The sequence below is a fragment of the Colius striatus genome, chromosome 1 (assembly GCF_028858725.1).
Source record: "Colius striatus isolate bColStr4 chromosome 1, bColStr4.1.hap1, whole genome shotgun sequence".
Lineage (NCBI taxonomy): Eukaryota > Metazoa > Chordata > Aves > Coliiformes > Coliidae > Colius > Colius striatus.
The window spans coordinates 20,776,417-20,920,595 of record NC_084759.1 but is presented as its reverse complement, the minus strand read 5'-3'; the positions used below and the strand labels follow the sequence as shown (position 1 = coordinate 20,920,595).

The window sequence follows — 144,179 nt, the reverse complement described above, 5'->3', positions numbered from 1 at the left end:
GATGCCCGAGCCTAGAAATGTACCTGTGTGCAGAAACAAACGGAGAAATTCAAAACGAATGCTAGTAAAAACTCGGTCCCACAACGATTTAATAAGGATTTCCAAGTGTCCTTGCCCTGAAAGCGTTAATGGGGTTTGGATTTTTTTTCTGTTTTGTTTTGATTTTAAGGAACTGGTAATTTTAAACATTTTCCGCTGGCGCCCGGTAAGGGACAAGTCTCCTCGCTGAGAAGTGGCCAGCACTGAGGGGGAGCCTCAGCCCGAGAGATTCCCGCTGCCCAGGGGCTGAACCCCAGGGCTCCGAGCCGCAGGGAGGCAAAGGGTTAACAGCTCCTGAATGCACACCAAGCCCAAAGCTACTGGGAAAGAATATCCAAAAAAATAACCAGTTTTTTTTTCCAGCCGCTGGACCTTATTGAATGTCATTGAAGAAAGTTTTGAATGCCAGATAAAGAGAGGCGAATTAAAGTGTGTGACAGCAGAGGATAAGCAAACACAAAGAGAACTCTGTCACACTTTGGGCAAAATCCGTGGGCTTTTTACCAAGCCTCTTCGCTATGATTGAATTAAGTAATAGGAAAACATTTTCTTTCAGTTTAGAGCCATTAGACAAAAACTTCAAAGCGAATAACACTTTTTAATGTGCAGCTCAACAATGGAATCTGTTTTGTGCTGAAATGTTTAAATGGTTTGTTGTGCAACTGTGGGCTGAAATAACCCAGACTGAAGCAAAATAGCATCCTTCAGGCCGTTTTATGAGGGCTTGAAACTAGCACAGACCTTTAATCCCAGCGCTTTAAACTAGCCCCCCCCCCCCCCCCCCCCGGCTTTTTCGAGACACTCTCCCCTCCTTTTTCTTTCTTTCTTTCTTTCTTTTTTTGTTTTTAATAGAGGAAATTCGCCTCCCATGTTTGCTATCTCGAAGCCACCGCCGCTAAACGAAAACGGCACCGGGAAGAGGGGAAAGCCGTCCGCCTCCGGGGCAGGCACTGCGGGCGGCTCGGGGGGTGCGGGGGGCACCCCTGTCCCCAGGGCTGGGGGTGGCCATGCCGAGACCTGTCTCTGCCGCCTCACGGAAGGCTCCGGCCCCGCGGGGGGTCGTGCCGGGACGGGGTCACCGGTGCCACCGGGAAGTGCCCGGGGTTTGGGCTGCGGAGAGAGAGAAACGGCGGGTGGTAAACGCTACCCCCGCGCCTCACATTGTCTGTATGTGCCATTCATTCGCCCCCCTCCCCGCCCGGCAGAGAAAAGGATAGGGGAGAGAGGCATGAGGATGAGCATCGGCGGGGGGGACTCTCAGTGAAGGAAACGTCAGGTAGCGCGGTGGGAATGACTGAGAGACAGGTCAAAAGCCTTCGCACTGACGAAGACCTCGGGGGCCGGTGGGGCTATGCCAGTGCTGGCTGCGAGGGAAGAAGGGGTCACATCGCCACTACCTGAGAGTAGCGGCTGGAAATGATGAGGGACCAGCCATTGTCTTTTGTGACGAGACCCTCACTCTCCGGTGTAGTTGCCATTAAGATATGGGGGTGGGAGGAGACACACATCTTCAGTCCTTAAGGAGAGCGTGGAAAGGTGCGTTAGTTTGGGAATGGGGGGAGGTGAGGATGGGGTGGGACGAGACTGCTATTTCCAAGGAAACCATGTCTGTGGTAGCTGAGAAGAGCTAATGATTTGCAGGTGACTATAATATTCCCCAGCCTAGCCCAATAAATGATTTTCTAATGACAAAAACCCAAAACATACATCAAAGCCGATACTGACCCACAAGCCCCACACCATGTGGTGGGTTATCTGGAGAATGTGCCTTTTTACATTGGGCATACACCCAGGAGTGGGCCTGTAAGGTACCTGTGTATCCCTTTAATCAACTTGTCCACTAAAAAGAATCTACTTGAGTGGTCAAAATTACATTTTTTAAAATATCACTGCTTTATCAGCAAAACTGACTTTTATGGCAACTGTATTTTCCTCATTGGTCTCATAATTCACTAAACAGGACTAACTGCATAAGCAGATACCCAAATAATATTATTTTAGGCTCCTGACTCACACTGTACTCTGTACAGAATGCATGTTTCCCCATGGGCTTATCTTGCACACTAACACAACAGTGCCTGCATGACCAGCTGGTTTCACAGTGTTTTATTTCCACAGCATCTCAGAGGAGAGGTAGGGCAAGCTCTATTCTGCTGATGGACTGCTAGGGAGAAATGGTGAGTAGTCCATACCTGGGATCAGCACAAGCTAATGCTTGTGCAGTGCTCACTCTGCATCTGCATTAAGCTTGATGTCTAAAAACTACAGGAGTATATTTTATTCACTGTCTTTGGTCAAATGGTAGAAGTGTTTGTCACCCTCAAAGCCAGGATTCTGGGGTGGGAAGCAGTGACTGAGTCAGTGAGAACTGCAGAATCTGCAGGAAAAAACAACAAAACAACATTTTTATCATGTTCTCAGTGATCTACTTTGCACTGCCTGTGAACACCATCAGAAGCAGAAATACAACCCAGTCTAAACACAGGCCATGTTACATCAGACCAGAAGCCCATCTACAGCCTTAACATCCCCTCAGCAGTAGTTGTAGTGGAAATCTAAGGCAGTCTCTGGAAACAGGACAAGTGTAGAGTGATCCTTCTGTGGCTTACTCCTATCCTCTGGTGATCCATAATGCAAAATCTTCCAGAAACACAGGTCATATGTTTGTGTTTAATTCCAGTTCTTCCAAAACAAAAGCAAAATCACAGCTTGTTTTGTCATGAAATTGCTCTATGTTTTCCTTCAGCTCTACCAGTTCCTCCCAAATTTATCATTGGGTAGTCTACCAGCGATGGACTTCGCTATGCAGCCCTGCTACCTTTCCATCAGTTCATCCACCTTCATCTAGTTCCCAACACGTGCTACCAGTGCAATAATTAATCTATGCCAACCAAACTTGTGCCACATGAGGACCAAATCAAAGCTACTTGTTCCCAGTATCTGTATTTTCTTCCTTTGGTGACTTCAACAGCAGATATCTAGGCCAGAGATTTGTCATTTAACTTTTCTTCAGGCCTGTTGCTTGCTAAGGGAATGGGTCTATAAGGAAATCCTGTAGTCATCTTCAAAGGCAGTTTGTTGCTCTCTTTCTCCACTTCAATTTGACCTTCCACTCCGGAGGAGGTGTCCACGAAGTAGTTGGACAGAAATATTGAAAAAATAATGGGAAAAGTGGGAATATGTAAAATACACAATTTAAAAGAGATTTTTGCTTTTAGAGAGAGACCACATTTCAAATTGCTGTCGACCTTGTAAGACAAAAGGACACATAGGGTGGAGAAGTCCTTGAGAGTAATGAAGACAAGGAATTGCAAAAAGAAGCTGGATATGATTTCTGCAAATGTGGTTAAATTATTAAATCATTAGGGATATGGTCCTTTCTCCTCAGAATCCACTGTTTTAGCCAGACAGTTTTGTTTGTCTTCTTTCTTTCCCAAATTTCTCACTTTTATGTATGCCAAGTCATTTAACAAATTGAAAGTTTCTGAGGTTGTCAGTCAAGATCCAAGGGAAAACTCTGTCTTACAAAAAGACATTATGTTGTATCTGGTTTTTATATGAAACATTTGAACAGTCTTCTACAGCCTGATGAACTTCTTTGCAGGTTTTAATCAAATCCCTGTGACAGGTACTCAGCAAACCATATTGATCTGTACCATTTGTACTTGACATTATGGATACATTGGTTTGAGCTCCAGCTTCTCGTTCCCTGCTTGGCAGATTTGGAAGATTCTGCAGTGATTGGGGTCATAGCTGAATGAGACATCCGGTTAGGGAATTCTGTGATAGAAGAGAGACAAGGAAAGATCTACCAGAGTCACTGTTAAAGATCTTTCTTCAACTTCTCCTAAGCTAAACTGTACAGGAAGCTAATAGAAAAAAGCAGAATTACCCCATCATTCAATACCAAAGAGCTGAAGATGTTGGAGTCAATAAAGACACTCAAGATCAAACTCTGCTTGGAAGACTATAAAAACTTAAACTTCCCAGCCAGAGCTCCTCAACACCCAAAATACATCCCCTAGATGGCTTTGCAGCACTGCTATACAGCCCCATGCAAAAAACACACTATGAGGGCTGCCAAAGGAGGTGCATGGCAAATGGGGCAGGGCTTTTTGCTTTGGGGCTGGTAGGTTGGGTCCAGTGAGTGGCAAGCATTGTGAGAAAAGAGGGAGCCTTGCTTGCCTGCAGCAGAGTTTCCTGGCCACTGCTGGTTGACGCAGTGACAGAGCCTGGAAGTTGCAGATGAGAATTCTGTAGCTCGGTTCCTTCTTTGATGTTGGCAAATGTATGTTCCTCAAGTGTTTGTCACACAAGAATGTGAAATGACTATCTTAGGTGTTTATTCAGCTTTAAGCAAGTAGTCCTCACCAAGGCATGTTAATTCCTTCAGCTTGCCACTCCTGGCAGTAGTGCAAGAAGAGAAACAGTCTGAATAGAAAAAAATATTGTTTTCTTTTCATTACATTATGAAGACTTGAAAAATACTTTTGAATACAGTGGAGCATCCAGAACATATTGAGTTACTTATGTTTGTGTCTGCATACCTGAATATGAACTCATATAATACATGATTAAATATATCAATTGATATTTCAAGTGTATAGGATGGGAATGTACAGACACACACACAATCGTATTGTAACAATTTAATAGAAATAATTTCCTGGAAGCTGAGCACAGCCATTTGTTGGCCTCCTTTTAATTGCATGGAAATCTTCCAGTACACAGCAGAACATTTTTTAGAGACACAAAATAAGCACGAGTTAAAAACACCAACATGGATATCCATGTCAGTAGAGGAGAAATGTATGTGATGGTACTGCATTTTTTGGTGTATTTCAAATGCAACCTCATTCTTTCACTTCCTTGTTTTTGTAAATATCATGACTCAACATAAACGAAGTGTGGATTTCTAGTTTTTATCATCTGTCCCATACTGGGAACAGACCTGGGAAGTCTCCTACTCAAAACAGAAACTTCACAAATCTGACTTTACGTCTTTTGCTATTAGATCTTCATCTTCCACATTCGGAGAGCTGTGTCAAAGACTCTCTTGCCCTGCGGTCCTATGTACTTGGTGCACAGAATCACAGGTAAGCTACTGCTGGGGATGTGCACGAGCAAGGGGGCTTAAAACTTCTCTTGAAGGAGCTTGCTTCTTGGCTTTAGTCTAACACCCCCATCTCTCCCAACATGGGCTAAGGTGATTCCCTTCATCATGCTTCAGCAATACTATCCATGAAATGACCCCAAGCACAGTTGCTGTGTATTTTGGGAGAATAGACCAAAGCTGTGTGCTCTCATAGCTCTATGAAAAATATTATCCCAGGATATGGGCCTTATGCCAGTGAAGCTCAATGGGAAGACAGTATGCTCCAAAATACAAGTGAAATACCATGGCAGATACTCTGGAATCCCACAGAGCTTGTAAGACTATGGAACTTCAACTCTTGCAGGTTGTCTGAAAGGATAAATTTGTGTCAGTATAAATGCATATTGGCAGCTACTCAAAATATTCTTTATCCCCTGTAAGGAGTGAAATAATATTGATCAAACTTTATTTTCCATTTAATGCCATTATGGGTACATAAACTCTTCTCAGTGTGTTACTTTCCACTCTACTACAGTCGTATAGGAAATGCACTGTTTTAGGAGGGAGTCTACACAGTAGCTGGTCACCCTTGGCTCCCTTGGAGAGATTCATTTGAGTTATTTCAGAAATCCTTAAAATGAAAAAAGCCCATCAGAAAAGGATATCTAACACTGCAAAGGATCCTGAAATGCGTATCCCAGATGCAAGTGTCCAAGTGAAGACTACTTGTGCTGTCTCTCTGTATTGCTCCATCTCAGATGTTGCCTTTTCTCATGGATGGAGATCACAACTCTTTGGAGCAGGAACTCTCCAGAAGCCATGGGACTGCACAGCATAGAAGCCAAGAGCAGGCTGTATGCAGTCCCTTTGCTCCATGGCTTCTCACACTTTTGGATAGTTTCAGAGGTCAGAGTCCTTTAACTCCACTTCAAACCCAGTGTATGGAAATTAATTAGAACCCTACGTGTTAAAAAAACGTGTTCTAGGAGACTGAGGTGATCTTAGTCAGCTATTCCTCTTTACCCTATATTTTCTAACTTTTCCCTCAGTTTTCCAGCTTCTCTCCTTTGGATGCCCTCCTTACTTTTCCTCCTCTTCTCCAGAGTGTCTATAATTTTCTCCACCACCATCTTCACTCGCTGTCCTTGTTTTCCTCTCTTCAAACAGATCACTATCTCAGTCGTGCAATTACTGTAATAGCTTTTCATCCAGAAGTGTGAGAGAAGACATCCGGGTCTGGATGCATGAAGTCTTCCAGTTATCTCTGCCAAAAGACCAAACTGGGAGGGAGAACAAGCAGGATTGGTAGTATCTTTTTTTTTTTTTGCATTGCCCAGACAGAGGGCTGGGGGAAAGAAAAAAAGAAAAAGAATGTGCCATAACAGGACAGCATTTTGTCTGCCACAGGTTAGGAGGCTCCACTATCCTGGTCACAGACACATAAAATGAAATGATGAATTAATCTTGCCATAAAGAACAGGTTGGAGGAAAGTCAATACTGCAAAAAGTAAGATGAATAGAGAAATTTCAGAAATTTCTACAGATGTCAGGGGATTAATTACCCAGAAATGAATAAACACTTAGACTCACTCTTCAGCACTGATTGAAAAAAACTCGGCAATTGCACAAATGATCCCTTTTTATTCTTGAGAAATTTTAACCAAACTTCCAGTTATCCTTTGTTTTGTGACCAAGTTTATACCAAATACTGAAATAATTTCCTTCACTGTTAAAACTAGCTGGACAGCAACTGGAAATGAGGAGGATGTCAGAGCCCTTCAGACCCAGGCACTAAACCTGCTTTAGTGGTACTAAATCTCCCACTTGCATTTTCAGTTTTACCCCCCATTAGAAACTGGGTTTCCTTCTCCCATAGACACCCTTTGTCCTTTGTTTCACCAAGTACCTTCCTTACCAAAGTCACATCAGAAAAGATCCTCCACCATTCAAAAGGGATGGGAAGTCTTTTACCAGTGATGGCCTCAGAAGTACATCTTCCCTCATGGAGCTGAGACAGTGAAAGAAGTCTCCTGAGCCCAGTTTGGTTTGCTGGTCCAGGCAGGATCTTGCAGCATCCCTCAGTACAGGAAGCACCTTGCTCTTAAGCAAAGTCAGCAGCACTTTGGAGGAGAGTGTGACTGGCCTTGGATATTGATGGACGATATTGATGGGTGATATTGATGGGCTTCTCTCTCCAGTACTGCAATTGTTTGTAGCTCACAGATCCTGGCTTTACTATAATTGTCTGCATGAAACTTCAGCCCACTCTCTTTCCCTTTGCATCTGTTTTTGGGTACCAACGTTTTCATCAGCTGGTCCATCCAGACTTTGGTCAGAATGTTGGTTTTGGCCTAGGGAAGCTCGGCTTCTCTCATCAGAAATAACAACCGAGTCATTTGCAGCATTGAGTGCTTCCACAGGGAGAAAACAATCCTACAACTCTCTTCTCTTAGAGATTTGGGGGCAGTTATTTTTAGGCTTGATTATTAATAATTTGTCTTGAATTTTTTGGCTTTATTGTGGTACTTAAAGTGAAAAGTTACTTTAATATAGAGGATTAGCAGAGCTTCCATGAGGCATAGCTGTTCAGCATCCCATTAGGGACACTTCACAGCATTTATCATTTTTTATACAGAAAACACACGTCTACATAGGCAGACAGTGTGCACAAATACGTCTTCCAGGGTAGCAAAGCTGTAGGAATAATTTCTCAGATTTCAGGACTTAGGCTCTGCTCCCCAGGTTTGTAAGGACTGGAGAGGACCTGTAGGTGCTGCAGGTTGTTACTGTCCTGGTCTAGGGACATGACTGCCTGGGGCTCTGGACTCCTTCTCTGCCCCAAGGCCATCACATCCACTCCTGCACAGCCTGGGGTGGCTGAGTTAACCATCTTTTTGTACCATTGGAGTTGGATTTTAAAAGTAAGAGCAAGTATCTGACAGGTTTATCTTGTGTTATTTAAACAATAGATTCAGCAGAGCACAGATGTGCTTCTTAGAGGAAATGATAAAGTATTAGGCACTAAGAGAACAACATTATCATTAAGGAGGTACAAGTGCAGGATTTCTGTTGAATGGTGCCATGTTGTTGCATGGGGGATGTGTAGCCATAGTGTTCACTTCCCTGGTGTGGTGGCTGACCCAGCAGAAACAGATTTTCCTGATAGCTCTGACTGTCCCATTTTTGAGAACATGAGTTTCCTTTAAGGGGTTCTGGCTGTGGTCCATGGGGAGAGCTGTGCATAGCACAACAGGCCCATCCCAGAGCTGATGGTGATCGGCAGACAGCAGAGAGGCCTCATCCCAGCCTGAGGTCCCCAGAGCAGAGCAGACCCATGGCCAAGCCCTCTCCCATCAGCCACCCTCCTGCACAGCCAGCCAGAACTCTGTGCCCATGGGGGCTGGAGACGTTCTCACTGAGTCCCTGCTGCGCTTTCCCAAGTGGTCCCTGGAGGGTTCAGCAGTCCCAGAGCCAGGCCTGGGGTCAGAGTTGTTTGTTTCTCCCCGGCAAGTTTGCAAAGAACAAGCGGCCCCATGCTCGGCTGCAGGGCGCAGCCCTCTCGTTGCCCCTCGGCCTCTCCCGCTGACCTTTTCTCTGCCACCACTTTTTCTCACACAGGGGATGTTTGTGTGTGGCTGTGAAAAGGGATAGCCAGGAGCCCTCAAACTTGGTGACTGTGGTGACTGTGGTGGCAACAGCTCCAGAACTTCCATGTTGCTGCGTATTTCAGAAAGGCCCCTCTGCCTCTTCACAGAGTAACATGATTCAGATCAACCCTCTGAAAGGAAAAGACCTTTGGAGTGAATTGTTGTATTGATTGTGTATGATAGGGAAAAAAGAGCACAAGAGTATGTGTGCTTTGTGCCTGTCTATTCAGGACTGTCCTAAGCTTGTCTGTAAATGAGATATTCCTTTGAGGCAGGCGTTTGCAGCCTGAATTAGATGCCAAAAATACTTTGCACTCAATCAAAAGTAAAGAGCTCCCAGAAGTAGACTGAATGTCTGGTGAAGACTGCTAGTACAGAGTCAAAGTCATGACAAACACTTCCCTCCTCCTGAAAAACAAAGTCAGAGAAATACTAAAGCCAGAAAAACATCCCCCCAACTCTGCCGCCCTCAAACACAAGCACACATAAAGATGCAATTCCCAAAGGTAAAAATCACTATTGTGGGCCCTGTGAAGCCTACCAGCATGCAGAATATAATTTAGTTGCCTGTTATATTATCTCAGATTAGTTTTCAGGAATGAATACAACACTCTAGTGCTCTCCTGGGACCAACTCTCTCTGCAGACCCCTGGTCTCTCCAGAAGCTGATGTCAGTGAGGTCTTTGCCTGGGATGCATCATAGGTCCTGCCCCACCTCTGTCACAGCTTGTCATTTAGCCCACCTGGTTCCTTATATGTTACCAGGATTGTGAAATTAGTCTCCTCTGGTTTGAATTTGTGACACTGATCCTTGTGACCTGTGACTTGAATTTTTCAGATTTATATTAGCACTGATGCGTATTTAGCAGCAGCAGAAGTACAGTGTTTTAGAAAGATGCTCAAATAGTAGCTGTTATCTGTACCAGCTGACAAAGTTTTGGGGTTTTTTTCCCTCAGAAAAAACAGTCTGGAAAATTTACTCATGATTTTAAGATGAGTTTCTTGTTTTCTGTGGTTTTTTTACATTCCAATCTCATTTCTTCTGGTTATATGGGCCTGTTCAACACAAGCAATGCAGGCAAAGCTCAACACCCTTTGCACATGTGCCTTTGGTGTCCCCTACAGCTGTGCTCACTAGGGACAAGTGAGAAGGCATTACCTCTTCTGTAGCTCCCGTAAGACAGGGGGACAGCAGCTAAGATGTGTGAGCAAAGGGAAGAGCTCTGTCACTTCCACAGCAGAACATGTGTGTGGCACTGAATGAAGGAGACAAACTAAGGAAAGACAAAGTCTAACTACACTCCATCCCCTCAGTGCCCTGGTAAAACTGTGTCTGCATGAACCCCACTAAATGCCTGCTAAACTATGTGAGTGCACACAATCCCATCCACCTCCCCTACACACACATTCCACCCTGCTGCCAGCTGCTTTCTAACAATTTCCTCAGCTCTGCATTTGCATTTATATTTTTTATAAATTTCTATTGAGTATCATGAGGAATAGTGTGGGGTTGCCAAATGGGGCATCTCCCTAGGTTTAAATGTATACTAATCTCAGCTGTCTGTTCCTGGATTGACATGCACCAGAAGGCTGAAGTGTTGAGCACCACAGTGCCAAGGAAACCTGGTCCAAGGCAGCACAACACCATGGGGTACATTCCAGCAGCAATATCATACTGCAGACTTTGCTTCGCCAAGTCATGTATTATCACATTTGGAATTAAAGGACATGGAATTGTCCCTCCTCGGGAAACAGTGATGTTGTGTGCATGGGTTTGATTTTTCTGCTGTTTCACTGCTGACTTGGCCATTGGGGAAGCCATGTCTGGGGACAAGGCTGAGTCCACAGCTCCCTTCCACACAGACAGAGCTTACTTGCTGTGGTTGCTGGAGCAGCAAATGAAAATTAAGTGAAAGCCACCTGTGTGATCTTTCTGACTGGACATTTAATTTCATCAAGATTAGACGTGAAAACTGTTTTCTAGTCTTTCCTTGAAGCTTCACATTTGCTTACATGGGCAGAACTTCACAGAATCACAGAATGGAAGTGGTTGGAAGGGACCTTTAGAGATCATCCAATCCAACCCCGTTGCTTCTGCAGGTCCACCTAGATAGGGTCGCATTGAAACATGTCCGGGTGGGTCTTGAAGACCTCCAAGGAAGGAGACTCCACACCCTCCCTGGGCAGCCTGTGCCAGGGCTCCCTCACCTGAACAGTGAAATAGTTTTTTCTTATGTTTAAATGGAACTTTTTGTGTTCCAGCTTCATCCCATTACCCCTTGTCCTGTTGCTAGATACTATAGAAAAAAAGAGACGTCCCAACCTCCTGACACCCATTATTTAGATATTTATAAATATTAATGAGACCCCCCCCCCCCCCCCAGTCTCCTCTTCTCCAGACTAAACAGCCCCAGTTCCCGCAGCACTTCCTCGTATGAAAGATGCTCCAGTCCCCTGATCATCTTGGTGGCCCTGTGCTGGACTCTCTCCAGCACTTCCATGTCCCTCTTGAGCTGAGGAGCCCAGAACTGGACACAGGACTTCAGATGAAGCCTCACCAGCGCAGAGTAGAGGGGGAGAAGAACCTCCCTTGACCTGCTGGCCACACTCTTCTTGATGCATCCCAGGACACCACTGGCCTTCTTGGCCATGAGATCACATTGCTGGCTCATGATTAGTTTATTATCAATCAGGACTTCCAGCTATCTCTCCAAAGAGCTTCTCTCAAGCAGGTTGAATTTCCACATAGAAAAAGCTCAAAAATAGCATCAGCAAATGTTTGTGAGGAGGGCTTGGGACAGCTGAATATGCATGTATGTGCATACATGTGTGTTTGAAGGTCTTTTGGAACCTTGACAATGCCAATTTACACTTTGCCCTGAAGTTATGGAGTTATAGGAAGCTAGTGTGAGACATAAATTAAGCCCTCAGCATGAATTTTCCCTATTATTTCCTACTACTTAAGTCCCTGAATCACGTAAACAAAAAAGTCACTACAAAGTTTTGACTGTTCTCAGAGCATTGGGTTATTTATGTGTTGTTTCACCATTAGTAACAACCCAGTTCACTTTTTTTGGCTAAAACAGAGAAAATTGTGTAATATCGCAACAGTTTGAAATGCAACTCGTCTGCATGCACTCTGCCCTTCAGGCAGTCTGTCATTCAATGTCCATCCTCTGCCTCTTCCTTAGGCTCCTCATGCTAGAAACTACCTTCAGACTGGGTGTTTCTACAGCCCCAACCATCTGCACTGGGTCAGCCCCGAAAGACTTCTATTTCCACAAATAGAAGAACTGAGAGTGGCAGAGTGACACTTCATCACAGCATTTTGCAACTCTTCTCTTGAGTTGAGTGATCAGACATAAAGTGTAAATCAGTCTGGAAACAATTTTACTTTTCTCCATCCCAGAGAAAGGGAGGTATTATGTCCTTCCCAAAATACTGCTCAAAAGGGCATTTTTTTTCAAGCCAGCATCCTTCTTCTGTGCAGATCGGAGACATGAGTTCAAGAAGAGTAGAAGACAAAAACTTTGTGACGTGTTTGCATTACTTTGTGAGCTCTCTCTTAATTCAGCATGCAGGCTGACATGGAGGGGTATTTAACATTGAATGCCTGCAGTAGCATTTTAGATACTGTGGCAAATGATTTCTCCTACATGGGGAGCTTGTGTATCTGGTACGTTATGATCTCTCAGATACTTAAGAACACACTTGTTTGGAAATATACTTATGGTAGACACATAAAATACAGCAAATTAGGAGGAAATGAAAGCCATAGAAGGGTGTTCTAGTTAGCATAACATTGAAAGAAAGTTATAAAATAAGAATAATGGCAAGGATGGAGAGATCTGAAACAGATATAGTAATTCTTTTACCATGAGATAGTTATGTATGTTAAAATATGAGGGTAAAAGCAGCAGCTTGGTGGGTCAGAGGAGAAACTTGACTCCCTTTGGTCGCATTACTCCCAAATCTATGAGCACACACGTGGAAGCTGACTCTGGGAGGATGGCAATACAGCTCCCCTCATCACAGTATCTTGCTAAAGGTACCATGGAGAGTTGGAAGAATACTATCCAAACAAGGCATTAGGAAATCAGTCTGAATTATTGGGTTTTTACCTTGATGATGAGAGTCTTCGCCCAAATGCCCCTCCAAACCAGCATTGAAGCCAGTCTGTGTGGTAGAGCAGACCTAGGCGGAGAAGTTTCCTGTAAATGTGATCTTTCTGATGGAAGAATGCTTGAAATCATAGTGAAACTGTTGGAAGACAAGAAAGATGGGGACTGGACAGAAATGGTGGGTGACTAAATGTTTTCTGTATCAACAAACATTTAACTGTTCTTCACTTCATTACCACAAAGAGAAGGAAAAAGCAGATCCACTGTCTCTCCAACAGGGACAAGCACAGAAGGGCAGAAGGAACAGAAGAGCAGTTGTGGTGAGTTTACCTTGTCTGGATGCCAAGTGCCCACCAAAGCTGCACTATCACTCCCCTCAGATGGACAGGAGAGAGAAAGTATAACAAAAGGCTCATGGGAGGAGATAAGGACAGGGAAGTCACTCAGCAATTACCATCACAGACAAAACAGACTCAGCTTGGGGAAATTAGATATTTTATTTCCAATTGAATCAGAGTAGGAAAATGAGAAATAAATGTTAAAGCACCTCCACTCCACCCTCCCTTCTTCCCAGGCTTAACTTTATTATCAAATTTTCTACCTTCTTCCCAAGCAGCACAGATGTTTGGGGAATAGGAGCTGTTGATTAGTTCACCACAGATGGTCTCTACTGCTCCTTTTTCTCAAGAGGAGGACTCCTCACACCTCCTCTGCTCCAACACAGGCTCTGGTCTCAACAGGTCCACAGGTCCTGCCAGGAACTTGCTCCAGCGTGGGCTTCCCACAGGGTCACAGCCTCCCTCAGACACCGACCTGCTCCAGCATGGGGTCCTCCACGGGCTGCAGGTGGGTCTCTGCTCCCCTGTGGCCTCCATGGCTGCAGGGGCAGGGCCTCACCATGGGCTGCACCACAGGTCACAGGTGAATCTTTCTTCCACTGCCTGGGCACTTCCTCCCCTCCTTCTCCACTGACCTCAGTGCCTGCAGAGTTGTTACTCATGTATTCTCTGTCTACTCTTCTGGTTGCAGATTGCTCTGCAGTATTTCCTCTCCCTCTTCTTAAATACGTTATCCCAGAGGATATGTTATCCTTTGTCCAGTGGTGAGCCCCTCTTGGAGCTGGATGTCATTGATTCTATCGGACATGGGGGAAGCTTCTGGCAGCTCCTCACAGAAGCCACCACTGTAGCCCTCCCCTACTACCAAAACCTTCCCATGCAAACCCATCAGAGCAATGACATACCCCAGGGTGTGCATACCTGCCTGCCTGAGCACATCTCTCTGCTACAGTGCCTGCATGATGGGCTGAGGTCCCAGGTGGCGGCTTTCTTGGCACTCTGAGAGAGCCTGAGTCTCTATCAATTCACCTCATGGCAACATTTTGTGGAGTCAGTAGGCAAGCCTGTAACGGTTAAGGTTATGAGTACTACTACTGAAAATGTAACATGCAAGACAAATATCATATATTTCTGAGGCTTGCCCCATGATTTTTCTTCGCTTCAGGCTGGCAGTGTTAGACAGCTTCATAACTGGAAGGGAAAACTAATAAACATTGTTTTTCTAGCATTTTCACATCCTACAGTTTCTTTTTCAGTATAGATTTACAATATCTCACCACAAAAAAACCCACCAACTCCAACCAATACAAACCTTCTTTTTCCAAGATGATTATTGCTCACCACTGTTCTCCATGTGCCCATCATCACTTTCAAGTGAAAGCTAGCACTTCTGTAAATTGGACAGATGGAGAGCCAATCAATCACAGTTTTCTCCAATAGAAATTTATGGATTATGTTTTCTTGCAGAAGAAACCAAACTTCTGAACAGTTTAGTGGCATCTGAAAACACTAGATTTTTAAATTCTCAGGTTCCTCATGGTCTCAACAAACGTTATTTTTACTATTTAAAATTTATAGTAAAAATGAGGTAATAATCAGGAGAAATTCTCCCTCAGTCATGGAAAAATATCCCCAGTAGAGTCCCATAGAACAGCTCAGAAGAGCATCTTTCATCAGAATTAAAAACTAATAAAGGACACAGTGAACACACAAACATGAGAAAACATTTCCTGTTTAAAAAAAAAAAGGATGAATCAGGAAAAAATAAGAGTTTTCTTTAAAAAGTTACTGTTTACAGTGCATATCTTTTGTTTTGTTTTTTAAATTTTATTATTTTCTCAGCCCAACCCATCCTACCTGCTCCTGGCATTTGTCCACCTCTCAGCCTTCAAAGAGGACCAATGCTGAGAGCCTGTGAGTCCTTACAAAGGGAAAGTTACTACTTCTATGCCTCCTTGTCTCAGATTGACTTTATTTCTTAAATATTATCACATCTTCATGTTTCTGGTCAAATATACTTTGAGGTCAGTGGAAGAACCTAAATTGCTTCCAGCAGCTTTTGAATATCTATCACCTTGCAATGCTTGCCAGTGTTTTGTTGTTGTTATCCATCCTTCAGCAGATTTGGTTTGTGCTGTTCTCCCCGTCAGCATGAGGAATAAAGTTCAGAAATCTCTTATCCTCCTTCCCCTTCATGGTTTATCTTCACAAAGCTTTGCTTCCCATTCTGACATCAGGGGAATACATGGAGCACACTCCAACCATCCTTCCTGTGTCCTACCAACAGCAACAGCAGCAGCTCCTGAGTACTTTAGGCAGTTTCCAGACAAGGGGAAGTCCTGTGGGACTAAATCTAAAGTAGATGCTCATGTTAGGCGATACATCTTCCTTAGGATGAGTTTACATTAACACTTTTGTAGGGAGCAAGAGCATTATTATCTCATGTCACATGGGCTTGTTTGAAGGAACTGTTTGAGTATGTGTGAGCAAAGTGCCTGCTGGAGAACAGTAAAAACGAAAGCTCTGCCCAAGAGGTGCATGAAGTGGACTACAACTCATAAATGTGGACATGAGGATCTGAACCAATTCATGGTCCCTCAAGAAGCAGCAAAGTCACATTTGATCCAGGGGACAACTCAAAAGCTAATTCAGAAGAAAGACTCTCATCAGAAAATGAAAAGATGTTGCAGCACCAGTCTGCAGGCTACATAGCTGCCCTTGCTATGTTGCATTCCTGCTGTGGTGAGTGCAGACCCAGAAGACAAAGGGTACTCATCCATGAGGAGAAGTGTATCCTCTCCACAGCCAGGCCATCCAAATTGACGGTGCTAAGTCTATGACTTTGTTTCCAAGTTATTGAGTGGATCGAAAGCTGAACTACAAAGGAAAAATAATACATCTAACTACTGTTTTTTTCTGCTCCTAAGAAGTGTCCAGGCTCTGACCACTTTGCTGAACAAAGAAGAAAGACCCGGGGCTTTAAACTCAGGTTTCTCTGCTAGGAAATTACTGACAACTGTGAGTGTGACTTGTATGACACACGCCTCAGCCCTGGAGCAGAGGAAGCCACAATCTCTGCATGACCTGTCCTCCTCTGCCTGCATGTTTGTGATTATTTCCTGGAAGCTCACTTTTCTGGAGATTCAACCCCAAAAGAAGAGAATAAAGCAGAGTATATGCTATGTGCCATGGCTTCTCTAGAGGACAGTTGCCCTGCAAGCTGTGCACAATACAGCATTTCTTCCAACACAGGAGAATAAATCCTAGAGAGAGAATTATGGGGTGCTTCAGTGACATTCGCTCCCTCCTCATCCATGTGACAGCAGTGCACCCAGAAGTAGGAAAGCACCAAAGATCAAGGGTGTTAAAGCACAGAAACAACCGAAGTTCCATTTCAACATTAAGTCCAGTACAATATATCCACCTTAATATACAGACTTGTTAAAATCAATGGTGTATTTATCTTTGATGACACTAGAAGCAGGAGAAAGATCTGAATTTACAGATTTTACATCAGCTGACATTTCAGAGGCTTTTAAAATTAGTTTTATAATTAGTATAGAATGAACAACTTTGTGAGAGGTAAGGACATAAGTACAAGGCAATTAATTAATGCAATTAATAAAAGGAAGGATGCTTGCCTTTCTATAGTACAAGAAGAAAACCAGACACAAGGATATTCTTGAGCTTTTTTTCTTTTTCTGCACATGAAACTGGCTCAAAGGTTCCTTTGTCCAGTTTCTAGATTGCTCATAGAAATGCCTTTCTCAAGCACTGATTATTCATGGTTTCACAATGGACATGGAGGTCACTATTAGAATCAAGAAATTAAAACCTCCAAATTTTTCTTTTACCACTAACTTCAAATATGGAACAAAAAAAGTCTTTATTTCCATCAATAATAGATAAGGGTCAAAGGCTGCACATTAAAATCCCCTCCATTAGGCACAGTCAATTGAATTTTGAAGTTTGGTTTTCTATTCTGGAGTCTTGGTTGGGAACTAAATGTAAGAAGAAGTCACATTTCCTGGAAAAAAAAAAAAAGCCTGAGGACAAAGGGACCTGCTGATGAGTGTTCACACGACTCTGGGCTATGGCAGCAATATGGACCAGGTTCTGACTCTTAGCTCTAAGCAGGCAGTGATGGATGATGTCTCAGTGTGAAGACTGAGCAGTGATAAATGAGGCAGCCATGCTGAGCACACTCAGGGTAGCATGGTAGTTTTACAACACATCATAAAACAACAGTGGTTGCTGCTTTGATGGACAAAACTCATGGGGACTGGAGAGGAAATATCAGCTGTCTGTGATAAGTCATTGGGAAGGTCTGGCTGGCAACCAAAGACAAACAAGAGCACCTTTGCTGATGTCTCTGCTGGGAGAGCAAGAACAGCCATTTGGTAGGTAAAGACAGCTTGTACCTTTGCTCTGTGGACAGGCATTGAGGGGCTGTGGGCAACAGCTGCTGAGCAACACGGGAGAGAATGTCTCTGAGGTATTTTGAGCCTCAGTCTTAGACACACAGCTGTGGTGGAACATCTGGGACCTTGCTCCTGGGCTTTAGAAAGAGATAGGTGCCAAAACTGAGTGTCAAAAAATTCAGAGGCATTAGTTGACCATGAGTTCAAGTTTGCACCCATCTTTGAGTGTATTTTCCATGTTGAAGACATGGGGCCTCAAACCTAAATGAGAGTGGCCAGCTGTTATATCTCTAGGCACAGGGAATCTATCTCTGTGAACTGCAGCTCTGCAAAAGCAATCGGGGCCAGGGCTAGGTCTGTCTGAGACAAGTGTAGGCAGTGGGTGGCAGAGGGAAGGAGGTGTAGAAGAAGACTGAGGTGAAATCAAGGTAATAGCCCTTTCATAGAACCATAGAATTGTTTTGGCTGGAAAATAACCTGTAAGGTCATTCATTGAGTCCAACCACTAACCTCACACTGCCAAGACCACCACTAAACCATGTCCCTCAGCACCTTATCTACATAGCTTTTAAATACCTTTTAAATACCTCCAGGGTTGGTGACTTCAACCATCTCCCTGGGCAACCTGTGAAAGTGTCTAACAACCCCTTCAAGGAAAAAGTTCTTCCTCATTTTCAATCTAAACCTTCCCTGGTGCAACTTGAGGTCATTTCCTCTTGTTCTATTTCTTGTTACTTGAGAGTACACCAGCACCCACCTTGCTACAGCCTCCTCTCAGGCAGTTGTAGAGAGTGATTAGGTCTCCCCTCAGCCTCATCTTCTCCAGGCTAAACCCTGGTTCCCTCAGCTATTCCTCAACAGACTTGTTCTCAGGGCCCTTCACCAGCTTCATTGCCCATCTCTGGACACGCTCTAGCACCTCAATGTCCTCTTGTTTTGAGGGGTCCAGTACTTGAGCTGCAGCATCACCAGTGCCAAGTACTGGGGGACAATCACTTCCCTGGTGTTGCTGGTCACACTATTTCTGATAGAAGCCAGAATACCATGGGCCTTCTTGGCCAACTGGGCACACTGCTGGCTCATGTTCAGCTGTCTGTCAATTAACACTCCCAGGTCCTTTTCCTCTGGGCAGCTTTCCAGTCACTCTGCCCCAAGCCTGTAGCATTGTTGGGGTTCTTGTGGCCCAAGTGCAGGACCTGTCACTTGGCCTTGTTGAGCCTCATACAATTGGCCTCAGCCCATTGATCCAGTCTGAGCAGGTCCCTCTGAAGAGCCTTCCTGCTCTCAAGCAGATCTACACTACCACACAGCTTTGTATCATCTGCAAACGCACTGAGGGTGCACTTGATAATGAGCACTTTGCTAATGCCTATTCCATTAGCCTCATCTGGAGCCCATGGATGGCACAGAGCAGCATGGTAAGGAGACCTGACATAGTGAAAGTGCCTCAGCAAGTGGGAGTTCAAGACACCAAAGCATGGGCTTAGCAGAGCAAACATTGCCTAGGTTTGTGGTGGAACATAACACAAAACATACAATCTCTGAGACACAGAGGCTGGAAAGGAGAAGCAGGAGGAAGAGGAAGGCTAGCTGACCCTCATTGCCATGTAGATACCTCGTTGCCAGCAGTAGATATCCTCTGAAAGCAGCTCCAGCCGTTCCCTGGAAGCACGGGGGTTTCCCTTCTCACTGACCTCTAGAAACAGCTGAAATGCTCATTGACTATGTAAGGGTGAGAGTTATTACATTCACCCTTGGTTCTCCAGAGTCAAGAGGAAGCAAGTCAACTGGGCTCCTAACAGCTTCTCCAGCTGACAACTAATTCCCTGGCAGGGCAACCTCATTTCCTTAGGGCCCCATTTCAAAGCTCAACCACATATGTCAGAGTCTCACTCCACCTCTGAGTAGTGGCTATAACCACACTGTAGTTACATCATCCAAGGCTGCAAATTCTCCTGCACATGCCTGACTTTCCACATGGGAGTATGTGGTAACTTCCACATGAAGTTAAGAATCAGTCATTGCATTATCAATGGAATGGATTGGTGAAATCAACAAAATGAGCCAAGTTTAGTGGAGGAGAGAAAAATCCTTATTAGTTTATAAATTATTTATTGTTTTATTTGATCCAGAATTGCCAATTCAGTAGCAATTCTTACAGAGAATACTGAAGACAGGCTTTAAGAGGACTTGCAGTTCTTTTTGTCTTTTTGCCCTCCACAAAGTCAGAGTGTCTTTAAAAAGGACTCATCCTTTATTCAATTGAAAGATTCATTTTGTCTTATTTAATTAAATTTATCCTGTGTAATGGGCTAGATAGATGACCTAGAGTATCCCCAGATTATTGGCCCTTTTTTTGTTCCTAACTTCCTTGATTCTGTAAATGTATGTATCATCGTGGTCCAGGTCCAGCCTGAAAACAGCATACAGCTTAACTGAAAGAAGGAAATCTTCACCAGAAGAAAAATTGAGATGAGCAGCAATATAGCAATGAACAGTGAGTGATCAAACTTAGGTGTTGAGTTTAAGAATAAGAGGTTTACCCTCCAGGCTCCACAGGCTGTACTCAATACTTCTCCACTCACATTGTGTACCCCCACACAGAGGTATTGGACTCTCCTGCCCAGCCATCTACAGTGCTGTGGTCCTATGAAATGTATGCAAACATTCAAAAGTCAGATCTCAAAGGGATAGAATGTATCACAGACCCAACAAATTAAAAAAGCATAGTGCTTTGTACACAGCCCACTGTGCCAGCTAGTAGTAAAGTTCACTGATAGGTATGTCCATATCACGATTGCTTGACACCTCTCCTTTGAAGAACCCTTGCTCCCACAGCTTGTCAACTCACTGCCCTGTAACTCTGAAGTCTGAACTGACCAAACTTGTATGATATCCATGACTCTACATCATTAAACAATTTGGACATTTCTGAGACAAATACATTTTTCTGTCCATGTTTGATGCAACATTTTTATACACTGTGAAGCTGTACCATGTGGTTTGGAGAAAGGACTGGGAATTTGCCCCAAGGGAGGGAAAAGAAGGAATGTTATTATGTCTTTGCTTCTGCTGCATTTTGCCCTAGGCTTTTAAGGAACACATTTTGGATGTGCTCAATAGACTGAAGAGTTGAACAGCTCTTACTCCATCTCAGGGCCAGACAGGACAACCCTGGGATACAAATTCAAAGAGATTCAGTCACACATGTGGACTCACTGTGCAGCCTCCAAGGAGAACTAGGTGCAGAAGGGTTTGTGTAAGAGCTGGGCAGGAGGAGACAACTGGGAGACATAACACTAAGACAGAGATGCTACAGAGGCAGGACTGTGTATGTGTATGGTAGAGTTGTGAAGACTATGAGCTGGTAAATGGGATAGACTGGGCAGCTACAGACTCTGGATCAGATCCCAGGACTTAGCCAGCAAGGCTGGAGAGGGACCTGTGACAATGACTGACAAGAAGCTTGAAAAAAGACAAAACGGGGTAAAAATGGCCAAAATATGAATCAAGGTCGTGAGAAGTGAGATGAGGAGGGTACTCAGAATGGGCCAGACAAGGACCAAAGAGCCTTAATATCCCACCACAGAAGGGAACTTCTGCTCCTTCACGGTGCCTATTGCACACATTGAAAGGTAGAGCTGCCATGAACTCTTAAGCATGGCTTGATAACCTGTGCTCTCATGTACATGCTATAGAGCACTCTCTGTGCAAAGCAAGGGGAAAAGAAGCACACTTGAGACTCATGAATTGCTAAAAAAGCTGCCAAAGCTGAATGCAGAGGAATAAGAAACCTGGATCCAGTCCCAGGCAGGGTATGTTTGGTCTGACTCAAGCAAACATGTTTGCATTGATCTGGGCCTCAAAAACACAGCAGGAAATAAAAACAGTCCCCAAGCACAAGGAAATCAGCCCTCCCAACTCAAGACCAAGATGTAAGAAACGCCAATGGGACATTTATAGCAACAGCTTTGCAAGGCCACGGGACCTCAGAGCTACTGCTGTTGGACGTTGCATGCACCCTGATCTATATCCATCCTGCTGCAGGTTTCCCAACCTGCTGTTGTAGCTACAGATGGGAGAGTCATTGGTTTGTTCTCAGGAGATTTTAACTGCTAAAAAACTCACCACAGTTCAAGCAAAAATGCCAAAGATAATAAAGTTCATTTCAGTGCAGAACAGAGAAAAAGGTAAATTCTTTGTACTTCTGAAAAGCTCATTTTCATGAAACTTGCCTAATAAAACACCAATATGTTTGAGCTCATCTGGGCCTCTCACTACAGATGAAGATTTTTGTTTTCAATTTAATGACATGAATTCCTCATTAACTTCAGATAAAATGGTATGTGCATTCAAAACAAACTAGGGCACTCACAGGGCATTTGCACCAGTCTGACTAAACCAGTTTCAACTCCTGATTTCAGGCAAGCCTTAGCTATAGAGGGAGAGGTCTCCAAGAGCCTGCAAGGCTGAAACACAGGTGGTCAAAGCACATCATGCTCTCACTTCTCTGCTGCATGTTCACCTTCTTGACTTTCAAGCAGGAGCCGTTACAGTCAAACCCTTGTTTACATGCTTCTAAACAAAGTACCTGTTTGAACATCTAGGAGTGACGATAAGACTGAGAATTTTCATCTATCCTGCGAAAGCTACCTACAGCAACAGGAAAGCAGAGTGTTGAGATGTTTGTTCTCTTGGTGTCTATCACCTCACATGGAGTTGTGGCAACACTTGGCTAAGACAAACTAGAAAAGAACAGAAGCAAAACCTTATGGAAATTAACAGAACACCTCTGACTTCAATAGGATTGTGAGAAATGATCCAAAATGTTATGTTAATAGCTTCTGACTCAGTGGAAATACATTAATGTACTATGAACTTTAAAAAACGAGTTTTCCTGCCCAAGTGTTGTGTATCGTTTCACAGATCAAAGTAAAGTTTGTCTAAGTCTGTCTATGTGAAGCAAAGTGAATTCACTGGCTGATATGGAGAATCTACGGAGGATCCATGGGTGAATTACTGTTGAATTCCTTCTTCATGGGATAATCAGAGACCACCTTCAACACTATCTGTTCCATAGAACTTTTCAATAGAAATGATGTAATATTTTCCCTCTTTTTTTTTCCTTCCTCATAGCCTGTGTTGCCAGTCCATATTATGCACTCACTTCACCTTGTAGACCTGCACAGGTATAAATTACTTTGATAAGATGCACACAGCCTTGTAACCTCTTCTTGTGACCTCACACAAAGAGTTATCTCTGACTGACTTCCCTACATTCGCTCACCTGTATCTGCCTTGGCAAAGTAGAAGTGAAAAAACACATTTTCCTTAAGAAAAGCCCCACATCCTCTCCTTCCTAGTGAAAAGTATCTCTTAAGAGGCTTGGCAGTGATCGAGTGAAAATTCATCTGTCCTTTTTTCCAGTCCGGCTACCATGAGCAGAAACAATTCAAACCGAGGCTTTGACTCCAGTGGTACATCAGTGCCAGGGCTGGACCCTCCCCAACTCTTGTTAGCAGCCTGGGAACCCAATACAAGAACAATTAGTCTTATACCATACCTGCCCTGTAGACCCAAATGTTAGGGAGACCATGAGCATTTGGTTATTCCTTTCCAAGAACTGTAATTGCTGGTATTTCTCTCCATGCTTCCTGGAAACTGTCCAACTACCTTAGTTCCTACCTGGCCCTCCAGCATTACCTCAGAGAAAATGCTCTGCCTAGCAGACCTCCTCACCCTAGAGCTTTAGCAGCAGTGTTTTAGCTATGTGACTGCTGTCATCCAGCTAGGATGCTAGCCATTGTGCTCAGGAGGAAGGTGAAAGGATCATAATCATTATTATGCTCATTTCCAGCAGACTTTGGTTCTGCAGTATTTCCCCTTCTTTACTGTGGAGTTGTGACAACATGAAATACTGGGCAGCTGGAAGGTGTATTTCTCTCCGTTGTCCAGCTGTGGCTCTCAGAGCACTATAAATTGCTGATGGTGTTGTCTTCTTGAATCTTATATCCTTCTCCTTGCAGATGGATGTGAGGATAGGTATAATACTCCGTTGTCTGGAGTCCTACATGATACAGACATTCACTTGCTACTGTACTTTGGCTGGGTCGTCTCCTCATGTGCGAGTTTAACATACTGTCACCACCAGAATGCAGCTTGTTTATACTCTCAACATGTGAAACCACAAAGTTGTTAAAATGTTTGAGGTTTAGTGTTTGTATTTTAATGGACCTTAAACTTGTGAATCTAACATTTTTGCAGAAAGCTCAGATTGTTAAGGAATCAGCAGGACACATCACCGAGCTACAATAGGTTCACTTTCATGTGGATGCTGTAGCAGGCAAGCCTTCATGGAAAAACTCTGAATGTGAATTTAGCTAGTTTTGGATAAAGACGCCTTTCAGCGTCAATAAACACCATGAATGCAGCCACGGTAGAGTTACAACTTAATGAGATGAGGGGAAGTGCACAGGGTCAGGCCTCATCTCCCGGCCTCTGTCATGCTAATCAGCTGGGCAGCCTGCAGCTGAAAAACTGCTGGAATTTTTATTTGCATTTCATTTAGTTGGAAGGAAATTGACCCAGATGGTCCACAAAGGCAATAGAAGGCTGGCAAGCAGTCTAGTGCTGCACACTTTTCCGAGGGGCTGCACTTGTCCGCCCGTCCCTCTTGGAACCCAAAACATAAAAGATTAAAACAGCGTAAGGGAATTGATTTCATGATTTTTAGATAATTTCCCTAAGATTTCAGAAAAGACCTAAAACCCCTAATTTAATCAGCCAGGAGCTCAATAGTAATTAAAGGGAAGAAAAGCTGAGATAATGAAAGAGGTGGTGGGGATTTTTGCTGTTGCTGGTGGGAACCTTTCTTAATTAGAAAAAGTCTAAAATCTAAATGATGTTAATGACGACAAGCATGAACGTTTATTGCAGAGACACTGTATCCTTGGTCAGCTGAGATGATTGATTGCCAAATTTGATAAACTTCCCTTGAAAAAGCTAAAATGATTTGCCATGCACTTATCCAAGCCAAATATTTCCATGTGTTTTCTCAAATGAACAATATTGGTGTCACTCTCATTCATCTGGCCAAAGCTTAGACATTTGCACAAGGGATGTGTGATTCCACACCATCTGCTCATGGTTTCATCTATTTTGCTTAGAAAGCCTAGTTAATAAAAATAGATAATAAATAAGGGCCCTTGATATTCCATCTACTTTTGCACTGCAATCTTAGAGATTACATTTCAGAGTAAATGCAGCAACCTCATGGAGGGTCGGTTGATGGCATATCTACTTAATTGGAAGATACAAAACATAACTGTAATCACATTATATAAAGTATTTTGTAAGGGCAAACTTTAGGCTGTAAATTGTTGTGACACTCCAGAAGTGACAGGAGCTGGAATAAAAGCCTTACCTTTCATTTGCACCACTGAAGGTACTGCCCTTCACCTCCACCTTGTCTTGAAAAGGTGGAACCAAACCATCTTTCTGCCATCTCTGGTTAGGATGAAGCTTCATCTCCTTGTATAAACTGTCTTTCTAGGTAGTTATATTGCCTCAAACAGTCAAGTGCTAACCCCTCTGATCTGAATAGTTATTGAACATGTGCAAATGAGTCTTACCAGTGCAAGTCCTGGGGAATCAAAACCAACAGCTTCAGTGAAATTACTTCCAAATTCTGCTTGTATACAAGCATGTGCAAACCTGGGCAAACCCCCTTGGATTGCTGGGCTCACATAGGCTTTCGTTTTCATGACAGGAATTTTGTCTTTGGGTAAATGTGATAACAAGAGCCTGAGGTAGCCACACGACACCACAATGGTGTGAGCACTCTGGAAGCTCACGCAGGAACAGAAAGATCCAGGATTTTTCAGCTCCTTCTGGTTGTCTGAGTACTTGCAGTTGATTCAAATTGTGGCAGCTCTACTCCTAAATGTTTGTGTGAGTACATCACCAAGGTGACCCAAACATACCACCCTGTCTCTGCCACAAGCCAGAGACGTGGTCTTTGTCTTTCAAGGCATCAGTGACTCAGCCATGAGTTATCTCAAGGATTTTTCCTTTAAGTGGCATGACAGTCAGACTTGAGCTTTGATTTTTATAAAGCTTGCATAAAGCACTTATCCACAGTCCTCCATGCAATGCAGATTGAGATAACTGTATTTCTAGTACAGTCAGAAGTCTCAAACTGCTCCTAAAGTCTCTGTTAGTAGTTCAGTAACTAAGGAAAAATGGAAGAATGATAAGGAGGTCATTAGCTCCATTTCTTGATCTGACAGTGGCCTCTTCAGTAACCTAAGGCAATGTATAGAACAAATATTTATAAGAGAGTCAAGATTTATGTGGTTATGAAGATCAAATAGTCAAGAAATAACACCTTAAAATCCTGCCTGAGAACCATAAGACAGGATGCACAGCTACTGTCCACATTGAAGGTGGCTGAATGAGCTTTGGGCACTGCAAGTCCTTGAATCATCATCTCTGAAAGGAGACCAGTACTTTCAATGTGGCTTCCAATATCCCTGCTTGCCCTCCGCTACAGAAGGGAAGGATGTTGACTGTAGGCAATGTCTGTCTCACAGGGGCTGAGCACACTGTATGGAAATGGTCTTGGCTTGTCTGAATGAACCAGCTGGTTAAGAAACAATTCTATTTACATGCATCCTCCACTCCACTTAGGAGCCTAGAGGTGACAAGTCTTGAAAAAAAAGGCAGAGCACAGAAGCATTCAGATGATGCACTAACCCTATAGCACATGAGAAGACTCTGAGGAAGTTTAAAAGAGCTCTTCCCAGTGAGAGTTGCAATGGCTTCACTGAAGGATGCTCTGGAGTCTTTTCTGTGCAGACAGAATCCAACTTTGCAACTGAATGTGCTCAGTGCTACAACGGCATGTGGCAGCCCTTAGTGCCAAAGCAGTACTTAAGCTACATTTTGACTGTTGCCTGATATCCAAATGTAAACCCTAAATTATCTCCTTGTTGTACAGACAAGGCAGAAGAAAAAATGTTTGAGATAAAACTTGTAGGTTTGTAATTGTAGCTGTACCACTGCTGATCTAGTGCCGTCCCATCTGCAGTATGTGTGAGATGCTCATCACCAAGTTGTCCATTTCATGTTTTAATTTCACTGTCTGTCTGGAGTAGCTGTGGTGTGTAGATGGAATGAATTCAATGTTCCTTACGTGAGGGCAGCAGCAGGCCGAGCCTTGTGAGTCCCATTTGCGAGCCCTGCAGCATGCCCCAACAGCCACATCAGGGCAGATGACAGACAGGGGTTGCTCTCTGGCCCGTTGTGAAGCCTGTGTTGGAGAAGTTTGGATGAGCAGAGTAGCAAGGGAAGTTAAAATCTGAAAAAATCTCCGTGAAAAACAGCAAACCCTTTAGAAATCATTCCATATGGTGCAAGAGGCTTGCCATCTTCTTGGCATGGGTTTCAGCAGCTATCACTGACAAGGGTTACCACAGCACAAGCCATAGGTGCTAGAGGAAATGAAAAGACTCAGTTCCAAGTACAAAGTGTACCCCTGAGAGGAACGGTTAGAAACAAAACTAAAATCTGTGAGGAAAACTAAATGCAGTTCTGAGACCAGTGAGTCCAGTCAGCTCTCATTGCAGGGCCCTGAGCACTACTGGTTTCCCAGATAGCTTGTTTCACAGCATTTTAGTGTCCTCACCACATTTCCCTTGAAGAAAGCAAAAGTAAATACTTGTCTGAAATCCCCAAAAGATCTCATGCAAAACAAAACATTGTTTATTCAAACATCTAGCAACGAGAGCTACAGGCTGAAATGGAGCCTGGCTAACTCTCCCTCCTTCCCTGATCAGCGCTGGGCCATGCTGCACTGGGACTCAGCCTGGGACCTGCATGTCTAAGGAGGTGCAGGAAAAACAGAAAGTCCAGTAGAGGACAAGGGGAATGACAGTAAGTCCAGAAAGTATGATATACAATGGAAAACCGGGATTTCTCTAGTATGTGGGACATCCTTTTTTCTGGGACATCCCTTTTTTTCTGTTGTATCTAGCAACAGGACAAGGGGTAGTGGGAACACAAAAACCATAAAAAGTTCCATTAAAACATAAGGAAAAACTATTTCATTGTTCAGGTTGAGGGAGCCCTGGCACAGGCTGTCCAAGGAGGTTGTGGAGTCTCCTTCCTTGGAGATCTTCAAGATCCACCTGGACACATTCCTATGCGACCTGATCTAGGTGACCCTGCTTCTGCAGGGAGGTTGGACTAGATGATCTCTAAAAGTTCTTTCCAACTCCTATCATTCTATGATTCTATATGCCAGGGCTTTCCTCACAATTTTTCAAATACACCAAGAGCTGCCACAAAGAAGGAGCAGAGTGCTCTTCATGCCCACATAGGACAAGAAATAACATTCTTAGTGGCAGTGCAGAGGTTCCAGTAAAGCATCAGAAATACTTGCTAAGGGTATGAACAGTGAACGAATGGAGCTGTGCTGAAGAAATGGATGCCGTCCCTCACAGGAAATCTTTATAAACAGCTTGGAGAAACCTCTGCCTGACAGGGAAGGATGATCCTGTCTTGTCACAATGACCTGGATGTCTTGAAATCCAACCACAGCCTTATTCCAGTACAGTTTTGGGTTTTTGCAGCCTTCCAGAGTGAATCTACTTTGATGTCTTCAGCTCTCTAGATACTCTGATACTTTGGTTTGATTACGTAAAGTCACATTACATTGTGTGTAAGGATGTCTGCCCTGGTGCATCCCTCTGGAAAACCAAATCATGTCAAATATAGGGCTACAGTATGTGGGTACAACTCAGCTAAATATAATAGATTTGCAAACTCTTATCCTAAGTCTGAATTTGATTTCTGTGAACTCAGTAGAAAAACTGTGATAGAATTAGTAGCTTAAAGAGAAATAATTCCAAAAAACCTAAAGTATTTTAAGAGAAGAAAAAAATGTGCTGCAGAATGCTGTAGTTTAGCTTAACATTCAACAGAAAGTTAATTCATTAGTAAACTCACTCAAGCTTGGCTAATAACAGCCTGAGCCAGAAAATCTAGCAATTTAAAGTAAGCCCTTAGTTGCAAGCATAACTTGATGCATATGATGCCAGCTGCAGAAATTGCCATTTCAAACCTCGCTCTGGTTGGCACAATGGGAACAAATAGCTCTCAGCTGCAGGTGAAGCCTACCAGACCTTTCTCCTCAATCATTGTATAGTGTCAGTTCTTCTTAAAAAACAGCCATTAAATTATCACCATTGTCTTGGGGGAATGGTGATTGATGCCTCTTCTTTTATGCTAACTGAGCTTGTCTCTCTGCTCTAAATGGCCTTGTCTTTGGTGTGGATGTTGGTAGTACATCATTAGGTTTTGGTACGCTCAGTGCCTCTCACTCCCTCGCTCACAGCCTGGCAAACAAGGCTGGCAGACGACGTGGCTGTTCAGTGGATTAATACAAGTCTCCTGAGCTCCCTAATACAAAAAGCCACGGGCTCCCACCTGTTGGGGCTTGAAGCTGGGCATGTTGCAGGGAGCGCCTTCCCCTTGTGAATGCCACGGTGACGAGGTAAAGTAACTGGGCTTTACCCTTCTGTGGTGTCTGTTCGGTTTTGTGCCAGCTGCTGTGGGCAGCCTGAGAGGATGCACACAGGGAAGTGGAAGCAGAAGCTATGGGAGCTCCTGTGATGGCAGCAGAGCCCAAACCAACCATTTCAAGTGCTTACCTTGGCATTCAAACACTGCTGCTTTGCTGTTGCACTGAAAACGGCAGCTACTCCTTCATATATTGGCATATTGCAGAGGGTGGCCCATTTTTGCACACAGCTGATCACTGTTTGTAAAAGTACAACTATATACCTCTGGAGAGGGACCAAAAAGGGAAGTGAAACCAAGGAGAAAGAGCTTGAAAGAGCTAATAGCCCGTTCTGCTAACACCATTACAGGCCCACAATAAACCCAGAGGCACTGGTGATCGTTGTGGTTCAAGCCCAGCTGGCAACAAAGCACCATGCAGCCACTCACTCCCTCTCTCACAGAATCATAGAATTCACACCTCTGGGAATCAGAAAATAAAATCAAAATTCATCTGATAGGAGCAAGTATAATAACTAAAGTAAACTAAACAATAATAACAGTAAGAAGAGTAAAGTATAATAGCAATTAAGAGAAACAAAACCCAAGTGATGCCCAATGCAGTTGTTTCCCACCCACTGATGGATGCCTGAGCAGCCATCCACCCCCACCAGCTCAATGCTCCCAGCTGATATACTGGGCATGACGTCCTGTGGTATGGAATAGCCCTGTGGCTAGTTCAGGTCAGCTGTCCTAGCTGTGTTCTTTCCCAGTTTCTTGTGCACACACTGTCTCTTGCACTCACACCCCCTTCCCCGTCCACTCACTAGCAGGGCAGAGTGAGAAGCAGAAATGGCCTGATGCTGTGTGAGCACAGCTCAGCAACAGCCCAAGTATCCTCGTGTTATCAACATTCTCTTCAGTGTAACCCCAAAATAAAGACCTGTAACAGCTACTACAAGTCAGTGACAGAGCCCAGGGAGCCAGGCACCAGACCTGACCATGTTGCCTTTTTGTATGAAAGGAGTTAAGCAGCCAGAGTTCCATCCCAAGGGAGCCATTTTGCTGGGTGTTTCTGCAAAGCAGAAATAATTGTGGGATAGTCACCAGGTGACTTCAGAGAGAAAATGAGCATTTCTAAAGAGCTGCAAGATGCTTTGACAATAAGATTGTAGGACAGGGAAGAAAAATAAGTGTTTGAAGATGCTTTTCTTGCATGAAAAATCTTTCTTCTCAAGACTCTAAAGCTGGACAGAAAAGAGTCATGTTTCACATCTCTCTGCTCCCCTACTCAGCATCACCCTTCACTTCACTGTTTCTGTTCCCTTTCTTAGTCCCTTGCCCATTTTGGTTGCAAAGTCTTTGAGCAAGGAAAGTTTCCTGCCACTGAGCAAGGAAAGTTTTCTCTTATGCTGAAATCAGCATAACATACCTCTAGTGCTGGCTGTGGTTTGTCACAGTATAATGAGCCTTAAATGCTTCATTTTTTTTGTCCTTTCTGCTCCCTAAACAGCCATAGTTTCAACTAGCCATACTTCTCCCAGCTCATAGACTTCAAACTTCCAAGTAAAGACAGCAAATAATAAAACAAACACATCATTATTGTCTTAAATGGGTAAAAAAATCCTAGCCTATCAGCTATATATCCTATCTGAGGACTGTATGACGCTTACCTATGCCTCTGTACTTCAGAGATGGGTGACTTGAGCTCAGGAGTTGTTACTGAGGCTCACATTTTTAGGCAGCCTCTGCCTCGGGAGGAAGCCTCTGTGTGCTGCAGCCACCAGAGCACCTGGCACACTTGGCATGGACAAAATCACTCCCATTTGGAGCCTTATTTGACCCAAGGCTACTCACAGGACACTGCTAGTGAGGTTGTTCATGGTATAACATTATTATTTAGTGTGCATTGTGGTTTACATTTAACTCATTAAATATTCAGTTTCTTTTTAGAATGAAGAGAGTCTGAAAACCTTATTTCTCCCGTACTTTGAGTGTTGGGTGCAGTTCAGATCTCTGCGTCTCAGCAAGGGTGTAGCGGAGGCAGAAGATCTAGAATAAGGCAATGAAAATGACTGTGGCAGCTGCTTTATGTGGAGAGTTGAAAAGGACTCCTCAGTTGAGAAAGCTGAGGAGATACGTATAAAGTTCACTAAACCATGAAGATGAGCCCAAAGAAAGCTCTCACTGCAAAGGGACCACCATGGGCTGGCAGCAAGAGGGAATGTGCCATGGACTAGATGGTTCCCACATCTCTGAATGTGGTCCTGGTGTTACTTTTCTTCTGCTTTGGTGGCCGGGAACAATACCCCCTTTAACAGACACACTGGTTTAAGAGTGACTCTGTTTACAGCCAACTCCAAACAGATTTTTGAAAATGTTTTCTGAAATACAAAATAATCAGTCTGCTTTGGTGGCATTCAACTCCTTTTTCATTTCATTCCTTCCCAGAGATGTGAGGGCAATATGGTTTGCTAGGATGATCATGAATATAAAGCCTCTGGCAAACATGTTCCTCCGGCAAACATGCTCCTCCACGAAGAGTCACAGTAGGAAAGGGTCATCTGGTAAATCTTCAAAGCTCCAGGAATTGCCCAATTGGACATCAGAAGAAAAAGTGTCTCTAAGTTAACAATTATGGCCCCGTCACAAAACATTAAAAAAAAGCATCTTAGGAATGCACAAAGCAATAGACCATGAGCCTGCAAACAATCCAGAAGCTGCCCAACTGCTGAGCAAATCGCTACAGGTGAACAATAAATAAGGCGGGCAAAATCCTTTCACAGGTAATTTTGCAAACAAGAAAATGTCAAATATACTAACCTTGGTTAGTACTGTTCTAGCTTTTAGAGTCTTGCTTTTGTTCAAAATCAGAACTGTAGAAAATAATATTTCAAAGGGCCATTTTAGATCTGGGTTGCAGTTTTTTTCTTAAGTTCGCAGTTGCTTCCTCTGAATGAACGCTACACCCTTGGAAGATATCAGACTGGCCTTTCTGGGAACTACAGAATTCATCCAAAAGCTAAAGAAACCTTTATTCCCTTTTTTTTTTTTCCAGACAGCCTTTCTGTAGGGCGATATCCTGTCACAACCAAATGCCAAAGGCTTTCTATGTGTCGTTTCTGTGGCTTCCCTTCCTCTACGTCTTTAGGTGATGAGATCTGTAAAAGTGTCATTATGTGAACTTCGAAATGGAACATACTCTTTTAGAGACCCATTGTTAGATGAAGAGGATTTTATGTGCTACTGGATTTCCTTCTGAACATTTAAACCCATCACTGAGCCCCATGTGAGCTGCTTTGTTTACGGAGATCATTTGTTTTATGGATTAAAGCAACTGCTTTGCCCTGGTTCTACGTCAGCTCAGAGCTGGATTCAGTCTGCTGGAAGTACCTGAGCAAGCATGTTAATCACTTCAGAGCTCCTGATGAGAGCATTGCTCCTCCAAGGGGGCCAAGAGCAGACAGCTGTATTCAGGGAGGAAGAGTAGACAAAGGATGGCCAAATTTTTGCTGAACAGGAATTTAAACACAGCATTGGCCAACACCATTCCCCTCTGCTCATTCCTTCTGCTGTCTTCCCACCACCACGTCTCTGGACTCGTAACACTTCTCATCACCCATGCCTGTAAACACCTCTCAAGGTTCAATGGGTGAGATGTGGAAAATTAATGGTTAGGTCTCTGGAAAAGAAAACCAGCTTCTCCCAGATCCTGTGGAGATATACTCCAAGAGTCACCCTCTTTAGGCTCCAGCTGATTTCTTCACTGGTAAGGATCACCCACATTGCTGAAACACACTCATCACATTCCCACCCCCATCCTGCCTCTAAGTCATTCTGTGTGCAGAGTAATGTGCAAGCTGGATGTGTGAGCCACTCCAGCTCCTAGGAGTGGAAATGTCAGTGAGCCACTAGACTGTCTGCAGGGAGGAGATTTGCATCCAGTATTCGCTGAAAGGCTTTATCCAGCTGCCTGCCTTGGGAGTCTAGTAGGACTGAGAGGCAGATGCAGTTGCTAGTACTTGCGAGCATGTGAGGCTTGCAGCTCTACTCTGGTGCTCAGACCTTCATGCACACCCAGGCACACAATACCCCTGTGCCCAGGAAAGTATCTAGAAATGGAGTTTAATGAGAAGATGGAACAATCTGCAATGATCAGGAACACAGACAGACCTGTAGCTTTGTTACACACAACCAGACCTTTTTATTCTTTCCTTCCGTTTCCTCACATTTGTTTCTCTCTGTCCTCACCTTTAGTGCTTCCCTTACAGGTCCTGCAGCAAGCTTTGTACAATCCTGAAGTGTTCTTTCTCCTCTTCCCATGCTGATTCCCAAAGCTCCTAGGCACTAACCCTTCGGTCTGTAAGGTGAACAGGGAGCTTGCTGGTCAGGAGCTGTTACCTCCAGATCATGGGGTTGATGCCGTGCCTGTGACAGCTCTGGGAAGGGCAGGTTTTCTCCGTTAGGTTATCTTGGTTAAGTTACGGGGGCTTCCTGCCCTGTCCTGTGCTGCTTTGTGACAACAGAGATGAGTCTTCAGTCATCTAACCTAACACTAGCGAGCAGCTGAATCCCACCTCTGATGCCAGTCATGCTGTGCCAAATACTTGGATCACTCCTGATCCTTTCTACTGAAATTACAAACTCTCTGATCTTCTCAAGGGAAGCAGTTGTTTCTGAAGATCCCTGTGACCTGTCTTCTGGCTAAAGTTTACTTTCATAGTTGTAATTTACTTTCACTCTACTCTTCCAGCTGTAAATAAGCCATGACCCTCAGCCAGGCAAGACGAGGTGACTAGCCCCCTCCAGCCTTGCACAAGGCATCCCTGAGGCAAGCAAGAGCCCCTAGTGTCTGCTCTGTCCCCATCCCCCTGTCTCCTTGATCAACCTGGACTGTCCCTGCCAGTTTACAAGCAGTCTCTTCCTTCTCAGACCCACAATGTCAGTTGAGAATGCAGAAACATCTCGTAGTCCAAGACTGTACTCTTTACTAGGGATGAATGAAATGCCTAGTTTTCAAGTTTTTTAATGTCTGAGTCCTAGCAGAAAACTAAATTAAGAATTAGACTTTATTTTTCTCCATCTAAAGACCTTGAGATTCATTCCTCTATTCCCAGAAAGACTAGACACTAGTTCTGAAATTTGATTTCCAAATGCAGCAGCGGGTTTATTTCTTGACACATAAAAGCTGATAACTTCTTTTTCTCCAATAGTGCAGTTGACCACAAGCCTGTCAAGAGTCTGATGTAAAGCAACAAACCTCATCCCTGCCTGTCTGTGTGCTAAAGAGATTTAAACAATATTTATCTACCCCTGAACTTTGCTATGCCCTGTTGAGCAGATGACTCGGAGCAAGAAAAAAACGTCAGTGGGACTGTCTGCAAGCCTCAACTTTTTTTGTCCTCATTTAAGAGAGGGAAAGCTCTGATGAATCCCTTCAATGCTCTTGAAAAAACTGGACAAAACTGCCACTCCAGCTATAGCCCACACTTCAAATGGCCGTGAGATGGCCTTTTCTGAATGTTACATAGTTCAAGGAGGCAGTGAAGTGCTCGGTGGAAGATTTTGTATGGGAACTTTAACTTCCCATTCCATTTGACTTTTGGTCTTTAAAATACAGGTCAAATCAATGAATTTAATGAAGGCCGTGGAACACAAAGGCTTCGCCTTGCATTTTGACCTAGATAAAGGAGAGTCAGTCCAGGTCAAAAGGCTTTAGCAGCACTTTAAGTGGTTAGTACACAAATGTGACAGAGTGTTTAGACTCTCAGAGACTTGCAAGACCCAGTGACAAGCCGTTAAAAGTATTTGAAATAGCTGCTTGAATGAACTTTGATAAGGTACCACTATTGTCTTCTATTGTCTCTTTCTTTTCATACCAAAATACCCCCAAAAGAACAAGAATCAATGAATGTATAATGCAGACCCACTTTTACTGGATTTGGGGCTTCTTTCGGCCCTTTGGACTTTTTTTTTGGTGAACTGTTTATGCCGTTTTCATTCATTTCCCCACATTAAGCCTTTCTCAGAGGCTAGTGATTAATGTGACTTGTCAGTAAGACCTTTTAAAGTGCAATGATACTTTCAGAAGCTATGACGTGTCAATCGAACCTAAGATTAAGAACAAATTAAGAGTAAATTTACTCTTCCTGAACCTTCTTGCAAGATAGAGCTAGCATACATGGAGATGATGGTGGCACCTTCGAGCTCCCACACCACAGATCCAGACATCTGGGGCAAAACAAGCTCAGAGGAGCAGACCTGTACGTTAAATTCTGGATTCATACCTTTCCTCTCACTGGGATTAAATAGCCCAGTGAGATCGTCAGGCACTCAACACACATTCACATGCTCTACTCAGGCATCTAAATTAGGTGGCTGAAGTCAGCTTGATGAGATAAAGCAAAGTTTCTGTTATCAGCCATAAATATAATTTAGTGGTGGCAAGTGTACTGTCAGAAAGAGGATGATCGTAAGATCTGCCAGAAAGCAAATCTCCATTTAAATACATAGCTATTCTCCACTACCAGAAAGTATTTGTCCAAGGAAAACTGGTAAAATGTGTAAACAGTTCATTACACAGCACCAAATTTGTCTAGAAAGACCAGAATCCTAGTTCATTTGTGCAAGGCAGAAAGGTTCAGTTTTGTTTTGCTTTTCAATTTTGTTGTAAAAAGTCTGCTTCTTGAAAGCTTTCCAGGCCAGAGATCAGGTTCCCCCTTTATAATGGGAGCTATTAATGCCTGAAATGGGCCGCTCTAAAGAACCACATGTCCGTTTCACATGGTTTGATAGCTCCAAGATTTTGCTCACTGTGCTTTTGGGACTTTTCTCAGTATTCTCTATAGTGAGATTTTTATTGTATTTTACTCTTTTGTCTGGTTTCTGTGTTCGAAATTTTTCCCTTATTCATTGACCAGCAACTTTCTGTCACCCATCTTTGACTTCTCTTCTTACATCTGCATTAAAGCTGTCATTTACTTCTGCTTTTTCCCCTCTCTCCATATTTGACAGCAAAAGCCTTCATCAGCTTTTATCCCTTTTTGTTCACATTATGACATAACCTGCGCAAAGTGGCACAGCTCCCCAATTCTTGTATATAAAATTTGCAACATTTTTTGAGACGGGTCAATGCCCATTTTTGGGATCCTTTTCTTTATCTGAGTACCGTGTTAAAACTTTTTGCAGATGTGAGCTATTCAGGAGCAGCCTGCGGCTGCACGCAGAGATGGGGAAAAGAAGAAAAGGCCTTCCTATTTTGCGATTGCCATAGTAACTCAAACATTGCCAGGGTGTTTGCTGGTTTGATAGGGCACAGCCAGGGAATTTTATTTCCTGTGCAATCAAGCCCTCTACTGGAGATCATGGCTTGTATGACACAGGGTTACAGAGAGGACAGTGGGCTTGTTAGGCCTGGGATTAAGCATTTCACTTTAAAATAATACCCATTTGTATCCATTTTGTTCAACATAACAACAGCTGCTGGCCTGGGGATGACAGGCTTGCCTTTTTCACCGAAGTCTCGTATGACATTTATGAATGAGGCAGTCTCCATTCATTTTCGCTTTGAATTCACACTGGTTATTTTTGGTTGTTTGATTCTTTTCTTTTTTTCTAAGCCTGCGGTGATAGTCAACATTGTCCCTGCGATTATATTCACGGTTTATGACAGGGGAAAATCCAGCTTTATTCGGGATGTCAAATCGTTGCTTTTATTTGGGGGCAAACGGGTTAAAAAAGAAAGGAGAAAGAAGCAAAGAAAGCATCTTACGTCAGTACAGTGGAGGCTTTTTATTAGACCAACAGATAGAGACGGAGAGAGAAACTTTCAGGCATGGGAGGTTTTCTTCAGACCTGCAACAGGAGCTGCAGACTTCAAGTTGAGAAGGTTTCTGTCTCCTTCCTGAGTCAGAAAAAGGACTTGCTGCTCTCAGAGCTTCCCGTATTTCCAGGCTGTGGCAGGCACCACCACTCTCTGCAGACTGTGCACTCACCTCAAGCCATCCTTTAGTCACAGCTGCTGTTTCTCCAAAGCACCCTGATTTTCACCTGACAGAGAAAATCAACTGAGCAGCAATGGCTCTGCCAGTGTCAGCTCCTGGACACTGCAATGGAGACAGATGCACTGATGCAGACACGAGGAGGGAAATAACAGCTTATGGAGAGGCTTCTTCAACCTATTGGCTTCAAAAGGAGTTCAATTTTCTGCTGCTTCATGGTCATGCTTTCTGCTAACCTCAAGGCTGTACTGAAAGGACTGATTTACCTGAGCAATAATGATGGGGATGAGAGACACCCTTCATCCTTCTTCCCCTCAAAAGATGTGTTTTCATTTTTAACCCAAAGTAAGTAAAAAAGAGAGGACTGCATTGACCCTGGCAGCAAGTTTTCCACCTGGAAGATGCAGAGGAGTTTTGCAGCTGGGAATCTCACACTCTTTCCCTTTGGTGAGCCTTCATACTGCTGTTAGCTAGCCACAGGACATTCCCATTTCCAGCAATTGCACTCCTGCCTGAGGTAACACCAAGGAGCGAGTCCAGTGTGAATCACACTTGGGGATGTTTGTTAACACAGCTCTGGGAAGGGGAGAGCTTCAGCCCTCCTTCCCCATCCACACCCTCACATAGCCAGACCTGAGGCCAGGGCTGCCCTGAAGTCTCCACGGAACTCGGGACACATGCACAAGTCCCACATTCCCACTAGCTCCTCTCCTTACATTACTACTCTTGCATCAGGGCTTTAAGAGGCTCCCAGAGCTTGACTCATCTCTTCAGCCTTGGACTCTGCTTTTGCTGAAGATTTCCAGTTTCATTTAGAACCAGCCAAAGTACTTAAAATCTGGCACACTGGGAAGTTTGTAAGAGAAGCCTCCCTTCTATAAACCCAGAGGTGAAATTTGACTATTATTTTCCTTAAAATATTTCCTAGAGGAGACAGTCACCCTGATCTTTCTCCCTCACTGAAGTTCACATTTATGAGCTTCATATTTATGAGCTTCCCTGACAGCAGTATGAAGCAGTTTGGCGATGGCAATCTTCTGTACTGGCTCACAGCTGCCTGGAGAAGGAGGAAGACAGGAGGAAGGAGAATGCTTCTGGTGACACTGGCACAGCAAAGACCTGGAGACTGGTATCAGATCCTGCCTGAAGGACATCAGTTGCCTCATGCAATATCAGATAGTTTAAAAAGCTCCCTCCCATTGATGTCCAAACATTTCATTCTTAAATCATAAGAGGGGTTTCAAGTTAGGTAGAACCTGAAAGCTTCCTTCAATGCTGGTGACTGAGGAAAGAAAGAGGAGAACGACTTTGATGACACCAGAGAGGCTACAATCTGACTTAGGTCGACTCCTGGGAAACATTTAATTCATTGCGCGCTCCACCAACTCCTGGAAAAGCCAAAGAACACTGCAGTTATCTTTTTACTAACTTTGGAAATGAAATAAACCATTTTGCTTTTATATAGAGACCAAAACAATGATATAATATTCAAAACCATCATTAACCAAATCTGGTGATTCAAAGAGGGATTTTTTTTTCTGCTAGTGACAGATTGTTAATCAATTTAGAATCTAGTTTGGTTTGCTTTTTCATGCTAAGGTGGATTCACATCTGTGAACTTGGTGAGCATGTCCCATACTGACACATGGATTCAGCCTTAACCAGGGAGGACTGCAACCACAGCCATGACCCCTGTGAGCTGTTTGACCATGGAAATGCCTGGATTGAACCGGTGTTGCCCCCCATCTGGCAGCATCTACCATTCCTTACCCAGCCAAGGCCCAGTTAAGGTAGCATCCCATGGCAGGAGAGATCAACCGCTCACCCCACAGCCCTGCACTTCTCCTTGCAGGCACTCACAAACTGCACCACTAAGATTAGGATCACTCTCCACACAGTTCACAGACAACACACTGGAAAAACTCTTTGGTTGCATTTACTGCAGGATCAGTCTTTTTTCCCTCTCAGAAGTCAATGAATTAAGCTGATATAGCATGAAGAGAAAAGAAAATCATGTACAGTAAGACAAAAGAGTCACTGATCTTCTTAAGTCTCTGGTTTTGATGAATCACCTGCTTCCAGATTGTAAAAGTCAAGATTAATATTCATCTATCTCCCTGAAGCAAACAGGATTGTAGACCATAAAGTAGCCCATGGAAGTAGCCCATGACTACTACTTTAAATATGCTTAAGGACCTGGATCCAATCATGTAGGCCACGGTATCTTAAGAGAAGACTGAGTATGCACATGACATTAACTCATGGAAGATCTTCCCCAAGGCCAGCTCTCCTCTGTTCTGCTCCCTCACTTTGTGCACAGAGGTCGAAGAGGTAATGTGGGAACTTCTGAAGGGGGTATTCTACATGTGCACCTCTCCTGTAGGTGCTGTCCACCTTTTGGCTAGTTGCAGCAGCCCTGGATCCCTTGCCTGTTGCACAGGCTTGCTCACTCAAAACCCAAATCGGGCAAACGAATGTAGAAACTAATGCAACACAGAATACGCTTCAAGTATCTATCACATCCTCCTGCTCCATGCAAGACTACTTCTGTCATGCACAGGCAGATGGCTTGGAGCAGGACTTGGACCGTGGCAGGTAATTCTGCTCTGAGACCAGATGGAGCTGCAGTCCATGACCTGCCTTCTTAGTCGCCACAGCTGCACAAACCAATACTGTAACCACTTGTACCTAAGTGCATCACACACAACAAGGAGTGTCTGGAAACACCACCAAGTTCCACTCTGACTGACTCTACTTATCCTAAAATCCCTATTCTGTCCTGAGATCAACTCAGTGATCTCAAAAAGTCTCACGTGTGACTCAAAGACTTACCTCGCTAATATAAAGTTGTCTGTCTCTTGAATTCTTCTGATCTCTCTATCTTGTCAATAAATCCATTTTCACTTTTCATCTCTCCCTCCCTTGTCCCAAACTTACAATCTCATAGGGAGAGCTATCATTTAGGAAATAAGCATCATGCTCTCATAGTTGACATTATTGTATTCTTTAAATATTTCCCAGTTTCCACTACCAAGGATTCTTCCTCTGCCCTTAGAGCAGGTAAAAAATTTAGGAGGTTGGCATGCTGTTAAGGTGTCCATCATCTACACATGGTGAAATCAGTCCTATAGTTATTGGTAGAAGTTGCACCTATAATAAATCATCATGTAACACTAGGATAGTTGAAAACACTTATAACTCCTTCGAGATATTCAAAAGTCAACTGAACATGGTGCTGGGCAGGTGACCTCCAGAGGTGCTTTTGAATTTCAACCTCTCTGTGATGCTAAGTTGAATGGTGGTTGTTATAATCTTGCTAAAAACTCTGTATGACATTGGTATATTGCTGTAAACAACCTTCAGAAAGTAAAGACAGCAAGGATCAAAGATGTTGAACTTTAAGGATAAGAGAGATTATGAAACAGCTTCACTTCTAATTTTCATGAATTCACCGCAGCTTTTCTAATGTCTAGGGATTGGCACAGAGGTAAGGAGAGAATCCTGCCCAAGTTCTGCAGATTTGAAGTAAGATGTGGTGGTTTAACCCTGGCTGGGAGCCAGGCGCCCACTAAAGCTGTTCCATCACTCCCCCTCCTCAGCTGGAAAGGGGAGAGAGAAATATAATGGAAAGTTCATAAGTTGAGATAAGGACAAGGAGATCACTCAGTAATTACCATCACAGGAAAAACAGACTCAGCTTGGGAGAATCAGTTTGATTTATTAACTTTCAAAACAGATTAAGGAAATGAGAAATAAAAATTGAATGTTTAAATATCTTCCCCCATCCCTTCTCCTCTTCCCAGGTCTCTACCTCTTCCCCAGTGGCACAGGGGATGAGGGTTATGGTTAGTTCATTACAGATGGACTTTGCCGCTGCTTCATCTTAGAGGGAGGCCCCATCACACTCCCACTGTTACAGCGTGAGGAGATAGTCCTCCATGAACTTCTCCAATATGAGTCCTTCCCATGAGCTACAGTTCTGTAGTGGTTTTGCCTGGGCCGGGTTTTGGTAGCAGGGGACTACAGGGGTGGCTTCTTTAAACAAAGAGCTGTCAGAAGCTTCCCCTGTAGCTGACAGAGCCAGTGCCAGTCAATTCTAAGCTGGACCCCGCAGCTGACCCAGGCCTGGTCAATTAGTGACTGAGGTAATGCTTCTGTGATTAACGTATTGGAGAAGGGGAAGAAGCTGTTGTGCAGGTGCTAAACTGCAGCAGCAACAGGGAGTGAGAATGTGAAAGCCTCTCCGCAGATACCAAGTAGGCCGGTGAGAAGGCTCCCAGGCACTGCAAGAAAGACTCCCCTGTGACCTGTGGTGCAGCCTATGGTAAAGCAGGTTGTCCCCCTGCAGTCCATGGAGGCCACAGGGTAGCAGAGATCCACTTGCAGCTGGTGGAGGACCCCACGCTGGAGTGGGTGGATGCCTGAAGGAGGCTGTGACTCCGTGGGAAGCCCACACTGGAGCAAGTTCCTGGCAGGACCTGGGAGTCTGTGGGGAGAGAGGAGCCCATGCCAGAGCAGGTTTGCTGTCAGAACTTGTGAGGGACTTGGGCTGGAGCAGTTGGTACCTGAAGGACTGTTCTGCTGGTGGATGACCCATGTTGGGGCAGGGTGTGAGAAGCTGCCCCCGTGGGAGGCCCCATGCTGGAGCAGTTTGTGACGAACTGTAGCCCATGGGAAGGACCCACGCTGGAGAAGTTCCTGAAGGACTGTCTCCCGTGGGGAGGGACCCCACAGTGTAGCACTGGGAAGTGTGAGGAGGCCTCCCCCTGAGAGGAAGCAGCAGCAAAGTCTATCTGTAATGAACTGACCATAACCTCCATTCTCTGTGCTGCTGGGGGGGGTTGGGAGGGAAGAAGAGTCATGGGAAGAAGGAGGGGTGAGGAGAAATGTTTTAAGATTCAGTTTTACTTCTCTTTTTCCCTGTTCTGATTGTTCATTAATAAATCAAACCATTTCTCCCCAAGTTGAGTCTGTTTTGTCTGTGACAGTAACTGCTGAGTGTTGCCCCTGTCCTTATCTCAACTCACAAAACTCTCATTATATTTTTTCTCTCTCCTGTCCAGTTTAGGAGGAGGAGTGATAGAATGGCTTTTGTGTGCATCTGGCACCCAGCCAGAAATAAACCACCACAAGTTCTTGACAGACTGCCCCAGCATGGGTCTCATCAACAGGGGAAACAGCAGAGGAATAGCTACAGCGTGCATCCCCACTGGGTCACAAGTCCTGACAGCAAACCTGCCCCAGTGTGGGCTCCTCTCTCTACAGGTCCACAGGTCCTGCCAGGAACTTGCTCCACTATGGGCTTCCCACAGGGTCAGAGCCTCCCTCGGGCACCCACCTGCTCCAGTGTGGGGTCCTCCCCAGTCTGCAGGTGGGTCTCTGCTGCCCCATGGCCTCCATGGCTGCAGGGGCAGGGCCTCACCATGGGCTGCACCACAGGTCACTCTTTCTTCCACTGCCTGGGCATCTCCTCCCCTCCTTCTCCACTGACCTTGGTGTCTGCAGAGATGTTGTTGTCACATTCTCACTCTCTTCTGCTGCTGCCGCAGTTTAGCATCTGTGCAACAACTTCTCCCTCTCCTCCAGCATGTTAATCACAGAGGTGTTGCCTCCATCAATAATTGGCTCGGCCTTGGTCAGTGGTGGGTCCATCTCAGAGCCGACTGGCACTGGCACTGGCACTGTCATGTACAGGGGAAGCATGGCAGCTTCTCACAGAAGCTACCCCTGTAGCCCTCCCCACCAAAACTTGGCAATGCAAGTCCACTACAGAAGATATTTTAAAGGTCAGTCAAAAAGTCAGCAATGTATGAAAAACCTTTACTTGCAAGCCATAACTTACACTGGTATCATTTGCAGAAGAATTTTTTAAATGTGCCCCCTATATGGCATTTAAAGTTTCAGAAGCCCAAGCAATTAAAAATGTTGTATCTGAATGCCGTTGTTTTCATCATAGTCAGGCCTATAAAGACAGGTTTGGAGGGATCACTGTCTTTTGTGTGAGCGTGTCATGATTCATTGGGCAGCAGGGGATGCTGGGCCCTCACCCTTCTTACAGTGTAGGAATTAGAATAGCAGGAGTATACGTTTGCCTTTAGGTTAGGAATGTGAAAATCCAGACAGTGGTGGCCTCTGAAATAGGGAGGTAATATATCTTTTATATTCATTCCCAAATTTATTGTGGAATTTTAGATAAATTCCCAATTTTTTTCTATCAAATAAACTCCAAAGTTTAGTTGTACAAAATACCTACTCAGGTCTCAGAAGTGAATGGTAGGACAGACTTATTTCAGTTGTGCACCACATGCTGTAATCTGCTTCTAGGGAGAGCACTGCTATGGCTTAGAGCTTGCCTCAAAGGTGTGCACATCTAAAATGCTGGTAGAACCTCAGTCTTTTTCACTACATTTGTTTTTAAAGGTTATTATGTGACACTAAAACCACACAGCTGTACAGGGAAAAACACTAGACTGCTATTGCTTCTCACAAATTTTGAGTTTAACAGAGCTTAGAAGCTACTTCCATCATTTTATCCTTTGCAGAGAGAAGGCCACAGTGGGACCCTACACCTCAGTAAAATTCTTCACCATGTTTCTGCCTCACCAGGCATTTTTACATAATATAACACATGGGAAGCCAAGTAAACACACAGCCAATTCCTCCTCAGTAAGGTACACAGCATGCAGCTTTGTTGCCGCTGTTGATGAAGAAAGGTGCTCAGACCAGATGCCTAACAGCACAGGAGAGAAGAGCTGGCCATGGCACGTCTGTAGCTGGCTCTGGCCCTGGAAGGGTTAAACACTTTGTGGTGAGGTGGGACAAACTTCACTTAAACTCACTCTGTGGCCAGCCCTGATTGTTTTGACACCTGCACTATGTGAAGGATGGCATGGTCTCCTTTGTGGCGCATAATGGCACATCTTCATTATTGTTCTAATACTCTGCAAAAAAACACCCCTCCCTAATCTTTCTGTGGTGCCAGTGACTGTAACAATGCCGGGACGTTTTATTTTCCCCCTTGCTCTCTCTTTCCCTTAACCCGCTATTGTTGCCATAGCCACGACGGTGCAGTACTGCTGGTTCGGGGAAGTTTCTGTACTGTACCGCCCTGAGCTTATTGTTTAAATCTTTATTATTCAACTGTTCTGAAGATTTACATTTTTAATGGCTCATTTATGTAATCCCATAAATAAAGTAGCAGAAAAGCATCCCACACAAATGAGTGAATTGGGGTTTGAAAAAAGCTGCTGAAGCAGGTCACTCAGGGTCTCAGCTGCGGGGCCTTGATTGGTATCAGCGATATAGCCACTGTGGCAATGGACTTAAGACCACCCAGTCAGCCCCAAAATGGTGCATTACCAGGGAATAGTGGAATGGTGCTATAGTTCAATCTCCCCATTTAGCAGGGAGCAGAGTTCTGCTGCAAAAACCATTTCAGCCTCAGACTCATTTACCTTATTGCTTTGACAGCTGCACCTCTCCCGCACAAAGTTTAGATGATTAGCTTTTCCCTCCTAGCAGCTGATGGCAATAGTTTGCGTTGGGTTTTTTTTTTTTCTTAACCAATATATTCCTGGGGCTGATAAATTCCCTCTAAAGAGGCTGTGAATTCAAGCACCTGCCCAAAGAATTTGTTTTATAAACCAAGCACTGAGATGGAGATATGTTCTAACAATTCACTTTTAAGCTTCTCCCCAGTGCTCCCCTCGCTGTCTCCCTCCCCACACACAAACCCTTCATGAACTGTAAATCCTTTGAGCTGGGCAAGTACATTTGTAGCTGCGGCGTGCTAATGAAAGATGGGAAAGAGATTTTGTTTCTTCCCACCCTTCAAAGCTGATTTTTACTTGTTAAGGCAAAGAGCAGACAAGCAGACGCTGCACATCCTGGGGATTCTGTCTTGGGATATTAACCACATCTTCCGGAGCACCTTGCTTGCAAGTACAGGTACCAGTGGCCAGCTGCATGCCCCCTAACCTCACACCCTTACTCTGCTGAGTCAGAGGCAGAAACCCACCTAAACCCCAATCTCATCTCTTTGGCACTGCCTTCAGTCATGCCTTTGGCTCCAGCAGCTAGCAGCACCCCAGAGGGTGCCCAGACTCAGCTTGGGCAGCTCACCTGGGACTGCCCTGCTTAAGGGACTGCAGACAGATGACATGAGCTGGCAGCTCCAGGGCTGGAGGACCACATGGACATAACTGTGGAGAGCTGGTCCTCAGCACAAACCCTCATCGCCTGGACACCTCATCATCTTGGGGCTCCACTTGCACTCAGCTCACAGCAAGACAGGGTAGCTGAGGCAGAGGGACAAGCTGGTGCTGCCTGGGAAAGGAATGTAGGATTGACTGACTGCTCCTCCTCCTCACTCCTCCTCTTCAGCTCTTCTGGAGATGCCAGTTGGTGCAGCATGTTTGGAGAACAGTTTGCCCTACAAAGTGGGTGGTGTACGCCCCCGCAGCTGCAGAGGGAGAGCTTGGTGGTGGCAAGAACTGAGACCCCTCTGTAGTGAGCACCTACCCTGGGGTTGGGAGTGGCTCATCCCTGCCAGTTCCCAGCTCCCAAATTGTCCTATGAGCTAGCAACAGGCATCAGTGTCTCCCTACCACAGGACAGCAACGCCAGTTCCTCACAGTCCTGTTCCCTTCACCTTCCCTTGCACTAGAGAGTCATGAGAGTGTATGGCTGCAGAGGCAGCTGCATCCATCCATCCATCCATCCCTCTCTCCTCTCCAGCCCTTTCCGAGGCTGCCAGGATAAGTGCCAGCCACGGTACTGGCTGCGGGACAATCACCACACATACACAGGCTGCTATTGCCCAGACACAACGCCGCCTTCCCTGTGCACCAAGGTTTGAAGTGCAAAGGAACACTGTGTTTTCTCCTCATTAAAAAGCAAAGCAGCTCCTTACAGGGGCCTATCCGCGTGAAGCGCTGCCAGCAGCATTCTGCAGGCGAAGGACATCTGGACAATAACCCTTCCTCAGTTTACCTGCTGGATCTCATTCTGCCTGGCTGTGTGCAGTGGAGTCAAAGGAAGCTGCTTGGAGGCAGGGAACAGGCAGCGAAACAAAGACAGGGAGAATACCAGCCAGCCCAAAGGAACAGTGGGGAAGCTGGTAATTGGGCCATGTGTGTTTGGCTTCCACCAGGCTAGCAGGTTTGTTTTTCCCAGGCTGGAGCCTAGGCTGAAAGAGACACGAAATTATTAAAGACCTCAACCCAGAAAGGAGAGAAAAGGAAAAAAAGTTGGCAGCGGTGGCTGGAGGTGAATCTCGAGTAATGAGAGCACGGTGGGGGCTCGCTGCTCCCTCCTCAGGGCGGAGGTGACGGGGAAATTATTTTCAACGGGCAAAGAAAAATGTTTAGCTAAAATTCATTCCTGTGGACTTTTATTGCTAGTTGAACTAATTTCACGAACAGCAGGGAGCCTACTGGGTAGGATGCAATAGGTTCTGCTATGGAAAGGTAGAGCTGTGCCTTCCTGGTCCCTTCCTTGTCACAAAAAGAGTCCTGCAGGGATCCAAGTCCAAACAGGACCCATTGGTGAGGCAGATGCAGAGCCACCCTTGGGAAGGAATTCCCCGTGGTGGGGTTGATCTCTATCCTTCTGCCAGGCAGATGTCATATGGAGCTGTACATCTACCTGCAGGTCTATAGCACTTCGTGCAGTCAGGGTGTGCACTGGAGCTCAGAGCAGACCAAAAGCCATGTCAATGCAGCACCAAGCCTAAGCTGCTTCACCCTGCTCTGGCCTAACACCCTGCTAATGCCAAGCATTAGCATGGAGGACTGACATTCTTTGTACATATTTACAAAGTACACTAGAGGAAAATTTTCTGTAAGGCAACCAGACACCTTAAATATTAGCCTGGTATTAGGGAGGGAAAATACATTTGTAGCCTCTTTCCTTTTTGGCTGAGGGAGAAAGAACCTGCCTTGAGCCGTGCAGATCCCATCCACAAGGAAAGGTGCTGTGAAATCCTGATGGATGAGTAGTTGTGAAGGCTGGGGGAAGCGGTACCTAAATCATGAGCCTCAGGGGAAAAATGGGACTGGTAGGAGCTGCTGGTGACACCACACTGCTCTGCTGGCTTCCCTCCCTCTGTAGCCTACGTGCCAGTGGCTTGATGGAGACAGAGTGAGGTGCTTAGCTCATCTCTGATGACGGCAGTACAACTTGCCTGACTCATACAAAGGGAGGATTTACTTCCCCATACAGCACCATCCACTTCCCCAGGAGCCTATGCATTCCCCCAGAGATTTATTTAACCAGAAGGGTCTCAGTTATTTAACGTGAAGGGAGTCTTTGCAGCAGCCATGCTGCACACAGCATCCTGCTGGAGTCCTCAGGGTGGGAGGTACAGTTCGGAACAGGGGAAACGGCACCAGCCTCTCCTCAGAGCATCCCCCAGCTTAGTAAATCAAGACCAGGAGAGGAAGAAAGAGGTAACACTCAGGAAGAGGTTAGGAAGAAAGAGGTAAAGACTCAAACTCTTTTCTGGAGAAAACCAATTCCATTCTCCAAGGAGTTTGCAAGTGCCTTCTTTGCATGTGGTGATTCAGAGAGGCACTAACCTCCCAGTACCGGCCAGAGAAGGATTAGAAACTGAACCAGCAGTGCCATGAAATCCCAGCAACACCACCTCTCCACTGCTTTAGTAACACAGTGGATTACGCTGAAGAGTAATGTTTTAATTTAGGGGTCTGCTGTGGGCAGAGTTGTCCAAGTTTAGACATCCAGATTGACAATGCCAACTATTTTGCTTACCTTCCTTTTGGCTTTTGCTGTTTCTCTGCTGTCTGCTAATACGATAGGGAGAGAAAGCTGTACTTGACTATAATAAAAAGAATAAGACAAAGCATTAGTTCATTTAAAGCCTCAGTTTCCTTCATGTGTTATACTCCTTTCTTAATATTATTTAGCTTCAACGATGACTCATTGCCAGGAGCTGTCTGTCCTTGCTGTTCCTGATGAATTAGCTGCTTGCTGGCATTTTTCTCTCTTGGAGACATTTTGAATGACTAGCATTGGGCAAACTTTCATCCCCTGTGGGATATTTTAAAACACATAGGCAGTTCCTCTCCAGGAAAAGACACAAGAAATCAGAGCACACAGAGTCTACAAGCAAAATGCCCACTCATATCTCCCAAATCCAGACTTTGGCTGTATTTACATGATTGATAACTGAGCACTTCCTGTAGTCTTCCCCATTCCTGTCAGTGTGCCCCAGGGAAGGACAGATGGCCTGATGGGGCTGTGGCAGCCATAGTGAGCAGAAGCAGCATAGTCACACAGCTGGCTGGAGGTGAATGTGTGTGCTCCTGCTCGGCAAGAGGGAGAAGTGAGACTGTGCCAAGACTACCCTGGCTGCCAATTACCAAGCAAACACCAAGCCATACCCCCACATTCTTCCCTTCACACCACAGTCCTATGTTCGTGCTCCTCTTTCATATCCTCCATGGCAAAATCAACCTTCCCCAAGCTGAAGGCCTGCAGTGACCAATGTGCTGAAACTGCTGCCACACAGACACAAACCAAGGAAGGATCTCCACAAAGTGGACTTCACTGAAACTGCTGAACATATAGTTTAAAAGGATCCACAATTAAGTAGTTTCAGTATATGTTAGTAAGTGTTTTTTATTATTGTAACTATCTTACATTTGTGACAAGCATCAGGGTCAACTCTGCCAAGTTCCAGGCCTTGTGTCTTTAGCCTTATAGCTGAAAAAGGTCAAGGATCTTTGCCATCTCAGCACAGAACTGAGATGAGTCAGGACCTATGAGAGAGCAGGGAAGACTCTCACTGTGCTGTCTGCCACCCAAGGGCACGTGAACTGGATGCCATGGGGTAGTCAGTTTCTCCCACAAAAATCAAACTGGCGCCAGTGGGAAGGAGCAGCAGGATTTCCTTTCTGCTCGCTACCAAGCGTCTCTACCGTCTCTCTGAGGTTGTACTTTCAGACTTACAGTCCAATTAAATCCTTAGATATACTGTTTTTCCACTGGTCTAGGCAGCCTTTTTTCATCCACATCATTAAAGATGCCATTACCTTCACTTTGTGACAAAATTTCAGTTTTTGCCTCTGAGACTGTAGTGTCATAGCCCTGTAACACTCTTTTTGTGACCATGTTCCAGCCTGTGATGAGGCTGAGACAGCAGAACATGTCATGCCACACTGAAACCACAACTGTGCTTCAACACAGAGTGCCTGAAGTTATCACCATCAGGCTGGGATGAGATTTGCTCAAAGCATCCCTAGGTATCTCTGCTGAGTATTCCTACGTCTCAAATCCCCCTTTACAGAGAAGAAACTCAGGCTCAGTTCTGCCCTGCTCACTACCAAAGCTTCGGTGGTCATGGCTTGTCCACATCCAGAGTCAAGGCTCGTGGCAGTGGTGCCACAGGGTTGCACAAGCCCATGGCACCTTATCAGACACAGCCAGCCTGGGAAGCTGATGGCCATTTGCAGAGAAGTCAAGGACAGATGGGTGAGAAACATAGCCTACCCTGCTTATGGCCATGCAAAAGCTGTCCTTTATGGCACAGATATATATATCCAGAGCAACAAGAAAACCTGCCTAAGGGCCTAAAAGGAAGTTGTACTGGAAGGACTGAACTCCAGAGACTGTACCAACACTTCAGATGGCTAAATCCCCTGCACAGGGCACGACGTGACTTCTCGCACAATGTTGGTGCAGTTAGCCCTACGCAATCGCAGTAGAAAAGACACAGGATGCTCTGGGTGAACTATGCAGAACTTGCACCATTCCTCAGCCTAAACTATTCATCTCAACATTCCACTTGTAACACATGGCTCGTCACTTTGGGTAATGGTGAATATTGTATGAACGGTAACGTTGTATAAAAATTGCATATTCTTCACGTTTTCCCTTACTAACAAAAGTTTATTTTTGTTGCATACAGATGGAGATTCAATGCTTTGAGATACAAACATAGATGCAGCCTTCCAGAAGCACTTACAAGCTGAGAGTTACTAAATCTAAGCAATATTGAACTAATTAATGTAAAATAAATAAGGAAGATACATCCACAGTGCTGATTTGAGACTTTGAAAGGCTCCTGTCTTAAGCCTATTGTATCTGGAAATGTGGTGTGAATATCTGTAGTTTGTAAAATTTTTAAGGCTTTTAAAACTATTTTTAAAATTAGAGCTGTAGGATCTTTAACACTTTCCCTTGATAATTTCCTATTGACAGTCACTAAATATAAAGGCGTGTATATTAATGCAGACGAGTTTCATTCATAGATGGCAAGCTACAACAGGATTATTTGCAAGTGCAAAGATCACTCACATGAATAAAGATTGGGTGGATCAGTGACTCCACTGATAAAATGAACAAAATCCTTCTCCAATAACAACCCAAATATGTTTTCTTGCTACTTATCCAAGCAAGTCTACTTTTGTGTTGTTCCAGTTTAATTCACTGAAAACACATAATTATTAATGAGAGCTCTGATGGGGCAGGAGAGGAAACATGCTTCTCGGTGATCAACTTGCAGCCACAACACAAAACCCAGTTCTGTTTGTGCAGGGAAAAGCAACCCCCTCCTGCTACATTATCCCATTGATCCACAAACATTTACATCTCCTTTGTTAACTAGTTTTCTGTAGAAATGTTATAACCACTAAGAAACGCTCTTTCAACTGCACCTCAAGAAATGTCTGTTTTAGACTGAATCAGTCTAAAAACCAGGGTCTATTTTTGCCTTTAAGTTGTGTTATACATGAAATCTGTTGGGCTTTTCTTGGATGGTCACGATTCGTTGTAAATAATTCAAACTAGATTTACAAAAGAGAAGAGGCTGTACAATGAACACAAGAACTGCACGTTACTACATCCCTGACAGTCAAAACTAACACAAGTATTTCATAAAGCCCTATCGTAAAATGTTTTCTTCTCCTCCTTCGCATTATTTTGTGATCTATGTTCAGCATCAGGTCGATTTTGAAGGATTTCTGTCCAATGTAATAATAAAGTCTAATTAACAAGTTCTTGTGGCTATGGCAAGAGAATAGCCTCACCTGAATAGACTCTGTTATCTGTACAACAGGCATTGAAACTAAACAAAGATATCAGTAGCTCATAAACATGAAACACCTTTGATGGACCGCTGCTTAGGTGGTGTCAGATCCTCTAGCTGAGCATTTCTAGTACAGAAGCACTCTCTATCAACAATCCAGACTAATTTTGAAAGCACACTCTAATCACCTTAAAACCTGGCTGAAATTAATCAACACCAGCACTTATCCTAAAGGCCTGTGTGTAGAAAGCTCTCTGGACATTGCATTATCACTGCAAGAATTCATGGGGATTTGCTCTGTGGAACACCTCCAGCCCCAATCCTGACCAACAGTGAGATGAATTCTCTGCTGCAAAGCCAGGTCTGTCCAGCATGGCCCTTGTAGCTGAGCCTAGCTGGTATTACAAATGCTGTCTTTCCAAAAAAGATTATTACAGAGAACACAACCAATGTCCAGCAAAACAAAGGCTACAAACAGCATTTGGCCATTTAAACCACAGATAGTCTATATTCTAACATTTTTTTCTGCTGGGACTTCTATTCTAGTGCTATGGCTTCTGCAGGGAAATTGAGAAACTCTCCCCAGCTCCTCACTGGCAATGTCATGAGCATTGCCCTTTGTTGGATACGCTGACCCTGGCAGCCCAGTGGTGAGCTCGGCCCCAGCTGAACTACCTTCCCGTTACTCTGAAGAGTAATTGCCAGTTCAGGCCTCAAAACTCAGCCACAGCAGATCGACCCCGCGGTCCCCCCAGCTGCTAGCTCACACGGTGTTTGAGAAGGACAGAGGGAAGCATGCAAGCCGAGAAGAGAAGCCCATAGGTGGCACTCTTGTCCCGACACAGCCCTTCAGCAGAGGCGAGGGGCCCACCTCAGCGAAGAAGCCGGTTGAAAAGCATTAATTCCACAACAGGCTTTTAATGAACGTTTTTTTATTTTATTTTATTGTCAATACACTTAAAGACGGAAACCTATGTTAAACCAATTATTTCTGAGAATGCTGAAATACAAAGTGTTTCACACAGAAGCTTGTTACTGTAACACAAACAGAAGTGAGATGCAGAATATGCAGACATGTATTAGGAGTGCTCCAGTCACGAGTTCAACAACTGTACTGCTACAGCATTGTCACACAGACCTGGAAAGTGAGCATTTGACTGGTTTTAAGCGTCACCTCTGCATTTCTAGGACTACACATTTACTTGGAAACCTTCTAGCAGTGGACAGAGAACACAGTAATTTTGCCTTCAAAGTTCATTTTGAAAGCACCATGACAACAGACTGTTCAAGCTACGCCCTTACAGAGGGAAGTCTACACAGACAATTATTGCAGTTATGGCTTTTCAGGGCTAATGTTTATTATTATCTATGTCAGGTTTGTGAATATACAACAACAAGCACTATTAGTATTTCCTGGTATTTCTTCCTGGAAAGTAAAACCAGTGTTTTCCATTTAAAATTTATTCTTTTCATACTAAAGAAGGCAAACTCTTATATTCTATACAAAATGCATGTGCTTGGCCAGGCACTGACCAGCTTTTCCTTCTTCTAGACTCTGTAAAACTAAACAAACTCAAAAATGCAAAACTTCTTTATTAGTTAGCAGCAAAGAAGTTCTGCCAACTTTACACAATAAATAGATTTCTGCTTAATTTAAATCTAGTTCCAAAAGTGTGACATGACTAAATGGGTTGTATGGGGCAGTAACACAGGTATCGTGCTCCATCACCAAGACCCTAAGCTCAGGTCAGAAGGGGAGGGAGGAATGGAGCAAAGGGAAAGGAATGTCTCTTCTAAAACGACTGAAAGATTTATGCTGCACTTTGCTTTTCTCTTAAAGGTCTCAAAGAAATATTTTCTAAAGCTACCTCAAGGTTATTTCTCACACAAGCAACTCTGTTCAAAACTCAATTTTGAACATCTTTTCCTGAAAATCAGGGACATTGCTGCAGTCCAACACTTAATGACATTCCTGGCTTGTAACAACACATATTCACCACTCTCCTCATCGTTTGCTTGATCGCTTTTCATGCTTATCCTTTGTGTGCTGGCTCCTGTTTCGATGTCTCGGAGGAGAGTAGCTGACTCTCCTTCTGGACTGAAAGCTGGGTGTGTATGGGTGAATTCTGCGTTTCTTTGGTTTTTCTTCTGTCCTGCTTTTGTTTGGCTCAGGCTCCTTACTGTCTTCCTTTTGCTCACGTTCTTGCTCTTGTTCTTTTTGAGACGGTAACGTGTTTTTGATGGTATTAATAAGAAATCTTTTGTTTGTACCAGCAAGAGGACATTTCAACCTGTAAAGACATTTAAAAGTGATCAAAAAAACCCTAAAGAAAAAAACATCCTGAAACAAGTCTGAAATTTTAACTTCAATAATTTTAAGATGGCTTTTGTGCTTTTGGCTTTCCTTGCATGCCACCTAGTGTAAACTACCAGTACAGAAAGATGCTCAAGATTGTCTCTATTCTCCTTTTATATTAATCTTTATAGGATGAAAAATGTTCCACTTCAAGACAATGAAAACCCACATGACTTTCACAAGGTAGCGTGTGCAGGGGGAAGCAGAGGATGATAATATTTTAAGGTTGATGACATGTAACTATAGGTATTCAGGAATCAAATATTTAGTAACATGAAGGCCAATGGCATCCTGGGATGCATTAAGAAAAGCGTGGCCAGCAGGTCAAGGGAGGTTCTCTTCTCCCTCTACTCTACCCTGGTGAGGCCTCATCTGAAGTCCTGTGTCCAGTTCTGGGCTCCTCAGCTCAAGAGGGACAGGGAAGTGCTGGAGAGAGTCCAGTGCAGGGCCACCAAGATGATCAGGGGCCTGGAATATCTTCCTTACGAGGAAAGGCTGCGGGAACTGGGGCTGTTGAGCCTGGAGAAGACTAAAGGGGGACCCCATTAATACATAAAAGTATTTGAAAGGTGTATGTTAGGAGGATGGGGCAACATCATCTGTTTTTTCTGTAGTGCCCAGTGATAGGATTAGGGGTAACGGACAAAAGCTGGAACACAAAAGGTTCCACTCAAAGATAATGAAAATCTTCTTTGATGTAAGTGTGAGGGAGCCCTGGCACAGGCTGCCCAGAGAGGTTGTGGAGTCTCCTTCTCTGGAGGCTTTTAAAACCCACGTGATTGTGTTCCTGTGTTGCCTGAACGGGATGGGGGGGGCGGGGGGGGTGTTGGACTGGATGATCTCTAGAAGTTCCTTCCAAACCCTACAATTCTGTGATCCTCTGAACATATTCCAAGTCAAATTAGAATGGTTTATAAAAATCATAATCTACTACAGTTAGCATTATCTAACAAACCGAGATACTCAGAAAGCAAAAGATACTCTTGAAGAACCCAAACAGCTGTAGAAATAAAACATATATACAAGCCATATCAATTTTAAATCAGGCAATCACCAATCAAAATGCTTTATTTCTTAAACAGAAGGGATACATATCCAACTCTTTTCCATTGTTTGTGACTTTCTTCTCTTGCAGCTTAACACTTTTGCACATAAATTATCAGCTAGTTTTAATAAACAAGTACTGTACATTTCATTTCTTCAGCTATACTCCTTTGCAATTTATTGCCTGATAAAGAATGGAATGAAAAGAAACAAGATTGAATATATTCTTGCAGTAAGCAGAAATGACTCTGAAGACTTTGTTTACAGTGGGAGTTACTGTGTTGTTTGTCATCACAACGTTTTTGAGCCTTCACGCTATTGAAGAAGCTATGGAATTACTCTAACAAAGCAGAGCTATTGGAGAGCACTCTGCTGCTCACTGAATCAACTCTGGAGTCAATGAGTCCTAACACCACAACATTAAGATCATCCTTTCTACTTGAATAATTTGTGTAAGTGTAGGAACTATAGTCTAACCATTTAAAAAACTTTGACAGTTCTTGAATAATCAGAGGTATTGGAACAACATTGTAATGAAGATCACATCTGATTATTTAGCATATTTCATGATTTTTAACTGGACATGGCATTTACGATGGTGTTTTGCTTCAAGTCTGCCTAGTAAGCATTACCAGCAATTCTTCTTGTCCTAAATCTCAAAGGATTTATGAGAGTAATTTTAGAAGCATAAATTAAACAGTCCCACTGTTATTTCTGATAGGTACTTCTTGACATGTTTCTGCTGCACAGCTGATTTTAGAGTCTTCTAAACTTTCTGTATATAAATACACATTGTTTTGCTCAAATCCTAGTTAAGAAAATCAGGAAAGCCTAGATCTGTATCTACTACAGCTGTTTTATAAATTAGGGAGACAGTATTTATCCATGTCAGCAGAATCAGGCTTTTACTTGAAGCTACACCAGCTACAAGTATAGTGCTGAACATGCCGTGGCACAGGTTACACACTCAAGACATACAGCCAACATTCAAGTTCTCTGCATGTCTCATGATGGCATTAAACTGTTGAGCTTCAGTGTTGCTTACTAAGGAAGACAGCTTTCTCTAGGCTGTATCCAGGCAAAAACTATTTCACATTTGTTACCTTGTTCTTGCTTTTTCTTAAGAGCTAACATATTGATTAAGCACTAATTCATACAGCACCAGGATGAGACAATCTCTCCTAAATAAATCCACCTTGCTGAAGTATTTATTTCTTTTTGGCACTATGAATGCTACCTGAGCTATACTGAGAGTGAAAACTGATGAGAAATGCAGTGCTTCAGAGTCAGCTAAAAGATGCCATTAGCTTACCATCACATGGTGACAGAAGCAGGCCACTGGGCTTTCAAAGAGCAGCAGTAAGTTATGGCACTGAAGAGAAATATTAGTCCTTAAGTGTTATTGATCTCAGACTTCCACAAAGCAAACTCTGCCCTCATGTCTTCAAGGAAGTTACATATATGGCCCATGCTACATTACACATGCACACCAACAAGCCCATAGTATTTGGATATTTCCATGGTACATATGGAAGATTAAAAGGGAACTGTATTAATCTACTGACATCTTTGAGATAATTTCTAGCAAGAAAATTGCCCTTCCTGAAGACAAGCCTTTGGCTTGCAGGAGGTCTGATCCTGCAATGCTCAGTTCAATGACAGATTTGTCTTCCATGTAAGTTCTGAAGGGCTGTAAGGCAAGCTCAGTCCATGTAAGGCGGAATGCAATAATGTTGACTGGTAAACTGTGCCATGGAACAAGTTTTAAAAGCTTTTCTTTAAAAAAAGGCACGTTAAAAGAACATGAAAGTTCTGAACAGAAGCACGTCTGACTCGGGGCTGCAGGCATGACCAAAGCAAGCAGGCAATCCACAATTCTAGCGCAGCCTTGTCTAGAAAGCAGACTCCAGTTCTGCAGCAACTTAGTCACTTGATGTGAGGCTTCACTTTTTGCTTTGCATGCTCCAATAAGCTAAACCAAACCATTCTTACCCACAGAACTTTGTCCCCCACCACAGATAAGTCCCAACCCCCAAAATCTCTTCACCATGCAATGATGAAGAATCAACGTTTCATTTCTGAGTAGAAAAGAACATACCTGTTACTGTGAACATAGGTCACACCTTAACTCTTGACATTTTAAGCCAAGTTCTGTGCAACAGCACAGAACTTCCAGCCACTACTTGTCAAGTGTAGCAGTGTAGTTAGGACACAAGTCCCATTTAAGATACAAGAGTTACAGTGTCTTCCCTGCTGAGTAACTGAACATATCAAACAGGCTTGGTACAGTCAGCCTCAGCATACAGAGTGAATCACATCTTTTCAGGAAACAAAGTTAATTATGGATGACCTTGCATTTCTACCCCTTCTAAACTGCCACGGAAAATACAGTACTTGACTGAAGAGTGACTGAAGGCAAAAAAAAAAGCAGCAGCTAAAGGTTGCTTTGCCAAACCAACTAATCTAGGCTATTATCTTTTCACAGGGGATCTCAACACGCCTGGGAAGACACTGCAAGCTTTTACATATGGCCTTGGCAGCTAGATACAGCTGGCAGGACCTTGGATGGGAACTTGTGTTGTGATCACAAGATTTTAACAGATCTACATTGCAATTTCTGTTCACTCTCTGTTTCTCCTTCCCTTCATATTCAAATGAAAGGGATGCTGGAGGATCACATTGCACTGTTTCTGCAGAGTCATGCACCATCCATTCAAAGGCAAGATGCAATACAGCATTTCACAGTTCCAGCGCCCTCAAACACTTGAGCCTTATCTTCATTATTTTGTATTCTGCAGTACTTCTAACAGATTTGATACTGAACAGAAAGCTACTTATAGGAATGAAAGCAATTTTAGGATTGCTCTGCAACAAAGAGATTTCAAAATAATTTAATGCTTCAAAAATTTATCTTCTTTTTGCAATTTCATCTGCTCTTACAATGCAGAGCTGAACAAACCATCCCAAAATACCCTGTTGTCCATATCTTATTTTAGACAAGCTTTTCAAGTAAGCTGAGAAGATTACATTCAGTTCAGCCTTAGTTCTCTTGTTACCAGCATCTTTGAAGGCCAGACCTATACACTGGAAAAAAAATAAAAAGCTTCTAGAATTTTTGCACAGAATAGCTTCTGTGGCATTTTAACTGCCTCTCCAGATAAAAGCAGAACAACTCCTTAAAACAGGCCCCAATTTCACTGCTATAAGAAAGCTTATGAATTATGTACCTAGGACCAACAAAAACACCTAAAAAAAGGTGAGGTTTTAACTTGATTTCACCTAGACTTTGGAAAACCCCAGCTATCCTACAATTTTATTCTGTGTAAATACGTTGATGACTCAAGGATAAATTTAGCTAAGCATTTCAAGTGTTACACTATTTGTTCAAAACTTCTCATCCTGGATCCAACCAGTCCTTTAAATGTCAGCTTCCAGACAGCTGCTCTGATGCCTTTTCTCATCTTAGAAGTTCCAGCATCACAGCAGCATTGCTGTGATTCAGCCACAGAATCCGCTCTTTCACTCAATATTTCTGGGATTAAGATACCTTCAGAGAAGGATCTTTCCTTCTCCTCTCTCACATATTTTCTTACTTGTGATTACCTCTACTAATGCTTTGAACCAAATATATCATCAGTAAGATGTACCTCACGTGGCATCATAAGGACACAGGAGATCACAAGCAGAATCACTGTGGCCCTAGAGGACATACAAAAGGAGCAGTGCAGAAACTAGAAATATTGCAGCACTGAGAGCAAGAATCTTGTGGACATCCAAAGACATGCCAAGAGCCAATAATGTGAGCCTACAAATAGGAATATCCAGTATTTTTTTGATTAATTTGCCATGGACCTAGATACTGCCAATCTGAGCAGTCCCAAGAGCATGGAGGTTAGTGAGTTAAGACTCTTAACCAACTAAGAGCTCACTGGCAATATTGACAGTTGCTCCATGTCCAGAGAGTCACAGAAAAACATCCCTTACCACACAGGCTCTTGCCTGATACAACCACCAATCTCCCTGTTTAGAACAAGCTTTTTTTCTACTAGTATCTAACCCCAAGATGATCAGGGGAATGAATCATCTTCCTTATAAGGAAAGGCTGCGGGAACTGGGGCTGTTTAGTCTGGAGGAGACTGAGGGAAGATCTCATGAATATTTAGAAATATCTAAATGCTGGATGTCAGGAGGTTGAGGCATGCCTTTTTTTCTGTTGTATCTAGCAACAGGACAAGGGGTAATGGGATGAAGCTGGAACACAAAAAGTTCCATTTAATCATAAGAAAAAACTATTTCACTGTGAGGGTGTGGGAGCCTTGGCACAGGCTGCCCAGGTAGGGTGTGTCCTTCCTTGGAGCTCTTCAAGACCTGCCTGGACACGTTTCTATGCAACCTGTGCTAGGTGGACTTGCTTCTGCATGGGGGTTGGACTGGATGATGTCTAAAGGTCCCTTCCAACCCCTGCCATTCAAAAAAAAAAAAAAAAAGCCACTGACTCCAGAAATGGATTCAACAGCTGCTGGAGAGCAACATAAACTGGACTCAGTGAAGTATGAGCAGTAACAGCCTCTGCTTCTCCTTACCCAAAGACATATGGCAGAACAAATCTTTTCTTCATAGACTGACTTGCTTCTACTATTCAGTGCCAATGCAGAACTTAGGACCTTACACTAGATCTCTCCAGGGTTTGTGCATCTCTTCTCTAGGACTCCTCTGACAAAGGGCTGAGGAAATCCCAGAAGTTGACATGAAACATACCTGTACGCATTTTGAGTTTGGCAGCGAAGGAAGGTTTTGCATTTTACCTGTTAAGACTGTGCTTGTAGACAAGTTGGTGATTTGTTTCTACCAGTTATACTTTCCTAGGTTTGGTCTACTAATATTCATTTTTATGAACTAACTTTTCTGCTCATTTCATTTCCTATCCACAGAGCTCAGAGCAGCAGTTACCTTCCTCTCAATAGTTTACAGTTGCAAGGTTACATGGCAGTCTTGGGTCTAATCTCATAAGCCATTCAGAACTTACTGTAACATCAGTTCCATCTTTATCTAACCTCTCATCTATATACGTAATATCTAGGTTTTGGGCCAGTTCAGAAAGACCAGAACAGTATAATGAGGCATGAAAAATATTAAAGGGGAAGACAGCAGTGGCATGTTCTAGCTGCTGTTCTGTCTCTTGCGCCTGCAGAACTAGACACCAAAGACTTACTGTGAGTCTGCCTATGGGAAGCTTTATACCTTCCCCATGGCTACATACACCAGCTGCACACTAGCCTATGCCAAACTACACATTTGTGACAAATGGGACTATTACCAGTCTCTCTAAGGATAAATTCAGAGAGAGAAAAATCCCTGGAGAAGCATCATATAAAAACACCCCAAAACATCTCCAAGTGCAGGATATCCTGAGCTGCAGATTGCTCCAAGCTGGGGCAGTACTTTGAAGAAACACTGCTATTTTCTTGTACTTTCCTTCCTCCATTTCCCAGGCAGTGAGTATCAGTCAGTGGTGGAAAGGGGCATTGCAGAGATTGATCCCTTGATTGAGCTATTCTCATGTTTCTCTGCAGCTGAAAGGATCCTTACTCCAACAGTGTCAGTTGAGGATATAACTATGCCAATCCCTATGTCAACAGTCTTCCTGCACCTGAAGCCTTCTTAACAATCCTCTTCTCCTACACTTTTAATGCAACCATGGCCTAGCCAAGTACTATTTCACTCTAGTGCAATCTGCAGCTGTTCTGATTAAGGGAGTGGAGCATCTCCCTTATGATGAAAGGCTGAGTTAGCTGGGGCTCTTTAGCTTGGAGGAGACTGAGGGGTGATCTCATTAATGTTTGCAAGTACGTAAAGGGGCAGGTATCAGGAGGATGGAGCCAGGCTATTCTCAGGGATGTCCAATGATAGGACAAGGGGCAATGGGTATAAGCTGGAAAATAAGAGATTCCAAAGAAATACAAGGAAGAATTTCTTCACTGTGAGGATGCTAGAGAACTGTAACAGGCTGCCCAGATGAGTTGTTGTCTCCTTCTCAGGGGACATTCAAAACCCACCTGGATGAGTTCCTGTGTGACCCACACTAGGTGGTCCTGCTCTGGCAGGAGGGTTGGATTTAGATTATCTTTCAAGGTTCCTTCCAACCCTTAAGGTTCTGTGATTCTCTGAAGAACAGGTCACTCTTGGCCATCCTCTCCTCTGGCAGGCCTTGGGCATCAGGCTTTAGTAAACTGCATGTTCCCTCCAGCTGATCTTCACAGCCAGCTGAGCAGGATCTCTTTCAGAGACAAGTAAAAAGTAGCCAAAGCCAGGAGCAGAAGCCCACACACTCCTGGCAGGTATTCCAGTTGCACAGGGACACTTGGTTACTTCCCAGCAGAGATCTTTAGTCTCTGTACCTGGAATTTACTTGTAAAATCATAGTAACTGGGTGCATGTAACACTTCATGGTGCATATTACCTGCACTGGTTTACCTGGCCATTTGGCAAGGCTGACAGGGTAAAAGTATGTTGTATTAGTATAGCTATAACCACTACAGGGGACTAAACTAGTTTAACTATTTTAACATCTCTCTCCATCATTTTTGAACAATCATGGAGGACAGGTGAGGTGCCTGAGGACTGGAGAAAGGCCAATGTCACTCCAGCATTCAAAAAGGGCAAGAAGGACGATCCAGGCCTCACCTCCCTCCCTGGAAAGGTGATGGAACAACTCATCCTGAATGTTATTACTGAACATATGAAAGAAAAGATGGTTATCAAGGGGAGTCAGCATGGATTCACCGAGGGAAAATCTTGTTTGACCAACCTGATAGCCTTCTATGAGTGCATAACCAGCTGGCTAGATGAGGGCAGAGCAGCAGATGTCATCTACCTTGACATCAGCAAGGGTTTTGACACTGTCTCCCATAACATCCTCATCAGAAAGCTCAAGCAGTGTGGCTTGGATGAGTGGACAGTGAGGTGGATCGAGAGCTGGCTGAATGACAGAGCCCAGAGGGTGGTGATCAATGGCACAGAGTCGAGTTGGAGGCCTGTGGCCAGTGGAGTTCCACAGGGATCAGTTCTGGGGTCAGTCTTGTTCAACATCTTCATCAACGACCTGGATGAGGGGACAGACTGTAACCCTCAGCAAGTTGGCTGATGACACCAAACTGGGAGGACTGGCTGATTCCCCAGAAGGCTGTGCTGCCATTCAGCGGGATCTCGACTGGCTTGAGAGTTGGGCAGAGAGGAACCTCATGAGGTTCAACAAGGACAACTGCAAAGTCCTGCATCTGGGAAGGAACAATCCCATGCACGAGTACAGGCTGGGGATTGACCTGCTGGAGAGCAGCTCTGCAGAGAGACCTGGGAGTCCTGATTGATAATAAACTAAATATGAGCCAGCAATGTGCCCTCATGGCCAAGAAGGCCAATGGCATCCTGGGATGCATCAAGAAGAGTGTGGCCAGCAGGTCAAGGGAGGTTCTTCTACTCTACTGTGCCCTGGTGAGGCCTCATCTGGAGTCTTATGTCCAGTTCAGGGCTCCTCAGCTCAAGAGGGACAGGGAAATGGTGGAGAGAGTCCAGCACAGGGCCACCAAGATGATCAGGGGACTGGAGCATCTTTCATGAGGAAAGGCTGCAGGAACTGGGGCTGTTTAGTCTGGAGAAGAGGAGACTGAAGGGGGACCTTATTAATATTTACAAATACCTAAATATAGGGTGTCAGGAGGTTGGGACATCCCTTTTTTCGATGGTATCTAGCAACAGGACAAGGGGTAATGGGATAAGGCGGGAACACAAAAAGTTCCATTGAAACATAAGAAAAAACTATTTCACTGTTCAGGTGAGGGAGCCCTGGCACAGGCTGCCCAGAGGGGTTGTGGAGTCTCCTTCCTTGGAGGTCTTCAAGACCTGCCTGGACGTGTTCCTATGTGACCTGATCTAGGTGGAGCTGCTTCTGCAGAGGGGTTAGACTGGATGATCTCTAAAGGTCCCTTCCAACCCCTACCATTCTATGATTATAGAATCATTTATGAACATAAAGAGTATGAACTGCAGAAATCCTAGGTAAACTATATGAAACCCCCAAAACTTCTTTAGGAAACAGAAAGGATTTGTTTTTCCAGAGAGACACTACTTTTATCTCTTGAGAGCTACTAAAACAAACACAGCCAAGAAATCAGCTGACAACTTCATTAACAGCACAGGCTTATCTTTTACTGCTATTGGTAGAGGAAGTCAAACCTCATCTACAAATGAGTTTAACATAGTCAACTAGTGCACTACTTGTGAGTACATCCCTAGATCAAATAGCTTCTTATCAAAGCCATATTAAGATGAATGATTCTTCTCAGTGTGTTATTACTTCTTCAATTACAATTACATGCATTACATTCCATGATAATCTAGCTGTAAAATCTGAAAAACTGCATTGAAGAATCAATTCTTCATTGCATGAAGATTTAAAGATTGTGTTTCTTTTCCCATTTGCTATACAAAGTAGCCCCTAGGCTTTAGGGGTTTTTTAAGTATTAAAGAATACTTCCTTCCAAAATTGGATTATACTTTGAGTTCATTTTTGGTTGCAATTCATACGTGGATTCTCTAGTAGAGGATCATTTATTATTTTTATTGTTTTAATAGTTTAGATTTATTTGTCAGGCTACGAATTCTTCTAACTTAGATTCTATTTAAGTCAGTAACACATGGCCAGGATGTAACTATGAGCACACTGAAGTTACCCAGTATTTTAAAGACTCATGAGGTTCCAATCCAAACTACTATTTCATCTACTACAAGCAAATACTATTACAGAAGCTACTCCGAGTTTTCCAATTGCTTTGGCTTCAACACCTTTGCTCAAGCAATTTCAATTAGGCAGAATTTACTTGAATTTCTTTCTTATCTGGACTCAAATTTTTGCCCAGCCAGATGAATACCTGAATGAAAGCAAATTATTAAATATGACACAAATTAAAATGTAGAGATTTCTGTCACATGTTAAATGTAAAATTTATATTGGCATTGGCCATAGCATTCATTTCCTCTTGGCACAACTTACCAACCCATAGCTCCCATTGTTTCAGCTCTGGTTCTCCCACGTTTTGCCTCTTTAAGTAGCTCTTCCACAGCCTTCCTAAATAAGAGGAATAGGAAAAAGTTACTACTTGCCTAACATGAGACCTTGCCACTTTATGCACTTATGTAAATAAAGCAGAGCGCTTCTTCACTGCAGTGAACTAAACAATAAAAATACTACTAAAACTACCTCAAGATAACTCAAATTCCTATGCACCAAGATTAAAAGAAACACTTTGACCTACTAAAAGCAATTAAAGCTGTTGCAAACACAATTGCAATACTAATTGAAGAGTAGAAATAAAGCACACAAAACTGATGTACTAAACTGAAAAACACGGTCCCTGTCGCTTCACCTTGGGAATGCTCTTCCCTGCTGTCACTTAGGTTCTTCCTAAAGTCTTTCAACCTTAGCAGACCTATTCTGTGCACAGTTAAACACCACCAGGAAAATAACAAGCAGTCAGATAGTAAAACTACTGCAACTTCCAGCTGTCACATGGCACTAGCTTTGTGTACAGTGACAGAAAAGAGCTCACCTTTGTGACTAGGATCCACCACTCAAACTGACCAACCTTTACATTATCAGCTTCTTCTTGAACAAACTGGCCAGACTAATACTAAAGCAATTAAATAACTACCATCAGCTAAATAAAGACAGAGTAGAAATTATGCAAATTATAGACAATTCTTCTAATGTCAGTCTTTCAGTTCCTTTTGTTAATTTGTTTCAGTCTCAGAAAAAACTCAAGTTTTAAAAACTTAAGAAAAACTCAAGACTTAAGTAAAAACAAAACTATAAAATAAATAAATAAATCTTAAGTTTTATCTTTTGTTTTTAAGATCTCAGTGAGGTCTCAACCAGCTTGAGACTTGAGCAGAGAGAAATCCCATGAGGTTCAACAAGGACAACTGCAAAGTCCTGCATCTGGGAAGGAACAATCCCATGTACCAGTACAGGTTGGGGATTGACTCACTGAAGAACAGCTCTGCAGAGAGAGACCCGGGAGTCCTGATTGATAATAAACTAAATATGAGCCAGCAATGTGCCCTCGTAGCCAAGAAGGCCAATGGCATCCTGGGATGCATCAAGAAGAGTGTGGCCAGCAGGTCAAGGCAGGTTCTTCTCCTCTACTGTGTCCTGGTGAGGCCTCATCTGGACTCCTGTGTCCAGTTCTGGGCTCCCCAGCTCAAGAGGGACAGAAAACTGCTGGAAACAGTTTTTGGGCCACCAAGATGATCAGGGGACTGGAACATCTTCCATATGGGGAAAGGCTGTGGGAACTGGTGCTGTTTAGTCTAGAAAAAAGGAGACTGAGGGGGGAATCTCATTAACATTTACAAATATCTAAATAGCGGGTGTCAGGAGGTTGGGGCATCTCTCTTTTCTATTGTATCTAGCAACAGGACAAGGGGTAATGGGATGAAGCTGGAGCACAAAAAGTTCCATTGAAACATAAGAAAAAACTATTTCACTGTGAGAGTGAGGGAGTAGTTGCACAGGCTGCCCAGAGGGGTTGTGGAGTCTCCTTCCTTGGAGGTCTTCAAGACCCGCCTGGACATGTTCCTATGCAACCTGATTTAAGTTGACCTTCTTCTGCAGGAGGGGTTGGACTGGATGATCTCTAAAGGTCCCTTCCAACCCTACCATTCTATGATTCTGTGATTTAAGTAACTGCTCTATTCTACGTGAGCAATGTTATTGGGAAAACCAATGACCAGATAATGTGAGCCATTTATTATATAAATGGAATGTATAAACAATTTGGTTACTTAACTGTAAGCAACTATATATGTCAAACAAAAATAACTGCAAGACAGAAAAGGAAAGATATATATGTCCGTAATACTCAGTATATGAAGCTAAGCATTAACAACACTGACATGGCTAAGACTGAAGGCTTGAGGAACTGAAGGTAGGAGTCAATGAAGAGGGTATTTATTGTTTAGCCCTCCCAACTATGTGGAAGCCACTATGCTAAAGTGGCTTCTGACATTTGGACTATGTGAACAACATAATCATCACCTTGACAATGCACACTGTGCAAAACAGGTAACTAACAACAGGCTTTAACTCAAACTGCAAGAAAGTCATGTCCCATCATGTTGTTAAGATACTATCAGCACAGAAGGATTTTGCATTTTTGCCAGATGAAAGCATAGCCTGAGAATCAATTTTGTTATGAAGCCAAAACTGAGACTAGAGAAATCATCACCCAACAGCAGAAGGCAGTCTGCAAAGAAAAGCAAGCAATTTATATGGCAGGCTCATGTGAAGATCTAGCGAGCTAATGCTGGGCTCTAAAGATCTATCAGAGTAGTTTATTACCATTTAGGTTATTAATATCTATACGGAAAAGATAAGAGGTCTCGGCTTTAACTGCATACACTGTGCATCCATAACAGGAAATAAAAAGAAACAGTACAGAGTTTCCTTCAGTAGAGAATGAGAACATGTTACATACTCACTCAGCAGCCTACATTTGTCAGTCTAGATCCAACCTTATTCAGCTTGCTACAGTCTTAAGCCCTTGTGGCTCCCTTCACATTTGTGATTGTGGATCCATTTATTCATTAGGATAGGCTGAGTTTATAGGCACAGACATATCTTTTCTTCAGTTTATATTACTTTTAGGCATACTTTGCATTTCCCTGGCAACAGAAAACAAATCGGCACTACATAGGTATAATACCTACTCTTTCTTTTTTTCTTTTTACTCTGCAGTTCTCCTTGAATATAGTTTTCATATTTTATACTTAATACCAGCTACCATAGAACTACTCTCTCACTTTATAGTAATTTCCAGGAAGCAATACATAGCTAAAGACTCCTAAACAAGCCTTCAGAATCAGTCACAAGTTATCAAACAACTTGAAAATAACTATTGATTGAGTTTATTTTATACATTTTTTTTTTACCTTTGTTCCAAGGGGAAACCATTCCATCCAGAAAAAGCTGACATCCAAGCCAGACAGACATGCAAGGTTATAACTTCCTTGAGAGTTTGCATTTGAAGGGCTTTGCAAAGGAAAACGTGCAAGACTTTCACAGAAACAATAGTAGAGAAATATATAAAAACTACAGTACTGCTTCTCTGTGTACTAGTCTTATTAATAGCACATTAATTTAAGGTTCCTCACAGAAGTCTCTCTCACATAAGGTTATTAGCATGGTCTCAGTAGCATCTAGGCTTCAAATCCTTTTTTAAGCTTACATCTGATGTTGAGGACATGTTGCATATCTAGACATACCAGAGCCATTCATGGAAATAGAGCATTTGCCCAGGTAAGTTGTCACCTGTCCAAGTTACCTCCATCTAAATGCTAAGTACAGCATAAGCAACCTTGCCAGCTGCTGCTGCCTTCCCAGGTAGGAGCACTGGGGTGTGTGGGACAGCCACTCCCCAAGAACAAAAAAAAAAGGGGTAAGAGACACAGGCTGTACCACTGGAATGTGGGAGATGTTAAATACACAGGTCTCCAGGAAATTATATCAAAATTTATTTTACCCCCAGACCCAGAATTTGCTACCTGAACAGCATGAGTTTATAGTAGACAGCAGTAATACATTGTCCTTATAAAAGCCTGTCCTGAGCCTTCGAACAGCAATGATGGATGAAAGGGAGGAAACAGAGGAAAAAAAAAAAGAAGTCTGACTTCTACTTACCAGTTACCAAATTTAGTGATTTTGTTTTGAAAAACCTGACTATGAAGCAGATTAAATCTTTTCATTATTATCATAAAATCTGATATTATTTCATAAATCACAGTAATAGCCATGATTCAGTTTAGGGGAATCATCACAACATATTAATATGGTGACACCAATTCTATTAGCTTAGAATCATGGAATGGTTTGGAAAGGACCTTAATGACCACCTAGTTCAACCTCCCTGATACGGGCAGACATATCTTCCACTAGACCAGGTTGCTAAAAGCCCCATCCAGCCTGGGCCTCAACACTTCCAGGGATAGGACATCCACAGCCCCTCTGGGCAACCTCTGCAAGGGCCTCACCATCCTCACAGGGAAGAACTTCATCCTTACATCTGATCTAAATCTCCCCTTTTCCAGTTTAAATTACCCTTTATCCTGTCACTACACGCCCTCATAAAGTCTCCCTCCAGCTTTCAAGTGTCTCTTCTCTACTTAGGTAGGAATTATATGCAATTAAGTATTTGAGACTTTTTTCCCCCCTCTGCTTGTATCAAAGATCAGACTGACTTGGCACCCATCTCAGTAGCCCTGTAAGTTGACACCTTTTCTTATCAACATTGTTTCCTAATATTAGTCTTTCAACATCACTCTCTCTTATTTATGGCACCTTTATAAAGCCTTTTTGACTTGTTCAAACAAATGAAAAAAGTGCTCAAATCCTCTTTGAAATAAGGCGTTTCCAACTCACTGAACTTATATCCTCCACACAAGTAAGCCAGAAGCTTAAAAGCTACGCAAGCAAGGTTTTCACATTTGCTTTTAGAGGCCTCTTGGGACTTCAGATTCCTTGTTCTCTTCATTTTTACAGCTTGGTTACAATACAAACAGTCCTCTGGCTGCCACCTGCAACTCCAAGAGCTGCAGTATGAGTAAAGGAAATGCAGCATGCAACTTTCATGTGAAAATCACCAGAGACTGGGGGACTGCTACGAGGGAAAATTAGGGACAGAGGCACATTTAAGAATACAGTCATCATTATAACATCTTTTATAACAAGCACCACTTAAAACTTGCTGTGCCAATCCTTTTTGAGCCATCAAGCTTAACTGCAGAATTACAGTAACATGAAGGTATAATCCATGATGTTTTTATCTTCAAGAGTATGGTCTAAGATCTATTTACATTTCTGAGCAATTAGACTTCTTCCTCTATACTGGAAGGTTACAGGCAAAGTTCTTATTGCATTACAAATGCATGTGCTCAAATAATGGGAGAATGTAATGGCTCCAAAGTCAGGCAAAACCAGAGATATTTACAACTCCTCACTCAGGGGAAGAGCTTCATCATTTTTTCTGAAAGATCAAACAGACTGAAAAATGAATAACTGGTAATAAAGAGGTATATCTGATATAGTCACAAGTAACGAAAACACCACACCACTACAGAAGCCATCAAATGTTTGAGACTACAGACCACTCTGTTAGGAGAAGATATATGCCAAATCAGACAGCTGGGGGGCCAGGTAGCCACAGCTCCAACTAGCAACAAGCAGACACACACACTGCACATACACAACCTCTGACCACACCAATCAGAGACAAAGTACTTGCACTGTGATGTTTTAGCCTTGGCTGGGTGCCAGATGCCCACAAATTGTTCTACCATTCCCCTTCCTAAACTGGACAAGGGACAGAGAAATAAAGAGGTTTGAGAACTGAGATAAGGACAGGGAGATCTCTCAGCAATTAGTGTCACAGACAAAACAGACTCAACGTGGGGAGAAATGGTTTGATTTATTAATGAAAAATCAAAACAGAACAGGGAAAAAGAGAAGTAAAACTGAATCTTAAAACACCTCCCCTCATCCCTCCTCCTTCCCAGGACTCCCCTTCCTTCCCTGACAGCAGCACAGGCAATGGGAGTTACAGTCAGTTCATTACAGATGGACTTTGCTGCTGCTTCCTCTCAGGGGGAGGCCTCCTCACACTTCCCACTGCTACACTGTGGGGTCCCTCCCCACGGGAGACAGTCCTTCTGGAACTTCTCCAGCGTGGGTCCTTCCCATGGGCTGCAGCTCCAGTATGGGTCATCCACCGGCAGAACAGTCCTTCAGGTACTGACTGCTCCAGCCCGAGTCCCTCACAGGGTCACAAGTCCTGACAGTAAACCTGCTCTGGCATGGGCTCCTCTCTCCCCACAGAGAGAGGGTGAGTTTCCAGGGTGAGTTTCCCACAGAGTCACAGCCTCCTTCAGACATCCACTCACTCCAGAGTGGGGTCCTCCACAGGCTGCGAGTGGATCTCTGCTCCCCAGTGGCCTCCATGGACTGCAGGGGCACAGCTGCCTCACCATGGTCCTCACCACAGGTCACAGAGGAATCTCTCTTCCAGGGCCTGGGCACCTCTGCCTCCTCCTTTCTCTACTGACCTTGGTATCTGCAGAGACGTTTTTCTCACATTCTCACTCCCTTCTGCTGCTGCTGCAGTTCAGCAACTGAGCAGCAACTTCTTTCCCTTCTCAAATATGTTATTCACAGAGGTGTTACCTCAGTCATTAATTGATCAGACCCTGGTCAGCTGTGGGTCCATCTTAGAACTGACTGGCATTAGTTCTATCAGCTACAGTGGAAGCTCTGGAAGCCACCTCTATAGCCCTTCACTACCAAAACCTGGCCCAGACAAAACCACTACACACACCTGAACAGTTTCATCCTGCCTTTCTCTCTGGTCAGGTATAGGAGACCCCAAGGTTTCAGCTCAACTCCCTTCCTGTACAAACCATCACCCAGAGTTGGCTTGGACTCTCTGGTCCCCTAGAACTCATCCCATGGAAGTCTTGCTTGTAGAGGCACACGTCTCACCCCTGGAGATCTCCTGACCCCACACAGTCTCTTCAGCAGCTGGCCAGGACTACTCCGTGACTCCAACAGCAACATCCTCCTGTGATCTTGCTCTGAGATACATGCTCACCCCTGAGCTCCCACCTTATTCATCCACTCATCATCTGATCCACTTTGATATTCACTAGCAGCCACACACTCCCTCACATACCCACACTTGCTTCAATATTACAACAGGTGAATAGGTCCCCAGTCCCACTCTAGTGGCTCACACTTGCTTTTGCTCCCTTCATGATGTGTTTCCAGCTGCTGGCACCCAGCTCTTTAGTCCAGAGTAACAGCCTAACTGCTGACAAACCCGACCTGCACTAGTTCCAGTTGCTGACACCATCGGCACATAGCTTCCTCTGACCCATGATTTGATTCTAGGTGCTAGCACTAAGATGTACATCCTCTCTCCTCAAATGCAGTCCCTCATCCAAGAGTTAGAAAGGAATTTAACAAGAGGACAGGACAGATTACGTTGATCAGGAAGAGGGGACAGACGGGCAAGTGTACCAACCAGGAGCCTATTCACACACAAGCAGACCTTCTAATAACTTTATTAATCTATTTTCCCACTGTTTCTTCTCCCCAAATCACCCCACCTGAATGTACCCCTTTCCCCACCTTTGTTTCCTCACCTACCTGTCCCATAATAAGCCTTAAGCAATCTCAAAATACTCTTCTCATTTGTCCCACAGTGCATCCTGCACACCTAGAGAGCAACACCCTGAAGTCCCAAAGGTGCTCCAGCACTGACTCATCTAGATGTGTGTCACACTTGGAGTCTGAGGCTGTCTCCTGGGACCAGTCCTGGGAGGGGCCCTGAGAAGATGCTGACTCCTCTGAGTCCTTACTGTGGGTTCCCACCTGCGTACCCACGCTCCTCTGGGCTCATGGAGGTGGACCTCTGAGATGGATCTGGGAGAAGCCAAGGCTGGCACTATTTGAGCTCTCCCATCCACCATGGTCTCTCTTTAGTCCTCTGTGGGTGTGCCCAGGAGCTTTTGGCACATAACCTAACAAACTGCTATCTCCATCCACATCATCGTATCATTAAAGATCTTGATGCAAACTCTAATGAAAACATATCTACTGGGATTGCTTCACAACATGCAATTGGCTGCAGAAGTGCACAGGCCTGGAGTAGGAAGTATTCATATTCAGTATCTCCCAGAGTCACAGAAGGGACATCTTTATGAAACATACCTTTGTGAAAGACCTTCATAGCACTACAAACTGCTTGCAGTCTGTATCACTACTATTCAAGCTCAAAGGCTAGGCTACTGCAACCCCTCAAAGCACCATTAAGTCTACCTCCTGAGGCATTCTGGGTCCTAACAACAAGCTGCAAGGAGAAAAAGTTGGTAGTCTTTATAACTAATTTTCTCAAAGTAGTTTTATGCTGACCATACAACTTATTTTTAACCATGCATGTCACTGGAAATAGAAGTGGATATTGGTATTCTGATTACATCTGAATAATTAATAGGAAGACCTTCAGTCAAGTAAAGGACTGAAGATACTGCCTTCTACAATAAAAGAATGGTAATGAAGGCCAGTGTTATTTATAATTAACTCCTCTGAGCTGGTTTGTCCTATCTGCTTACACTTACTAAGAATGCTGATGAAAAGAAATGTCAAGAATAAAGCCTAAGTCACATCATTGAGAGCAAGAAAGAAAAAAAAAAAAAAGCACAAATATGCCACAAATTTCTTAATGTTTATTCAAAAGCAAAGGCCTTCCCCATTGGTTGTGTGAATGCTCTCATTCTTTGTCCATTGGGTTTAATATTTCTTTAAATATTCTATTTGGCATATTGTGTATATTCTATTTCTGTGCTGATATACTCATCAGCTTGAGTAGTGAACATAATACTCCATTTCAAGCACCGATTTTAGCTTGCAGACCACTTTTGCCACAAATATGGGAAAGAATGACATTGCGAATCCTCACACTTTGATTTTAACTGTTAAAAACAACAGAACTATCAATTCATTTCTCCAACAAAGGTTACTTTGTTAAAGAGTGTAACTGGGATGCCTGCACAGAAAAAACATTAGTCTATTGATTCTCAACTCAACTACAGGCCTCTTGTTAGAGAATTACAGCATTCCTTCATGATTCAGGGCAGCATCTCCTTAGGAAACACTTGATTCCAAGTAAATGATGCTCCAAACAAGCTTGGTAGCTCAGTAGGCACTTCTAATAAGGTATAGTATCTGAGGCTGTGAAATATTTATAGCTGTTGAAAGACAGAAAGGAACATGGAAGGATTTGTATGCACAATATAACAAGGCCATTTCCTTTATATTTGCTGAGAAACGACAGATTTGCTTCACGCAGAACAATCATGATGAGAATTTAGGGAGGAGAAAGTGAATAAGGATTTTTTTTGAGAGAGGAATGAAAATGGTGACCTTCATAATATCCCAAAGCATATTTTGTTAAAATAAACTAGTAAAAGCACGTGCACATGTCTGTTGGGGAAATAAACTGAACAGTTCCTAGTAGCTAATTTGTTACCTTTATTTTCCTTTTCATTCCTGGGTCATATTTTCACAATACCATTAATTACATATTAACAGAATTTAGCTTAGAGATTTCTTCAAATCACATTGCATCTCAAGACTCTGGGTCTTCACTGACATACCAGGAAGCCCACAGGAACAAAAGATTTCAGCTGGCACTTCCAACAAGTGTTACTGGGTGAGCTGGAGCAGAGGAAATGATTCACTATTTGACACACCTGTGGTATTTACAGCTTTTAGAGTTTTAACCAGAGTATGCAACAGTCACTTGTGAGTTAGTATTCAGCTTTAGTAGCAACTACCACTTTCTACTAATGTGAGAAAAACATCAGATGCAAGGTCAAGTGAGAGTCAGACACAGTAAAAGTGAAAAATAATAGCAGGGAAAGTGTGGCAGTAAGGACAAAATAGAACAAGCAAGATAACGAGACCTCTTCCTAGATAATAACAAAAAACCCCCACAGGACAACTGACTTATCTTAACAGATCACTGTTTAGAATGCTGAGACACAAAATTAGCTTCAAACCTGAAAAAAGATGCACAAGAACAGTTACACTTCTTTTTCCTCTATGATAGACTAAATAAACACACATACAAAAAAACCTTTAAGCTGTTATTTAAGACTTGTGCAGTGCAAGACAAACCTATTATACAGAGCCTGAAAATGATAAACCTTAAGTACCATTGCTGTACTACTCACAGGAGAGTATGATCGAGTCATTTAATATGAAACCAAGGAGTACTGTCTGTAAACCAAACGATAAAGAAAGGTCTGTATTAGACTCTTGAAGACTATACAGGGATGTATTTTTAGAGTAAAAAATACCCAAGTATTAACTGAGTGCTGCTAGCAAAGCGAGCTGTCATGAAAGCTGAGGGGAGGGCACGAAAAAGTAACTGATAGGTGGATGCAGGTCAAAGAGCAGTAATAAAATACACTATACTGTAATTACAATATGTTCAGAGCTGATTAAACACCTATGAAGGTCAACAGTAGCATTGAAGACACCAGACAGCTAAACCTTACCATGTACCACTCGATAAATGATCCCAAGCTTCACCCTCATTATCTGCCATACTGCCACAAAAAAAGAGCAACAATAAATCTCAACTCAGCTTGAAGCTATGAGCTGGAAAATAGTTTGAATCTGGTTCTTGGGAAGGAGCACATCAGAAGGCACAAGCAGCTATTGCTGATGAGTGAGGAGCTATGCCCTGAACTGCTCGGAGGACCAAAAGCCCTCAGAACAGCAACAGCAGCCAGAAGACAATCAGTGTGGAAGAAACAGTGGGATGATTTCAACTTCCTACGGATGAAAAAGGTTTAAGTTTGGAATGGCACTAGAAAAAAAACACAAAAAACAATATTCATGCATATATAGAAGGAAGCCTTAGTTATTAAACTGATGATCCAAGAGCAGAAGTAGCTTAGCAAGAATTAAACGTTTGTTAGAAAGCATTATGCTCTAGCCCTTCCACCAGCCCAGCACTATCACTTCTGCCCATTTAAAAAGCTTGACAGAGATAGTAGAAACAACTTCTCTTCCATACGCACTCTCAGATATGGTTTCTTAAAAGTTAAAGGACAGGGTCATGAAAAGATCAGTTCAGAAAGCTCCTGGTCATCACTTCACTGTAACAGTTTTTTTTAAACACCCTGAAGACAAATGCAGTTACTCACAAACAAGCTTGGAAAAAAAATTCTAATAACTACTAACAGGATTATTACCCCAAAAATTTGTGATATGAACACCTAAAGCCAAAGTAAGAGAAGTCTACCATGACTGAGTATCAAAATAAAGAAATCCACATCATAATACTCCGTGTTTGCTTGCAAACACCACAACTCAACAGCAACAGGAACTCTCGTGTCCCAGTGAAATGGAAAGTAAAAAATAATTTTATTATTTTCACAAAATAAGTGCCAAGCACAAAAGGAACGCACCAACTTTAGTAATTAATCAACTGGCACATCTACTGAAAGCTGACAGTTTTAACAACAGAAAGTTATATTTTTTGCTTTTTAAAGTTTTACCATGGATGAGAGATAAGCGACCTAACACTTCCCGATTTTGTTTTTAAACGGTACCGGCACGGATCACAGGACTATTTGAGTTTCGGGAGTTAAGCAATGGATTTCCCCCATTACGCGGGAAGACTTCTTTTCTCCTGCAAGTCCCGAAGCGAAGGCCCCAAAGTTTTGTCCCGAGGACACGGCACAAGCCCGCTCCAGGCCGGGCAGTGCTCGGAACGCACACTGTCGGCAGCCGCCGGAGCGGCTGCGGCGGCGCCGGGCAGCGCCAGGCCAGGCTTAGGGCCTTCCTCTCCACCGCGGACCACCCGCCGCCTAGCGCCCCGGAAGCCTGAGAGTCGAGGGCCGCCACAGGGAAGGATCATCCCACGGCCAAACTGCAGACCCCGGAGACTCGTCCCAGGCAGCCCCAGACCAACCCTGTCCGAGCCTTATGGGGCAGGAAGCGACGCCGGGCCCTGTTCGTCCGAGAGCTCCCGGGGCCGCTCAACCGGCCGCCGCTCACCTCTCCAGCTCCGGATCCTCCTCCATGGCAGCGCAGGAGGGAGGGCGACAGCGCCCCGTCTCCCCCTTTGCGGCCTGGCTCCTCACGCGAAAGCCGGCGCCATGCCCCACTCACAGCCCAGCGCGGGGCGGAGCGGAGCGGCAGGGGCAGGCACGGAGGACGGTGAGGACCCCGGCGGGGGAGGAGCCGGGGCGGTGCGAGCCGGGCCGCCGCCGGCACGCCACAGCCCGCCGGGCAGCTGCGGCCACTGGCAGCCGCGCCCGGCTGCACCCCGCCCAAGGAGAGAGCGGGGATGACAGCCGGCCCGGTGGGCTCCTGCCCTCCTCGATGCATGCCGGTGGGACCCACCGTAAACCTCTGCCCCGGTGGCGCCAGTGCCGCGGGCGCTGCGCCTGGGGGAAGGAGGTGCAAGAGCGTTCACAGATAGCCCGCTCGCAGCTGAGCGGAGGCAGGCAGGAGCAGGCTCGGCGACAACGCCAGGGAGCCGGGAGTCAGGCTGCCATCTCCCGCCAGCGGCGGAGCCCTCCCGGGGCTTTCCTCCTAACGAGGCCGTAGGGATCGGGCGGGCGGGCAGGCGGGGACAGGACTCAGGGCCGAGCCGGGCCAGGTGCCGCGCGGGGGTGGTGGCAGCTCCTCGCCGGCACCTCCTCCACCTCGGCCCCGCCCGCCCGCCCACCGCGGCCGCCGGCGGCGGTGGCACCGCGCGCAAGCTGCGATCAGGCGAGTGGAGGGGACACCCCGGCCCGGGGCTCTGCCGCGGCCCGCCCCGGCCCCGCTCCTATAGGCTGCGGCGCGCCCCGCGTCCGGCCCCGCGCCCCGGGCTGTTGCTGGAGTGGCCGAGCTCCGCTGTCACTTGGGCCGCGCCGCTGCCCGGGGCGGGGGGCGGAGGTGGGAGTACCGGGCCGGCGGAGACGCGCTCCGCCAAGTGTTGCCCGGAGTTTGCCTCTCGTCAGGCGGAGCAGGCGGGCGGGCTCAGCCGGCTGGGCTGAGAGCGCGGCGGCGGCAGAGGAGAGCGCGGCGCGGAGCCGAGCCGGTGGCGGTGAGTAACTTCCCTGCCCCGCCGCGGCGCCGGGCGGCTCAGCCTCCCCTCAGCCGGCGGCAGCGGCCGGAGGGCCGCCGGGCAGCGTGGCGGCCGAGCTCCCCTTCTCTCGGCCGCGGCGAGTATAGTGGCGCTGAGGGCTCCCCGTGGGGGCAGCGGGGCCGGGCCTGCAGCGGTCGCCAGGTTGGGCCGTCGTGCAGGGGCAACAAGTACGAGAGAGGGCCTGGGGCACGGGAGCCGAAGTGTGGGGCTTGAGTGTGCGCCCGTGAGCCCCGGCGGGAGCGGCGAAGCCTGGCTCTGCCCTCGCCCGAGAGGAGCGAGGGTTCCCCCGGCCTCCGCGGCAGAGCGGGAGCCGCTGCCCGCCAGCCAGTCCGCGATGGGTCTGTGAGCTCCGGAGCTGAGCGGGGGCAGCGCCCGGACCCACAGCGCAGCCCTGCGAAGCTCGGCTGGGGTGCTAGGGACCTGCTCCGAGGGCGCCGATGTTTCGGGTCCCTAAGGACACCTATACTCGTGTAGCTTTATTAAAGCTGCTGCCTGAAAAGGAGTCAAATTACTATGTGCGGGGGAGGCAGAAGAACAGCTGCAAGCAAACCCGTGCTGCAGGAGCTGGTTTCAGGTTATGTGTTTTACAGCTGCGCCAGAGGAACTCAGAGCTGTATATAAAATGTCTGTGTGTAGTTGGCAGCTATTTCAAAATGTTAACTTTAGTTCTCGGTGCTCTGACCTATGCTCTCAGTTTTTTGCCCCGATTGTTGTGTCTTGTCATTGCAAATGTGGTTAAAAAATTAAAACCTAGTGTCTTTTAAACTTTAACAAAGCATACTTCTAAAATATCATTGCTCTTGACAGAATATTAGTACCCAGTCACTCAGTTGAAAAAACAGTTACTGGAACTGTGATACCGACAAATCGGACAGTCCCTTGTGACTTTTTTTGCCGTCTTCCAAATGCATAGGGCTGATTGTTTACTTCTGTAGAAATCCACTATTAACTACTTCTGAGCTTCATTTAATTCCTTTTTTAATTACATGGCTTTTTATATTGTGGCTTTTTTTTGGTCTCTGTGCAAAGTAAAAAACATCTCTTAGGGATTAGCTGTGGGGTACATTTGATAGTATCTGGAAATAAATTTTGAATCATAAATACTTTTGAGCTTTCATTCAAAAGAGAAACTGTTCTGAGCTAGGCTCTCATTAAATAAACACTTTGAAGGACTGATTTTTTTTTTCCTTTTCATTCCTCTACCCAATTCCTTTTGGCTTCACGATGCTTTATTCTAAGCTGCAATCCAGCAGCAGATCAAGGAGGCTTAGGAAGAAACATCAGATGGTTTTGGTTAGTTTCCCTACCACTTGGAAAATAAACATGTTGATACCATATGCTGCCTGGCTTTATTAAAACAAATTTCTTCAAAATGGAAACAAGGTATATCAGTGTGCTTGCTGGGACCATAAGACTTAATAGGGTCCTTTATGACTTACTCTTTTTTTTTTTAAAGGATCAGCTCACTGAATGAGGAATCCACTTTCCTGAATACAATACAATGTAAAACAACTCCACATTCAGCAGACTGTAAAGAACATCATTGTGCCCAATTAGATTCTTTTTTTAATGGAAAGGTATCTAATTTTATGTTTTGAAGTGCCTGTATTATTACAATTCAAAAATCTTTGGATATTTCATTAAAAAACCCAAACCAGCATAATTTTACAGTTGCAGAATCATTATGGTCGGAAAAGATCTCTAAGATCGAGTCCAACCACTAATGTCACGCGGCCAGGCCCATCACTAAACTAAACCATGTGCCTCAACACCTCATCTATGCATCCTTTGAACAAGAGCTTTCAGTACTGAGTTCTAACTGTACTGACCCTTAACTCCGTCTAGTGATTTCAGAAAGAGAGAACCCAAAGCCTTGGACTCAGGTTTGAGATTTGCAAACACAATGTGATTCCCAAACACAGGACTTGAATCTTCTATTTAAAAATAACTCAATAAATAAAATTAAGCTGTGATTTAAGGACACACTTTGCAAGAGGAATTTAAGCTAGTGACTGGATGGAAAAGTATTGTTCTCTCGAGACAGTGGGATTGAAGAATTAGCTTATTAAAACCTGTCCTGTGTCACTACAAAAATCTTGGCTTTGACCTTGCAAGCTTTGGCATTTGTTTGGAGTCTGCTGTAGTGAAAGCACTGATGACCTTAATGAAACTTTATTTTTCCATAAAGCTTTATGTGTACTGAACAGCCTGTCAGTCTCAAGCTTGGTGTATATTTATGAGCCTTTATCACCAAGAAACAGCGTGTTTGTTAGCTACTAGTTAAAACTGTCTACTTAAAATACTTCAAAATAGCTTCCTCTCTTTCTGTGCTCTTCACATAGTTGAAAGCAACCATGAAGAAGTGATACCAGCAATATCAAAGTGAATACATAAAGATATGACATGTGCTAGATACCAAATTAATATCAATGATTGTTTCAGATTAGCAACATACTGCTTATTTTAAAAGCTGTTAGACATTAAGAGCTGTAACTAATAAGTAAACAGCATTCATTCAGTGTTAAAATATTCCCTGGTGTAAAAGGCACGAGAGCAAATTGTTGCCTGTTTGCTACAGCAGTGGCTTGTCTCTGATAACTTGGAAATTCTTATTGATCTGATTTGCAGAAGCAATTTTAGTGTGACACCATTGAATGGCTTGGTGCTTAATTACTTTATTAGGTCAGTGGAGATTGTTGTTTAGAAATTGCAGTGCCCTTCAAAATTGAAAATTCTTATAAGTATTAAATTATGTAATTGATGGATCATGATATATGTGGAGCAATAAAAATAATATTGTGATGTGTGCTTTTTTGGTTTTTTTGGCTCTGATTCTGTGGATATTTGTGCTTACATATGTTTAATTTTAAACACCCAAGTATTTCTTTTGGAATTAGCGGCCTGTTCTTAGGCTTAATGTTAAGCCTGCATGTAAATGTTTTCAGGGTCAGGATTTATGTTTACAAAGTTCATGGGATAAACCTGTCATGTGTTTTCATACTGACTGTTCTGTATTCTGCATGAGTAAATGTAGGTAGCTGACTTCTGCTTTGGAACTGGGGTCTAGATTATCTACTGATATGTACAGAGATGTTCCCAGCCCTGCCCCTGTGTTACAGTGCTGTACCTGAGCTGACTTCATCCTTGCAGTGTGCTTTCTGATACTACAGACATCTCCTTAATTTTTAAAGTATTTTTGGTGATAAAAATCTACATTCTCATAGATGCTTATTTCAATTGATGTTAGTGTTACAAGAAATTTGGGAGCTGGAAGAGGAAGACAGTCTCTTGCTGAGTGTCTCACACTGAGCTGTGCATCAGATGGTGAAAACAAAAGCTTAAGTATGCAGTTGTTTGATGTAAGAACAGGTAACTTGTGAACATGCAAGATTTTAAATTGTTTTGCATTTCTGGGATTTTTTTTCCACTCATTTAATGGGAACTGCTTTTTATTTTACATGGAAACTTGGGCTAATGTAAATATTTTCAACCTCTAGGGTTTTTTAAGTAAGCAAGTTGCAATGTCGCACTGGGGTTGTGGCATTTTGCTATGAATGTCTAGAATTTTCTTGCTGTCATCAGAGAAAAACAGACCAAATTGGGTAAGAAAGTAACTGTGAGTAATTTTTGCCCAGGCAAAGTTGGTTTACTTTGGGATAGATGTTGCATTTTGAATGTCTGTTTTTCCTTCATTCCACAGAGAGGAATCATAGAATCATGGTAGAATCCTGGAGTGGTTTGGGTTGTAAGGGACCTTAATGATCATCTAGTTCTAACCCCCCTCCATTGGGGAAGGACACCTTCTACTAGACCAGGTTGCTCAGAGCCCCATCTATCTGGCCCTGAACACTTCCAGGAATGGGGGTATCCACAGCCTCTCTGGCAACCTGTGCCAATGCCTCACCGCCTGCACAGTGAAGAATTTTTTTCTTACATATAATTTTAACCCTGCCCTCTTAAAGCCACTACCACTTGTCCTACATGCCCCTGTAATAGTGTCTCTCTAGCTTTCTTGCTCTTAAGGTCTTCCCGGAACCTTCTCTTCTCTAGGCTGAACAACTCTCTCAGCCTGTCTTCATAGGAGAGGGTCTCCAGCCCTCTGATGATCTTCAAGGCTCTCCTCTGGATTTGCTCTAAAAGGTCCATGTCCTCCTTAGGTTGGACATCCCAGAGCTGGATGTGGCACTGCAGATGGGGTCTCATGAGAGCAGAGTAGAGGGGGAGGATCACCTCCCTTGACCTGCTGGCTATGCTGCTTTTGATGCAGCCCAGGATGTGATTGGCTTTCTGGGCTGCAGGTGCGCATTTCTGGGTCAAATGGAGCTTCTCATCAACCAGCGTGCCAAAGTCTTTCTCCTCAAGGCTGCTCCAAATCCATTCTCTGCCCAGCCTGTCTCTGTTTTGGGCATTGTCCTGACCCATGTGCAGGACCTTGCATTTGGCCTTGTTGAAATTCATAAGGTTCACAGGGGCTCATCTCTCAAGCCTGTCCAGGTGCCTCTGGATGGCATCCCTTCCCTCCAGCATATCAACTGCACCAATCAGCTTGGTGGTGTTGGCAAACCTGCTGAGAGTGCCCTCTCTCCTACTGCCCGTGTCGCTGACAAAGATGTTAAACAGTGCTGATTCCAATACCAACCCCTGAGAAACACCCCTCAGCACTGCTCTCTGTTGACTGTGACTTGTCACAGAATCATAGAATCTTAAGGGTTGGAAAGGACCTTGAAAGATCATCTAGTACAACTCCCTTGCCAGAGTGGGACCACCTAGAGTAGGTCACACAGGAACTTGTCCAGGTGGGTTTTGAACGTGTCCAGAGAAGGAGATTCCACAACCCATCTGGGCAGCCTGTTCCAGTGCTCCCTCACCCTCCGTCAAAGCCATGTCACTTCAATTCAGAGACAAGGATATTATGTGAAACAGTGTCAAAGGCTTTGCAGAGTTCCAACTGAATGATGTCAGTTTTTCTTTCCTTATCTACCAGTGCTGTATTCCCATCGTAGGCCACCAAATTAGTCAGCCACAGTTTGCCCTTAGTGAAGCCATGTTCACTGATACCAATCACATACTTATTTTCCACATGCCTTAGCATAGTTTCCAGGAGGATCTCTTCCACAGTCTTGCTGGGTACTAGGGTGAGACTGGCCCGTAGTTACCTGTGTCTTCCTTTATTCCCTTTGTTAAAAATGGGGCTTGTGTTTCCCCTTTTTCAGTCTGTGGGAACTTTACTGGACTGCTTTGACTTCTCAAAATGCAATTTGATTAAGGAGCATATCCAATATATAAACTCAAGCAGTTTTAAAATGTAGTAAAGGTTAATAATAAGTAGTTCTAGATCGTGAACAAGGAGCTATGACTTATTTGTCTTTTTTTTTTCCCTAGCACTAGAGCACACCACAAAGTGGTGTGTGTTGAAGGAGAACCCGTATGTGCATGGGCAAAGGGAGTAACTCAGTTGCAGAAAGGCAAAGCGGGCTTTTGGATAATGTTGCCTGGATTTGTGTGGTGCTGTCAGATATTATTCATCATCGTGGGGAAAAATGAGCATCAAACTATCTACTTCTGCATTAGTACATTCGTTGCAGTGGGACTGATTTTTGAAGTGTCCTATAGTCTGCTCTCTGCATCAGCCCCCAAGATAGCCCTACCACTGTGTGTTCTCATGATCTTGTCAAAAGAGGTTGCACAGGCACAGTGGAAGGTGGCAGGATACATTCCCAGGGACTGGCTGGTTAGAAAACAAACGTGTATAAGCACAGTTTATTATTGGGTTCAAGTAAGTGTTCCTGTATATTGAAACTTTCATTGATTCTTGCAGTTGTACTCATCATGGAGTTGGTTCTTTTTTGCTTTATATGCAAGTTTTGCTTGAACCTGAGCTTTCCTCCACAGACAACCCACTCTTAATGCAGTGTCTTTTTGAAAATTTTGCCTCTGAAAAGCCAAGGAATACTAATGCTGGAGGATTTTAAAGTTTCACCTTCCCATGACTGGCTTTGTTCTTCAACTTGGTGCTAATTCTCATTTCTGAGTTCATACGTAAGCAAAGGAAAGCTGGTGCAGCCAAGGTTTTTGGCACAACAGAAGCAAATGGAAATTGAAGCAAACCTAACAGAGGTAAAATGTTGCTGACTGTGTACTGAAACCAGTTTGTGGAAAGCGATTTCCAGTGGTTACTATATTGCGCTCGGATAAGCTGTCATGTTCTGCCACAGGAATGTTGTATTTGCTTTCAAAGGACCAACCCATGGGGATTTTTTTCTGACACAGAGCAACATTTCAGAATCTAGGTGTGTCATGATTTTTCTGGCTATCAAGTTTTGGTTGATGTTCCTGAACAAAGTCTTCACTTAAAAAAGAAGCTTGGCTGGTATCAGAGAGCCTTCTTGATGCATTTTACTTTGTCATAACGTGCATGTGCTTTTTTCTGTGTACTAGTCCCCAGATGAAAAAAGCTGTATCAGCAACACACCCCAATGGCAGTAGAACAGAGCCTATCCTGGGTTCTTCTGCAGATAATAGTGATGTCATCTAAATCATTCCTCTAATTGACATCACTGCCTGCTACACTAGCAAAAATAAAGCACCACCAACAAGAAAACCCATAAGCCCCGTGATTCCCCTAAAATAAGAGCACATTTTAACTTCAACACTGTTGGTTCTTCCACAGCCTTCAGTAACAGTCTGTGCAGAACAGTGCGTTTGATGTCCTTCTCATGGCTGGGAAGCCTACATCTAGATCAAGGCACAGTCCAAGGAGAACACAGGAGATGGTAGTATCTGTATGTGCCTCATGGATAGTGCACTGAATATTTCCAATAGATTAAATATTTAAATACAGACCATATGAAGTTGCTTCTATACATTTGGACATTAAAGTTATAGAAAAAAAAATCAGCACCAGCTAATATCGCTTCATGCAGAGGAGGATGTTTTGGTTTTACTTCCTAGTTGATGTATTTATTTGCCAGTAGCCCATTCTTCCTTGTGTTCCTTCCGCTCTTTGAGATCTGTTCCCCTGCCTCATGTCATCATTTTCTCCTATGTATTTTTCTTCAGTTGTTTAAAATTTGTTTGTAACCAGACTGAAGTAACTGTAAGTAAAAGTTTGATTGATACATCACAAGACTATATAGATCTTAATGTGTTGTATAAACTTTCTGGTTATGATCTGAGTTTGTAATAAACCCTGTTCTGATGATGGGGTTTACTCTCAGTACAGTGTGTGTGCACCATAGCTACCATCCAAACCCTGGCACTCCTTGGGACTCCTCCAATTCTTAATTAAGTGACTTGGTTTTTATACTTCTATAAAAAGGCTTTTTCAGTCAAGCTTCTTCTGGGGCAGGTTGATGAGGATTTTCTTCTGTCCGGCCTCCTCTTTTTTCTGTCTTTGTCTTGTCTGCTCTAGAGGGTTTTCCTCAGCTGTTGATTGTTACTGACAGAAGCTAATGAAGGCTCACCCAGTGAATTAGTCAAACAGTTCCACGTCTCTGGTAGATCTTGCATTTATGTTAATGAAAAATTAGCACAAGTCAGTTCCTGGACCATTTTTACAAGTAGTCCATTACTAAGCTGTCATTGCTGCTTCTAATGAAGATTAAAACTTTGAACATCACAGGGTTTCATGCCTTCTGCTAAACCAGCGTAAAATGCTATTCATGCAGTATTGAATGCCTTCAGAATTTAAGTTCATTTCTTAACTACCTTTAGCATTTAAAAGGAATTAAAGTTAATCTCATCCTGGTTATATCAGGCTAAAAATACAGACATGTTTGTGTACTTGTGGATCTTTCTTGCATTTTGTCTGAATGTCTTAGAAGGTGATATGTAAGTTAGATCTTTACATACACGTTACAAAGCTTCATAAGAATTCAGTGACAACCAGCAAATGTGTTTATTTTTTGGATCACCAGTAAAAAAAGCCACCTTTCAACTTCATCTGGCAAAATAATGAGTCTTCATTCCTCTTATCTGGGGGATGGCTCAGCATGTCAGTTCAGTGCTGGTACTTTCATGTTCTGTAGCTTCTGATATGTGTCTGTATAGCTGGAAGTGACACAAGCTGAATTAGGTTTCACTGCATGTACAGCAGCAAATATACCTGTCATGGTGTATTTATACAGCATGGGCATGATCCTGCATAAATAATAGTTGCAGTTTTAGTTGTGGTGAGGGATTTTTTTTTTTTTACTTTGAAATCCATTTTGACTGATAGCTGCTGCCTTATCTATTGACTGTGACTCTTCTGCTTTCTACAGGGAAAATAACTTTCCCATGAAGCAAAAGTGAAGGTGATTCAGTGGTAGTAAAAAGGAAAATCGGCAACACAGCTTGTCTGTGCACTTGACCTGAGCTGTCTTGCCATGTAAGCAGAAAAACAGAATCTATGAGAAAATTAACACTAAAGTGAGCGGTAATGTAGAATTTTGGGTTACTGGAGTGTGAAATGAAACTGTTACAGTTCTTTCTTCAGCAGTAAGAGATGTGTTCCATCATCTAGAGAAATGCTGTAGAAGTGGAGTGTCTTTCCATAGTCATATTTTGAAAAGTATTAAAAGCTGTGAAGCCAGGAAATGTTCATAATTGTCATGCTGTTATGAAGTGGAAGGTATTTGATTAAGAACTTTGGGGTACAGCTTTACCTGTTACCCCTACAAATGATCAGAACCATACAGATTTCACAACAGATATTGTTCGTCTTTAAGTAAGTCTCATGGTTAGTAAAGGCAACTTGTTTCACACAGTATTGTTAACATTGTGCTGTGACTTTTTGTGGGGTTTTTTTTGCCTCAGAAGGGTCAAAGAGGAAAAATGTCTAGTTTAGCTCTGATACTGACTTTGAGGATAAAGAAGTTGATTTGTGCTGAAGTGTTAATACAGGTGAGGTGGTGTATTCCGGAAAACCTGCTGAGCAAGATTAAGCTGAAATGCAGGAGAGAAGGGACTTCACTACAGTGCACTCGCACATTAGGAGCAGTTGCCGTTCCATATATGCTGTACTTCAGATGATGACATGCTGAGTGCTATTTAACCATCCCTACAGCTTGACTGTACAATTGAATCTGCTGTGGTGACTCCCTTGGGGTCCTTTGTGGGCATGAGAGTCCTTCTGCCTGCTTCTGCTCGCATGGAAGTCACTTCCCCACAGCTATGATGATGCGGTTATAACAAAGCATCCTTACGAGATTTGTTTGCTAGGGCTCAGTTGCTGCTGGTACAAATCTGGTTAGTACTGAGTTTTTTTTACATATGTGTATACATAAAAATTAATTTCTATCTGTAAAAATATACAACAGTATAAAAAGGAAAAAATCAAATCCTATATTTAATCTTTTCTTTCAAAATCTTTTTTGCTCTCCTTTCTTTCTTTTCAGATCTTAGTAATCCTCAAAAATTTAGCTCTAACGTGAGTCGTTGTTTTATGGAAGAATGAAGTTGAAATGCAGTAGGTAAAGGTGTTATAGAAATCTGATCCAACATGTTTTTACCAACTTAATTATTCAGTTCTGTAGTATTTGTTTTTACCATTTAGCTGTGAAGTAACTTTATTCTTCTGGTGCTGTCAGTAGTTATAGTGCTGAGGCACTTCAATAATGTGTTGTTTAAACAGAAGATCTCTATAAATATTATTGATTATCAGTGTTGAGTATAGAAAACGTCGTGCTCGTTTATGGATTTTATTGGGGGGATGTTTGAATAAATCACTACAACAAAAGTTTGGAAAAACAGTAAATGAGTGATGGAAAATTAATATCATTTGTAAGATAGAAGGAATTATTTTCTTGATTTTGCAGCTGATGAGTAGGTGCATGTACAAAGACAGACATCAGACTGGTTTTACTGGAATAGTATAATGTATTTTTTTTCTAGTCTAGAGGTTAAGTTCTGTCGTTATTTAATAATACACTTATTCGTTTTTCTGACTTGAAATAAAGTGGAAGCAATCAAAAAAAGTGGAATAACCAATAATGTAATGAGATATTGAAACGGTATTTAAATATTTATTTATGAAATTCAATTTAAATAGATTGATAAAACTCTTTGTTAGAAAAATTGCTCTGCCTTAACATGAAACGAAGAGGATTAGGATTTAATAAAGTGAATTACTGTTTTCTGTTTGAGGGGGAAAAATATTTTCCCCCAAGGTTTTACTTTTAAAACCACCATCTTTCTTCCCAGATGTTCTCAAACATATTCTGCATTGTTTTAAAACAACTCTAATCTTTAATACAATTATCTGTAAAATTCCTTTGTTTACCAAGGGTTTTTTTCACATTATCAAATCATTTTTTATACAAATCCTCCTTTTTGTGTTGCATGCTGTTAGTCTCCATTGCATGCCCAAGGCAGTGCCCCAAATGAAGCCAACTGACATCAATTATTGATGATTATTCTCTGCACGCTGGGAAAGCGAAATCGAGTCATGGATCTCAATTCGTGGTTTGTTTTAAACATGGAGTAATGAGAGCAGGAGCAGGGAGACACGGAAACATGTGCACTGATTTGCAGCATAAGCACAGACAGATTATTTAAGAGTATATGGGACTGAGAAGAGGAAATGGTTGGAGCAGAAGTTGTAATGTGCTTTTAAAAAACTTGATCAATACATTTTCATGATATCTGTATACCAAAATGAGAAGAACTATTTTTTCTCATCGTGGTGGTCATACTTTATTACACTGGGGCATGGGATAGCACTTAACAGGAGGGAAAAGCCCATCTGTCCCAGTTGTCCATCCCACCTAAGTGTGGCCTGATCTGATTTGCTCTGATTCCATCAGACTTCAAAAGCTAAAATTACACACTATATTTCTCATGTACCAAAAACTTTCTTTCAGTGGGGTTTTTAAAGTGTGAAAACAAGCAACCCAACAGTGGAAATGTGTTTATACATCTGTCATGCTACTCCCTTTTGTGTCTGTCCTTTGCATGTGACTGAGACACTGAAGAAAAAAAGCTTCTGAGCAGAAACTGGCATCTGGGTTACAACACAGGTTCAGGAGAAGTGGGGAAAACTGAAAGATAATAGTTAAACAAAAAAGTGGCATTTCTTAGTTTTGTAAATTAGCTTGCAGCCTGAATCATCACGTTTTAATATTGCTACATGCAATTTTTGACGTTGTCTTTTTAAGTGACTGCAACAGTTACAACTATATTGTTAGTAAAATTCTTATTGCTTATGAGTGTTAGGAGGAACTGACAGTACTGCCTGAGCTAAAAGACAGCTTAGAGATGTCAGAAAACTTTATTATCATATAGAGGAAAATTAGTCTGCTTGTTGTTTTGTTTTGTTTTTATTGGAGGACAACATAGTGAGGATTTGAGCCCAGCCAGGTTTCCCCCACTGCAAGTTCTTTCCAATGCTGGCAGCCTCTTATGGGTCTGGCTGCTTGGGTTTCCTTGCAAAGCCTTCACTCTTGGTTATTGTGTTCATAAGCTGTCTTGAAGCTTTCTGAAGAACAGACAAAAAAATGGAAAAAATAAATGTCTTCAAAATCCAATGTGGAATTTCTTGGAACAGAGCAAGCTGTGTAGGCACATGGGGACTTTTCATTTTTGAAGTTGTCAGAATATGTTGTAGGGAGAAAGATCAAATGTGAATAGAGGAACCTGATGTTTCCCCATCAGGACTACCCCTTGATCCAGGACTACCCCATGGTCCCATCAGGGCTATCACTTGACTGTCTCATTCAAATGTCAAATTTAGTAGGGCAAAATAAGAAGTAAGCAAAAGAGGATACATCTTCAAAGGACGAATCAGTGTGACGAGAGCTTCCCTTGCTGGCAAAAGCCTGAGTAAGCAGGTGGGGCTGGCAGCATGCCCTGAAGGTTAATGTAGTCGGTCATCAAGCTGGAGGGGGAAGCAAAGCCCTCCCTTCTACCCAGCTTCTCAGTTAAGATGTTCTGAGAAGGCTTCTGGCTGGTGCCTCTCACTTCACCTTAGGTGCTGGGGGAAAGAAACAGTAGCTAGGATGAAGACTATGCAAGCAAAAAAACCCCAATAAATTATTGGAGACATGTAGAACCACATTGGTTTCTTGGTGAGCTCCAAGCAGCATCAGGGCTAGTGTGTCATTTCTTCTGCAGCTGCAGGGCTCTGAGGCTGCCATCCACACTCCCAACCACCCAAGCTGCCCACTGCGCTAGCTGAGGTTTTATGGTGCCTCTGAGGCTATTCCTGGCTGTCAAATCTATATTGGAGAAATACTGCCAAATTTCTTTTAGCACTAATGCAGGAGAGGTCTAGCTGAGCACAGAGACAGTGATATTGTTAATTTTCCAGGCTGCTGCTGTCTTACTCGTGGCTGTCCCTAGACATCCTTACCATTTTATGTTTCCTCTCTAATGGCATGAGCCAGGATGTCATAATATCCAAAATCAAATGTACCAGAAAATATAATAAATTAGAGTCAGGCTAGCAGAGTAATTGAAGAATAAACTGAATTTTAAACAACACGAGATTGCATTATGAACTGATTGCTATGCACAAAATGCATCAGAGGAGTGCGACTTCATGTAGATTTACTATTGATGGCAGCATTTCCTAGATTGCGACTGGTAATAAAGAAATGAAAATGGTGTAAACTTTTGAGTTAGTACCACAACATAATATTGCAGCAAAGGAGAAGCACCATTCTAGATACACAGCAAAGTAATTCTGGAAGAAAAATTTTCTCAGTGCTTCACTTGTTTATTTATTTGAGGGATTGCCGTGTATGTAGCCATTCCAGAGTTTATAAAAGCCACAAAGTAAAGAAAGGCTTTGATGTGGAACAAGCTTCTATAAGAAATTACTTAGGAAATGTAGAAGTAGAGTGGATTCCTCTCAATTCAGGAAAGTGAATTTAAGAACATTTGGTGTCATTAAGGAATTGTAAGATTTTTTGCCAGGTCTTGTGCAGAAGTGTTGGTGTTGAAGTAGTCAAGCAGCTGATAGGCAGACAAACCTGAAAAGCAGTTGACCATAATTTGTTTTCTATTCGTCTTAATTTTGAGAATGCAAAGGAAATTTTGTAAGGATGAAATTTTTGGCAGCAATAATTCAAGCTCAATTTCAACATCTTCATCAACGACCTGGATGAGGGGACAGAGTGTACCCTCAGCAAGTTCACTGATGACACCAAGCTGGGAGGACTGGCTGATTCCCCAGAAGGCCGTGCTGCCATTCAGCGGGATCTCGACTGGCTTGAGAGTTGGGCAGAGAGGAACCTCATGAGGTTCAACAAGGACAAGTGCAGAGTCCTTCATCTGGGAAGGAACAACCCCATGCACCAGTACAGGCTGGGGGTCGAACTGCTGGAGAGCAGCTATGCAGAGAGAGACCTGGGAGTGCTGGTTGATAATAAACTAACCATGAGCCAGCAATGTGCCCTCGTGGCCAAGAAGGCCATGGCATCCTGGGATGCATCAAGAAGAATGTGGCCAGCAGGTCAAGGGAGGTTCTTCTCCCCCTCTACTCTGCCCTGGTGAGGCCTCATGTGGAGTCCTGTGTCCAGTTCTGGGCTCCTCAGCTGAAGAGGGACAGGGAAGTGCTGGAGAGAGTCCAGCGCAGGGCCACCAGGATGATCAAGGGTATAGAACATCTTTCATATGAGGAAAGGCTGCGGGAACTGGGGCTGTTTAGTCTGGAGAAGAGGAGATTGAGGGGAGATCTTATTAACATTTATAAATATCTAAAGGGTGGGTGTCAGGAGGTTGGGACATCCCTCTTTTCTGTAGTAGATAGTAACAGGACAAGGGGTAATGGGATGAAGCTGGAACACAAAAAGTTCCACTTAAACATAAGAAAAAACTATTTCACCATGAGAGTGGCGGAGGAGTGGAACAGGCTGCCCAGGGGGTTGTGCAGTCTCCTTCCTTGGAGGTCTTCCAAGACCTGCTTGGACATGTTTCTATGCGACCTGGTCTAGGTGACCCTGCTTCTGCAGAGGGGTTGGACTAGATGATCTCTAAAGGTCCCTTCCAACTCCTATGATTCTAAAGCAAGTCTGTGACTTCCAAATACTAGTGCATGGAAGGGCTGTTCATAGAATCATAGAATTATAGGGGTTGGAAGGGGACCTGTAGAGATCATCTAGTCCAACCCCCCTGCAGAAACAGGTCAGTCTAGATCAGGTCACACAGGAACGTGTCCAGGTGGGTCTTGTAGACCTCCAACGAAGGAGACTCCACACCCTCCCTGGGCAGCCCGTTCAAGTGGTAGAAATAAAGCATAAGCTTTCAGAACATAAGCCTCCTTTGGTGGCAAGGAGGACAAGAAGGCAGAAAACAATATTACTGCACTGAAAGAATCTGATTTGGTCATTAGAAGAAGTATGATTTAAGTGAATACTTTAAAGCTTTAAGTTTTATTTAAAGATGAAATGATATTGTTGATTTTAATTACTCTTGTGAAATTTAAATAAGGTTCTTTACCAAGAATGATAATGAAGTACATTTGTTTTTTAAACTAATTTTATAAAGTATGAAAAAGGTAGCTCTTGTGAGTTAAATACTTGAATATATACAGTAAGCTTTAGCATTATTGCACTGATTCAAAGTGCTGTTAAATCCCTTGGTTTCAGTTCCTGTGCCATGATCTAATGGTAGCAGAAATTAGTCTTGAAGATGCAATTAATGAACTACTTACATCCCCTGTGTAATATTTAAAATTAATTCTTTTTTTCTGTATGTATTTCAATCACTTAATAACTTATCTCCTTCCATCCATCCCATGTCTCCATACAGAAGTGAGCTCGGGGATCACTGAGGGGAAGGATATTTGGCTGCTGCCTGTCCCTCCAGGCTGCCTGGGGAGATAGTAAGGGCCAGTTTCATAAACAAGCCACAGAGCACCACAGCTCTGTCTCTTCAAACTCATGTAGCAGAAAACTCGGGAGAATGATGTTATAAATGAAAAAATAATCTGCCTATTAATAGCGGAAAATAGGCAGCATTTAACTCATTTAAAGAGAGACAAATTGAGCGGTACAGGAATTCCTATAGGCAGGTTTTCTTCAAGATCTGATACTTCTGGTCTTTTCAATGGCAACTTCTGACATTTTGTGAAAAAGTCAGAGCTGAACTTTCCCTGAAGTGAAAAAACTCAAAGTTCTTCTGTGCTGCTGAGGACTCATCTTCTTTTCCTCTGCCCCACATCACTTTTGGTGAGTTACACAAACATCATTTATCTTTGAGAGCTTTCCCCAGCAGGATGTGACACTTATAACAAATATTTGAACGATTAAGCTTTTCTCTAGCTGTGGTCAGTCTCTTTTCTAATGCATATTACGTAGTTAACCTACCATGTGGATGTGCACAAACTGCAGGTATGACCACTCCAAACCTTGAGTGCAGTTGTTAGGGCGGGATATGATGGAGTTCTTTCAAAGAGTCATGGAGCATGATTTTCTTTCAGAATATATTAGTGGCATGGAAGAAGGTGAGCATTTCTGCTAAAGTTTATTGCAGTAGTAAATGTTAGAAACAAGTGAGCAATATTGAGCAGTTCAGACCATTTTGGAAGCTGCAGGCAGTTGAATGATATACTACAATTAAAACAATGTATTTTCTGTAACATTTAGAAGCAGAAAATCTAAACCATTTTCACTGGACAAATGTATCCTGGAAACATGCAGCAGTTATTATGATTAACTGTTGGAAAACAGCTCTATGTCCAGCCTCATGATAAGATGCCTAAGAGTCCTTTGAGGAAGGATACATAAAAGGAGTATTAACAAAGAACCCAGAGGTGCTGTTGCTGTGGGGTACCTGGAACCTCCTGATTTCTGATGTGAATGCTCTTAAAGAGTTAACAATGATAGCTGGAACCTCCTGATTTCTGATGTGAATGCTCTTAAAGAGTTAACAATGATAGCTGGAAAGGCTTTAGAAAAAAAAAGTTTGAAAAATTATTAGGGACTGCTTTATGGTATTTATTCTAGAACCATTCTTTCCTCATCTAATTGGTAAACAAACCATAATGCATAAAAGTAATGGGAGGTTTCATCATTTTAAAGAGGTGTTTACGTATCTGGTGGCATTGCAGCCAGGCAGCTAATACAGCTAGGTAGGCCTGATAATGGTTAGCTACAGACTGAGTAAATATCATAAACGCTTAAGGATAGAAAACCCTCAGAAACAGTAAACATGACTCACTAATACCAGTAAGTAAAGATTTCACTGTTGGATAGAAACCTGCAGAAATGCGTGGTTAGTGTGTACATGCAAACTAATCGCTTCAGCTGGGTACATCATACAGCGGTGCCTTTGGGAGCAGTGCTTAAGGTACAATTTCTATTAAGGAATGCTTTTCCAGTAGTAGGTGGGCAGGGAGCCAGCGCTGTGAGAAGTCATTGCTGTCATCCCAGGGCTGCTGATAGGGAAGAAAGGTGGGACCAGAGATCCCGAGACCAGTGTACAAGGCAGCCACATCCATCCTCACTTGCCACTGCTGCTGCGGCATTGGACTGATGAGGTTTGGTTTACAGTACGTGGTTGAGTCTTGTAAGAGCAGTCTCTTAGTCTGGCAATCACCTTTCCAGTGGAGACTGCTATGCTTGAAGAATCTCTTCAGTCTATTATTTTAAATTATGTATGTCCCAAAGCAGGTATAAATGAATGCTTCTAGTATTTCCATTAGACAGGGAGATGGACAGCTCATAAATTCAGCCATTGCTCTGTTTCATGTTCAGTCAAATAGACTTCAATGGTTGTAATGTAGCAGCACAAATGCATTTTGAGTTTTGTGAATGCAGTAAGGAATATTAATTCAGTACAGCTTTATCCCTGAAAAGTCCAAGGAAAAAAGTGAGGAAGGGCCTTTCACATATTTTGTTACATTGTTTTCCTACCTTGGTAAAAGCTGCTTCTCTTCAGCTTTGGTAGATGAAAGGAAGCTTTTCCCACATCAAGAAAAAGGGTGAGAAATTGCAAAATCAGTTTACAGGATTGTCAACAGAAATATTTCATGGGGCTTACAAGGAATCCCTTTGTATGAAAGTAGGAGAACTACAGATAAAAACCAAGTTCCTACATGAGGCATAGTGTGCTTGCAGTGCCATACCAATGAAATTGTTATTTTTCTTCCAGCTTTTCTGCAGTTTTGAAGAGGGCATGAAAAAGCCCACCAAAAGAGTTTATGAAGGTTAAGACCTTTATGATGTCAGTGACTTTGAGGTTCTTAGGTAAAGGCATTAAATAAGTGGACTATACAGTGACTATATCATGGACAGTACGCCATTCTATCACACCTTACAAAGTTAAAAATGTCATGGGTTCAAAATATGTGTCATCATATTTATGCACACCACAGAACAGCACAATTGCTCAGCTAAATAAACAGGACGTTTTCAATTATAAGGTGCCATTACCTTTGTGTGTTCTTGTCATTTATGAAATCAGCAGGTGGTTAATTAAATTGCTCCTTTGGACTCTTCAGAAGACTGTGTATTAATTATATTTTAGTGATGGTGTGCACATTTCTCAGCTTTTTAAATGAGGGTAAAAGTTGTTTACCTCCTCCTTCAGAAATACTTTTTTTCCTTCTTGAGAATAGTGTAATGTGAGGTTTTGTGGTGGGTTTGCTTTCTTTCCAATAAAATCTCATTATTCAGCTGCTTACTGCAATCAGGTGACATGCTTAGTTGAGGTAAAATCTTAAAAATAGTAATTTTCCTGTTGCAAAGTACTGCTAAAACTGCGGAGTCTCTGCATTAAACACAGTGTTGATGGAGTGAATAGTTTCATCACTCAGGAGGAAAACAACTTCCCTCAGCTGATCTTGGCTGTCCTCCCCTGCCTTCATTGGTAGTGAGAGCAATGCTGGTATTTGGGGTTTTGGAGGGAGCATGACTGCAGCAGGGTTAGGGCTCTGCTTTTTCCCCTCTCCTTTGCTGTGTGGTGTTTCACTGTGCCATTTCACAGTATAGCTAAGATCCCGATGTTGAAATGCTTAGTATCTTAGTAAATGCAATTTCCAGCCATATCTTTCTTTTAATTTTGATTAATGACACTCGGGTGCTAAAGAAAGCCCATGTAAGTGTAGCACCGGTGTATTGTCAGAGCGACACTGTAGCCAGGATTATTTTATATTGGTTCTCCACATGAAATGCAAATGCTCAAACCCAAGGAAAATGCCCCTGGCCTTACATAAGTGCCATTGACATCATCATTTTAGTGCTGTTGGAAATATCCCTAGCAGAGGTCAAAAGTTTCCACAGTGCTCTCTAAGTCTTTGAAATACCATTGCAGGTTTTATGTCGTGGGAAGGAGCAGAATAGGCCTCGCTTTTGTTGGACGATTTATTTAACTGGTCTGGTGGCCTCACCAGGGGTGATGTCTTGTCCAGGCTGTGCAACTCTCCTGTGAACCAGAAGAACATTAGTCCTCTTCATTACACTGTTCATTCAAGCACATTTGTTTAGGAACATACCAAGCCATGAACAGTCAAGAAAACAGTTTTGATACTTTTTCAGATGAGTAACTTACTTTGCAGTCATGTTTTCTCAAGTGGAGAGAGATATAAAGACCCTGGAGTCTTCTGAAGTATCCAATGAAACCTCAAACTGTACCCTTCACCACTGGAACATACTTTCATACTGCTGATTGATTTTGTTGTTTGCAGGTTTAGGGTTTTTTTTGGTCTGCTTCATGGAACTAAGTAAGCAAATGGAGAGGGGAATGTCTTGATGAATATGGTGGTTATTGCAATTAGCTGTCTGTATACTCTTCTGCAGATCATATGTATTATGTCCAAGATAATGGAGAAATAATACTCAAGTATTCAAATTGAAAGTGAAGTTATTGAAGTCCAATATACAGGACTTTATAAAAGCAGCCATGAAAGATACTGATTTATAGTTTCTGAGTCTGCAAACAGACAGTGTAGTATTTAGAAGGCCAGGAACCTGTTAATTTGAAAGGAAAGATTCTTTTTTCCTTCTTCTGTTTTTTAATTGACAAAGCAGAGCAATTTCAGGATCTAAAACTGACTTTCTGCACTGAATACTCCTTTAGTATCAAGATACCGAATTATAAAACTGCATTAAGTTGAGACATTTTCAGAAAGTATATGCAGTTCTGAGAACAGTTTAAACATTCCAAGTTTCTTTTTTAAAGAACAGTTTTCTTAAATAGAGGAGAGGAAGAAAGAAAAATGCCATTATATAATCCAATTTGCTGTTCTGCTTGCAAATATTGTGTTGATTTACATAATATTCATAGCACACAGTACATGGAGAACAGGACAGAGACTTGAAATGTCCTGTTTGTGTTGTAAAGCCACTATATAGGTGGAGTTATTTTAAGTATTTCTCTGTGTGATACCCACACATGCTCACCAGGTGTGCTTAGAAAACTGATGTGCTAGATATAGTAGCACTGTTTCATTATGCGTTAACAAAAAAACGCTGGCAACATTTTAGCCTTGCAGTTAATTTTAATGTTAGGTTTAGGATTTGGAAAGGACAGAGTGTAAGAGAACGCCTGCGGATCTTTCACGCTGGCTTTGGCTCCAGTTAGTATTTACTGAGTCACAGCTATTAGGGCTTCACTTGTATTCATGCGAGATTAGGTGATGAGATGAATTTACTGCTTTAAGTAAATCAAACCCTGAGAGCTGCTTTGTGGTTATAGGAAGGGCTGGTCCTGTTTTAATTACCCACTGGTGAATTAATTTGTGTATGCTGGCATGCTGACAAGCTTTTTCCTTGAAGTTCCCTCTTGTCATGTGATATCCCCTCCTCTGAGAGCACAACAGTATATTCTTCTTTTCCTTTATGTTGGGCAGGTGTGCTGTGCTCCCTCCTCGCCTCTGCTGGGATGGAAGGGTAAGAAATACAGACTAAAAAGGTGATAAAGGGAAGGGGCTGTCATGCTCTGTGTTGTCGGTTTTGTAACAGATTCTTGGTGCCAGCTGCCGAGGCATCGTACCTGGGTGTTTCCGGGGCTCTGCTCGGCATTTGAAAGATGCTGTTCTTCAGAGTCTGGGCACCGAGTGCTTAATTGCAGGTTAGACCCTGTGACACGAATTATTAACGAGAAATGAAGGGAGTGCTTTCAATGTGGGTTGTCTCAAATGCATAGGCTATTCAAACCCAAAGTGTAAAGTGAGTCTCTTGAATTAGCTGCTTTGTGATTTGTGTTTAATTTTTTTTTCATTTCTCTTTCTGTGTTTTTTTTTCCCTTAAGATGTTGTATTTAACAGGTTGATGTTTTGCAAAATGTTGTGATTAGGAATCTAAATTTCACTTGCATGTAAACAAAGGCTCTTTCTCATAATTTGCATATATGTATATGTATTTTTAAATATGAAAAGGTTTTAGCTTTGCTTAGTTGTAAAATCCAAGTTTAAAAACACATTTCACGGATTACGTGAGATATATGACATCTTTGTAGTCAGAAGGTGGGGAAGAAGGAGAAGTGAAATAACATGAAACATTTATGCTGATATGAGCAGAGGTCAGTGTACATTCTGCCTGTAATTAAACCAACGTCCTCCTTTCTCATGACTATTTGTATTATTTATAAATGCGTGAGATGTGTATCGAGAGGGTGTCTGGGAAATAAGCTCTTAAATGTGAAAGCTCTTTGGTCTCCTAGGATACGTATGTAGTAATAGTTGTACAGTTATCCACAAGGTTTTCCAATAGACATCCTACAAACCCGGGTAACTCCCTGGTATTTCCAGGTAGCCTTTATAACTACCTTGCAAACAAGGCTTCTCATTTCATTGGGCATTGTGCAGTGTCTGCAGACTGGTTAAGACTTGTTTAAAAACAAAAAGAGATGGCTGAAAACTAAAACGAGAAAGAAAAGATCATTCATTAATTTGTTCTTTTTACTAAATCCATTTGTTTTCATGACTTTTTGGTATAAAAATAAAAGTTAAGAGCTCTAGGGTGTAGGTATTTTGAAATCACCGTAGTTCGTGTTTTCAAGTGGAAATGTTTGTCCCAGAAGAGTGATTCCTGTTTCACTGTGTTGCCAGCATTTGTGGAGGGGAAGGAGAGAGAGAAAAAAAAATGGGAGAGCAAGTGAGGTGTCAGGTCTGGCTGTTAGGAAGCTTTCTTAATTGAAAAATTTAAAATTGTTGGTGAGGTTCAGCAGTTTTGTCTGTGTTCTTTCCTTACCCTAAGCATGCTGTGCACCATGTTACGATAATTATTTTGGACAAGGTTTGATAGCTAGTTCATCGCATGCCTTGACCCCCAGTTTGCAGCTAAATAGGAATCTCTGAGCCAAAACATCTCTAGGTTATGTTTGCAAGTCTGAAAGGAGTCAGGAGGGCAGTGGGGAATGTAAGTCTCCAGCCAGCTGGAGCCACGACAGATGAACATCGTTTGGGTGCAAGTACAGCATCTAAAACAAAAAATACATCTTCTGTTGTATGGGAAAGGTATAGTGATTTATTTTCCTTCATTTAGTGGAAAAAACATTTAGTAGTAGAAATTTGCCGAGGCTAAAGCAACACAACGTTCTTTAACAACAAAGTGAGTATCAGTTCAGAATTTAACCTTGAAACTTCATGTCCAGTTAAACCGGTCTGTATGGACAAGCAGTAAATCCAAGTTCATATGTTTCCAAGTCTGAAGTTTATAAAGGGAAATGTATGCAAATTACTCCTTTTAGCCAAAATATACTGTATTATTGCAGTAGCTTTCTAGTGTAACTTCTTGATTCTGTGAAAGGTTTTACCTTTTCCATCTTATAGTTGTTCAGCTAGAATGGCCTTTTCCTTTTATGCCTCCTTCTTTTTCCCTGTATATTTTCTTTACATTCATTCAATATATGGAGGTAGACAGGCTGCCTGGGATTTCATTTATCATTTCTGTATTCTCATCCCATGTGACTGATAATAAGAGATAGTGTTGCTTGTAGTTAAGTCTGCTGCTTTTAAAGTAAGATGTCTTCTTTGAATGCAGTCAAGAACATGGTAAGATTTTCACTTACGATTTTTCGGGGTGCACACAGAAACGACAGGATAAGGCTGTTAATTACCCTATTGGCTCACCTCTTGGTACATTAAATTGGAATTATTAGCTTTTTCACTCGCAAAAACAGTGAAAATCAAGACTGTTTTCAGTTGCAGTATTAAACTGTTCTTTACAGTTGTTTTTCTGACCCAGATGTCTATATCTAGCTGCAAACTAATGGCCATAGAACAGACAAGGGGGTGGGAGAGGGGGCTCCCTCATACTTCTCTGTATTACAAGCTTGATACAGAAGAGACCCTTCTCAGGATGTGTGTGCTCACTTCTAGGTATTTCTTAGCTTTTTGGTGACTCTGCCAGGTAAAGATGACTTGTGGCATAGTCTCTTTGACTCCCTAGAACCTGTTCCGGTGAGCTGCTGGATTGCTCCATACTTGATAGTAAGTTTGAGTTATTTCTTACAACATCTGGATTTTATAAACGGTCAGTTTGCAGGTGAACTTTTTCATTAATTCCTTGAACCCCTATTGCTGATGATAGGAGCAGAGAAGCTTGGAAGTGTGTTATTGGAAAGACCCCATTGCATGCTAGTGCCATTGCATTAAGCAAACCTGCCACTACTGCTGTTTCTCAGTGAAGGGTAGGCAGGTGTCTAGACCATCACTGGACCTTGTGTAGCATTTCTGGGGTCTCATTGTCTTGGTGCACGGCACTGCTCCCTTTTTATGGAAACGACATATATCTCATGGGAATGTGAGTCTTTATCTTAGAGACAAAATACATTTTTGAATTCATTTGCACGCTCCCAGCACAGTAGGAGTGTTGTCTGGGATGGTTTCTGGCTTTTGGACAATATAGTAATTAAAAAAAAAAAGGTTAAAATGTCTAGAAAATGTTTCATGCAAGTATCTGGCATGAAACATGTGAAAGTGTTTAGCATGGATTAGGAGTGGAAAGAAAAGTATGGAAATAAAAAGGAGTTTGAATTTTCTGTGTCTGTGAACCTAACCTAACTTGCTGAGAGGTGCTTGGTTTGGGAAAATGAGCATTGTGGTTAGGGAGTGAAGATTGGTACTGTGGAGGCTGAATCGTCTGCCTGTTGAAGACCTTTTCCCAAAAGCAATGCTAATGAAGTCATATCCTTCAAAGCAAGACTGGTGTTTTAAGAGCTGTCTCTTAAGTGTTGAATTCATAGAATAAATGAGGAAGTGAAAATTGTGTCACTCCCCTTAGAATCTCAAATGCAAAATTTTGGTATGCTGAGAAAAGATTGGACAGGGAGAAGGAGGAGGAGGAGAGGCTGGCCCCTTCCCAATGTAACATGCTTCTGTCAGCCTCTATTCCTGGAACCATTTTGACCATGGATACAGAAAAGTGATGCCTCAAGTTAGGAATCTGAGCATCCTACCTAGTGGGGCTCTTTAGAGCATCTCTTCTTTCCCACTCTCTTCCCAAAATGTGCTGAACCAGAATTCCCTACTGATTTGAGTAATTGTCTTCTTTATGTTTTGCAGATTCACGATTAAGTATCTGAGAACTGCAATGCATTTTTTTTCCCTGATTTTAGGCCTAAGTTTTTTAGCATTTCAGCTTTTGTTTGCTAGACCAGCATAGCAGTTGGAGCCCTCAAGCCTCCCCACCTCAGCAAATTTCTCCTGACCCTTCTTTCTGTTTCCTAAGGACAAGTAACCTTCTCTGAGCACTTAACCCTCTTGTACTTTTATTGGAAATTTTTGTTCTAGTTTATTTCTTTATAATTTTATTCTAGTTTATTTATAGTTATATTAATACATCTGTTGTATATAGTTTCTGCATATGGTTACCAGTTTGCTGTTTTACATAGGTGCTACCACTTACCTGTCTTTAGTGTCATTTTGTTTATCTCCTTGGTTTTTAGTTTGTACCACTCACTTAGAAGATAGTGATTTTCATTTGTCTGCCTTTGTTCAGGAATCATATTTTTTCAAACTGGCAGAACCAGATTATGAAGGAAAGCAGAAAGAAATGCTGTAACAGCAGTTCAGCACTCACTCCTCCACATTATTCTGCAAGGGGAGGTGGAAGATTGCCACTTAATATTTAGGCCCTGTCACTCATTTGAGAATACACAGCAGGACCTGTTGGCCTACTGTGTGCTGCTGTGCATCTTTGTAACTTTTTACATGAATCTTAAAGGACTGTTTTTCAGCTATGCTCCAGCTGAAGTAGTTTCTCTCTCAGAGCACTAACAGGATTCAGGGGACACACTCCCAGCAGCCAAACTTTGCACCTCAGGCAGATAAATAGCTGCACTGTAAAAGCTTTCTCTATCTAATAGGTGCTGAAATTCTATTTTTGTAATATATATATATATATATATATTTTTAACATGCAGTCAGCCAAACTAATAGGAAAAGTAATTGAAATAGACGGCTGGTAAACATGATTAGGGAATAGAGAAATGTTTTAGGAAAAAATGTTTGGGGTTTTTGTTTTGTTTTCCATTCAACAAATGGATCTACTTGGTAGCTGTGGAATTAAAAGGACTGAAGTGGATAATATATGATAAACAAATGCAGTGCTGTCTTTGCTTCCATATTCCTTTTCTCTGCCAAATCTGTATAACCAGACTTGACTTTACATAGTCAATAAAATGTCCCTGACCCTTGCTGAATCCTGTCTGGAGGCCCTGGATCAAATACTAGTCTACTGTGTATGTAAAGACCTGTTTACATACAAAATATTTAAATGGTTTTTATTTAAGAATATACTTGTGTATTTAAGACTACAGATCTAACATGTTCTAGATCTAACATCTTCTTGTTATGTAGATTGTGACGATGCATGGAGCCATTTGTTTTCAGTGTCTGTGTACAGAGTAGATCTATCTGAGATATGGCACATGTACATAGAGAGCATAAGCAGAAGACCTCAATGTAAAGTTTTATTTTTTGACAAGTGTCCTACAAAATAATATGGGAATGTTTTTTATAAATGTAGAAGAGCATGAGGACAGTTTTGTGCTCTGCATTTTCTGTGTGCTGAAAGCTGGGTTAAGCAGCTGGCTCTTAAAATAACCTTTTACATGGATCAAAAGGAAAGTTATCCCTGGAAATCAGGTGGAAATTAAGTTACAGCAAACAAAGCAAAATGCCTTCAGCAAGTTAATGGGGAGAGTCCAGCCATCTCCTGAAAGCGTGAAGAATCAAAGAACTTGACTTTAGTGTGGAGTTAATTCAAGTGACAGCTAGCGGATGGCAGCCTAATGTCACTCTTCAGGCACAGGCAGGGACTGCTCAGGCATGGCAGTGTTTTCAGGACAGTCACCTGCTTGCCAAGTGGTAGCCGGAGCCAGCACAGCTTTCTCGGCTACCTGGTTGTGCAGGGCTGCAGACCAAATGGGGTCATTTCTCAGGTGAACCAGTCACACTGCATGCAATACCCGTGCTCATGAGCAGGTTGTGTCTTCCAGCTAATTTGGCTTAGGTAGCCTGAGTTAAACACAGTTCTGACTGTGGGCTTAAGAAAGCTTTTATTTTCTTTTTTGAAGAGTCCTGATGTGGTGATATTTGACTTCATTAGAGAGAAAATGAGCAGTTTCTGGACAGGGCAGACCAGTTTAGGGGTTGCCTTAACTCTTCAAGTGATGCTCCTGAGCTGCTGGGTAGCTGTTTGGCAGGTTGAAGCTGGAGGCTGAAGGCAGAAACGTTCTGTCTAGACCGTCGTCTGTACCCTTTCCCACTTACATTCAGGTTTCTTCCTCTGGCCATGAATTGTCGTGGATTCCTCACAGCTGATGGGCACTTGCAGCTGCAGGGGACTGCCTGCTTTCCTGCAGAGCAAGGACAGCGCGTGGCTTATCGTTCATCTGAGATGTCTCTGAAGCGTGGCCTCTTGGCTCTGTCTCACATAGATTTTAGAAATCCTTGTTTTGAGAGAGACTGTTCTTTTTTGTTAGCTTAGTAGGGAGTAGCTTAATTTTTTTCATGATGTGGCTAAGTTAAAGAATTGCTTAGTAACACATGGTTTACCTTTCAAAATAGCTTTCCGCCCTCACTTGGGTTATAGTTGATAGGGCAAACCAGGTGTAACATATTACACAAGGTAGCATACACCCAAAGGAAGAGATGGGGCTGGTGTTTCCCCCTCAAAATAGTTAGTCCTGTGATTTAACTACCCAAAAAGTTCTTTTATCCTCCTTTCCACCCCTCCTCCTCCAGCTTCTCTCTGTCATCAAAGCCATTGTGATTAATCCAAGTGTTGTCTGCCTGAATTTTCACCATGCACACCCATAGGGATGGGGGTTGGTCATACAGAAGAGCAGAGAAAGGGAACATAGCTCACTGTTTTCTTTGAATCTCTTAGCTCCTTAAAATTTGAATTAAATCAAAGTCTGTCTGTGCATACCCAGGAACTAGCTACATTTAATCTAGTTAAATGTTTTCTCTTCATCCACAGAACTCCCAATTTCAGGGCAAAGTGCGGAGGGGAGGGCTTTCCAGAAGGTTTAGCATCTTGATGGACAGCTTTCTGCTGCCTTCATCTCTCCAAACAGAAAGGGTGGCACATATGGCAAGGGCTGGTGGACAGATTGCACTGCAGAAAATAACCATAGCGGATAAGCAAATGTTTTACTCTTTCTTGTCTTTCTCTGCTCCAGCAGCAAGAAGTAAACCTCGCTAGTTGTCTCCTTGAAGGGGGATTTTTGACTGTTGGGGTACTTTTTTTTGCCCTCACTGGGTATGAAAGCCCATGCATTACAAGAGTGATAATGAGACAGTACTTTCATTATGTTCTTTGCACTAGGAAGGAAATTTGTCTTTGGCTCTGCTGGCAGGTAAGTGTGGGTTATTTTCACTTTCATTTCACTTTGCTTCTCTGTATTTATTTTTTCTTTTCACTGCTGCAAAGGGATTTAGGAGCTTGAGGGGGGTTTTGTGCAGAATTTTTTTATATGCTCAGACATAAAAGTTGCAGATGCACTCAGTTAGGAAACATGAGAGCTTCTCGAGCCTCCAGGCACTTTTCCTGCATGTGGTGGTTTCTGCAGGGGGGTGGCTTCTGACATCAGGCAGGATTCACCCCATAGAAGCAAGCCCTTCCCTTTCCACTTAGCAGAGAACTGAATGTAGCCACAGAAAATAGGTCTTCCAAATTGTAAAGGTGGCTGCTGCCTCTCATGTCAAGCACGCTATCAGAGAAGGGCAAAGGTTTGTGAGCAAGACTTTGAGTAAGGTGGGCGGCAGTGGCTCCCATGCCTGCAGAGGAAAGGGTGCAAGTTCAAGTCCTTTCTTCTCCAGGGGATTCAGGCTTACCATAGCCTGGCCATCCAGACCTGGGCAGCTCTTGTCTAGCTTGGTTTGCATGTCTTCTTCCTTTTTCAGTGCTTCTCATTTTTTACTAAGATTATGCAAGTTTTAATCTGTAGATGCATAGATGTAACTTTTTTAAAGATTCATACCCTTGTCTCCTTTTCTTCTATTCTGAGATGATTTCTCTCATGCAGCTCTGTATTTGCTGTAACAAATGGATATTTTGTTGCAGAGACCTCCATAGGGTCACAATACTCATCTTCCCTGTCCCATTTGAGACCGATTTGACTAAAGGAAAGCTATTTTAATCTCCTGGTCCCAAAATAGAAGCCATTCCATTTGTGCTGTAGAAAATGGCTGCAGGATGATCTTTGCATGTTAGAGCAAAACCTTCTGGCCACTTGTTTTATCTCCAGGCACTGTGTCTTTCACTTTCCTCCTGTCATCCCCCTAATGTAGATCATCTCAGGGTTCAAGGTGCTCATTTTGGGAGATGGGCATCTCCTATCTTCCCTTCTGAGGCCTGATGGCCTTGCACTTCTCCTGGCTTTCCCCTTTCTTTCCGTCTCATTGTTCCCTGGCCCTCCAGCTGCTGAGATCTGCCAAGGCCGTGGTGGCAGCATGGGGCAGCGAGGGCAGCACAGATGTTCCTCCTGCCATCCGCGCCACTGGCACTGTGCTTACAGTGCAGGCCCGTAATGGCACAGCGGTGATTAAAGCCCGTAGCCCTCTGTTGCCACAGAAACACAGCACTCCACAAATAACAAACATAACTTATGGGCCTTTTAATTTTCCCAAACACTCCTTATTTGCCACATTTAAGCAGAGCTTCATTTCACAGCCTGGAAAAATGCTGTACACCAGAAATACCCAGCAAGGGCAGCATGCCTGCATGTCTTTCTTAGGATATTACATGTAAAAGCCCACAATCCTGAGGTGTGGAAGGAAAACCATCACCTGCAACCCATTGTCTTTGCGGCAATGATGCCACATGAGCATTGGATGTAGAGCCGACACCTTGGTTGTGTGGGCGTTACTTTGACAGATGAAAAAGACAAGCACAGAGGCAAAGAAGTAGTCGATGGAGAGATGTTTTTACCCTAAGCCAAACGTTGCCTGGGTTCAGTTCAGTGGAACAAAGTCACCATTAAAGCACAGTTTTATTTAGTTTTAATAGAAAAATTCCAGTAAAATAGCTTAAAAAGCCATAGAAAAATGTCGCTCATTGGTATAAAAAATGGATGTCTTGGATAATTGACGTGCAGTGATAACATGGCTGCAGCAGCAGCAGAAATCTGTCCCAATCTAATTGCTGTGCCATGCCAGTCTCTCATAGATTTTTTCCTGACTTTAAGCTGCTACATGCCATTTTTTGACAACACTTTCAGTTGTTTGCATCTTCAAAAGAGGAAGAGTCTAACAGGATTACTGTCTCATAAACTTGGACTTGAATCGAATTGAAGTTTGGTGTTTGAAGACAGTACAGCCCTCAGATATCAACATAATTAACATGGATATTGTAAAGTCAATACAAGTTGCTAGTTCTGCTTCACTTGTTTGCTGTATGGCTTTAATATTAAAGCAGAGATTATATCTAATGAGCTAGGTCACGCTTACTGGAAGATGTGGAATAACACTCTTCCCCTCTGGTGCTGTGCACCAGCTATTTATTCTCATCATGTTTTTTATTACCGTTTCTGCTATCTTCTACTCTTCCATTTGAGCCAGAGTCTGCTTTGAAAGCAGTTATGAATCATCAGCCTGATGTTGTAATTCCTATGAAGGATACTAGCTAGACTGGGAACTAAGAACTAATATTTAATTGATTATGATGTGGTTTTAAGCTATGGATGTAACCGCTGTCCAGGTTCCCACTCCTGGCTGCTAAAAGATCCTGTTACAGCCATGGCATTTGAATGTGGTAGGAAAATTTTGGTACCCTGAGATCCTTCCTAGCTAGCTTGGGCGCTCAGGTGCCGTGGCCGTGGAGAACAGACTTCAGAAATCCTGTGACATTTTAGAATTAAGCCTCTCCTGAAATCCAGAGTGACAACTATGGTGATATTTGGAATTATTGTTTGATATATATTATGTGTTGCCTCGCAAGTACAAATCTGACTGACCAGGAATTTGGGGTCATATGAAACCTTCACTTATAGCTGTTGTAACATCTTTCCATAGCCTCTCTTTCTCAACTGGTTTAGGGATATACCGAGGCACTCCTGTGCTTCCAGCAGGAAGCAAAATTTTGAGCCCTCTGGGATGAGAAGCAGCTGCCAGCACCTAGTGGCCTTGAATCACAAGGAAATAAGAGGTTCACGTTTTCTCAACTGCAGGTGGTTTAAACTACACAGCAGAAATCAAATGTTGATTCAGTGGTTAGATATATCTCAGTGAGAAGATGTCCATTCTGGCAGAACTGAGAGGTCTGCATCCCAGCTTGTTTGGGATACAGGGACTCCAGGGTCCAGCAAAGAAACAGGACTGTCATTCATCAAAGGGTTTGCCTTTGGCCTTTGCTTTTGGTTTAGGAATTTGCATGATGTAGTAAACAAAAGAGGAAATTGGGGTATATTAAAAATCATTTTTAGAGAGATAGCCATGGTAAAAAGGCTAAGTTATTGCTATAGTTCTAGTTTGCATGGTTTGGCATTTTTTTTATAGTGCCCATTCAGACAGAAGGAATAAACATCCTGAAATCTGATGTAGGTATAAAGTCTGACATACTTCTGTAGAACTGTGTCAAGCTTCTCCAAAGAATGTTAGTTGAATCAATAAGTCAGAACTAGAGAAAGCCTGAGGATAAGACTGTCTTTTTCAGTCTAAAATTGCTCTCATGCACAGTCCGCTTTAAAAAAAAGAAAGATTTGCACAGTTGGGTGTCCAGTCTCACCCAGTTCCCAAGTGGGTCGTGGTTTAAAACTGAAAGCAGGGCACCACCTGCAATGTTCAGCTGTTGTAATGAAGTCCCAGGAGAATTATTTCCTTGGGAATTACAGAATTGTGTTTCTTAAATAAGAGGCCTGGATGGCTTTTTTCCTTCTTTTGTTTTTGAATAGTTCTGACTATTTTTTTCCTGTTTGCTGCTTTCCTGAGCTTATACTGTCCTGTAGGGCTGGTGACCTGCAGTGCTAAGAGATACAAAAAAAATGTAAGGGATGCATAAAAAGGGTTGAAGGAGAGTATTAAAAATGGCAACGCTCCAGTGTTGTGGATTTCAGGCATGTAGTGCTTTACATCAGTGAAATTTAGACTCTGTCTGCCATCCCGGTTGTTGCTCAGACCACAAATATTGTGTTTGTGGACTTCTTAAATCAATTGGCATTTTGCATTGGGAACAGCCTGTAAAAAGACCAGGAATTGATCATTAGGCAGCTGCAGTATATAATCAATACAAATCCTGGTGAGTGATTCCTCAGTCATGGAATAGGTGGTAGTGTTTTTTGTTTGTTTGTTTTGAGTTTTTTGAGGATTTGTGTGTGTGTCTGTGTGGGGTTTTTTTCTTTTTTGAATCTTCATGTTGTAATCCACTATCTATTTCTCCTGCAGCTGACAGAGGGGTGGTGAGAGGGGGATCACATCAGCTGCAGAAAAGATGGTGGGGTTAGTTGATATGTTATTTATTGATAGTTTAAGCTAACAGGGCACTGCCAGCATGGAGAAGTGGCTAGAGAAAATGTCTGCTGCTGGCAGAAATCCTCTGGCCTTCTGCCCCTGCACTTGTCCTCACACCAGCAGTGTTAAAATGCTGGAGTGAGACAGTAAGAACAGGTATGTCTGCTGCCCTCCTTCAGTGGTGGACAACAGGGAGCAACTGCCTGTGTTTCACTGAGGATAAACTCTGCTGGTTTCAGTAAACAGAGCTTGTCTTTGGATATACCTTTCGTAAGAAAGAAAACTTCTCATGATAATTTAAAGCATGGCACTGAAAGCCTGATAGCTCTTATTTCTTTTTTTTTTTATTGTTCAAAATTTATAGTAAGCTGTTTTTAAAAAGTTTTTATCACATAAAAAGATTTAATACAACCTTCTGAAAGAGGGGTGCAGGTATCTTTGACCATAGCAAGTATACAGTTAAATTATCTTATGGGTATTTTTACTATATGGTACTGCCTTGTGCTCTGTGGCAGACTACCATGTGAGTCACGTAGACTTCAAAGGATAGAAATACCAGAAGGCTTCAAGAAGGTGAGTTCAGTTTGCTCACTGTCAAAGGTCTCTAACCAGGGTTCTATAATCGCAGTACAAAGAAGAGTCCCCGGGTTTTTCTGCAGCCTTGCTGATGTAGGGCTTGCTCCTTTCTTGGGACCTTGATTATTTGGAGAAGTAGGAAGAGTCCCAGTCACAGTCAATACAGTAGCAGTGGGTCTAGTATTTGGGCAACACACTCTTCAAATGACCATCTCTGCCCATTCCGCATGTCCTTGTCCCCTGCCCTGTCTGTTGGCACTGCAGATACCCCCATTACAGCACAACACACGCCACGTGTTCCAATCATGGTATCCTAAGCGGCAAAATAATTTGCTAAAGTTGCAAATTAGTGCAGTGTTTTTGTGGAACATTTATCTGGTTTATATTGCATTACATAAAAACCAGCCATTAAATGGGTCTCATCCCTTCTGCCTTAATCCAGCAGCATGAGCACAAGAGCGAGAGCCGCGGTTGGAGCACGAGGGCCCCACACGCTGTTCGCCTCATCTGCCTTCCAATCTTCAAACTATTACATAATATGTTTTAAGACTGTTTTTTGAGTAATCTCTTTTGGGGTCTCATCTTGCATTCTTAGTCTCCAATGACAAAGAATTGCTACGCTCTTCCCTTTTGAAATCCCTTCCAGAAGGTGCACATTATCTACCACGAGGCTGGACAACGATGAGCATCAATTTCCACGGCAGAATAGAAGCCTGGATTACAAATTACTATTTAATCCTTTTTACGTCAAAGGATATAATAATCCTTGTAAAATGTGCTCTAAGTCTTATGCTTGGCAGTGTGAGGTTAAGAGGCAAAAACCAAACCAGAGATTCTCTCTAAAAAGTAAGACACGGTGAAATTCATGTGTTCCGTGTGAATTTCAGAATATATTTATGACTACATTTCAGCAGCTAAAAATAAAGATGATGGGCTGGTATCTAAACTAGCAGTTTTCATTTCTCTATATGCTTGCTACTACTCTGCTAGGATATAGTAGGCGTCTGGCCTGAGCATTGCTTGCTGAATTGCAATAAAGAATTTAGGCGCAAAGTAAGCGTCCCTCAAGTGTTATTTTTTCTTTTTTTCCTCACCAGTGAGAATATTTACCAAAACTCACAAATGAGGAGGTCTCTTAAGAATGTGAGAAAATTTGATTTATTTTCTAAATCATCCCGTTAACATCGAACAATGTGGTTTGGTAAGGGAGAGAATGGTAAATAAGGTTGGGAGAGGTAAGGATTCAGTGTTTGAAAATGCAGTCTGATGGCTGACCTGCAGTCAAAGGACCTACAGTCCTTTGAGCCACATCATCGTTGTCCCACTGAGAATACTGTAATTTGTTAGATAAGAAGTGAAACGGGTTAGTTATTTGGAACGAATAGCTGATTAGTTTATTCCGTGTTTTCATTACTGACCTCTGCACTCAATCAAATGTGGCATATGGGACACAATCAGTCCTTCTTACTGCGTAGCAACCCAGAGAGAAAATCTGAAGGTAACTGGTGACATCTCTGCAATATTACTAATGGAAAGAACGGGGTAAGCGGTTTGTTGCTGTTATTTTTTTATGCAATGTATTTAGACCTTTAATGTAAAATATTCTACGTTAATAGTCACAATCCAAAAAAGAGAGTAGAACCAGATTAAAATCATAATCTCATATTAAAGAACACATTTAATTACTTGTTCGTAGAAGTCGTGATTCCACAATAGGATATTTTTGCTCTAGACACTAATTGCAAGTTTCTGGTGTGACATTGCATAACGCGGTGCCCTTGCTGTCACAAACTGGTCATCTTGCAGGTGAAAACTGTGCATTGCAGCAGCTGTTATGAAGCCATAAAATGTTTATGTTGTAAAAGGAATTGTACTTACAGATTTTTTTTTGTTGCTGTCTTCTGTGACACATTTACAGCAAGCAGGAATATCCTCTTATTTTGTGCCTAGCTGTTGTGTCTTGGTAAAGCCAGAAGTCAAAAGTTCTGACAAGAATTTTTCATAATTCATGCAAAAATGAACAATTTTTATTTCTTTATTTGTTGCAGAACATGACACTTGACTGAAGACTGCAAATCACCATGAATGAAGTTGCTTCCCTCTGAGCTTTACATAAGCAACCCCGTCCTATGAGGAGGAGGATCCATCAGCGTTCTTAGCTGTACAATGGGGACTACAGGTGACGACATGGCTTCGGTGGAGCAGAATGCCTCCTTAAACCCCCTGTGTTTTGAGTGTGGCCAGCAGCACTGGACAAGGGAGAACCACCTCTACAACTACCAGAATGAAGTAGATGATGACTTAGTCTGCCATATTTGCCTTCAGCCCTTGTTGCAGCCATTGGACACTCCCTGTGGACACACTTTCTGCTACAAGTGCCTAAGGAACTTTCTGCAGGAGAAGGATTTCTGCCCACTGGATCGAAAAAGACTTCATTTTAAACTCTGCAAAAAATCCAGCATTCTTGTTCACAAACTGTTAGACAAGCTGTTTGTTTTGTGCCCTTTCTCTTCCGTATGTCAGGAAGTCATGCAGCGATGTGACCTGGCAGCACATCTGAAAAACAGGTGAGCGGTCCAGATGCTTGAATTGCATGTTCCTTTCATGCTTGGTAGGCCAGTTTGTGTAGCAATAGAAATTGGAGGCAGGAGTGAGGAGAGCTGTGGTGGTGGTTTTTAAATTAGTGGTAGAAGACTGTAGGAAATGGTTGGAGGAGCACTGGATCCCATTTTGGACATCGCACTAGAGATGGTGAAGAACACTTGAGGAGAGTCATGAGGAGAAAAATATGATTCATTAGAGGTCTCAAAACTGTGAGTTGGCAGAAAAAGTTAAAGAGGACGAACGTTTTTTATGGTAGGGGAAAAAAAGGCTGAGGGAGGGGAAAAGTGAGAGATGTGTAAACGCAGTCTGCAGAGAGGAAAGAAATAGCGCAATAAGTACAAATGAGATTTAGTTCAGAGTTTAGGAAAATAAGCTTTAAAATAGTCCAACACTAGCATCGCTTGCTTTGCTTTCAGAAATGTTAATGAACTTGTTAAACCAACCTCTATCAGGAATAGTTACGGCAGAACTGCTTCTGCTCTAAGGCAGGCAGATGGACAGGGTTATCTCTTGAGACTCCTGCAAGACCTATTTTCCTATTTTTCTCTCTTCTAAAAAAAACCCTCTGTTTACTGAGCAGGTCACTGGTATGTCATGCAAGCATAATGTAGTTTCTAGGATTTTTTTTTTTGATTGCTTATAAAACACTTCCAACACCCTGTTAATCTGGTAGAAACTCATCACTTCGTATCAGTGGGAAGTTTTGGTGCAGCTTTTGTGAATGATTTTGTGTCAGAGAGATACATTCCAGTATGAACAGCACCTAAATGTTTAGGACCTTATTTTGAACTGTTCATAATTTTATAGTTCTTCTACCCTAAATATTTAAATTTTGAAAGGAGGCCATGATAGAAAGAGAGAAATAAGATTCTTGTCAGATGATCCTTGCAGCCCCTTCCAACCTGGTGTTCTATGATTCTATGATTATCAGATTCAGCTGGAATGATACTTCGTATTGTGCAGACTACTACACTTGGTTCTTCCAACAAAGGAATTGTCTCTGCACTGTGTGTATAGCACCCTGTTGCATACAGATCTGTCATTCTTCTCTGTAAGGCAGTGCCATTTTTCTAATGGAAAGATGTTAAATCTGTTCTGAGATGTACATTTTACTTATTTACTCTATAAGCTGGAGAAATTCAGTAAACCAACAGAGATTTTTCATCATTAGCTATTTCATTATATGAACATGGACAGAAACTTGGACATACTGTTTATGTTAAAGCTAAAATATGGTTAAATTAATGAGCCAATGCTAAAAAATGTGCATATTTACACCAACTACTTTCAAAATATTTAGAGATCTATGAAATTATAAGAGGAATATAGTGGAGAAATATGTAGAGAAGGAAATTATATATTCAAAGGAAATACATCTGACTTGAAAAGTTCAGGTCAATTGCATCTGCTACCAGAAAATATTCCCTGTGTACAACTCAATGTTATTTGAAAACCTATGTTCATTTTGCAGAAAGATTTCAGAAAAGTATGTAACCGTCTCTGAAAAAAAAGCATCAAACCCTGAAGAACGAGTATTGCACATGTCCACTATACATAGACAAAAGGCACCAGGGAAATACAATTCAATGTGTGAGTGTTTTTGTCAACAGTGTTCATAAAAACAAATATATTGTCTGGTGGCTCTTCTCAAAAATGGATGGTACAAGTCCTAACTCTGCTGATGTCCTCAGTCACCAACTGAGACAAGATCTTTTCATTTCCATCACTTCTTGCCTGCTTTGCTTTCTTTCCATTTGGTTCTGCTTTTGTTAAAAAAAAGATATTTCCTTTTCAAACCAGCCTGCATAAACTTCTAGCAGTTTCCCATTTCATGAGGGTGGTTCATGGTTCAGTAGTCTTATCTGTGCCAGCCCTTTGGGCAAAGAGTCTTCCTGTTTGGATTGAAAACCTTGGGCCCAGAGGAAGGGACAGTGATGGCTGCTGCAGGACAGGGAGAAGTTTCCTTTCCTGTTGCCATCCCCAGAAGAAGAGTGGTATTAGCTGTGTGCCTCTTCCATCTGCCCTCAGTCTGGTCCAGTGACACTGTGGCCTCCTTGATGGAAAGGCTGATTTGAGAGGTATATGGATCTACCCCATAGACATCTTTCCAAGTCTCTATCCATTTGGAGAGTCTTAGAGACCATCTTGGAGTGAAGAGTGACATTGCAGAGGAGATTGCTTTGGAGTGGGACACAGTGTGTGGGGGTGTGTGCAGGCAAGTGCTCCACAGAGGAGGGGAGGAGAGCAGCTGTCACCTGCCTTGGAAACAGTTCGTTCACCTCCATATTGCCAGTGTGTCCTCTTCCTTCCTTCCTTCCTTCCCACAACTGGAAGGCTTCTTGGGATTCAGAGCCTGAGAGGACCTTAGGCATGCAGGACATGCAGCAACCCTACGGACTGTGGTGAGCCTGGAGGTGCCTGGATTTTCTTGGTGGTTGTATCCATAGCATGATTGTACATATGTGCAGCGTCCATATCAGGGAGGTATGGGGACTAATGAGGAACCTTTCTTTCTAGTTTGGGGTTTTTTTCCATGTTTCATTTCTCCACATGATTTCTATATTATCTTAGGCTCCTCCAGGCAACTAATTTTTGATCTGTATGATGGCTTGAGGGTGGTGAGGCTGTTTGTCCAATTTATAATCCTAATGTTAAGCTGATGTGATTTTAATATAAGGCAAAATGCTAGCAAGACTCCTGTTACACATTTAGTCTATCTTGTGGTTTCCTGCTGTTATATCCCTCTCCCCTCTTCAGTCCATTTTCTTTGATTGCCATCTCTTTGAATGATATTAGGGCTTTTTACAACAGGGACATGTAATTTGTTTGTACGTGGAACACTATGTATGCTCTCTTTAGGTATATACGAGATATTAATTTACTTAATGCACAAGGTTATTATGAAATCTGAGTGAGATGAGTCACTAACTTCTTCTGTTTGTCTGCTGGAAAAAAAGCTTTCAGTTGCAGAAGGCTGCTCGTTTTCCATTCCTTCTGTTGTCTTGGGATGCTGATATGCATTTTCAATACATGGTGATAGACAGTTTCCAATTAAGTTTATTTGCAAACACCTGAACACCTGGAAATGATAATTGCTGACATAAACGATGGCAGCAGCTATGTAGTTGAAATGTGATTTTGTATGGATTAGTGAATCCAGTAAAATTCTGCTACTGATCATTAAATATAGGAAAGAAATATAAAATTCAACATTACAATTTTCCTCATAGATTAATTTAAACAAATCCCAACAAGCCTTTACATGAGCCAGTTTGTATTTCTAAGAAATGCAATAAGGTTGGTTAGGTTCACTGCCTAAAAACAGTCACACTCAGATTTTCCAGTGTTACTTTAATCGGCTTCGTTTGAGCATACTGGTTGGAGGAAAATACCATTGTATCCATGAGGCACCTCGAAGTGTAAGGTTACTGCAAGCAGCTCCAGCAAGGAGATAGAAAGCATGAGACACAACCATGATGACTTCATGGTCACTAACTGCACTACATCAAGAAAATATTCTTGATTTATCAGCCTTTCAGTTTCATCACGTTCACTTGAGAACTCTGATTTTCCAAGTTAAACACAATGCACATCATCTGATTTGAAGGAGAAAAAAAAAGAGCAATGCTGGTTTTCCCTGTCATTTACTATAGAAATCTTATTAATGTGTGGTAGAGTAGGTACCACTTCTGAATATCAAAGGTAAATTTATCAGAAACAAATCTGATAATAAAATTATTGAGCTTTTCTGTGTATTATATTAATTGCATTAATTCTTATGGATTACTCAGACCTGAAGAAGCTTTGTTGTACAAAACCATACTCTGGAATTCGTACAGGTTTTTAACGAGAGGGTTAGGTATCATATTTCTGTATTGCTTTTGAGTTGGGTTTTGGTTTTCCCCTCCTGTATTCTGCTACAGTAGCTCAAGTTCTCATTTTGCCTGGAGACATTTTTCCAAATGTTTTAAGTGTTGAGGCCAACATTCAGGACAATTTTATGTCAAGTTAAGTTTGAACTTTGTATAGGATTGTATTTTCTGGAACTAAAGAAATTGTTGAGCTATTCACAGTGTATCAGTCAGCACGCTTGATAGTGGATTTAGATTAACAAGATCCAGAGGAAAATTAGCTGATATAGAATTTTATCATTCAAAATTTTGACAATCCCAGTTACTTTGGTGTTTATGGCAGTGCTGCTGAGCTCTGTTCTTCCCATCCAGTCCCATGTTGGCTGCAAGCACCATCCCAACCCTGCCCTTTGTAGCACCAGGAGAAACAAAGAGAATCTGTGGGATTTGACTCTCGTTTGGCAAGTCTTTTCTTACACCTGAGCAAGAGAATAGGCAACAGATTCAGAGTTTCTTCATGCCCTATGGACTCTTTCCATTGCTGGAAAGGTGAAGGATCTTTCTGTGGCTTTTCTCTGCTTTGAAGCCACCTGGCTCCTTGTAGGCTTTTCAGATCTTTGGGTGTGAACAAATGAACGAACCCACAAAAACCACCTTTTCCTTTGTCAAACCTAGACAACTCTTTCTTTTTTCCTGCCAAAAGAAAAACCAAGACCCAAACACTTCACTTTCCAAAGCATCACTGTGTTTTACTCTGTATTGCAGCTGTAAATCTTGACAGAGTTACTGCTTAAGGTCACTTTGCTGGTGAGGTTTTATGAGCAATAGCAAAGACATTTGGGTTGCTTCTCAGCAGTCTTTGCTTAAATTCAGCTCCTGCTTAGAAAACAATTTAGTGCAACTGGTTTGAGGCTATATGGCATGTTTTCTTTTATCGAACCTCTAGGCTGGGCAGAAGCTGATGGCATAAGTTACAATGAAATCTTTCTTTTCAGTAGCAGTGAGCAAATGTGTTTTTCAAGCCCCTACTGTTATTCCACGGAATACACTGTGAGCTACATCTTAATTTTGTATGAAAGCTCTTTTTATCTGCAGAGAGGGATTGCTACTAGTGTTCCAAGAAGTCAGCTTTTAAATAAGAAACCAAGAAGACTTGGCTGTAAAAAAACAAAACTTAAAAAAAACAAAGAAAGAAAACTTTTCTTCTCTGTCTGATATGGATTAAGGGAAGTTGAAGGTAAAAGCTTCACTGTCCAGAGCTGAGCAGAAGCTGGTGCTGAAGGGAGGAGAGGAGAGAGTTGATGAACTCTTGATGAGCAGAAGCTCATTTTACATTCCAAGAACAACTGCCCTTCAAGTTTCCTGACAAATAGCATCATTCAGTTGCATTAGCTGGATCTTTCAGCATCTCTACTCTTGAGCATCTTGATTCATGAAAAAAATAAAATCATTTCTGGGAGTTCTAAAAGGCATTCATACCTTTCTTTTGCTCCTAGCCAAGATATTCTGGCTTTATAGCTGTTTGAGATGCTGTTCCTGATTTTAGCCTTCATGTATGCAATTTGTTGTATGAGAATGGAATCCTAGACCCATAAAAACAATCTTCAATGCTTGTTTTGATCCCGAAATGCCCATCTGTGTACATAACTTGTTACAGGATTTAGTCCAAAAAGCTCTTTATCCCAAATGTCTGGCAAAAACAGTGCTTATGGAAGGTATGCACCTTTAGAGATTTATTGTCACTTGTTAACTGTTATGACTGCTGTATGATTTTGCTGTTGTGAGTAATACATTCCTACTGCCAATAAAAATCTTTTTATGTTGCAAGTGGAAATGAAAAATCCCTTTATCGATGTACTTGAATACCAATATTGGGCTTTGCTGCTTGGTACGTGGTTTAAACCTAGGAATTGGCATCCCGTGATTTAATGTCTCCACCAGACAACTGCTTTGCTAGCAATGCAGTTGCACTATACCAGGCTGAAAGTTGTCGTATGTTACAATTACTGCTTAACTGGGAGAAGAATCTGGGATTTTTTTCCTTTTTGCCTTGTAGAGTGCTGCACAAACAGGATTCTGCAGAGCTGAGTAGGTGTGCTCAGGAGGCTATTTGTTTCTTGGTACTAGCCTTTGAAATGATAATTAAATATCATTGGCAAAAATAAACATCACATCTATTTATATTTTGTGTGATGACTTTCATCAGCTGCCAGGTAACGATGAGGGAATGTGCTCCGTGACGGAGCACGGAGGAGGTCCTGGCTATGGTTTGGAAGGCTTTGACTGAAAGGGGACACTTCCAGGGATGATTTTTGTTCTGTCCTGGTTTGATACAGTTTGAAAAAAAGAAAAAAATAATATTTCAAGATGTGATTTGCCATCTACACCACATCTTTTGTGATCCACAAGCCTTGTGAGCTGGCTGAGAAAGTGTCAACACCATGTTTTGATAGAAGATACCTAATGAAGTACCTGGTTCACAGAAGTAATCCAGCATGGCTGGACTCCGACATCCAAGCTCAGTGGGAATTGAAACGTGGTCCTCTGACAGTGTCAGTTATGAGCTATTTTCTTTGCTGAAAAATGGCCACCCCTCTAACAGAACAGTTCAGGGAGAGCAAGGATGTGCAGCTCGAGGTGGTCTGGTTCTAAACTCTTGCAAATCAGTGCAGACAGCATATCTGTCAGAGTTCACAGTAGACAAAAGGTTTCCTCTGGAGGAGCATATACCACTTGCCATGTTGCTGCAGAAGTGAGTGATGTTGGAGATTGGTCCTTTTTTAGGTTTTTTTCATATTAACAGTGATTAGATTTTCAGGAGTAGAAATTTTTAAGGGCAGGGATGGCATCTCTCCTTTTCTTGGCCCTTTGGGATTCCTGTTTTGAGATTTGCAATGTGAAATGCTGAATGATAAAAGCTTCCTGCTGAATTTCACCTGTAACTGCATGTCTCTGGCTACCAGAATAAATAGAGGCTGACTAGTTTTCTTCGCTGACCAATCCCACTCTGCCAATGATATTATGTAGTAAATATTACCTGGACAAACCCGAGAAGTAGGATTGTGTTCCGTCATTAAAATCAGAGAAGCTTTTTCACAAGGTAGAACCTTTCAAGTAATTTTCATCTTGCACTTCCTTAACTTTGAGAAAGAAGATGACCAGCAGTTGCCTTGGGGAAAACCCTAAGAAAGGACTTCTGAAATGTGTCATTTCATAATGTGAACTGACTCACAGCTGTTACTGTTGCTGAACTTTTCCTACAAACTCCTAGACAAGTAGATTTTTTTATATATATATATATATTCTAATGCTCAGATTGCCACATAGGTAAAATTTTCATCTTTTTCCTCCCACAAATGACCTCAGAAAAATATGATGCTTCCTTCTCTTGGCTTACTAAGGTTGCAGGGAGACTGCTTCAGTGGGTCTCCCAATGGGTCTGTGAAGGGGACTTCTCTTCTGTGGAATTTTATGCCAGTCCTGTTTGACCTTTTCAGCAAGGTTATCTTCCAGAAGCTGGAATGTACGTAACAGAGTAAGTTCACATTCAGAAAGTGTTTACAGCACATTTAATTCATGGCCAAAAAAGCTGTGTACCAGAAGTTTTGTGAAGAAGGCAGTATTGGTTTTGGGTTATGTAGACTAAAACACATTTTGGCCTTAAAACCCAGTGTGTTGAGGTTTTTTTATTATTAGTTTAAAACTGTGGCTTTGAAGAAGACTGATTTAATTTGATGGAGCCCCCCAGGCCTTCTGTGCTACAAATGTTGCTGCAGGCTTGAAGCATGGTCTAAATGTTGTCTTCACAGGTGTCCTGGGGCTTCTCATCGGAGGGTTGCTCTGGAGAGAAGGAAAACAAGCAAGCTGCAAGCAGAAGGAGAGGGTGAAAGTGGTTCTGGTGGGCCAGAGCAGCCCAGCAGTTTATCCCCTGACGCAGATCAGGGCATAGTGCCAGCCGAGCAGAGCTTCACTTCGCCCGCCCTCCCTGCCTGGACAGATGAGCCCGGCATTGACAACCCACCTTTTGAGGAGAACACAGTAGCAGACAGTATGTCATCACTTATCTTCTCAAGGCTTTTTTTTTTTTTTATCAGATGGGGAGACATTTGTGGTGTCAGAGCTTGTCTCTTGCCAACCGTGAATCTGCAACTTCATTTTCTGCTCCTTCCTCTTACAGTTTGGTCACAGTTAGGAGGAAGTATCTGAGAGTGTGTCAGACACCATGGTACTATATCATCATTTATCATGTCATGGTGCAGTAGTTGATGTTATCCTACTAGTAGCACTGGCATTGCAATGAAGCAGAAGAAGCATATTTTCTGTAAAATTACCAAAATTGTTTTCTATGGTGAGACTTCTTTTCCCCTCTTCCCCCTTACCCCTGCCCCCACCTCGATCAGCAGCCTTCTCAGGCACAGAGTGCTTTCCTGCTCAAGCGAAAAGGCAGCTGGGTAGCTCCCACATCCATCTGCACCAAACAAGCAGTAACACCTCTAACATCTGGGATTTTAGAGAGGAATTGCTGAGCCCTCACCACAGAGGAAGGTGGCCCTGACCCCTTCCTTCTCCTCTGTATTTGCCATCCATTAGCATCTCCTATTTCCTCTTCAGTTGTCTTTATATTTGCTTCAGAAATACTACTTTTGACCCGGTGGCAGCTACTAGTTCAGTTGTGAGACTGGCTAACAAAGAGTCATGCTCCATGGGGTAGGCCCCAAAATACCATTGTCAGACATGAATACACAAGTGGTCAAGCGGGAAATGAAGTGTACAGAATTTTATCATGAAGGACAGGATCCAAAGGATTCAGGATATCTTTTTCCAATACAAATAAATGCATTTCCAGACACGTGGATGCTACTGAGTTGTTAGAGAGAGGTTTCTAACAAGCCAGGTGTTCCAACAGGTAGTGGAAGTAATCCAATTGCACTTGTGTAGTTTGTTGTTAAACCATTGTTGTGTGGCCTGTCTACATTGTCCTTTGGTGACTTGCTTTATTGAAAGTGAATGAGGTATAAAGGATATTAATCATCTTTTTTCTTATAAAATAATTGGCAGCAAATCCACAGCCACCTACATTGCCTGAAGGAGAGATCACTACTATTGAAATTCATCGCTCCAATCCTTATATCGAATTAGGAATTAGCATAGTGGGTGGCAATGAAACGCCTTTGATCAACATTGTCATTCAAGAGGTGTATCGAGATGGGATCATTGCCAGAGATGGAAGACTTCTTGCTGGAGACCAAATACTGCAAGTATGGAACTTAATTACATATTCTGTCTCCTTGCTTTCCATTCACTCCTTGCAGAACTGCCTTTTAAATGAAATGAGAGATTTTCCTTGTCAGACTGTATTGTGCAAATGTTAGCTTTGCAGTTATCAGTAGGAAGGCAAATGAATATTTGTAGCAGAGCCTGTAGTTCTAGCACTTTTGGCTACGGTACTTAACGTTGTTTGTCAGACCAGTCCCTGGCATTCTTTTTCCTCCTTAGCATCTCTTCTTAATGTTTAAAATACTAGTTTTCTGGTTTTAAATGTTGGGGGACATGGTCTTTGTTTCAGTTTTATGCATGCTTTCTGAAGGAGTGCAGGGCTACTTCTGGCCAATGAGTTGGCATCATTAGTCCTTCATAAACAGCAATTTGTGAGTTGCAAGGCTGACTTCGTCTAAACCAGCATTTTAGTCTGGCTTCAGTGTTATCTCCCATTAGCCTGGGCAGTTGACTTGGGTTTTTCACAGTATGTGAAAGAGTCAGTGATATTCTTCATTGGCATGATTTGAAGAAAGGTACTCTAAATATATATATTTTTAAACAATTAAACAATTAAAATGTAACTTGTTTATGACTGAGTGTATATTTCTGTTACAGTTTAAAGTAATTAGCCACAGACAGTGTAAAAAGGATCAAATTCTATTAATTTTGGAGTTGAATGTTACCTTAGGGAAAGGAGTTGTTTATAGAACTCCGAAGAACGGCAGTAACTGAGTTCTACATAAACAGGACAGTCCTGCAGCTTATTTCTATTTTTAGTCACTCCCCCTGAAACAAATACATTGCCATGATCTCAAAATGACTTCTGTAACAGTGCTTGCTTTTGATCTGATAACCTAAGATCAGTCCAAAATTAGCATCAGCCTTTTTCATTTCATATTTTTGAAATCAAGCTGATAGAAATAGCTTAAAAACTGAGTTACCCTTGGAATGAAATTAGTTTGCACTTCAGAAAATAACATCCCTTTTGAGAAATGTGCTTTTTTCCTCTCCTGGAATATTACCATCGTGACTGGCCAAGAAGGCAACCCAAGAGGTTTCCAAAATGTTGCCTTTTTAACAAGCAGTTGTAGACGCTGATTGAATGCCGCCTAATTTATTTTGATACTTGAGGGCTCTCCTTGGTTGCCAGAATAGGAAGCTTGATCTCCAGTGAAGCTTTGGAAATTCTTGCTGTTTGAACAAGTGTCAATTATAGTTTCCAAAGCCATAAATTGCAATAGATTGGCTACAAATAGGATTTATAAGCTGCAGTGAATCTTCCTTACCAATTCACTGGCCCAGGGGCTGGCAGATGCTAGGGGGGAGTCCACCAGAGTCCTTCTGTCATGCCAAGGGAGAGGTTCAGGACCTGAAAGGCAGACTTCTTGGAATGATATCTTTTTTTTTGCTTTGAGTTTACCAGTGCAGGCACTGAGCTGTTGTATTAAAATGAGCAGGCTTGTTCTCTGCCAGCTGTGATTAAGTACAGAGTTAGATGCAGCTCAGCATGCACACTTCAGTCTGATGCTTTTGAGAACATCTTCAAAGGACTGAAAGAAAGCCAGAAAGGACTGCAAGGTGAAACTCAGCATTTTCTTGCCCAGTCAAACAAGAAGCGTTACCCTTTCAACATCTGAGGGAACAGCATTTAGTAACAGCTATATAAAAGTGTGTGTTGTCTGCACCTATCTTTATAGACCTAACATTTTCAAAGTGCTCTACAAATTGCCCCTTTTTTGTGCTGGACTGTGACTGTAATTCATGTAAAATATGTCCTAATGAGAATCTCTTTCCCCAAGAAATGCCAAGGCTGTTTTATTCTGATATTATGAACTGCCTTGTAGGAAGAATTACGTTTTGTTGCATATATTCTTCTGTGCCCTTTGAATGCTACCATATTTTATGTATTTACTTTAGCTAGCAACAGCTAAAAATAAAACAAGATTTAATTTAAGACAGATGAGCCGTGGTGGGTTTTGCTGGTGGCAACTCTAAATGTTATTTCTCCTAGCTGTGCCTCCTTTCCCTCTGCCCAAGGGCACAGCCTGTCTCATGGCAGCAGGACACAGCCATGGCTTGGTGTCTGAGCTCATTGTGCTGCTGGGACCAGCAGCTTTGCACTGAGCTGGAGGCTGGAGGGGGCTCAGGGAGGGAGGGCTGCCCCCTGCCTTGGTGCTGGGGTAGAGTACCGCTGTGTGTGGCTGCCCCTTCATCACACCAGAACAACCACAGCCAAATGTTTTGGCATTGCCCTCTCAGAGCCCCTCAGCTCAGATATGCAGTGTAAACATGATAGCTGTTATACACACATTTCTGGGTCCTTCTCCTTCCTATTTTTAAGTGTTACTACTACTGTTAGGTGGTGGGAAGCTGCATGTTTGTATTTTCGCTTACTTAGGTTGCTTACTTAGGGGTTTTGGTTAAAAGGCTTAGGTAAGGCAGGTGAGTATAATCAATCCACTTGCTGTTAAGTTTCTGTCTCCTGAAATTATGGGGCAGGATTTCCTCCATCAGGGCAGAGCCGTACATCTGAGGATGGTGATTTAGTGTTAACTTTGAACCTCTTCTTAGAGAACAAGGCAAATACAGCTTTTGTGCTGGTTTTTGTGATGCTTCTGTTTTCTGCCAAATCTCATTGCACTACCAATTTTTATCTTAACTTTATAGCACAAGAGATGACTGAAGAGTACTGATCTTTGTGTTAGTGGGTTACATAACAAACACTATTCTTGCTTATATGGAGGGAAAATCAGGTTGTAAGTCTGAAACTCCAACCTAGTTGAAGTCGGTGGAAGATCTCCTAAGTTCATGCTAAGACTTGAGAATTAGTACAACTATCTTTTCCTACTGTCTAAACAAACACATCTCATTTTTCTGCATTTCAGTGGGTTTTCTACATTTTTCACATCAGGGAAGTACAGCATATTGTTAGACAGAAGCTTTCTTCAGAGATTGAGATGTATTCTTTTTATAACTTATTATTTTATAGTTTTAAGTGATGCTGGACTTGACACTGAAAGCACATGCAAAGTTCTTGTCTTGGAGAACAAACAATGTAAAGATCTAAGGAAGACAAGTGTAGGAGACCGGGAGAACAAAGACCCTGGGCTATGATGACAGATGATATTCACCTTTGTGGGGAAAGGTCTCAAGTTGTGCCAGGGGAGAGTTAGATTGGATATTAGGATAAAGTTATTCATCAAAAGGCTTATCAAGCACTGTAACAGGCTGCCAAGACTGAGCCACCGTCCCTGGAGATCTCCAAAAGACATGTAGACGTAGTGCTTAGGAACATGGTTTAGTGGTGGAATTGGCAGTGTTAGGTTAATGGTCAGATCTTTACAGTCTTCTCCAACTTAAAAATAGGTTAGTAGATTGAGAGCCACAGAAGGGTTGCAGGAGAGGATGGAAGGATGGGAGGATGGGAGAGGAATGCTGACAGTGTCAGATACATAGATTGCTCCAAGGCTGGTTTTGCGGTGAGCTCCGTATTTAGTTTGGAAGGATGTTATGGAAATAAAGGAAGAGTGAAACACATGACAATACCATTCTGACTCTGTTGTTGTTGTTGTTCTGCAGGTCAACAGCTTTGACATAAGCAACGTGTCCCACAACCATGCCCGAGCTGTGCTGTCGCAGCCATGCTCGGTGCTGCAGCTGACGGTGCTGCGGGAGCGGCGGTTCGGCGGCCGTGGGCATGGCCACGGGGACACGGCAGGCGCCGGCCGGGACGACAGCTTCCAGGTGACACTGCACAAGCGCGACTCCAGCGAGCAGCTCGGCATCAAGCTCGTCCGCAGGACAGACGAGCCGGGAGTGTTCATCCTCGACCTTTTGGAAGGGGGGCTGGCTGCTCAGGACGGCAGGCTCTGCAGCAACGACCGCGTGCTTGCCATCAACGGACACGACCTGAAGCACGGGACGCCTGAGCTCGCCGCTCAGGTTATACAGGTAATTTGCATTCTCCACCTGAGTCCTTAGCTCAGCTTTGTTTCATGGGCAAAGCCTGGGGTAGAGTCTGTCCTGGACAGAACAGCTTGTGTGACGCCTAAAAGCCTGCAGCAATCTGCTCTGATTTATGTTCTGGAAATAATAATGCACAACAGGGTCTGCTTTGGCACCTAGCAGATGAACTTCACCTCCTCAGAAGTGACAAGTGCATTAGTCTTCCTTGCTTGAAGGTCAGAAGACAGCTCTTGTGAGCAAGGAGAGCATCATCTAGCCTCTTGCTTAGCAGAAAAGAAGAAAAGAGACTGTTGTATTTCTGTTTGTACTGCAGTTCTCATCTCTCAGTCAGCTCTATGAAAGTGGGCTTTGTTTTGAATTGATTTGCCTCTGCATGGAATTGGGACTGAAACAGGAAAACAGTTTGTCAGACTTTGTAGAAGCAACAAGTAGGAGCTGAGAAGGAAAAATAAATCTTCCATGATTCTCATGCAGTGAAACTCATTTTCTGAGTGTTCAAGAAAGGGCCATTCCCAATCCAAAGCTTGAATGCAAGGTGACATATGACTCTTGTCTGTTCCACAGGAAAACGTTTACTCCCTGCCTTTCTCTCAGTCTGTAAGGAAACAGCTGCAGCACATTGCTGCTTCTTGCTGCCAGCATGTTGGTGAAAATCACTCTGTTTTTAGGACAGTTGGAATAGACCAGTAGTGGGTTCTTGAAGTCTAGTACAGTTGTCTTTGCTTAAACCTAGCACCACATAGAGAACTCTGATACAAATGAATAGTAAATATTTGTTTCAGGAATCATTTCAAGAGCTTTCCTTACAGTTAAAGAATAACAACAACGATCTTGGGAATCACAGAATCTCAGTTTCCCATTTCTTGGATAGAGCAAAGTGGTCAGAATTGTACACAAGGTAACTTTTATCTATTGAGGTGTGATTTTGTGGCAATAGAAAGTGTTGTGTTGTTTAACATGCGGTAACCAAATCCCCCAATACTCTCCAAACTCTCATCTGTTTGTATGTGACATCTTTCTTGGAAGCCTCTGTGGGAAGTATCAAAGGTGTTCAGAGCTTTTGCTCCAAATCTGCAGACCCTGGAGCCATCATGTCACAGAATCACAGGATGGAAGGGACCTCTAGAGATCATTTATCTAGTCCAACTGTTCTGCAGAAGCAGATCAATCTAGATGAAGTTGCACAGGAACATGTTCAGGTGGATTTTGAAAACCTCCAGAGAAGGAGACTCCACAACCTCCTTGGGCAGCCTGTGCCAGAGCTCCCTCACCCTCACAGTAAAGAAGTTTTTCCTTAAGTGGAACCTTTTGTGTTCCAGCTTTTGTCCATTACTCCTAGTCCTATCACTGGACACTATGGAAAAAATTGTTGCCCCATTCTCTTGACATACACCTTTCAAATACTTGTGTTAATGAGATCCCCCCTCAGTCTCCTCTTCTCCAGGCTAAACAGTCCCAGTTCCCACAGCCTTTCTTCATAAGGAAGATGCTCCAGTCCCCTGATCATCTTTGAGCCCTGTGCTGGACTCTCTTCAGAAGTTTCCTGTCCCTCTTGATCTGGGGAGCCCAGAACTGGACACAGGACTCCAGATGAGGTCTCACCAAGGCATAGTAGAGGAGGAGCAGAATCTCCCTCAGCCTGCTGGCCTCACTCTTCTTGATGCACCCCAGGATCCCATTGTGACCTTCTTGACCACGAGGGCACATTGCTGGCTCATGCCATTTCTTGTCGCATTTCTTTCTTTTATTGCTACACATTGCAGAAGTCTGCAGAGGCTGCAAATGGAATTGGGTGAATTTTGATGTCTCAAGCTTCATAACACAAAGTGAGAAACGGTCCTTTTGGCAAAGAATTTCCAGATGATGTAACATCAGAGGCAAAGTAAGAGTGTTAATGTCCCCTTGGTTCTAGGAGGAACTGCAGAAAAAAGCAAATAAAGGCCTGTGCTTTCTAAGAAATTTATGGCACCTCCAGGGACAAAACCAAGTTCTGCAGTTGTCTTGTTTCATTTTTCATCACACATTTTCCTCCTTCTGTGTTAATAACCAACATTCTGTCAACCTCATTACTTTGTTTTGTATATTGGACAGGCTAGTGGGGAGAGAGTGAATTTGATCATCTCCAGATCCCTGAAGTCACAGACAGTCAGCATTATCCGAGACACCGGGACTCACAACAGCAACCCACACCAACACCAGTCTCAGCAGCTGTTTCACAGCAGACCCAACTCACATAAGGTGGGTGTTTCTCCCTTTGAGATGGGTAAATACCATTCTACTTGTGTGATAGTCTTAAGTGTGTGGCAAATGGACATTTCCCATGTTTCATACCCTTAATCTTTACCTCTCTCTCGTTAACCTACAATTGGCTTAGAAGTCCTGAGGCTTAAAATACGTTTATATAATTGCATGGCACCAGCCAGTTAGTCCTGAAGCAGCAGCTATGGTGTGTATACTCATAGCTCCTTACGTTATTAACATGTACACGTGAGGAGCAGAATGAGTCAGAGGAGCACATGGCATTGGAAGCCAGAGAAAGCAATGTTGCCATTTTCCTAGAGAACACAAGGGAACAAATAAGTTTCTGTAGTTGGAAGAATCTCCTAGGTTATTTCTTATTTTAAGTTCCTTGCAAATATTCTGTTGATTTAAGATGCTGCTACAGGGATATGTGCTGTGGTTTGAATGCATCACTAAATAACCTGAAGAGGAAGGGCTTCAGCAAGTAAAATGTACTTTCAGATTTAGATCCTTTTGCTGTGGCAAAACAAAATACTGGCTAAACTTTATAAATCAGGTGTTAGAAATATGAAATATAGGATCTCTTGCTTCAAGTTGGGTCCCTCATGTAATCATGAGGGAGTCTGCACAAGGCACTCATTACCAGCCTATGGCATTCATTGCCCTTAAGTTACTTTGTGCTCTGAGAGATCCTACATACCACCCGCAAAAGAAAACGTAATGTATGAGAGCTTGAAATGATCTGTCTTTGTCGTCATGAAGACATGATGACATGTTTTGTAGTGCAGTCCTAGAATGTAGCCCATTCTAGCGGAGGATGCTAAGAAAAAAGTGGAGTTGGATTTTCAAGAGAGACCTTTATGAACTTTCTGTCTATGTTTAAGCATCTACATGTGTGGCTTTTTTTTGTTTGTTTGTTGGTTTTTTTTCTGACCTGGAAGAAATCCAGCCAAAGCTGATTAGCTCTTCTTAGTCCTTTTAAACCATTCTGTTAAAGTACCAAAGTATAGCTTTGGGGTTTATTTATCGTAGAATCATAGAACGGTAGGGGTTGTTCTGGTTTGGGTTTCGGTGCTTTTTTAGTTTTAACAATGTTATTTATCCTTGTCAAACAGGATCTCTCCCAGTGTGTTACCTGCCAAGAAAAGCATATTACTGTGAAAAAAGAGCCACATGAATCTCTGGGAATGACAGTGGCAGGAGGCAGAGGCAGCAAAAGTGGCGAATTGCCCATCTTCGTGACAAGTGTGCAGCCTCATGGGTGTTTGGCGAGAGACGGCAGGATTAAGCGAGGTGGGGCTTGGCTTCCTGGTGGCCTCTGATTACTGTGTGATGAATACGTGCTCTGGAGTGAGTCTGTGTCAAAAAGCCTTTTCACAGATGTAGGGAAGTGCTGATGGATGCTTTTCTTCATGTTTCAATCATGGAAGTAGGGTGTTTAGTATCGTGCTTCCACCTTTTCTAGGAAAGGGATGTTTAGAGAGCGATAGCAGGGGAAGTGCATAAGACCAGGAAATGTCTGGTTAAATTCTTTAAAGCTGACAGTAATCCCCTGAGCCAGGGTCTGGTGTGATGCTTTGTACTGGAGTGCATGCATCCTGTTTTTGTGATTAACTTGGTGGGCTGGGCCTCATCTCTGTCTGAGGAATCTCTGCCCCTCAGTGTAGTGTCTAAACGGCAGAGACACTGTTCAGAGAGGCCATGTCTTCCCATACTAAGTGTGTCCTCATTGCTACATCAGTGTTGAGCCTGGCTCCTGAATGCTTTCTTAACCCTCTGGGACACCTTGGGTTTGGGAGTCTTCAGGGGTGCTGCAGCATCTCTCCATGTTCCTCACCTTTGCAGAAGGGAAAGCAGGAGGCGGGGGTTCACCTCAGTGTAGGTGAAGGCAGTCCTGCCTGATCCAGAGCAAAGCACTCAGTGATGAAAACATTCTATGCCATATGAGAAACAAACACTGCCTATGGGATGTCTGTGATTCAGAGTTCACAGAATTACAGATTGTTTTAGGAAAGAAATTCAGGGAAAAAAACCCTCTTCACTGATTGCAAGTTTAAAAAGAACAGTGTAGGAGCATCTTTATATGCCTCTGAGAGAGGGAGATTCACACCCACATAGCACTGGGTATGCTTGCTTTTTCTGTACTACTATGAAAAACACACTTGATGGAAAATTCACAATTGCTCTTTCATTACATAACATTAAAGTAGCCACAGCAGCAACAAAAGTGATTTCAGGTTAAGCTAGCCCCTCAACTTTAGGCTTTCTTGGGAGGAAAAAACTTCTTAAAAATGAGCATTGTTCCGAATGTGACCCAGATGTTCACACTCCTGCTTTGTTTCTTCTCACTTTCATCAGTGAGACATTGTGTGAAAGAGGAGACTGTCACCACTTGGACAGTAAATAACATTCTCCTTTTCATCCTGAGGTTTTTAAAAAATACTCTGAAATAAAATAAAAATTATTGCATTTTTTAAGCAGCTTTGACTCTTCCCAGGTTACCTTTGCAGAGATAATCTTTCTTTCTTCTAATAAACTGGGGTTTATACCAATCTTTCCAGTAGTTTTCAAATTCAGAGATTCTTAGAATTGTTTCAGTTGGAAAAGACCTTTAAGATCGTCAAGTCCGACCATTAACTTCACACTTCCAGGCCCATCACTAAACTAAACCATGTCCCTCAGCACCTCAGCTACACAGCTATTAAATGTCTTCAGGGGTAGTGACTCCACCACCTCTCTGGGCAGCCCATTCCAATACTTAACAACCCTCTCAGTAAAAAAGTTCTTCCTAATCTCCAGTCTAAACCTCTCCTGACACAACTTGAGGCCGTTTCCTCTTGTCCTGTTGCAGAGACCAACCTCCGCCTTGCTACAGCTTCCTTTCAGGTAGCTGTAGAGAGTGATCAGGTCCCCTCAGCCTCCTCTTCTCCAGGCTAAACATCCCCAGCTCCCTCAGCTACTCCTCATCAAACTTATCCTCCAGACCCTTCACTAGCTTCATTGCCCATCTCTGGACACGCTTCTGAACCTTGGTGTCTTTCCTGGAGTGAGGGGCCCAAAACTGAACACAGCACTTGAGATGCAGCATCACTAGCACTGAGTACAGGGGGACAATCACTTCCCTGGTCCTGCTGGCCACACTATTTCTAATACAGGCTAGGATGCCATTGGCCTTCTTGGCCACCTGGGCACACTGCTGGCTCATGTTCAGCTGACTGTCAACCAACACTCCCAGGTCCCTTTCCTCTGGGCAGGTCCCAACACTGAGCCCTGGGGAACACCACTGGTGACCAGACAACAGATTTAACTTCATTCACCATCGCTCTCTGGGTCTGGCCATCCAAGCAGTTTTCCACCCATCTCAGAGTAGGTCCATCTAAGCCATGGGCAGCCAGTTTCTCCAGGAGGATGCTGTGGGAGACTGCATCAAAGACTTTAGTAAAGTCCAAGGAGACCACATCCACAGCCTTTCCCTCATCAGTGGGTCACCTTGTCATAGAAGGAGATCAGGTTAGTCAAACAGGACTTGCCGTTCATGAAGCCATGCTGGCTGGGTCTGAACCCTTGGTTGTCCTGTATGTTCCTCAGGATGATGCTCAGGATGAGCTGTTCCATAACCTTCCCTGACACTGAGGTCAGACTGACAGGCCTGTAATTCCCAGGATCCTCTTCTGGCCCTTCTTGTAGATGGGTGTCACATTTGCCATCCTCCAGTCCTCTGGAACCTTCCCGGTGAGCCAGGACTGCTGGTAGATGATGGAGAGTGTCTCAACAAGCCCTTCTGCCAGCTCCCTCAGCACCCTCAGGTGGATTCCATCTGGTCCCATGGACTTGTGTGCATCCAGATGGAGCACACCATTTCCCCTTGGACTAAGGGGGCTTCATTCTGTCACCTGCCCCCCTTCCAGCTCAAGGAGCCAGGTACCCAGACAACAGTTGGTTTTACTTGGTCACTATGCTTCCCCCTGCGTCTGTTAAAGGGTGAAGATTCTCTTTAGCTCTCCAAAGTCCATTTTTTCCTCCCAAGTAACAAGTTAGAAAAAGCAGATGACCTAAACCACTCTGTGAAGCCTCACTTATCTACCAGAGTTGATTACTTTGTGGTGCCTGTATAGTTCCTTCCATCTTTCTTCCTTCCCTTTTAAAGTTAGAATGGACTGGAGATTCACCACTGGAAACAATTATGTTGTGGCATCTGCAATAGCAGTTGCAGCCAAGCAGGTGAGGTGCTTAGGTGATTTCTATCTCAAATTTTCAGGGCCATATACCACAGCATTTGATCTGTTATGTGGAAATAAATGATACTGATCCAGCTTAATGGCTCAATACATTAATGTTTCAAACTGACAGCATGAAGCTTTAGAACTGGTCACATTCCCAGGCTGTTTGTTAGTTCAGACACTCTCAGCTCCAAAAACTGCAGTATTAAGGGAAACCCTGGCACAGGAGGTGGTGTCGGTGGGAACTGATGTGTTCTCACGTGTCCCTTTCGACAGGTGACGTGCTGCTGAACATCAACGGCATCGATTTGACTAACTTAAGTCACAGCGAGGCAGTGGCCATGCTGAAGGCTAGTGCTGCCTCTTCAGTAGTGGCACTGAAAGCTCTGGAAGTTCAGATTGTAGAAGAGCAGCCCCAGGCTAATGAAGAACAACTGAGTACCATCAGTGAAAATGAATACGATGCCAGCTGGTCACCGTCATGGGTCATGTGGCTGGGACTTCCAAGGTATGGAATTCATTGATAAAAGTGTTGGTTACCTGTAAGCTAAGTCCAAGAGAGATGTAAAAGCAGAGACCTTGTTAGTTGCTGCACATCTGTCCTTCTTTCTGCCTGACCAACCATCTTGGCTCTTTTCCCTTGGCAATGTGCTTACAAAGTGGACTGTGAACAGGAGTGATATTTCCTTAGGAAACTGGAAGAAGGGTAAACTTGGTTTATCCCTTCACAAACCCCAGTAACTACCCATGTGGATACTTCTCATTGAACACAAGTCATCTTTTCTGTTCTCTCACCATATTGTAACTTTCTGTAGAATCTCTAAAACCAGAGAGGTTGCTAATAAAAGCACAAAGCATATACCCACATGTATCTCTGCTAATCTGCCACCAAGTAGGCCAAGTATATAACTTGAAAACATGAGATGAACCTTGCGGTTGTGACAGACTCTTGACATGGGTCCTTTGCACACATGTGAGCCTTGAAATCTCCATGAATTTAGAAATCCCCATGGTTTTCTGTTTTTCAAGAACCCCCTGCCGTCTCTGCCAAGCACCAAGATATTTGCAGCAAGCTCTCTCCCCGACTAATCTACAATCTGCTAGATATGACTGTGTTTCATTTTTACTCTTCTGATTTTTACTTTCTAGTGGCTCCAGCTATAAGCTCATTCTGGCATTGCTTGCTATCAAAAAGAGCTCTCACTACAGCGAATAGTGGTGTTAACTTCAGTCAGGGCATGCAGGTTAATTCCTCTCCTTCTGAAAGTGTTACCAGACTCAGGTCTATAGTTGAGCATAAAACCACAAGAACCAGACATATTGGTAGTAGAGCCACAGTTGAAAATAAGAGAAGCAAAAGATTTGTTCCTAAGTTTTACTATCAGCTGATTTGTCTTCCATTCAAGTATTAATGTCCATGAACAGCTCTCAGTTTTGGTAAACGTAATTCCTTTCCATGCTTCGGCAGTGGTTTATTGTTTAGCCTTGCACAGCTCCTGAAGTTATGCTACGCATTGTGCTGCTGTTCTTTACAGGAGCATTGTACATCAAGTCAAGAACTTGGCACCTGTTTCACTCAAAAGTCAGTTTCCTTGGTGTGTTTTTTACATTACAGACGCCGCTGACTTCATTGGCAGGAGTGACTTTTCAATGGGGGAGATGACGTGTACCAGTACAGTTAGGGAAGCAGGGTCTAGGTTATTTACATTCTGTGTAATAAAATGTGTGGTCATTTGTATTTTCATTACTGGTGGCACACCAGTTCAGATGATGCCATGGATTTTTAGACCTTTACTTAAAGTAGAAAAAGCCTGAAGTGACTGGGGGGTGGAAGAAAAACGCGCTGTGTTTTTGACTTGCAAACTAAACGCATCAGGTATCCATTTTCCACCCACCTCCTTGCCACCTGTGAAATCCCTAAAATGCCATTCCATTACTGTCAGTTTACAGAGTTAGCTGTGTTTAATGAAGTGTTCTAGCACTGCATTATTTCTTTTAAAACACTTTTCTGTCTCAAGATTGTGGGAGTTTTTTGGTAATTGCTTTGAACATTGGAGAATTGCTCTGGGAACAGAAGTCTAATCACCACCCCTCCCTTCCCTTCCACACTTAGCACAGTGACAGTGATGAGACAGCAGGTGTTGTGCCTGCTGTAAAAATACCTATCTGTTTTGTACAAGGCTTTTTCTCTTGCTCTCCTGTGCTTCCATTCCACAGCTGCCTCCATAGCTGCCATGACGTTGTCCTGCGGCGGAGCAATTTGGGGAGCTGGGGTTTCAGCATTGTCGGTGGCTATGAGGAGAACCACACAAACCAGCCTTTCTTCATCAAAACCATTGTTCTTGGAACCCCCGCATACTTTGATGGAAGATTGAAGTAAGCTACAACAATAGTCATGCTAATACTAACCGCTGCCAAATAGTTACGTGCTGGTGCAACTAATTGCTGAAGGCAATATGCTGTAACATCTTGTGCTGGGGTGGGGGGTTGTGCAGCCAGTCCTGCTTTGCCTCCCTGGGAAATATGATGCAGGGAAGTACAGGATATTTGTGCTGAGGAAACAATGTGTGTGCAAGGTGATGCTGGTGCTGGCACCTCTGCTACCTCATCCCCTGCTGCAGTGCTGATGTCACTGTTGTCTCCATCTCCCTTTCGAACTTTTGTGTAGGCCAAGAGACTTTGCAAAATATCTGATGTGCAGAAATGGGTAGTTTGTAGTGTTTTTATCTTCCTAGAGAACCACTAAAAAATTAGAACTTAATACTGTAAAGTGGGGAAAATTGCTTTATCATTTCCTATGGCCTTCTGAAACCACTGCTGCTGAAGAGGGATGCTGGTGCAAAAAAGGAGATGAAAAAATCAGTACCTCTGAAAAGATTGTTAAGGAACCAAGTCCCCATGTCAGTGCCCTGAGAGTCATTAGTTGGAAGGAAAGACAATGATAAATGAGGCGAGTTCAGCAGAGGCCCCTGAGATGGAGGGAGCTGGAGTGGTTTCCCTCCTACAAGGAGGTGCTGGCAGAGCTGGGCTTGCTGAGCCTAGAGCAAAGTTGTCTTTGGGGGCTACTAACAGACCCTTGCAGTGCCTACAAAGAGATTATCGAGGGAATGGAGCCCAGGCTCTTCACGGGGGTGCAAGGCAAGAGAAAGAGAGACAATGGGCATGAGTTGAATGAAAGAGGTTGAGACTGATTCTACCTCGTGAGGACGGTCTGGTAGCAGCACGGGTTGCTCAGTCCCTGTCCTTGGAGGTTTTCAAGACTTGACTGGGTAAAGCCTCGAGCAACCTGGTCATATCTCACAGCCAACCTTGGTTTGAGCAGAAGGTGGGACTAGAGACCTCCTGAGGACCCCTCTGACCTTAAAGATGATGTGATTCTGCTTGCACATGACGTTTGGATGCAGCCCTGAGGTCTAATATCTGTATGTGCATCTTAGCCTCATGTAGGATTAGTTCAGAGCTAGGACTTACAGTTCCTGTTAAAGGTTTTCTTGTTCATAACTGATCTTCTTTGAAGGTAGCAGTAAAGAATATGCAACTTGAAGTTTTATGGCATGATTTTTATGTGTAGATTTACTTAGAAAGTAACTTAAGAAAAAATGTACGTACGCCTAGAGCCTTGCCAGTAATTGATTTTTCAGTTCAGTGACTAAATAAATAAATGAAGAAATAGCTTGGCTGAGCACAAAATCAGATCTCTTTTTTGTCCAACTATGACACAGTTTGGATTAAACAAAATATTTCAGTTCAACCCAAAATAAGTAACTTTAGATTGGGGAGTTACTAACTAGAAGCCATCAAACAAATGGAAATCTGAGCATCATCCCTAAGAAGAGTGGTTGTGGTCACACTTAGCCCCTTATAAGGAATGGAAAAGATGCTGTTGTGTGATACCATGGTATAGTCCCCTCTCTGTAAATGTACTGTCTCACTGAGAACAGAGACTTAAAAATGGGCCATCAACAAGGGAGAGCTCCTTAGAACCTGCACCATAAGTTATCCTGAGGCAGGGCTTTTTGAAGCTCTGCTGTTCTGTTTAAATTATTGAACTGTTTTGTTCAGCTGCAGAGGAAGGAAGAAAATAACTTCACAGTGCAATAGTTAAGACAGTTTTCTGCCTACATTATCTGTCTGGTGTGATTTTGTAGATGGTCAAGTGACTTCAGCAGAAAGGCTGTCTGAGTGAGATCCCTTTAGTGAACTTGTAGCACTGGGATTTGGGGGATGGGGTACCTTGGCTCATGCAGAGAAGGGCTTTTGAATGCAGATTTGACTGGTGTTGGTCACACTACCCGTTCTCCCTCTGCTCTGCATTACTGGAGGGCACTGGGAGAGCTCAGGAGAGCATCTTTATGAAATCTATTTTGATGCCTCCAATAGTTGGGAGGATGAGTTTCAGGAAAAATCCTGTTTGATCTCTGGGGACATGTTTGCTCCAGGGGATGCCAAATACACACTCAAATCACACAGGAGAGATGCCTGGAGATGGAGCATGCTCAATGTAGGAAGAACTTGGGTGCTTTTTTTTAAGTTTTCCTTGATCTTGTTAAAAACTGAAACTTTAACCCTTCCAGGTCAGTTTTCTTAAGGCTGGCAAATGTCACCCTCCCAAATTTCTGTTCCCTGCTTCTAAACATGGAGATGCTGCAGCTTCTTAATTTAACCATCTGCTGGGGGAGATTTCAAGCCAAATGGTTAATAAAAGCCATTGAAAACAAAGTTCTCTCTTGGAATGTGGTTGATAACCATAAGTATCTTTACTTACACCTCCCACTGTAAAGGCATGTTTGGTGTGAATGTGTTGTAATCCACACAAACAAACAGAAATACTTCTGTCATGTTCATGTTAGCTCATTACTTTCTCTGACTCCATGAGTCACAGAATCACAGAATCTTAAAGGGCTGGAAGGGACCTCAGAAGATCATCTAGTCCAACCCCCCTGCCAGAACAGGAGCTCCTAGAGTAGGTCACAGAGGAACTCGTCCAGGTGGGTTTTTAATGTCCCCAGAGAAGGAGACGCCACAGCCCATCTGAGCAGCCTGTTTCAGTTTTCCGTCACCTTCACAGTGAAGAAGTCTTTCCTTACGTTTCTTTGGAACCTCTTATGTTACAGCTTGTACCCATTGCCCCTTGTCCCATCACTGGACACCACTGAGAACAGCCTGGCTCCATCCTCCTGACACCCACCCTTTACATATTTGTAAACATTAATGAGGTCACTCCTCAGTCTCCTCCAAGCTGAAGAGCCCCAGCTTCCTCAGCCTTTCACCATAAGGAAGATGCTCCACTCCATCATCTTTGTGGCCTTGTGCTGACCTCTCTCCAGCAGCTCCCTGTCCTTCTTGAACTGAGGGGCTCAGAACTGGACACAATATTCCAGATGTGGTCTCACAAGGGCAGAGTGGAGGGGGAGAACTTCTCTTGACCTATTGCCCACACCCCTTCTAATGCTTCTAATAGTGCAATCATGAGATCTCAACTTTCTCTTTTCACGTTTCCTCACAGGTCAGCCCTCAGTGCAGAACTGTCTTTTTGCTAGAACTGAAATCTAGTGATTTGGGAATTTCTTGGATGAGTTTCATCAGTAAAACAGACTTAAAATTGAACCCCTCTGGATTCTGTAGCCACGCTTCCAACCTGATGCAAACCCTATCACCCCAGCAGTGAATTGCTGTCAGTTGGTGTGTGCTGGATGCTGCAGAGCCGTAGTCATCATCTGGAGTTGTTTCTTCTTGTGTTTTTCAGGTGTGGCGATATGATCGTTGCAGTGAACGGACTCTCCACGGTTGGAATGAGCCATTCTGCACTCGTTCCCATGCTGAAGGAGCAGAGGAACAAAGTCACTTTAACAGTGATCTGCTGGCCTGGAAGCCTCATCTAGACTTCTGAATCACTTTGATTCAAGTAGCCCCTTTTTCTAGGTAGCTGGCACAAAAGCCTCCTCTGCCTTTTTTTCCCTATTGATACAGCTGGTTATAAGCAGGGCCAAAACTGCTGTATTTTCCTTCTGATTTTTTTTATGGGCCTCTCAGACTTGCTGTATATATCTTTCCATCCTGAAATAGCCATTTCTGTTTGCTGTATCCATTGCTGCTGCAAATGCAAATATACACGAGCTCACAGAGAACCTCCCACTCCGATCTGCCCATCATTGAGCTTTCCCCTTCAGGCCTGTAGAGTCAGCAGAACAACTCAGTGGTTCTTTGGGTTTCTCTGCACAGTCCTCAAGTCATGTGTGGTATATGAAAGTAACAGCCACGTGCTGTGTTCTTCCCTGCGAAGAGAACGTGCGTGAGCACCGCAGCGACACGTCTGTCTGCTGCTGCTGTGAGTCAAAGTCCACTTCCAAACGTACATCTCTCCCTTTTGTAAGCCTTTCTGGGTTTGATTGAGTATTTCAGACTGACCAAGTAATCCATCTGACTCATCAGAAGTTACTCAGCCCCCCCCAAATTTTTCTGGCAGGGCATCAGTGTTCATAGAAAAGACAGGACAAAAGCCTGATATTACTGGAATTTTTATAAAGTGCAATAATTGGACTCTTTGTTAGGAAACTTTAGTACATTACAGAGTTTGTATCCTATAATGACAAGAAATACAGTGATGACTGTTGCAACGCTGGCAAGAACCCATGCCCGAGGTTGCCCGTGAGTGGATGGCTCGCAGCATTAGGACTTTCCTTTACAAGTGAATGTTTTGCTATGTCTGAGAATTTTGATGAACATTTTTACAAGGATCATTTTTACCGTTTCTATTGTAGCTGTCAGCTCTCTTTATTCATGTGTGGAAACAAATGCTTGGACTTGTACTTTCTAAGTGAGAGAGTTTATTTCCAGGGAAAGGAAAAAAGGGAGCTATTAAGAAACCATGTGTTATGGTTTACAGGTGGGCAAGCTAGAAGGGAGGCCCTTTGAATTCAAGTCCAACTGCAAAGGAAGCTGCAAAGTTTGCTCTTACTCTGTCACCTCCTGACAAATGTGCAAATGCCTCGACACCAAATGCTGAAACCATCTCTCCTGCACTTTGGGATATTAGTATTTCTTTTCCTTTAGAGAGCACCTGCAGTTAAGTTGTCAGCAAGACTAATGCTGTTTATCTTGGATTGTATTTAGTATTTTTACAAACCAAGCTTTAACTTCCAGACTTTGCCTTTCCATGCTGTCTGTGGGCTAAGCACCCATTTGTTTAAGAAGAGAGGGCTGGAGCGCAGAACGAAATGTGCCGACCTGGAGCTCACCCCGTGTGTTGTCGGTGTTCTGCATATTTGACAAAAGAGCTTCATTTATAAACCAGGTTCCCAACCTGAACTGATTTTATGAATGACCTCTGCATTGTATTATTAATTACCAGGGAATGTATATGAGAGTCACAGCAGATGTCAGTTGTGAAGCATGAAGCACGGGCTTCATTCTCTTCTCAGAATTCAGCGGTGCAACATCAGGGCCGTATTAGTGCATGTCATGAGTTCCAGGAGCTTTGTTTTCCAAAGAAATAAAGTTACTCTTTTGCAAAAAAAAAAAAAAAGAAGAAAAGTAAAAGTCTCCTATGATTGAAGTGGTTTCATTTCTCTCTCTGTAACGTATGCTACCAGTTTAATTTCATAATGTTAAAGTACAAAAGAATGTCCTCTACAGTATATTACTGTGCTGAGAATCTTTGTTTCTGAAGCAAACACCAAACTTATTTGATACTCTGATTTGAGACCGAGTTTCCTCCCATCCCTAGATGCTGTTTAACTGTATGCTTTGCTCTTAATGCAGACTTATGGCTTTTTTTTAATACATCTTAGTGTAGCTCTTAGGGAAGATTTTGGCATATGTACTAGATTTAATGGGTTTTTTATTTGTAAAACGACACTTTTCATTCAGAACCCTGCAAAACTCAGATTTTTAGATTCTTTTTCTTTCATTTGTATGTATAAGAAAAGCATGGGTTAGCTTAAACTGTGCAGTTTTGTTTCTGTGTGCTGTAGCTTCTGATCAGAACGTCTAGTGATAAAACCTTTCGGAATTCATTCCCTTCCTGAACCGTTTTCCCTCTTTCTCTCGTAGCTGCATAGTTGGATTTGGTTTTCTGTGCCTTCTGTTTTAAATTATTTCAAGATTTTTTTTCCAGACATTGCTGTCTAATTGTATGGTATTAATGAAGGATGAATGAAAATAAAAGTTCATTCTACTCATTGTACTAATTTCAAAGTATGGTCTCCCTCTTTGCAAAAGGTGTGGGTAGCTCAACGCAGGCTTGGTTTAAAGAGACTCTTTTTTTTCTGCTGTGATTTAGCATAAATTACAGTCAGTGGATGTACCAGGAGAGTTTGAGGGAGTGCTCATCCCACCCGGGCAACATACCAGCTGCTTAACCAGGGATTCCAGCACTGGAGGCGTTTCTAAAGCGGAGTTGAGGTCTCTGCCTCATGGTGCTTTGCCTCAAGCAGCGTTTCCTCTTTCCCCCTCGACGCCAGCTGGTAGTGATCATCTGGAGGATCTTTTCCCAGTGTAGATCTGATGCAAGGAGACAGTCGTGCTGGAAACACCAGTTTTACAGCTGAAACTCGAGCCTCCCAGTAATCAGTTCTCATCTCCATCTCCTGCAGGCAACTAGGCTTTATCTGTAGACATCTGCCAAGATGGAATGAGTCTAAAAGCAATTTCTTCATGATTTGCAGTAAAGTTGCCCAGACCCTGGATTTAGTGGGCTACAAACAGATGAGTTCCTTTAAAACAAAACCATGCCTATGTGAAGAAATGCGTAAGAAACCAGCTGTGTCTGCTAGAAGGTTGTTAGCTCTTGTATTTCTCGGAAGGTAAGAGCCAGACCACCAGAGTTTTTTATTTACAGACAGGTTAATGAATTAAGTGCTGCAGCTGGAGGTGCAGAGAGCTGTTGTGTGAGATGTAGACCTAGGCAGCTGTATGCTGGAACTTGAGGGGAAGGAGCACCTTCCCCAGACAACCCCAGGGGTCTCCAGCGAAGAATGTAAAAGAATTTATTCTGCTTCACAGCATGTTAATGAAGTGATACTGGAAGATACTTCCTGTTTAGTCAGGGACAACAGAGGGGAAAATTCCACATCATAGAAGAACTCAGAATTAATGTATTTGCAAATTCCTTAGTAGATCTGGGGTGGGTATAATGAAATTCTAAGCCTGGTTCTCAGCTATAGCGTGACACAGATAATGTCAGAAGCAAGGCAAGTTCCTTTTTGTTAAGGAACGTGACCATTTACTTCTGAGGTGATTTTAATGGATTAAAAAACACTCTAACAAACTAAGGTAGGGGTTCCTGTTAAAAGGATGAGTATGCCATGCATGGCAGCAGCTCAGAAATCAGAGGCCCAAGCATGTGGTGAAAAGTGTGGAGGCTGCTCAGCGTCAGGCACTGCATTCACTGCTCCCAAAGCTGTTTTAGAAGGTGAAGGAATGTCTTTGGGTTTGGGTGTTGTTTTTGTTGTTAAACTGTGCTGGTAAAGGCTGGCTGGAGGAGTCTGTGGGTTGCAAGCACAGCCAAGCAAAAACAGCATGCTCCTCAGCAGGGGCAGACGAGTTTGTTTTGCCAGAGGAGGAATGAAAGCCAACCACTCCCATGGTGGGAGAGGGAGGAATTGGGCAAAAGATGGAAGGGGAGAGCCTCTTCCATGGCTCCTGGGGTAAACATCACATCCAGAGGGGCTGCCCCTCTTCACCCTCCTTCCCAAGTAGTACTAGTTACCTTAAACACCTCAACTCCACTCCTGGACCTTTCCTACCCCGTTTTAGCTGCAGTGACCAGCTGCGGAGACCATGGCCCGGGTTTAGAGAGAAGAGGTAGTGGTGACTCAGTCTTGGTCATCTCACAGGGACATGGGCTGCAGAACAACCATCCCTGCCTTTTGAGATGCAGCTGTAAGGGTCCATGAAGACACATCAGGAGCCCTCTCTAACTCTGGTCTCACTGTGCATCCCTAGCACACAGAATAACCTCTGCTGTGGGGGAACCTGAGCAAACGGCTCCCCTTCACCCCAGGGCATCGCATCTGGGGATGCAAACCCAGCACTATTCCAGCAGTGCTTTTTGGTCTTAGACAGCTGTTCATCCGTTCTCCACTTTGGCAGTTGTTAGAGGAACAGTTGAAGGGGAGGAGGTAAGTTTTACTGAAACAAGGCTCTTTCTTGATGCTTTTACCTATTTGTGAGCTAATCACGTTCTCTGCAGCACATTTTCTGTTCTGTGCCTTCAGATTGATGATAAATTGTGGTGTATGAGCACTAAATGGCAATGGAAATTAGAGGTGGATGTGTTCTGTTGCATTAACTAGTTTACCACTAGGCTGGACAAGATATATCACGTAAAGGAGATGGTATCATAAGCAGTGAGAGAATTTAATTACAATGATGAATTTAATGCTGTGATGGGTTTTAGATGTAGCCATGACATTAGCTACTTGTAGTGACTTCATTGCTTAGCAACCTTGGCACCAGGCAGCAACACCCAGAAAGCCTTTTTTCTGCCCCTAAAGCAGGTAGATATTAAACTTTAACCAGCCTCAGGGTGAGTCTGAGCATCCAAGTGGTTCCACAAGCCCTTTCTCCCCTAAAGCCCAGCTCTGCCACAGCCAAATGGAGCCTGGGTTGCAGTTGGGACCCAGCTTTGGATGGTAATGGATCAAATATGCAATTAAGGAGCCCATTTGGTGTGTCTTTCCATCTGGGGCAAACCAAAGCACTGGTGGCTTTGCTCCCAGGTTTTGCTATAAAGCGATTGCAGAAAGCTACTGAGGGGAAGCATTTTAATCAGATTAGAATAGATAAAGGGTATAACCCCTTGGTTATACAATTGAGTTTTCTAATCATATTAAACTTTAATACCAGCATCAGTGCCATATTGGAACAACAATCACAAAAAGCTACACAAAATACTACAGATCCTTAAACATATTACAAAATGTCATCCACTAAAGGTAAAAAATGTGATCGTGTTTGGGGAAATGTGCCAGCTAAAAAAGCCCAGCATGAGAGCCTGGAGTCCTGCACACATGTGCAGACTGAAGGCAGCACAGCAGAGGCAAGACTTGACCTTTTTGTTTCTTGCTTTTTTAATTAATTAAACTGCTTCCCAAACAGCTACTTCTGCCACCTCTGTTGCCCACCTTAGTCTGCATGCACCAGGTGCTAAGTAAACTTGGCTCTTTTTGCAGTCAGTTAATGGGTCTCTCACTGTGGGACAATGACATTGTGCAGCAAGAGGTGTTTCCTCTTCACTGGTGACACAGTTCTGGAAAGAAACGGCTTCAGCTCTGTCAGACCTCTGCCATTGCAGCCAACACTCAGCACTCATCAACAGGAGAGCATAGGAAAGGGGCTGGCTCTTCATGAACAGCAAACACTTGAATTAAGTGGGCTGGTCTTCTGAGTTTCCTCCATGAGTCAGGTTTGCGAGCAGAAAGGACCTGGTTTGGTCAAGAGCTGGCTGAACATGAGCCAGCAGTGTGCCCAGGTGGCTAAGAAGGCCAATGGCATTCTGGCCTGTATCAGCAATAGTGTGCCAGCAGGACCAGGGAAGTGAGTGTCCCCCTGTACTCATCACTGGTGAGGCTGCACCTTGAGTGCTGTGTTCAGTTCTGAGCCCCTCATTACAAGAGGGACATTGAGGTGCTGGAGAGTGTCCAGAGATGGGCAATGAAGCTGGTGAAGAATCTGCAGAACAAGTCTGATGAGGAGCAGCTGAGGGGAGCTGGGGGTTTTCAGCCTGGAGAAAAGGAGACTGAGGGGAGACCTGATCACTCTCTACACTACCTGAAAGGAGGCTGTAGTGAGGTGAAGTTTGATCTCTTCTGCCAAGTAACAAATGATTGAATAAGAGGAAATGGCCTCAGGAGAGATTTAGATTGGAGATTAGGAAGAACTTTTTCCACCGAGATGGCTGTTAAGCATTGGAACGAGCTGCCCAGGAAGGTGGTGGAGTCAACCATCCCTGGAGACATTTAAGAGCTGTGTAGATAAGGTGCTGAAGGACATGGTTGAGTGATGGGCTTTGCAGTATGAGGTTAGTGGTTGGACTTGATGATCTTTTCCAACCAAAGGATTCTATGATTCCCTGGCCACTGTCCCACTGCAGTGAGGCCTTGCCGCTCCCCTACAAGACTTGAAGTGCTGCTTTTTCCAAAGCATCTTCCAGCTCCCTAATGCTTCCTCTTCCAGGCTCAGTGTCTCTTTGCTCCATGCCCAGACAGGTAGTGTGCGGTCTGTGGCACAGGGAGGCATGGCACCTATTTTGGGCCTTTCATCGCTGCCAGCCCTGTTGGCACTGGGGCAGCTCCTGGGTTTGCTGCTCCTCACTGCAGGGGAAGTGACCCCTTCTGGGTCACAGAAGGATCCCTTTCTCCAGCAGCCATCCCAGCACCCCACACACAGACAGCCCCAGGGTGGTGGGAGGGGACAGCTCTCTAATAGCCTGAGAAGTTTGGCTCCCCGTGTTTCTTTGTGACTGACACCCTGGTAATTATGCGCCTTACGAAGATATGCCATGTAATCATACTCTTCTAGAAATGCCTTGGATTAAAAGCCTTTCCTGGGTCTTTAGGTGATGCACCTGCAATTACAGAAAATGAACTGCATTTTAGCTATTCCATTGAAATTAATAACAGTGGTTCTCCAGTTGACTCTGTGAGTAGTTAATGGAACAAACTGGATGCTTCACTACAATATGGGTTTTAAAGCTATTTGAGAGAGATTCTGAGTTTCAAATAGGGAAATAATTCACACAATGCAAAACCATTTTGTTTGCATCTTTGTGAAGTAATGGCTCTGTGTAGCTTAGAGATGTAACTGTTTATGGATAATGATTTCCATGTGCTCCTCCAGCCCTCGCTGCACTGGGGAGGAACGACCCACGGAGAACTTCGGAAAAAAAAACCCCAAACAAGCCAAGGGATTAATGATGCAGAAAAGAGCTACAGCCTGGCCCGAGCTGCATGAATAGGTTTTACCATAAACCTTGAAATATGGATTTGTGTGAGTTCACACAGGGGCAGAACAGCAAACGTGGCGAGACTTGCTGAATTTCAGTTACCTCATCTCCAACTCGGCTCAGTTAAACTGTGATCACCAGAAATTCTGGAGCGCTGCTGGTGGGTTGTGACCAGTCTTGGGGAGAGAGCAGCCAGCCCCTCTCCTACACTCCAGTTATCCTGCTCCTTAGGCAGGGGCTAAGGTTAACATAGCTCCTTGCCTGCCAAGCAGACGTGTGTGCTCTTCAGGTGAGCTGAAAGGCAAGTGATCCCTCTTGATGCCTTTCACATATGAAGTGTGCTGAGAGTGGCCCAGGACCCAACTCTGCACCTCCTATGATGAAGTCAGCCCCTCTGCTCCTCTACACAGGGGCTGCTGAAGCTCCAGAGCAGGTTCAGACCATTTTTCTGGTGGAGCAGGGGTACTGCAGGGCCCCTTCTCTCCGTGCCCATCAGCACCCATGTGCCACTGGCCCTGCCCACTCCTTCAGTGCCACAGCTCACCTTGGAAGCATTCCAATGCCTTTGGTCCCCACTCCCAGCAGCTGGGAGTCAGCCTTCTCGATCTCCTGTAGCTGAGAAGCTTTTCCTGGCACTGGCCTTTGCACAGGCAGATGCTGAAGTGAGTGACCCCCATTAGCCTGTGCTGCAGCCGTTACTTTCCAGCAACGGCCACGGTGGTTTTGGAAACCCATGACTTTGTCCTCTACAGTCCTCTACAGTCACCGTTTCAGTGTCCTTATTTCTGTTTCCCAGGCAGGGAACACATTTGCACTGTGAAGCTGAAGCAAGGCTGGTGTTGGGTGCCACTAGCAGCTCCTTGGGGCTGCCTCCCTAGTTCTGGTTCATTTATCAGTGCAGGAAACCCCTCGAGCACTTGCACCTCCTGCACAAGAAGTCCTCCCCTTGGGCTGTCCCCTCAGGGCAATTGGTCAGTCCTCGCTCCCAGACCTGTGTCTTGCCAGGGGCTGTTCTCTCAGGATTGCCAGATTGACAGCATCAGCTATGCAATTGTTAGTGCCTTCACTGACATCAAAAATAGCTGTGTTTTCAGGGCATATCTCTCAGCTCTCCAGAGCAACCTGGACTGCAATCTAAAGAACCTGTGTTTTGCAGGGAGCTTCTTTAATGAAACACTCTTTTTTTTATATTGTTTTTCCCTCTCCAAAAGCATCTGGCAGAAATCTGGTGAGATGTCAGCCATAGGAAAATATTGTTCATCAGCTGAGTTTCC

At 43.1% G+C, this 144,179-nt stretch overlaps 2 protein-coding genes across 2 annotated transcripts; one reads left to right on the top strand and one right to left on the bottom strand.

Moving 5' to 3' along the window:
* Positions 1–52,182: 52,182 nt before the first annotated feature.
* POLR1D (RNA polymerase I and III subunit D) lies at positions 52,183–75,498 on the bottom strand. The gene is made up of 3 exons (XM_062020427.1): positions 75,342–75,498; positions 63,717–63,791; positions 52,183–53,558 (listed from the first exon to the last, which is right to left on the bottom strand). Exons 1-3 carry the CDS (start codon positions 75,365–75,367, stop codon positions 53,273–53,275), a joined length of 387 nt encoding a protein of 128 aa, XP_061876411.1. The 5' UTR covers positions 75,368–75,498; the 3' UTR covers positions 52,183–53,272.
* A 498-nt stretch (positions 75,499–75,996) lies between these two features.
* On the top strand, positions 75,997–138,104 carry LNX2 (ligand of numb-protein X 2). Its single transcript, XM_061993155.1, has 10 exons — positions 75,997–76,380; positions 109,867–110,385; positions 118,083–118,321; positions 119,332–119,531; positions 123,112–123,483; positions 125,590–125,736; positions 126,855–127,032; positions 130,236–130,467; positions 132,177–132,335; positions 135,706–138,104. Exons 2-10 carry the CDS (start codon positions 109,985–109,987, stop codon positions 135,839–135,841), a joined length of 2,064 nt encoding a protein of 687 aa, XP_061849139.1. The 5' UTR covers positions 75,997–76,380; positions 109,867–109,984; the 3' UTR covers positions 135,842–138,104.
* The last annotated feature ends 6,075 nt before the right edge of the window (positions 138,105–144,179 follow it).

Excerpts from the sequence above, each read along its gene's own strand:
- POLR1D (XM_062020427.1), bottom strand. The coding sequence starts at position 75,367 with ATGGAGGAGGATCCGGAGCTGGAGAG. Across the intron at positions 63,792-75,341 it reads GAGGATCCGGAGCTGGAGAG|GAAGGCTGTGGAAGAGCTAC; the intron begins GTGAGCGGCGGC and ends CCTCTTATTTAG. Across the intron at positions 53,559-63,716 it reads ACAATGGGAGCTATGGGTTG|GTTGAAATGTCCTCTTGCTG; the intron begins GTAAGTTGTGCC and ends ATGTCTTTACAG.
- LNX2 (XM_061993155.1), top strand. The coding sequence starts at position 109,985 with ATGGGGACTACAGGTGACGACATGGCTTCGGTGGAGCAGAATGCCTCC. Across the intron at positions 110,386-118,082 it reads GCAGCACATCTGAAAAACAG|GTGTCCTGGGGCTTCTCATC; the intron begins GTGAGCGGTCCA and ends TTGTCTTCACAG. Across the intron at positions 127,033-130,235 it reads AGACGGCAGGATTAAGCGAG|GTGACGTGCTGCTGAACATC; the intron begins GTGGGGCTTGGC and ends CCCTTTCGACAG.